General features: G+C 35.3%; 6 protein-coding genes and 1 non-coding gene across 12 annotated transcripts; 3 read left to right on the top strand and 4 right to left on the bottom strand.

Annotated features, from left to right (window-relative positions):
- Nucleotides 1-2,184: 2,184 nt before the first annotated feature.
- On the top strand, nt 2,185-18,502 carry LOC123535411 (tropomyosin-like). Its single transcript, XM_053518923.1, has 5 exons — nt 2,185-2,333; nt 2,845-3,117; nt 14,209-14,255; nt 14,937-15,057; nt 16,816-18,502. The coding sequence occupies exons 1-5, from the start codon at nt 2,185-2,187 to the stop codon at nt 17,075-17,077; spliced, it is 852 nt and encodes a 283-aa protein (XP_053374898.1). The 3' UTR covers nt 17,078-18,502.
- A 20,023-nt stretch (nt 18,503-38,525) lies between these two features.
- LOC123533789 (uncharacterized) lies at nt 38,526-56,753 on the bottom strand. Of its 4 annotated transcripts, none has more exons than XM_045315661.2 (2): nt 56,495-56,753; nt 38,526-42,788 (listed from the first exon to the last, which is right to left on the bottom strand). In XM_045315661.2, the coding sequence occupies exon 2, from the start codon at nt 42,718-42,720 to the stop codon at nt 40,651-40,653; it is 2,070 nt and encodes a 689-aa protein (XP_045171596.1). In that variant the 5' UTR covers nt 42,721-42,788; nt 56,495-56,753; the 3' UTR covers nt 38,526-40,650. The 4 variants fall into 4 exon arrangements, with proteins under 4 accessions (XP_045171596.1, XP_045171595.1, XP_045171597.1 ...); XM_045315660.2 differs by lacking the exon at nt 56,495-56,753 and adding an exon at nt 56,330-56,485; XM_045315662.2 differs by lacking the exon at nt 56,495-56,753 and adding an exon at nt 49,288-49,417.
- A 4,354-nt stretch (nt 56,754-61,107) lies between these two features.
- Nucleotides 61,108-61,179, bottom strand: Trnad-guc (transfer RNA aspartic acid (anticodon GUC)). The gene has a single exon. It is a non-coding gene; the product is annotated as a tRNA-Asp (tRNA).
- Nucleotides 61,180-61,381: 202 nt separating this feature from the next.
- Nucleotides 61,382-63,839, top strand: LOC123534672 (transmembrane protein 47-like). Its single transcript, XM_045317014.2, has 4 exons — nt 61,382-61,575; nt 61,899-62,070; nt 62,553-62,699; nt 63,595-63,839. The coding sequence occupies exons 1-4, from the start codon at nt 61,540-61,542 to the stop codon at nt 63,837-63,839; spliced, it is 600 nt and encodes a 199-aa protein (XP_045172949.1). The 5' UTR covers nt 61,382-61,539.
- A 4,774-nt stretch (nt 63,840-68,613) lies between these two features.
- LOC123533686 (DNA repair protein XRCC1-like) lies at nt 68,614-88,280 on the bottom strand. Of its 2 annotated transcripts, none has more exons than XM_053519069.1 (17): nt 88,110-88,280; nt 87,440-87,532; nt 83,429-83,536; nt 82,370-82,528; nt 81,374-81,442; nt 80,841-80,961; nt 78,032-78,198; nt 77,665-77,830; nt 76,511-76,679; nt 75,737-75,850; nt 73,297-73,370; nt 72,740-72,778; nt 72,120-72,213; nt 71,344-71,462; nt 70,836-70,992; nt 70,273-70,348; nt 68,614-69,753 (listed from the first exon to the last, which is right to left on the bottom strand). In XM_053519069.1, the coding sequence occupies exons 1-17, from the start codon at nt 88,158-88,160 to the stop codon at nt 69,637-69,639; spliced, it is 1,893 nt and encodes a 630-aa protein (XP_053375044.1). In that variant the 5' UTR covers nt 88,161-88,280; the 3' UTR covers nt 68,614-69,636. The 2 variants fall into 2 exon arrangements, with proteins under 2 accessions (XP_053375044.1, XP_053375045.1); XM_053519070.1 differs by having other exon boundaries at nt 72,746-72,778.
- Nucleotides 88,281-90,607: 2,327 nt separating this feature from the next.
- On the top strand, nt 90,608-101,355 carry LOC123533641 (uncharacterized). Of its 2 annotated transcripts, XM_045315371.2 has the most exons (3): nt 90,608-90,756; nt 92,199-93,235; nt 100,322-101,355. In XM_045315371.2, the coding sequence occupies exons 2-3, from the start codon at nt 92,419-92,421 to the stop codon at nt 100,786-100,788; spliced, it is 1,284 nt and encodes a 427-aa protein (XP_045171306.2). In that variant the 5' UTR covers nt 90,608-90,756; nt 92,199-92,418; the 3' UTR covers nt 100,789-101,355. The 2 variants fall into 2 exon arrangements, with proteins under 2 accessions (XP_045171306.2, XP_045171305.2); XM_045315370.2 differs by lacking the exon at nt 90,608-90,756 and having other exon boundaries at nt 91,907-93,235.
- Nucleotides 101,356-101,358: 3 nt separating this feature from the next.
- LOC123533642 (developmentally-regulated GTP-binding protein 1) lies at nt 101,359-134,108 on the bottom strand. Its single transcript, XM_045315373.2, has 10 exons — nt 133,970-134,108; nt 118,780-118,945; nt 116,766-116,896; nt 113,361-113,430; nt 112,027-112,196; nt 109,971-110,156; nt 108,466-108,578; nt 106,370-106,492; nt 105,195-105,290; nt 101,359-102,971 (listed from the first exon to the last, which is right to left on the bottom strand). The coding sequence occupies exons 1-10, from the start codon at nt 134,006-134,008 to the stop codon at nt 102,965-102,967; spliced, it is 1,101 nt and encodes a 366-aa protein (XP_045171308.2). The 5' UTR covers nt 134,009-134,108; the 3' UTR covers nt 101,359-102,964.
- Nucleotides 134,109-135,886: the final 1,778 nt, after the last annotated feature.

Below are 135,886 nucleotides of genomic sequence, written 5' to 3'. Positions count from 1 at the left end.
CGATACATTATTTTCATATCTTCAGATATATGCAATGCCAATTTTAGGTTAATTTCAGAGCGTGTGTTTGAAATTTTGAACTCCATAAAAGCGTGTCATCTATGTTTATACATGCACGATCCGTATCCGCCAAACATCATTGCACAAAAATACTGACACACATTATGAAAAAGCGCGAGATGATGGTAAAGATGCCTTTATCAAATATAACAAATTGATAGTGAGCGGTGAGGTGTACACGGCCATGCGAATTGCAGGTGCTGTTGGGTGATATATCAATTGCGGTACGGAATTGTAACGGTCTTACGGCAGATTAAAGGGACAGTGACGAGTTTTGTGACATAATATCTAAGTTCGATGTTATATTCCTTCTCGAATCTTGGACCGATAGTGAAAGTAAAATTGACTTTGATGGTTATGGTTATTGCGTTAAAAACTTTTATCACAAATTTCAGCATAGTAATGCCCGACAAAACAGTGGCGGAATAGTAATAAATGTTATGGAAACGCTGCCAGAAGGTATATTAATAATACGAAATCACTATGATGCAATTATTTGGGTTAAGCTTGATGCAGTCTTTTTTAGTTAAGAGAATGATGTTTACCTGTGTGCCGTTGCAGAATCACCTGCATAATAATGTTGTGGACTGCAATCTTTTTGAAATGCTAGAGGCGGATATTTTCTATTTCAACAATATCGGGACAGTGTTCGTGGCGGGAGATTTCAAAAGAAGAGTTGGCTTTAAACTTGATTACGTTCCGAACGATTACAGCTGTCTCAAGTTATGTCCCAGACATACCATTGAAAAGATGTTCTATGGATACACAATATAATAATAATTCAGCTATTAGTCTTATGTAAAGCGAACGATCTCGGAATTTGTAACGGTAGACTAGAAAATAAAGGACCTTTCACGTATTTTGGAGGCAGAGGTTTGTCGGTTATAGATTAATTATTGTTCAAGCAAGATGGGTTTTCGGATGTGAATGGTTTTGAGGTGTCCGACTTTAATATGTTCTCTGACCATGCAGTTTTGAAATTTAATATTGCTGGAAATAAACGGAGAAACATTATTAGCGAAGAAATTAACCAATCAAATATTAAATGGAGTGATGAAAAAGAGGATTGTTTAGAAGTGGTCTTATAGTAAAATTACCAGAGTTAAATCTAATTATTTTTAATATTGAGGATAGAGGTAAAAATTCAGTAGAAACTGCCATATCCGGTTTTGTTAGTGTTATAATTGATATTGTAACACCACTGTTTCAATATAATTGTAACGTTAACTTGAATAAATTAAAACGAAAGCCGTCCGTAGAAAATCTAACTGGTTCGAGAAAGAAACAAAATATTATAGTGGTTTTGGCGTGTTATAAATAGCAAATAGAGAACACCTTATGATTAAGAGACGAGCATACAAATTCTTTATAAAGAAACGGAAGGCAAAATTTAAGTTTAAAAAGGTTGCTGAAATAGAGAATTTAAGGAGAAATTATTTGTTAGAAGAAAAAACCTCGCGATTTCTGGAGATATTTTCAAAAAACTAAGGATTGTAATGGTAGTAATATTATAACAGACGAGTTCTATAAATTTTTAACGCTCTTACACAACAAATAAACATTACTACACATGAACATGCCGAGCAGTTCTGCTCCGAGGAGTTACAAACAGACGATCCCATTTTTGAAGAGCTCGAAAACATATTACTGTACAGGAGGAAAACTTCGCTGAAACGTGGTAAAGCAGGAGCTGGCAATAATTTAATAAATGAATATTTTATCGAAACAGGTGACATCCTAGCATCACACATTACAGACCTATTCAATACAATATTTGAGAGCGGGCATTTTCCACGGCTTCGGATGGAAGGCATTATTGTCCCGTTGTACAAAAAGGAAGTGTGAACAACGTAAACAATTACCGAGGGATAACTCTTGTTAGCGTGTTTGCCAAATCATTTACTTCAGTCTTAAACAAAAGGTTTATAGAATGGTCTGAGAAAAAATAATATTATATCTGATTCACAATTTGGATTCCGAAAGGGTTTGTCAACCACTGACGCGATTTTCAGTCTTCATTGTTTAATACAACATATGTTAAATAACGGAAAACGGTTATACTGTGCATTTATTGACATGAGCAAATGTTTTGATTCGGTTTATAGAAATGCTCTTTGGCTAAAAATGCATAGATTAGGCGTAAATGGGAAAATGTTACGAATTGTGCGAGCAGTGTATGAGCATGTGAGATTTCGTACACGACATTGTAGCACTTACTCCGATTTTATGGATGTTGATGATGGTTTAGAACAATGTGAAATTTGTTCTCCCTTGTTCTGGTCCATGTTTATAGAAGATTTAGAGTTATCGTTATGTACAGAATCAAGCATCAGACTCACTTTAGATGAACTAACATTAATCCTCTTGCTTTATGCGGATGACATAGTAATCTTAGCAGAATCTTAGTTGAAAATTTGCAACGCAACTTGAATAATCTAAATGACTATTGTGATAAATGGGGCCTTCAGGTTAACATTTCAAAAACCAAAGTGATGGTCTTTCGAAAACGCGGACTATTTTTTGCATGTTGTAGCACCTGCAGAATTCTTGGTGTTATACCAGTGCCCATGGGATTCAGAAGATGTTTTACGCGAAAAAAGCATGCGTTATCCCCCAAAAGGAAAACCCGGTGTCTTATATTGAAAACGTTCAAACAGAAGCTACAAAATTCACTGCTGAGAATAAAGACGAGTTAAGAAAACTGAACCGAAACATCTATACATTCTAAATAAGAAAGCAAGAAAGGCATTTTAGTCACAATCATAAAACTACATTTTATTTTAGCCCTAAGAACGTGCCGACACCGTGTGGGAATCTTACTGAAAGCTACGAAATTTCAGATGGACGTTACGGCGATTTGGACAATTATGAGGAGACCATCCGCGACTTGACCAATAGACTCAAGGATGCGGAGTATCGTGCTACTGAGGCTGAACGTGTTGTCAGCAAGCTGCAGAAGGAAGTTAACAGATTAGAAGATGAATTACTTGCTGAAAAGGAGAAGTTCAAGGCAATCAGTGACGAATTGGTTAAAACACTTCATGAGGTAGCTGGCAAGTAAGAACATCAACTTTCGTCAGACAACACTTTATTTACAATTCTACAAAGACCTGTTTCGCTGTTGCTGATAATGGAAAAACTATGCAAACGTTACTTTCGGAAAGTTACTGAAGTGAATTTTACTAATGAAAAATTTATTTATACAAGTAAATGTCTATAATATATATATGCAACCAGTATTCCGTTGAAAATCGTACCAAGCTTTCCTCTTGAAATATGAAAATATGATGCAGGTGGTCGTTTGTTGCTCCATTTACCATTGTTACCACGGCCAACACAAACCCTATTTAGCCACAACGACCATTGCTATCACTGACATACTTTAAAAATTAAAAAAGAATCAAAATGGTTGCCGACATGACTTTGAAACATTAAAGAATAAATTAGCAAGTTAGTGTCCGCAAGGTTCTGTTGTCCTGGTACCTAGTTCAAATTAAGAATTACTATTCTATCTGATATTGTTTGTCACTAATTACCTCCAGAACAGACACTGATTACATACTTAGTCTCATTAACTACTGCAGTTGGTATTGCTGTACTCAGTACTATCATTAGACCTATCTATTTTCTTGTCTAAGCTGTTCTTTAAATGTGAAATCGCTCTTTCAATAACGGAGTTATATTTTGCGTAGGTTCCAAACTTGGTTTATATTTTTTTGTTTGTTGCCCATTTTACTAAAAATGTCTTGTCCCATTTATAAATTTAGTTTTTAGTAATCTTTCAACTCTTTACCATTTATCTTGTTCCCCGTCATGCACTTGCCTGTTAGTTTGATTATTTTCATTATTCTGTGACTTTTTACAGTCTGTTGCATTTAAATTCTCTTGTTGTCTGTTAGTGCTTAATTGATAGCTGTCTGTCCTATCAATTGCTCTACCAATCATACCGTTAACGGAAGTCTTTACATAGAGTTATAGCCTGTTTACATGTAGCACTTATTAATAAGTGGTTTGTTCGTCTTATAATTTATTTGATAGATTATTATAATTATATAAACTTACAGTCAGTCATGGATGTCTGGACCAATAATACCGGGTTTGATATTAATGCCTCTTTTAATATATTGAATGCCTTATCACATTCTTCAGTCTATTTACTCATAATATTCGATTGTTTGTTGTTTTTGCTTAATAACTGATATAATGGATATGCTATCCTTGGCTTCTTGTTCATTTTTTTTTCATTTCTGGGGTTGTTTTATATGGTCGTGTATGTATTGGACTTTCGTCTGTTCTTAGTATTTTATGTTTGATTAAATTTGTTAAACCTAATTCTGATATATCTTTTATCAGAGCTGGAAAGTCGCCATATGACCTATAACTGTGTCGGTGCAACGTTGAACAAAACAAAAACGTGAACAGACTCAATAAACTGAGGCTGCTATCATTTTGTTTGGTTGCGTTTAACAATTTTAAAGGATCTTCTCATGTATTTTAATAGTCGTTCACAAATGCGAATACAATAAAAGTAAAAAATTCTTCGGTTAAAGGAGTATATATTTATTTCGAAATTAGTAGGGTGCTTTCACCAAGTCATAATGATTATCACTATAAACGTACTGCCAAAGTGATCAAGGGGCTATGGAGTCAACAGCAGTGTTGGGAAGCGATTCCAAGTCGGCGTCCACAGCCGCTTGATCATGAAAGCCCCTTTTTCCCTAAAATTGTTCATAGAATCATCTCACTGAAGATAAATATTGCATGGCAAGACGGAACATCGTTTCCTGCTATTTTACCCTCCATAAATGAGGTACAAGTTCCCACCTATAAGGCTCGGGAGGCAGAACACAGGACAATGTTCCGAAGGGTCGCGAGTTCGATCCTCGACCAGGATGTCTGTTGACATATTGCAGCGTGTTATAAGTCATTGGTCCTCCACCTATGATTCACATGGGGAAATTCACATTAAGGTTATATTCATTCTTAATCCAAAAAAACTAGTTATATTAACTGACCGTCGTTACATTACTGAAATGCTTTTTGAAAGCAGTGTTAAAACATAAAATCGATCAGTCATTATCAGTTTTGGTCAGGCAACCAACTAAAGAACAATCAACTAAACAAAACTGTATGTGACAAAAAAAATAACATGTTTCAGCTGTTTAAATTTTCTAAAGAATTAACAATCATTATCTCTCACTTTAATTTACAGACATCCAAAATCACGAAGTTGTAATTATTACAAATATTGACGGGGGCCCATTCGAAGTGTACCCTGCTACCTTAATGAACACAGAGAATTATAAACTTTTAATTCAACGGCGCAAGCTTATAGTTACGCAATTACCTACGTACGGTATTGTTTTTTTTATAGAAAAGACTTTATAAGCATGTAGAAACAACAATATTGATGAAATGATTTTCTTCGGATATCGATAAATCCACTTGCATGGCTTAACCCGTCGGTAACGATGGAGCTATATATAAATCTGCGATTGCGATATCATGCAGTAACGTATGATTGCTGGGCTTTCTTTCCTGTATAACAATACCATTACATTTATCACTAAATACAGTTGTACGTGTTACCTTCAGTAAGTGCCTCCGCCTAAACAGCTGTGTACGACTTATTTTAAGTAAATCATTCATGCAGATGATCTTACTCTATCCTGACGTAATCCATTGTAATGATATTTGTTGTAAATACAGTAATTCGTCTCCCTTTGATTAGAAAGAGCAGACTTGTTTTAGAGAAAAATAGAGGATATATGTTTGTTTCAGTTTAAGATTAAAATATTTTCATGAGTAACACCAGGTCTATGCAATAGTTTTACGAGTGGCATAGCCGAGAGTGAAAATGTAACATATGACTGTCTTTAGTGAAAGATATTTTGATCTTACATGTAAACCAAACGTTTTTCCTTTGACTTAATTTAGAGATTATGTACTTTCTTACTAGTTAAAAATATATTTGATACCAGATACATTTCACTCTAATCTTACAATAATTCACTGAAAAATATATGATATATCCTATAGTCTTTATATTGGTCCGAGAGCTCACTGACTTTTATTGCAACAATTGAGGCCAAAAGAAGTTTATACATTTTTGGAAACACTATTTCATATCCTTCATGAAAACCCATTTCTTAAGTGTCAAAGCCGTGCCTATCTATATTTTGTTCGCTTATGTTTGTGGTATGGGAGGTTAAACTCACTTGTAAAAATTTAGGGGGTAGGGTAAAGTTTACGTCTACCAGTTTTTTCACTGTTTAATTACAGTAGCTATTTGATTGTCAGTAAATGTATATATGTCAACCAATGTCAGCAAAAAGAAATTCATCAAAAAGGAATGAAGGGCAAACTTGATATTTAAGGTCAAAGGTCAAATTTATGTACAAATCACAAAAATTGGCATATTTGAAATTTATTTTTATACTTAAAAATTAGTTTGTTATCATAAGTCACTCAGTTTTACTTATGTAATGTGTTTATATCAGCCAAAGTCAGAAATGCAAATCTTATTGCAAAACGTCAAAGTCAACCCTGATAATTGAAGGTCAAAGTTCATTTTCATGCACAAATGTGAAAAATGTTACCTTTACTTTTTTAATCTGTTTAATATGTATTCACATTATTAGTCACCGAAGTTAATTTGTTTTAATGTCTGTATGTCAGGCAAAGTCAGCAGTGCAGATGTAACCTCAAAACTGCCAAGGATAAAGCTTATATCAAAGGTCAAAGGCCAAATTTGAGTGAAAAATTGCATGAATAGCTTCATGTTTGAAATATAAATGCTATTCCTAATCATTATTAATAATTGCTCGTGATTTATTTTAATGTATATATGTCCCACAATGTCAGTAATAAAGAGATCGTCTGAAATCAGAAAAGTTCAAATGTGATATTAAGGGTCAAAGGTCATTTTCATGTAAAAGGAAGAAAAATGGCTCTTTAATTTGTTGTTAATATTTTGTCGATATTAGTCAACGATATCAGTTCATTTAATGTATATTAAATGTTAGGCGATGTCTGGTATGCACATATAATTTCAAAACGTTCAAGGTCAACCATAACATCAAAGGTCAAAGGTCAAAAAAGTGAGTAAAATGTTGCAAAAATATCACCTATTTGTAATAATTTTGATTGTTTAAAAGTATTTGTTTTGTCATTTTAGTAACTGATCGTTTTTCATTTTACTGTATATATGTCAGACGTTGTCATAGAAGAGAAAATAAGTCAAGGTCAAACCTGGTATTGGAGGCCAGGGGTCACTTTTCTATAAAAAATCACAACCTTTACCATACTTACTCATTACTTTGATCAAAAAATAGCTTGTTGTTATAATTCACTGTTAGCAATTTACTTTAATGTATACATGTCAGGCAAGGTTAGCAATGTAAGTCTTATCCTTATAAGTCAAAGGCAAACCTATTATCAAAGGTCAAAGGTCAAATTTGTGTAAGAATTCACAAATAGCAAGAATTTTGCAATGATTTTTGGTTGCGGGTTAATCTCGCTACCAAAGTTAAAGTGTATTTTTGACTATCATAGCATTTTTATTTTATTCAGAGTCACATCCAAAAGATGTTCATGTGCTACACAAAATAGTCTCATTCATGCACAGTGCGGATGAATTATCAGTGAACAAGCAATTCTTATTCAACCTGTATCCACTCACACTAACCATTTAGATTATATAAGATCCCGCTACCAAAGTTAAAGTGTATTTTTGACTATCATAGCATTTTTATTTTATTCAGAATCACATCCAAAAGATGTTCATGTGCTACACAAAATAGTCCCATTCATGCACAGTGCGGATGAATTATCAATGAACAAGCAATTCTTATTCAACCTGTATCCACTCACTCTAACCATTTAGATTATATAAGATCTTTCAATGATAAGGTATTCCAGCCCATGGTTACATCACAAGCTGGGTCAGGCAGATTTCATCTTAGATAAGAGGCACATTAAATTTGTATTTGTTTTTCATTCATGTATATTCATAGACTACCATTTTAAACAGAAAATAAATCTACCAAAAACCCGCAACCATCAGACATTTCAAGGCTTCGATTCTTTATTGTGTAGGTTATTTCTGTCACTACTAGTAAAACTGATCAGTATTCATTTTCAAATATATACAACTGACAATATCACTGTTGAAATAATAATGAAAAGTAAGTCAATGTCAAACCTGACATTAAAGGTAAAAGGTCTTTTTCATGTAAAAATTCAAAATACAGCATTTTTAATTTCTTCTTCGTTACAAATTATATTGTCATTTTGTTCATTGAAATCAATTTTGTCTTATGTTTATTTGTAAATCAATGTCAGCAATGCAGATCTAATTTCGAAAACAGTGATTGTTAAAGCTTATATCAAAGGTAAAAGGTGAAATTTGCGTGAAAGATCGCAAAAAGTAGCATTTTTGCAATACTTTTCCTTGTTTAAAAGTATTTTGTCATTATTAATATCTTATGGTTATTACTTGAAGTCTCATACATGTATATACACGTATCTATATATGGGTCAATGTCTACAATGGAGATATCATAAGACATGAGTCTAGATCAGCCCTGATGTTAAAGTTTAAAATTCATTTTCGGGTAATAAATACAAATTATAGCACTGTAATTTTATTTCTTTGTTCAAACATATCTTGTTATAGCTTGATGTTAATTCATTTTAAAGTTAGCCTTTACTTCTTTACTTCCTTACTGCCTTCCATCTTCTTATGGCCGTTTTATATTTTATGATTAGATGCGACAATGAACTGCATCGTATTCTGCAGGTCGCTGATATCTCTCCACGGCTTGATCCCAAATGGGATGTCTGTTGGCCAAACTTTCTGGCGTGTGCTTCTTCCAGATAGGAACAACTCTGCAGAATGTGAAACGGTGTTTGTTCCTCTGATCCGCACTGACATTTAGCTTTCTCTGCAAATCCTAGCTTCTTCATATGTTTTCTCGGGCCACAGTCTTCAGTGCGCAGACGGAAGACAGTTAATTGGCTGTTTAGCTTGTGTAGATAGTCATGCTTTGGCGGGTAACCTCCATTTATGTTCTTCCAGTCTGACGCAAAGCTGTTCTTCCACAGAAGTCAGAGCTTCTCTGTATGAAGTTGGAGGTTTGGGCTGTATTTGTCTGGTTGCTGTCTTTGCAAGTTTGTGCTCAGCTTCATTTCCAGCTATGCCCACATGTGCAGCAATCTATCGAAATGCTACATTGTTGTTCTCAGGCAGGAGACTGATGTTTTTCAACAGCTGTCTGATTAAGTTGTCTGATGGACCTGCTAAGAGAGCCTGAAGAGCTGACTTGGGGTCTGTTAGGAATATATTGTCCCTTTTCTCCTCGCTCATACTGTTCGAGTGTCGCCGATGTGAGGGCTTGCATCTGGATCTGTAGTTGGAGCATCTCTTGCCGACTGTATGAGAGAGTATGAAGGAGGAGCTGTCTGAAAATTTGATGTAGGCACCACCCCAAGCTTTCTGAACTGCCTTTTCCACTGATCCATTTGTATATTCTTGGATGCAAGAGTGTGCTGGATAGCGGTTATTGATCATTTCTAGCGTAAGAGATTGTTGGTAAGCCTGATGGTGCTTTCCCTTTTCTTCTACTCCTGGCACCTCAAATCTGATCTTGGGAGCACATTGTCTGGGATTCATTGGGCTCGAGCGGCTCTGCCTCTGTGTCCAGTGCTGCTGCTTTCTATTTTGGCAGTTTTTTGACGATGTGGATAAGACTCTGTATTTTCAGTATGTTCTTGGTTCTGCTCTCGAATTTTGAGTGGAGTGGGTGGGATGGTAGTCTCTTTGCCTTCTCTGCATGGACAAAAGCTTTGTACTCTCGTCTTGTCTCTAATTGTTCAGGGTTGGCTGTCTTTTCGATTCATTTTATTTGAGTTGTTTTCATTGCCCCGGGATTATACTCAGACATGAAATTTAACACTGTCCAGTTTATTTTTACTGGTTTTGGAAGCAGGTACCAATGAGGTTGATGCGTACTCTGCTATGTATCGTACGTTGCCTGTGTAGACTTGCAGAGGATCTTTGCATTTACTCCCCAGCTTGTTCCTGCCAGTTATTTTCATAGTGGCGAGTTTTTTGAAGGCCCTCTTCTTTGACCTTTAATGTCAGATTTGACCTTGACTAATTTTTCATTATTATTTCAAGAATGATATCATCTGTTATAAATAAATTAAAATGAATAATAATTAGTTAATAGTTTTTAAATACCATAAAAAATTATGAAAAATCGTTGCAAAAGTACTGGGTTTTGGGCTAATTTTCACGCAAATTTGACCTTTGACCTTTGATAATAGGTTTTGCTTTGCCTTCTTTGGATAAGACCTACATTCCTGACCTTGCTTGACATATATACATTAAAATAAATTGCCAACAGAAATTTCTAACAAGAGCTATTATTTTTGCACAAAGTAATGAGTAAGTATGCTACAAATTGATCTTTTACATAAAAATGACCCCTGACCTTTAATACTAGGTTCGACCTTGACTTATTTTCACCTCCATGACATCGTCTGACATATATACAGTAAAATGAAAAACGATCAGTTACTAAAATGACAAAACAAATACTTTTAAACAATAAAAATATTACAAACAGGCGATATCATTGCAACATTTTATTCACTTTTTTGACCTTTGACCTTTGAAATTATGGTTAACCTTGAATGTTTTGGAATAATATGTGCATACCAGACATCACTTACATTTTATACATTAAAATGAACTGATATTGTTGATTAATATCAACAAAATACCATTAACAAGAAGAAAAAATAAAGAGCTATTTTTTTCATTCTTTTACTTGAAAGTGACCTTTAACCTTTAATATCACATTAGAACTTGTCTTATTTTAGACTATATCTTTATTACTGACATTGTGGGACATATATACATTAAAATAAACTACGTGCAATTACAAATAATGATGTGAAATAGCATTTATATTTCAAACAAAAAGCTATTCATGCAATTTTCACAGACATTTGACCTTTGACCTTTGATATAAGCTTTACCCTTGGCAGTTTTGTGATTACCTTTGTACTGCTGACTTTGCCTGGCATACAGACATTAAAACAAATTAACTTCAGTGACTAATAATGTGAATACATATTAAACAGATTAAAAAAGTAAAGGTAACATTTTTCACATTTGTGCATGAAAATGAACTTTGACCTTCAATTATCAGGGTTGACTTTGACGTTTTGCAATAAGATTTGCATTTCTGACTTTGGCTGATATAAACACATTACATAAGTAAAACTGAGTGACTTATGATAACAAACTAATTTTTAAGAATAAAAATAAATTTCAAATATGCCAATTTTTGTGATTTGTACATAAATTTTACCTTTGACCTTAAATATCAAGTTTGCCCTTCATTCCTTTTTGATGAATTTCTTTTTGCTGACATTGGTTGACATATATACATTTACTGACAATCAAATAGCTACTGTAATTAAACAGTGAAAAAACTGGTAGACGTAAACTTTACCCTACCCCCTAAATTTTTACAAGTGAGTTTAACCTCCCATATCACAAACATAAGCGAACAAAATATAGATAGGCACGGCTTTGACACTTAAGAAATGGGTTTTCATGGAGGATATGAAATAGTGTTTCCAAAAATGTATAAACTTCTTTTGGCCTCAATTGTTGCAATAAAAGTCCGTGAGCTCTCGGACCATATTTTTACATCCGTCATTAGGAATGTTTTTCTTTATCCGAAACCATGAACCATGCAATGTCAATTTCGTGTCAAGTTCAAAGCTCCATAAAAGCGTGTCATCTATGATTATACCCGTACACACCTCTTCAGTTTTACGTTGTGCATTTGCCGCACTTTTATATAATTTGCACTTATATTTGAATCATGCATATTTTTTTTATGGTGAAAAGACAGTATGTTAATGTTGAATCATCGGCATAAAGATCAATAACTACGTATGTTTGTGGCGGTTAAAACAAATTAATGTCGTGCAAAGGGTTAAGTGTCTGCAACGATAGCACGAAAATAACTAATTTACAGTCATACAGATGCTTACAAAAACTTAATTTTCAAGCAATGAATATTAAGTCACGAAAGACAAATGCAATCCATAATGCAAATGCATTTTGCGAAATATACTTGAACGACGCAGTAGGATAACTTATTCCTAAACAGTATACCAGAGATAAGTAAAACATATTTTGAGTTATTTTCAATATTTCAATGTATTGACGTTCAGATTTCTTTTCGTGTGTGTGATGTCATTTTTGACGTCCTTCTCCAACAATGTGTAAGACGTTATCAACAACTTTAAATCATTTTTATGAAATGAGAACAATAGTTTACTTTGTGACTGTTAGAAAGATATTAAAATCAATAGAATTTAATCTTCATTATTTAATGTTTACATCCAAAACTGATGATGTCGATTCAAACTTGGAAAAACTGAAAGTTGGATACGAGTTCCATGTGTGTCGTCGAATTTAAAATTTCAATTTTACTCATGCTAAAGACACATTTATATCATTCATTTCACAAATGTAAGCGAAATAAAAATCCGATACCTTGACAGTTCCTCTTTGTTCCTGATAGTACATTACTCGATTCCTGTTTACGGACGTTGGCTTCCCGTGCTTTGTTTAGGCTAAATACGCGCTTTAAGAAATAGTTCTGAAAAGAAAGCCGTTCGCTTGATTTTATTTTGATTGTTATTTTTTGAAATAGGTATGCAAGAAAAAGATTCTGTCACTGGTTATAGGTGCTGATGGGAATATACGGCTCGCGGGTAACTGTTTAGGCGGTAACTCGACAGGAGCCTCGTTACCGCCTAAACAGTTACTCTCGAGGTCGGATATTCCCATCTGCACCTACAACCAGTGAAAGAATCTTAAAATATGAAGCAGCCGAATTTAGTGGTTTTCAGCCTTGGAACAGTAGCTCGAAGCCAAAAAGACATAAACAAAATGGTGTCTTTTGATTTTTTTTCCCTTCAACATTGGACATCATAATTTCAAAAAGAAAATTATGTAATAGCTAAATGAATTTTACTGGCGGTGAGGGTCACGACTGTACGATTTTTCAATGGATTTTACACAGGAGCTGTATTTTTATCGGAAGGCGATTTACAATGGAACTTGGTATTGACATTGATTTTTATTTTTCTGATAGTCGTGGAAAACATACTACTTATTTTGGTAGCAAGCTACTGCAAGAAATGTAAATATATAGAGAATATTTAAGTTTTGGCATTAATATAATTTCTGTTTTCATCGAGCTGTATGAAAATAAAACAATGGTTCACGAATGGCATAGTCACGAGTGAAATATGCGTTTTGTGAAAATAAAAACCATATTCATGCAAAAAAAAAAAAACACTTGAATTTTCTGTTTATTATATACCCAAATAATTGAAGACGTCGTGTGTTTGCATTTAGAATGAGCGCCAACAACAATAATACATTTTCTGTACAGCCGTTTTAGTCTTATTTTGGAAATAAACATAAACAACCTTAACAGCATCCGCGAAGATACAAAATATGAAAGTGTAGTACAAACAACTCGCAGGACCCGGTAATTTTGACATTATTTTCTGGCGTTTCAAATGATCTCCCGAGTAATGTCCCTTAAAGGAGTACGCGTACATACATATACCTGTGAGAATGTATCATAGGCGGGTTGCGATCATTGTTAATTCTATATTTTGATTTAAAGTAGCTGCTTCACTATCCATATGCATTTTTTCACTTCAAATGATACTAAAGTCACTGCCAGAGAATACTAAAATAGATCTGGAAAATCAGTGAAAATATTAAAAATATGAAAGTAAATACAATATAAACTATATTTCATCAATGTTCCTCAGTATTTTATTAGATAGTTTATAATAAAAATATTCTTTACGCGTTTATACTGGTATTAACCACATTGGGACTTCCTGCGATTCATCTAAGAATCGCTAGTAATATTCAATGATTTGCATGAAGTGCAAATATAGTTCATACCCGTATACATTTGCAGTGGCATAAAAATAACAGCCAAAAAGCATTTTTAAAATACACTAGCTAGATAAAATAACAGTTGATGAAAATACATTTGACATTTTAAGCGCTAATATTTATAAATATTTCAGAATGAATAATCTTGTGATCTGCATCGTGGTACTTTCAGCTATTGTTGGTAAGTGATAGACTTTTATTCATCGTATAATTGTATAACTAGGGATGAAATAAAATGTGTGTATTTTAGCTTTAAGGTTGATTCAATGTTATATTACTTAATTTTTTTAAGAAGTGATATATCTCAAAATTATGCTTTCTCGTGGAATAAAATTATTATTTCGAGTCCAGATTCGAAGAATTTATACCGACAGCACAAGTGATATAATCATGCGCATCTAAACGAAAATCAATGATTTTATTCAATAGCAAAATACTTTGTTTGAAATACCGTATTATTTCGATTTCAACACGTTAGCTTTAATTTTTTCACAATTATGACTCTTTAAACACAGGTTTGCACGTTTCTTAGGAATTACTTAACCAAATACTTTCAGATTCTCGACACGTATTTGGTACCGTGAAATGACATCACGTGGCAAGTGGCTTACATTTAAGCAAAATTATATCCCTTTTACAATTAAGAAGCTCTATTAAAGTTTTTGTTTATAAGCTTAAATTAGGTGGAAAGGCTTCAAATAGTCAAATTGATACTTGAAACTCTACCATAGCGATATTTCGTTTCAACAACGTCAAACTTGAGAAAAAAATCAAATTTATGATGCATAATTTTCTTCGACAAAATGGTCCTTTAAGATTCTGTTGTTTCTTGAGATAACTCATGCATCTGTTTTATTTTCAGGTTATGCATCGGCAGACCAGTTTTGCTGCAACTCTTTCGCAATATGCGTAGACGGCCAGTACTCTATATTTGACTGTTCAGGAAATATGACGTATAACAAGGAAACTGGAATTTGTGATGAGTAAGGGAATTAAATACATTTTAGTCGAGTTTTAAGAGGGGAACATAATCTTTATTAAACACCAATTTTCAAAAGTCAGTCTTCTGAAAGCCTAACAAGGTAGTATTTATAGTAGTTTACGGTCGTGGAAAATATTTAATCTAGACTAAAATAATATGTCATTGGTTGTAGTTACAGATCGGAATATCCGGTTCAAGGGTAACTGTTTTGGCGTAAACGTGATTCTGCCGAGTTATCACCAACACAGTTTCCCGAGAGACGTATATGCCTATTTGCATTTTGAACCAGTGGCAGATTATTTTCGTGAAAATTTATCACCGTTTGGATTTTTATAGTGATATTCATCGATATAATTTTGCCTTTCAGCAGTAAAAGAAGTAATGAAATTCATCTCCATGCAAGTTTCTGTTACACAAATTACATGTTCTTTGTTCTCTATCAATGTTATAAATTTGCCCTTTTCTATTAGTAACTAATTTGCATAGTGTGAAAGCAAGATCATAAAGCAAAACTGTAACGTAGTTCTCAAGTACAGATCATGCATGAATTTACCACTGGCACCAGACCAGAAAGAAATACCTCTGTACATGTTATACCCTACCCCTAGGTATTCTATAAGAACCATGGTCATGAACGGGAAAATGTACTAACCCGTTTCAATCGTACATTTCTTAACTTAAACGCGCAGTTCGATGCATGGGTACCTAGTATATTCAACAAGCGATAATTTATCTTCCATCGTGCACCAGTCACCTTGTCTCAATATTCCATATTTCTGAGATAATCAACATATTTCATGCTTTCGTCAACGTTACAGAAAAAACTTGCGTGACCTTCCCTAATGAACATCCGGTCTAGAGGTCACGGCAGTGTGCACGTGTTTGGCGAAATGTAAACAAACAAAAACAGAATTTAAAAAAAAATCACAATTTTACAGTAAAACTCGAAATGATGAATGAAATACATCTTGTATATGATATTTAATTTGAAATCATACATTGGTCTACATCTGTTTTGTTTAATTTTATTCATTTTCCACATCTGTGCTGCATTTTCACATTTAAGCGAACTCGTGTAGTAATATGACGATTGACATACATTTTCACAACAGCCATTCAGAATGGTTTTGTAACCTAGAACGGAACTTCACCAAGGAGGTTCAAGCAAGTTTTTTGTGAAACGTTGAAAAAACTATAAACTACGCGTTGTTTTTCTAAGATAAGAAGTATTGAAGAAATGTGACCGGTACACAATGGAAGATAAATTACCACTTGTTTGATATCCATAGTACACATTTACCAAACTGCGTGTTTTATGTATGAAATGTGCGATTGAAACGGGTTATTATATTTCCCCTTCATGACCATGGTTCTTATAGAATACCTAGGGATAGGGTATAACATGTACAGAGGCATTTTCTTTCTGTTCTGGTGCCAGTGGAATTTACTATAATTCTAATATTTTCCTTGTTGACATCATTGATAATGCTGTTCCATTTTTGCACAAATAGATCTTTATTTCTTATATTAGCACAGAAAGCATAGATAACTTTAGTCCAATATAAGATAATGACTTGAAACTTAACATCATCTTTATCATCATTATCTGCAGGTGTGGTATTTTCCTTTTAAAGAAGAGGTCTCTTATTGAGACATAAATTCATTTAACTGTCAAATAGCCGAATAGTGGAGCGCGCTGTCTTACGGACAGCTCTTGTTATACCTATAGTCACAATCATAAAACTACATTTCATTTTAGCCCTAAGAACGTGCCGCCTCCGTGTGGAAGTCTTATTGACTACACCGAATCTCCAGATGGACTTAACGACATTTTGGGCAGTTTTGAGGCGACCATCCATGAATGTACACAGAGACTCAAGATTGCAGAGGATCGGGTTTCTAATGCTGAACGTGTTATTATCAAGCTGCAGAAGGAAGTTGACAGATTAGCAGATGAATTACTTGCTGAAAAGCTGAAGTACAGTGATGAACTGGAACAAATGATTTCTGAGTTAGCTTAAAACACCAACTTCCGTCAGACAACAAATTAACACTTTATTTACATTTCTACAACGCCCTGTTTCGCTGTTACTGAAGATGGAAAACGATGCAAAATGTAACTTTCGGACAGTAGTTGGAGTGATTTTTACCAATGAAGGATTCATGTATACAAATTTATGTCTATAACCTATATATGCAACCAGTATTCCGCTAAAAATCGTACCAAGCATGTGACAATATAATGCAGGTGATCGTTTGTTGCTCCATTTACCATTGATAACATGGCCAACACAAAACCTATCTATTTTCCTGTCTCAGTTGTTCTTTGAATGTGAAATCGCTCTTTTAGTAAGGGCGATATATTTTGCGTAGGTTCCCCACTTGCTTTATATATCTTGTTTGCCCATTTTACTGAGTAATGTCTGAACATACATTGTATTTATAAATTTAGTTCTTAGTAATCTTTCAACTCTATACCATTTATCTTGTTCCCCATCTTGCACTTGTCTGTTAGTTTGAATATTTTCATTATTCTGTGAATTTTTTTTGTCCGGTGCATTTAAATTCTCTTGTTGTCTAATAGTGATTTATTGCTTGCTATCCGTCCTATCAATTGGTCTATCATTTATACTATAATCGGAATTGTCTTTATATAGAGTTATAGCCTGTTTGCATGTACGAAGCACATAAGTTGTTTATTCGTCTTATGATTTCTTAATTGATATGAATTAGAACTTACTTTGTAAAGTAGCAAGGACCTGCAAATTTAGGATATAGCTGTCTTGAAACTCATTGAGGTATTTTCTCAATTTTCAACATAACATGATCCCTTATTTTGAATATGGATTATTTCGTTTTCACATTATATTTCTTTTTATCTTTTATTGAGATTGTTCTATATTCTTTTGTGCATTTCTCTGGTTATTTTTAAACTTTCTGTCATATTTTCAACAAATGTCTTAGCATCGCATGTGACCATTACTTCTGTTTCTAACATCCTATCTATATCTAATTCCATTTTCTTTATCTGGATCGGGAAACCAATAATGCCTGGCTTGATTTTAATGCCTGTTTTAATATATTGAATGGCTTATCACATTCTTCAGTCCTTTCAATCTTATTATTCGATTGTTTGTTTGTTTTTCTTAATAACTGATATTATGGATATGCTACCTTAGAATAAACTTGCATATATCGTTTATAGAAGTTTAGTTATACTAAGAATTGTCGAACATTTTATAGTGTTTTGGAACTGGAAGTCCGTCTATGTGTTTAATATGTTGCTGCAGTTATCTCTTTCTTTGTAATATGACGACCTAAAACTGTTACGTGTTAAGCAACAAAACTACATTTTTCTGGAGCTAATTTTAAATTGACATTTCTTAATCCATCGAAAACCATTTGTAGATGTTTTAAGAACTCAACGATAGTGTTGTAATAGACAAATAAATCATCCTAATACGTGATAAGAATGTGCCATGCTAGTCCCCGAATCACTGTTTACATTAAAAACTGAAACGTGCTTGATCGAGTACTTAATCTCATTGGAGTTACTTCATAATTACCTGTTTTATGGTCTTTTACGTATTCGAGTGTCGTCTGTTGTTAGTGTTTTAAGTTTAACTAAAATTACTAAACCTAATTCAGATATTTTTTGCAAAACAATTCCTATCTTCCTGAAGTGATTGATTATTTTTATTTTTCTATGTCAGTTAAATGAAGGTGTAAAGGTTGTTTTTTCTTGCCCTGCTGCTTGACCTATTTGTTTACTAGAGAGTTACTCACCCTTGATAAAAATATACACGGAGAGGAACCAGGGGTCTTTCTCCACCATCAAAGCTTGAAAGTCGCCTTATGACCTATAACTGTGTCGGTGCGACCTTGAACCCAGCAAAAAAAACGTGAACAGACTCAATAAACTCGAGTCTGCTGTCATTTGATTTGATTGCGTTCAACATTGCGTTCAAGGGATCTTCTCATGCATTTAATTACTTATTCGCATATGCGACATACGAATAAAGTAAAACTTTTGAAACTCTTCGGTTTAAAGAGTATACATTTATTTCGAAATTAGTAGGATTCTTTCAAAGTCAAAATGAATATTACTATAAAATTACTGTCAATGTGACCCAGCAGAATTCGAGTCAACAGTAGTGTTGGGAAGCGATTCGAGGTCGGCGCCCACAACCGCTCGATCATGAAGGGCTCCTGTAGGACTTGAAGGACCCCCAAATGTAAAAGTCATCACAAATGTAAACTGATTACAAATGTTAAAAAAATGTGTAAAATATGTAAAAACGTTCCACAAAAATGAAACCTAGTTGTTGTAAATATAAAAATTACGCTGGTCACTTACGTCATAAAAACGTCACTGATGTAAAAAACATTGTTTTTGGTTATTGGTAAGAAATGTAAATAGAAAATTTGAAAAGATGTTATAATGCAAACCTATAGTATTGATATAAAATAGTATTTCATATCGGAAAGCTGAATAACAACCATTTCGGAAGTTTGGGGCAAGTGTTTGCATCATAATGTGTATGTCCAAGAGGAAAGGAGATATTGAAGAAATTGATTTTTTTTTTTTGCCAAACACAAATACGCGTTTATATTCACTCATATTCGTCGTTCATTGTAGTGTACATAACTATGACTTGTTCTCGCACACCAGACAGGATTTCCCCATGCATTTGTCAGTGCTATAAAAACTCGTCTTACACCCCGGAGTGTAAGATGCCTCACGTGCTGCATTTTTTAATGAAAGCGTATATTCGTATGCTTCTATAACAAAATAGTGCTTAAAAGAAAAACATTCGTTTTATTTTATTCCTCCTGTTTTAAAGAATACGATATGCAAGAAAAAGTATGTTTCACTGGTAGACGATGTTGAGGACATATCTTGCTCTCGGGTAGCTGTTTTGCGGTAACTCGGCAAAGCCTTGTTACCGCCGAAACAGTTACCTTCGAATCAGATATTTCCATCCGTACCTTCAACCAGTGAAAGATTCTTATATTCTTTTATAGCTACAAACTGTATAGTTTAGCATATTGGACGTTGATTATATTTTTTATGCAACCTGTCAGTATAAATTCGAAAATATGGTGGAAAAACTTATTTGCATTTATTTAAGACCAACCACAAAAGAAGTGACCTACTTTTTCCACAACATGGACTTCATGAACAGCTCCATGACTGTGTCTTGGGTGCTCTGTGCTTCCGGGAAATTTACCCTTTCCTTTTATCTTTCATGAAAACGTTTTTAATTATTGATACAGTCATAAAACAGCTATACTACAAACTGACGTGTGAACAATATAATGCCCTGACTGAGTTACAAATGTACAATGTATTTTATCAACTTAATACGTATGCTTAATTGCTTATCCTTTTAACGTTTTTATTCGGTTAATTGTTATTATTGCTTTGTTTTCTTGAGGTTTTAAAAACAGAGAAAAATAAATATTTCTCATTGTAGAAAAACAGAATATGGCGTAAGCTTGACTTGATACACAAAGTACTGTACATTAATTTTTTATAAAATTGTTAGATAGTAAAAACACATAACTTCCGGCCTCTTTAGTGCATTTCTAGGAGTTATAACTTCACACCCTTTATCGCAGTTTCCGATCTGTAACTGCTTCTCTTTTGGTTTAATAAAGTTAAACAGCTGTGGACGGTATCGGACACTTCGCGTTAATCAAAGCAAACTAAGTTTGAAAATGCTTTCAATTGGTTAAAAGCGAGTAGTTCGGTTTCAATCTAAAGAGCAGGCATCAATATAATTACATCTTTACTAATCGTACTTGGTTAAGCAATCATCTAAAGAAAAATCAATAAAACGAAACTGTATGTTACAAAATATTTATATACTCACAAACAATGCAAGACCAGCTACCAGCTTGCGAGCAACATCTGATTAATACACTAAAATGAAATACCAGTAACAGGCCATGATCCAGAAAAATGTGATTGGTGGGGGCACAAGTTTAGAACGAAGGCGTCATGTTTGAAATATAAACATAAAATGGCGGCCCTTCATATTTTGTGATATAGGAAGGGATACCTGCTTTCTAATAGGGGGTGAATAGTCTCCCCTGGAAAAATTTTAATATAGGTATCAAATAGTGGCCTCTACTACCTTTTTGGGTCTTGGTTTTTTATAGTTATTACTCCTTGCCAAAATAGTTGGATGCAATTTTAATGACTATTAGTCACTTTTCAGCCGACCGGGGAGAGCAGAGACCCTTGGGTCCTGCCCTGGATCTAGGCCCGAGTAACAAAGTTTGTCGACCTTCATTACATAAAAATATCAAAATACATATCAGCTCAGATATGGAGTAATACCCAATACAACAAATTTCAGATAGCAGAGAAAGCATGTACTTCCAAGTTCTAGGCATGAAAGATAAAAAACAAAGACAAATATCAAACAGGGAATGCCACGTACGAAAAACGCAGCCTCCCCAAAACGAAACCCACAGCACGCAGACGCGCACACCACAAACACACACACACACATATATATTCCCAGTTGTCTCATTCCAAAAAGCATACATATCAATTTCAACCAACAGAAGATTTAAAAAGTGAAAGTAAATCTTAAACACTCTTCCGTCAGGTAGTACTGGAATTTAATTCATGATGGTTTGAAATCAGTAAAGGTTATGGGTATCCACGTATTCTTAAGGTATCATAAAATACAGTAGAGGATTAAGTCCGAGATGTTCGAAATATTTCGTATCAAAAAATATCTATAAATATGTATCAATGCTTTTGTTCAACCTTCATAGATATTTCAAAGATTTTTTAAAAAAATCGTAATTTGTACTCCTGTTACTACGAAAAACACTTGCAGGATATTGACTGTTTTATTGTTTACTAAATACATATTTATCTACATGTTGAAGATTTTTTTTATCAACAGTACCATTATGTTTCCTGAACCAAGCTTGCTCTTCACATATAACATTACTAACTTCTAGAAAACAGTTTAATCAGGTAAACAGTAAAGAAGTTTACCTAAGCAACTCAAAAATGTTATCACGCTGTAATTATCAGGGCCATTGACATAACATTTGTTCCTATACAATTGTAAAATATGCCTTTACACAATACTTTGGGAAGATGTCAGATTCTAAATTAACAAATACTAGAACACTAGTATCTCGCTAGGACAACGCGGTGGAAAAGTTTTGTTTTAATATCTATAACGAAACGTCATTTTTATTCCGTAAAAAAAGGTATTCTGAATAGAGAAGTAAACTATAAGGAACAAAGAGCCATTATTTAGGTTGTTTAATCGAATTGTACACAAACAAAATATAATTAAGTACAAATCATTAGTTGTCATTAACAGCACAAGGTTCATTTGGAGAAGGGTTGCCAAATTTCTTATTGGCGGCATTGATAAATTCACAGGAAATACCAGTCAGATGATCCAGTTTATAAGATTTAATACTACATAGCGAGGGTTGAGCTTAAAACATGTATAGCTCACTCATTTATTAGAGACCACGGAAGTTTTGCGGTCAAACCCCGAAACGAATTCTGCAAAAAAAAGCTAGGGTTTGATATTGGTAACGCCATATCATTGTACCTGTACGTTTTTATACTAGACAGTTGAAGGCAAAGTGCAAAACTTCAATGAAAATGGTGAAACGATTTAACGTCTAAAGGCAGCCTCTTCGATATATTATGATTCCTTTAATTTACTGGACGGGTTTCTGCCCAAATAGCGTAATCGTGTGTTTTTGCCTGTTATAGCATCAGCAGAATTCTTGGTGTTATGCTGGTGCCGTACGATTCTGAAAATGTTATAACACGAAAAAAAAACATGCGTTATTATTATTATTATTATACCAGATTTATATAGCGCCCTTTTCATGATTAACACGTTCAAAAGCACTTTACATATAGCAAACGAAGCCACACAGAGCTTGAAATTCATCCTCTACCAGTACAGACACAGAGTGATCTGACCAGAGGGACAGAGTGAGATAAAGCCCCCAGAACAGATAGAGAGTAATCATTTTTAGATACAGGCCTGTCCGGCTAACTTAGCCTAGCTTTTTGCGAATACACAGTCTGGTTCTTTAGCGTGCCCGGTGTATAGCACCGATACACTCGAAGCCGTCTTTCCTTGGTAGAACTTCTAGTTTGGTGGGAGACACACAAGAGCATCTCAGAAGTTTCCAGTGCGTTATCCCCCAAAAAGATAATATAGATTTTTAATTGGTCTTATATTTTCACAGATTTTATTATATTGAAACGCCTAAACACAAACTGCAAAATTCACTGAGCAGAATGAAGACGAGTTTAGAAAACTCGACTTTAACATCTATACATGCTAAAAAATAAAGCAAGAAAGACATTTATTAAAGTCACAATTATAAAACTACATTTCATTTCAGCCCTAAGAATATGTGGAAGTCTCATTGACTGTTCCAATATTCAAGATGGAAAAAGCAAGAAAGACATTTATTATAGTCACAATTATAAAACTACATTTCATTTCAGCCTTAAGAATATGTGGAAGTCTCATTGACTGTTCCAATATTCCAGATGGACGTTACGCCGGTTTTGATTGCCAGACATGGTACACGTGTAAAAAACAAGACATACTTAGGCCTCAATTTCTGTCCTTCGGGTAAGACAATTAAGGAACCCTGTTCGTGGCCTCACAATGTTGTATTGTTACGAGGTCAGCTACAAGTTAACAATGAGATACTTCTAAAAATTGATATATACATAACATTCTCCTGGTATAACCCTTTTAATACCGAGTACTAAACTAGAGAACTGCCATTTTTTCAACCTTTTTGTAATCTGCGGCAAGGGATTGAAACCCTAATATCCCGTACTAGAAGCTCTGAAACCGAAGTGTTATTTCGGTATTCTTATCTTCTCAATTGGGGGCGTTTATTCTCACCATTTTATTATATTTACTTTGCCCTGGTTACATATGTGTTAAAATAATTAAGTCTATGAAATTATAAGGTATTAATTACAAGATTTCGCATGTCTTCTGCCATAGTGAGATATTTTCCCGAGGTGAAGACATGGCAGTACCACAAGTCGACAATAAAACTATTTGTCGAATATTCATATTGTCGTGTGTTTTGTGTGTTCGTCCTGTCAATAGGACGACTCGACGGATTTCGCTCAAAAAAGCTATAAACCAAGGGTATGGAGTGGTATGTAGGAAAATAGCTTTATGGAAGCCTTTATTTCTCGAGCTGTCGTGTACTCTTGTTGTCGCCCAGCCAACTAGAGCCTCAGTCCAGCGATCCCGCTAAGACTGAGAAGGAACTATAAAGCAATATTAATTTATTTATGAAATGAGCTACTCGGAAAAAAATCTCCTTTATAGTGAGACATTTTCTTTTCAGATGATCTTACAGAAGTCATATTGTATCTTGTCTTGTTTTCCTCAGGGACAGTATTTAACCAGAGTATTGGCGGTTGCAACATGAAGAATGCTGTATGCCCCCCCCCCCCCCCCACCCCCCTGTGGGACACTAAAAGAAAAATAGATTAGTCAAAGACAATTTTAGAGATTTCATCGCTTTGGTCTTTATACGTAATATTAATTAATTATTATTGATCGGTTCCTTTGATAAAGGAAAATTCGGAGTAGTTAATTAATATATTATATTCCATATTCCAGCACTGTTTTTATAAACAAAGATAATTTTGCTGTACATGTATAAGAATATTCTAACTTATATAGTATCTGGACTCTATCGTATTGTGTTTTATTACCACTACCAGGTTTACACAATTTTCTGTAAGGTATAGCTGTTTTAGAAGTATGAAGCTGAATTTACCTTAAATTACAGACACTTTCCTACTTATACAGATGTAACATCTTGAATGAGCAAGACGGCTGATTGTGAAGCGTTGTCCCAAGGTTTTAAAACTGAGTTTGTAAACCGGTATGTGATTGGTAGTTTGTGAACAGAATTTTGAAAATGACCAAAGGCGAGGCTGCATTCTGATGCTATTCTCCAAACTCAGTTTTAAAACTTGGACTCGGTCACTCCTTTTGCTTAAATTGTTAATTTCTTTCTCCCATGTACGGTTGCTTTTACATTTGGCACGTTAAAGAAACTATAAAACCTTTGGAACAAACTGGGGCGTCTTCTGTATCTCACTATCCTCAAAAGTCTTAAATTACTAAACAATTTCCTGAGTAGTTATCATATTTGTAACTGTTGGTTTTGATCCATATAGACCAATCAATTAAATATCACTCTTTTGTTTCCAACCTTCAATCTACTTTTTCGTGTTCATATATTTACATGTATAAATAGATGGGTTCTATCAGCGTTAAAGGGCGAATACTCTTTAGGAATTAGGACACATACCAATTACATCATGTAGCAATTGTCCTTTGAATTTACGTATATGACAAGTAGTTCAGTGACTTTGCTTACTTTCTACACACACAGACGCAGATATTTATTTAGTAAAGGTAGCAGGGTACACTTGTATTCGAACATTTCGGGCGCGGCCAGGCTTACATGTAGCGAGTCGTAATATTGCACTTCCCTAATGAGCAGAATCAGGGTGGCCATTTTGTAAAGTGTGTGCATCTTTTGTGCTTTTGATTAATGACAAGATCATGACTCTCATACAAGAACACAGAAAGTTATCAAAACTTAAGTCCCCCCACCCCACCCCCTTTAAAGATTTTGCACTTTTTGACCAGCCTGCAATGATCCCGTTGTAGGACCAATGTCAAGTTTTTTGTTTTTTTTGCATTTCTCACTTTTATAGTTCCTACTGAACTACAAGATATTAATGGAATGGGGGCCTAGCCATCTCGTTTTTTTTTTTTTTTACAAAATAGCAGAAATATAGAATGAAAGATCCTATAGTCTTTCTACTTTTACATCCGTCCTTAGGAACGTTTTTCTTTATCTGAAACGATGAAGCAAGCACTGTCAATTTCGGGTCAAGTTCGGAGCGCACGTTTGAAAGCTCCTTCAAAGCGTGCCATCTATGATTATACCCGTACACACCTCTTCAGTTTTACGTTGTGCATTTGCCGCACTTCTATATAAATTGCACTTATATTTGAATCATGTATATTGTTTTTCTTTTTTATGGAGTAAAGACAGTATGTTAATGTTGAATCAGCGGCATAAAGGCCAATAACTACGTTTGTTTGCGACAATTAAAACAAATTAAAGTCGTGCAATGAGTTAAGTGTCTGCAACGATAGCACGAAAATAACTAATTTACAGACGTACAGATGCCTAAAAAAATTTAATTTTTAAGCAGTTAATATTGAGTCACGAAAGACAAATGCAATTTATAATGCAAATACATTTTGTGAAATATACTTGAACGATGCAGTAGGATAACTTATTCCATGACAGCATACTAGAGGTAAGTAAAACTTATATTTTGAGCTATTTGCAATACTTCAATGTATCAAATTGACATTCAGATTTCTTTTCGTTTGTGTGATGTCATTTTTGACGTCCTTATCCAACAATGTGTAAGACTTTATAAACAACTTTAAATTATTTTTATGAAATGAAAACGATATTTTACTTTGTGACTGTTAAAAAGATATACAAATAAATATAATCTATCCTTCATTATTTAATGTTTACATTAAAACAAATGATGTCGATTCAAAACCGGAAAAACAGAAAGTTGGAGATACGAGTTTCATGTGTGTCCTCGAATTTAAAATTTCAATTTTACTCATGCTAAAGACACATTTATATTTTACAATTCATATCACAGATGTAATATTACGGAAACCGTCATCCATCCATCTAGATTCAGCTCTAATTTCCGAAGAAAAAGTAAACGGTTTAAGACAAATTTCTGACCTCCATTATTTTTGTCCGGTTACATGCTTTTAAAATATGCATATATTTTATGCCATTCCTTTGCAGCTAATAAGGGATAGGTAGCGCAAGTTGTGCATTTTGGGCCATATTTTGCCTCAAAATTTAATGTCCTGAAAAATTTTGTTCTTATCACAAAATCAACTAAATCGGCAGCCTGAAAACGTCACATCATGAAGTGCTAAGAATATGCAGTAAATTCGCTCTACACTTTCCTGACATATCTTTTTATTTTTTTATGATTTCTCTCGCACTGTTATCGACACAAATCTGTAGAATTTTCTTTTTTTTTTTCTTTTTTGTGTGTGTGTGTGTGTTTTTTTGTGAATATAATGTTTATTTTATCTCATGGTATTAAGAAACATACTCCATACCCTTCAATAAAAGTAAAAATAGCATTCGTAGAAAAAAAATTTTTAACGTCTACCACAAGCCATAGAAGGAATTGTTTTATATGAAAATTGAACAGCATATAAAACATGTATTTTACTCGTCATTACTCTGACTAGTGCCAGTTTACTGGTAAATGTATTGAATTCTGGTAAAGAGAAGCATAAAAGGGTCAGTCCTATGGGGAGTTTTACGCCTTTAAAATCTCACCATATATATATATATATATATATCTTCATTTCGATACATTTGCAATAATGTCTCAAAGTTGATTTTTTAGATATGTATGGCTAACGTATTTTTCAGCAATTGGTTATTTTTATTCCTTTATTCTAGCATAAAACTGTTGCTTTTCGGGTTTTATTAAACAGAAGAGTAAACGTGTGTTAACAGAGATATTCTCGCGCTCACGTGCTGAAATGCTCGCTTCCGTCGGAATTCTACAGCTGTTATAACACGAAAAAAATGCAAGACAAAAATATCAGTCATGTTTTTCTGAATCGGATAGAAATATTCGTCCAGAGGGCACCTGCGCATTGGACGGTAACGAGGCTTAATATGCAACAATTCCGTTTTAATCAACATATAGTAGTACACATAATAATACAGATGTAGATTAAAATTCAAATTAGATACTTCTATACATTCAATTTAATTTTGCTGCAAACTTAATGATTAAAAGTTATTAAAGAGGGATTGGTCCTGGTAAATTCCATGACTATTCTGAAACAAAGCTAGGACTAATTTTTTCAATAAAAATATTCAAAACTAAATATATGGTAATAGTTCATATAATTCTAGAACAGATCTATAAAAGCTTCTGAAAATCTGACGTCGAAAAACCGTTATCAAGTAAGTGGATTTTATATGAAGCAGCCGAATTTAGTGATTTTCAGCCATGGAACAGTAGCTCAAAGCCAAAAAAAAAAAAAAAATGGCGTCTTTTGATTATTTTTCCTTCAACATTGGACTTCATCATTTCAAAAAGAACATTATGCAATAGTTAAATGAGTTTTACTGGCGGTAAGGGTCACGACTATACGAGTTTTCAATGGATTTTAAACATACAGGGGCTGTATTTTTATCGGAAGGCGATTTACAATGGAACTTAGGCGGGCCTTTTAGGCTGCACTATTTAGATGTGGAAAGATTGGTATCCGCACATTAATTTTTACTTTTTCTGATAGTCGTGGAAAACGTACCACCTATTTTGGTAGCAAGCTATTACAAGAAATGTGAATATATAGAGGGCATTCAAGTTTCACGAGTGAAATATGCGTTTGGTCATACCACGAGATGAAAATAAAAACCATATTCATGAAAAAAACTTGAATTTTCTGTTTATTATATACCCAAATAATTGAAAACGCCGTTTTAGATCAAGCGTCAACAACAATAATACATTTTCCGTACAGCCGAAATTTAGTCTTATTTTGGAAATAAACAAAAACGTTACCTTTACAGCATCCGCGAAGGTATAACATATGAAAGTGTAGTACAACCAACTTGCAAGTCCCAGTAATTTTGACATTATTTTCTGGCGTTTCAAATGATCTCCCGAGTAATGTCCCTTAGTGGAGTACGCGTACCACTCAGAATGTACCATAGGCAGGTTGCAATCATTGTTAATTGTTAATGCTATCTTTTGACTTGAAGAAGCCTATTTTTTCGCTTCAAATGATACCAAAGTCACTGCCAGAGAATACTTAAAAAAGATCCAGAAAATCAGTGAAATAATGAAATTATGTCTCACTGCAGTGAAAAATAAATACAATGAAATATAATGAAATATAAATTATATTTCATCTATGTTTCTTAGTATGTCATTAGATAGTATATAATTAAACGATTTATTGTAATTTTTATGCGTTTATATTTGTATTAACCACATTGGGACTTCCTGCAATTCATCCAGGAATCGCTAGCGATATTCAAAGACTTGCATGAAGTCCAAATATGGTTCATACCTGTATACATTTGTAGTATAAGATAACAGCCAAAAAGCATTTTTAGAATACACTATGGCCAGAAAAAAATACCAGTTGATGAAAATACATTTGACATTTTAAGCGCTTATATTTATAAATATTTCAGAATGAATAATCTTGTGATCTGCATCGTGGTACTTTCAGCTTTTGTTGGTAGGTGATAGACTTTTATTCATCGTATAATTGTATTACTAGGGATGAAATAAAAAGGAGCGTATTTAGCTTTAAAGTTGATTCAATGTTATATTACTTAATTTTATTTAAGAAGTGATATATCCCAAAATTATGCTTTGTCGTCGAATAAAATTATTATTTCGAGTTCAGATTCGATGAACTTATATAGACAGCCCAAGTGATATAATCATGCGCATCTAAACGAAAAAAAAGAAGATTTTATTCAATAGCAAAATACTTTGTTTGAAATACCGTATTATTTCGATTTCAACACGTTAGCTTCACTTTTGTCACAATAATTCCCCTTTTAACACAGGTTTGCACGTTTCTCAGGAATTATTTAAAGGTCCAATACTAAGGAAAGTGAACATTTTAATTTCTTTTAAAAAGCAAAGAAACTATTTCATTTTATTGGAAAATGAAAGTTGGTATGTAGAAATTCGAAATAAATCGCAGTATATGTACAATTATTTTTCTATGAAGTATGAAGAAAGTTAAAAAGACCTGGGGGGTCATTCTGTCGATTCATTGAAATTTCAACATAATACACATACATTTCTTTGAGTTCCAAAGACCTTCTGTAAATTTTGACCTGCCAATCTTCATTATTTAGTGTCTTGCAGAAGTCTATGCACTGGCTATGAAAAAAATTGCCAACTCACTTTCCCTTAGTAATGGACCTTTAACCGAATACTTTCAGATTCTCGACACGTCTTTGGTATCATAGAAAGACCTCACGTGGCAAGTGGCTTACATTTAAGCAAAATTATGTCCCCGTTACAACTAAGAAGCTTTGCTAAAGTTTTTGTTTCTAAGCTAGAACTAGGCTGAAGAATTCAAATAGCCTTTCGACAAATTGATACTTGAAACTCTGCTATAGCGTCATTTCGTTTCAACACTGTTAAACATGAGAAAAAATATCAAGTTTATGATGCATAATTTTCTTCAACAAAACTGTCCTTTACGATTCTGTTGTTTCTTGAGATCTTCTTCTTCTTCTTTAATATCGTTCGCGAGTTTCTTGAGATAACTCATGAAACACATCTGTTTTATTTTTGGGTTATGCATCGGCAGATCAGTTTTGCTGCAAGTCGTTCGCAATATGCGTGGACGGCCGGTACACTATATTTGACTGTACAGGAAATATGACGTATAACAAGGAAGCTGGAATTTGTGATGAGTAGGGGATTTAAATATAAATAAATTTTAGTCGAGTTTTAAGAGGGGAATGTCCGCTTAAGTTCTAACATAATCTTTATTAAACACCAATTTTCAAAAGTCAGTCAATCCTCACTTCTGAAAGCCTAACAAGTTTACAGTCGTGGAACTTATTTAATCTAGACTATAATAATATGTCATTGGTTGTAGTTACAGATCGGAATATCCGGTTCAAGGGTAACTGTTTTGGCGTAAACGTGATTCTGCCGAGTTATCACCAACACAGTTTCCCGAGAGACATATATGTCTATTTGCATTCTGAACCAGTGGCAGATTATTTTCGTGAAAATTTATCACCTTTTGGATTTTTATAATGATATTCATCGATATAGTTTTGCCTTTCAGCAGTAAAAGAAGTAATGAAATTCATCTCCATGCAAGTTTCTGTTACACAGATTACATGTTCTTTGTTCTCTATCAATGTTAAAAGATCTGCCCTTTTCTGTTGGTAACTTATAATTCAGACATAATTTGCCGAATGTGACAGCAAGATCAAAAGCAAAAATGTAACGTAATTCCCAAGTATAGATCATGCTTAAATTTACAAAAAAAATCAATTATTTTCCATTGTTGACATCATTGATAATACTGTTGCAGTTTAGCACAAATTGATCTTTGATTCTTATATTTACAATAGTCTTGAAAACACAGATAGAGTGACCAATAATTCTGACATATCAAGATGGTTTAAAGTATCTGTATCGTTATTTATTTAACTGAAATTTACATTCTGGGTGACACATAAAGAAAACAAGTTCTGTACAAGATGTTACAAACTTTATCTTCCTAACAATTTGTCCGTTCAATTAGTTTCCTGAAAGCTTAGATTTCAAAAGTCTTGTGTATTTTATTTTGTGATGCGAGTTAGTTGAAGGCAAAGTGAAAAACTTCAATGAAAATGGCGAAAAGTATATAGAATATAAAAGCAGGCTCTTATGATTGCTTTAATTCACTAGACAGGGTTTTGCTGGAATAGCGTTAGCGTATTGTTTACATGTTATAGCATTTGCAGAGTTCTTGGTGATTCTGAAGATGTAGTTACATGAACAAAAACATGAGTTATCCCCCACAAAGAAAATCCACTGTCTTATACTGAAATTTCTCAAACAGAAACTACAAAATTCACTGCCGAGAATGAAGTTAAGAAAACTCAACCAAAACATCTATACATGATAAACAAGAAAACAGGAAATGCATTTTTAGACCTATAGTCACAATCATATAACTTCATTTCATTTTAGCCCTAAGAACGTGTCGCCTCCATGTGGAAGTCTCACTTACTCCGAAATTCCAGATGGACTTTACAAAGATGTGGAAAGTTATGAGGAGGCCATCCGTGGCTGTACTAATAGACTCAAGATTGCAGAGGATAGGGCTACTAATGCTGAACGTGTTGTTATCAAGCTGCAGAAAGAAGTTGACAGATTAGAAGATGAGTTACTTCCTGAAAAGCTGAAGTACAGTGACGGATTGGATCCAATAATATCTGAGATTAGCTGGCATCTAAGAACACCAACTTCGGTCAGACAACAAATTAACACTTCATTTACATTCACATTTCTACAAGCCCTGTTTCGCCGTTACTGAAGATGGAAAACGATGCAAAATGTTACTTTCGGAGAGCAGTTGATTTTATTTTTATTAATGAAATTCATTTATACAAGTTTATGTCTATAACCTATATATGCAACCTGTATTCCGCTGAAAATGATACCAAGCTTTCCTCTTGAAATATGACAATATAATGCAGGTGATCGTTTGTTGCTCCAATTACCATTGTTACCATGGCCAACACAAAACCTATCTATTTTCCCATTTAAGTTGTTCTTTGAATGTGAAATCGCTCTTTTAGTAATGGCGATATATTTTGCGTTGGTTCCCAACATGGTTTATATGTCTTATTTGCCCATTTTACTAAGTAATGTCTGATCCAAGTTTTCAATTTAGTTTTTAGTAATCTTTCAACACTATGCTTGTTCCCCGTCTTGCACTTGCTTGTTAGTTTAATTATTTTCATTATTCTGTGATTTTTATTGTCTGGTGCATTTAAACTCTCTTGTTGTCTATTAGTGCTTAATTGCTTGTTATCTGTCTTATCAATTGGAGGGATGCTCCGTGGCCGAGTGATTAAGGTCGCTGACTTCAAAGCACTTGTCCCTCATCGATTTGGGTTCCATCCTCACTCGGGCGTTGAGTTCTTCATGTGAGGAAACCATCCAGCTGGCTTACGGAAGGTCGGTGGTTCTACCCAGGTGCCCGCTCGTGATGAAATAATGCACGGAGGGGCAACTGGGGTCTTCCTCTACCAATTGTGTCGGTGCGACGTTAAACCAAACAGAATAAATAATAAATATCAATTGGTCTATCATCTATACCGTAATCGGAAGGGTCTTTATATAGAGTTGTGGTCTGTGTGAATGTATGAGTAACTTAAATGGTTTATTCGTCTTATAATTTCTTAATTGATCTGAATTATATTTCCCTTTGTAATGTAGTAAGGATCTGCAAATTTAGGAAACAGCTTTCTAGATACTCCTTGAGGCATTTTGCCAGTTTTTAACATAATACTATTTTGAATATAGATTCTTTAGATTTCACATCACATTTCTTTTATATTGTTATTAAGATTGTTCCATATTCTTTTGTGCAACGTCTCCGGCTACTTTTAAACTTTCTGTTATATTTTCAACAGATTTCTTAGCATCGCCTGTGACCAACGCTTCTGTTTCTATATCTTATCTATATCTAATTCCATTTTAATCTGGATCGGGAAACAATAATACTAGGCTTGATGTTAATACCTGTTTTAATATATTGAATGCCTTCACACATTCTTCCGTCTATTCAATCTTGTTTGTTTGTTTTGCTTAATGACTGATATCATGGATATGCTAACCTAGAATAAGCTTCAATGTAACGTTAATTAAATTAAATTAAATTAAATTAGATTAAATTATCCTAAAATCTGTCGAACGTTTTAATGTTTTTCTGAACTGGAAGTTCGTCTATGCCTTGTGTGTAAGATTTGGCTGGAATTACCACTTCCTTTGCAATATGATGACCTAAAAATGTTACTTGTTAAGCAGAAAAATTCCATTTTTCTGGAGCTAATTTTTAATTGGCATACCTTAATCAATCAGAGCCATTCGTAGATGCTTTAACTTTAAACCCGTAACTGTAAATAGTTTACTTATATATCCACTGCATCAGTAAACAAAGTTATCGCATAGTGCGGCAATTTTCCTTTGATCTTTGCAGCATGTTATACATAGTAACACACATTATTACTACAAAACTGTGCTGATATCTTACAAAACTGTTGCGATATATATCAACACGGAAATCTCTATGGAGTTTCATAAGAAAAAAAGTGTTCCGATATATATCAGCACAGTAAAACTGTTCCGATATATATCGGAACACTTTTTCTCTACTGAGGTCCTATCAAGGGAGTATAATTTTTTCCTTTCAAAGAAAAGATGATGTTAGCTCCAATTTACAGTTCACAGAGAAAGAATTGTCACAAACACCTACATTTATAAAGTAAAAGAATAAATAAACTAGAATATTTCAAAAACTTGATAGTTATTGCCAAATTCAGAAATGCATAAAATATATGAAATTCTGAGATTTCTCAAATGTTTCTTTTTCTTTGATTTTTTTTACAAACAAAACAACAAGTTTTACAGTATGTCTGGCCAATGAAATGCAAAGATTTAAAACCAGTGCAGAAATTTGTTGGGTACTTTTATCTGGGGAACACATTTTCTAAAACAGAAGTTTTAGTGTTTCAGTCAGCGAGGTGCAGAAAGGGAATCAAAATAGTAAAAATAATAATAAACAAATTTAAATGAAAATAATATATAAATTTTAATGATAAACTATGCGATAAAACAGTTATAATATGTAATGCTCGTGTGTTACCAGGATATATCAGAGCTAGGGGTACATCTCGTTATTTTTCTCTTCACATATCTGTCTCGGCCTACCGGCCTCGACGATATGTGCAGAGAAAAATACCCTCGATGTACCCCTAGCTCTGATATATCCTGGTAACACACTCTCACACATACTATAACTATTACGTAACGGATAAAATACATTTTTTGTTTAACCCTCAGCCTGCTGGCGGCAATTGGTTTTGCCTTAGCGACCAGTGCAGACCAAGATCAGCCTGCACATCCGTGCAGGCTGATCATGGTCTGCACTGTTCGCTATTCAGTCAGTAAATTTTCAGTGAACACCCCTTCAAATAATAAATGGTATTGCCCAAACTGAATGATGGACCAGTCCATTTTAGAAATTTAGCAAGCTAAGGGTTAATTGTTTAAAATCAGTACAAATCTAAACAGATTAGTGGTAAACTATATCCACTTGTTGAATGTTCTATTAAATTTGCATCAAGTATTTTCTTCGTTTCTTGTTCAATATTTCTTTCATTTCTGGAATTGTTTTGTATGGTCGTTAACGTATTTGAGTTTCGTCTGTTGTAAATACTTTAAGTTTAATTGAATTTACTAAACCTGCTGCCTGAGACAGGGTTTCCACGTGCATTTGTCAGTGCTAGAAAAACTCGTCTTACACCCCGAGGAAAGATGTCTCGCTTGCTGCAATTTACGAATGAATGCGTAAATTCGTACGCTTCTATTACAAAATAGTTCTAAAAATAAAAGCATTCGTTTTATTTGGGTTTCATTGTCCTATTTAAAAAAAAAAAGATTATGGTATGCAAGAAAAAATATCTATCAATGGTAGACGGTGCTGTGGAAATATCTTGCTCTCGGGTAGCTGTTTTGTGGTAACTGGGCAGAGCTTTGTCACTTCCGTCGAAACAGTTACGTGCGAACCAGATATTTCCATCCGTACCTTTAACCAGTGAAAGGTTCTTATTCTTTCATAGCTATAGACCGTATAGTTTAGCAAATTGGACGTTGCTTTTTTTTCTTTACAAACTGTCAGTATAAATTCCTTCATGAACAGCTCTATGACTGTGTCTTAGGTGCTCTGTGCTTCCGAGAAATCTACCCTTACCTTTTATATTTCATGAAAACATCTTTAATTATCGATACAGTCATAAAACAGCTATACAACAAACTGACGTGTGAACAATATAAGGCCCTGACTGAGTAAATGTATTTTCTTAACTTAATATGCTTATCCGTTTAACATCTTTTTATTCTGTTAATTGTTTTGTTTTTGCTTTTTTTATTTTGTTGTTGTTTTTTGCTTTTTAGGTTTTAAAAACAAAGTTAAACAAATTTTCACATTGAAGAGAAACAGAATATGGCGTAAGCTTGACTGGATACACCAAGTACAGTACGTACTGCTAAATTAATTTCATAAAATTGTTAGACAGTATAAACACATAACTTCCGGCCTCTTTGGAGCATTTCCTGGAGTTGTAACTGCACACCCTTTATTGCAGTTTCCGATCTGTAACTGATTCTCGTTAGGTTTTAAATGTAAAGATGAACAGTTGTGGACGGTATCGGACACTTCGCATTAATCAAAACAAACTAAGTTTGAAAATGCCTTCATTTGGTTAAAAGCGAATAGTTCGGATAGGCATCAATATAATTGCATCTTTACTAATCTTACTTGTCAGGTCCTACAAAACCGGTTCATAAACGTGATATCTTGATACAAGGAAAAAAAATTTCTCTTCACTATAAAATAGTAGTTTGTCAACGGCTTGTTAAAAGTTATTTTACAATAAATAAGTTGACAAAAACATATAAAGCAGTTCTTTAAGGGTAAATCTAACACATATTAATAGATCCTAATAGTCAGTTGAAAAAAAAATATGATATTGTGTCTAAAACTCTTTTCATTTTCTGCTGAGTTGTGTAATTGCAAGGGAAGTAAACTAACAGATATCTCTGCTTGTAAGTACTTGCCTCATGCAAGAGTTGTCATTCTTTGTGGTAACAATTTTAAGTTAAATATTAAAACTTCTGTTATTGATATAAACAAATCTGCCATAAATTTCAAGTTTGTAAATTCATTTTGGTTATTTGAAGGACTTAGAAATCAATTTCTAGACTTTATTGAATGTATTTCTATCTTTATAAGAAAAAAAGGTTCTGTCTCTATAAAACAAAGACAGGCAAGCCGGTTTACAAGCTCGACGGAAAATAAAGACAATGCAGTATATGGTTGTTACTGATTATTTTTCTGCAAGATGTTTGCATGTTTAACGATATAGCTTATTTATATTATTTTAAATGCGTAGGAAATATTATTTAAGCCGCACCATGAGCAAACCAACACAGTGCACTTGCGACCAGCATGGATCCAGACCAGGATGCGCAGGCTGGTCTTGATCCATGCTGGTCGCAAACGCACTATGTTGGTTTTCTCATGGTGCGGCTCATTTTACAATTTAGGCTGCCGAACAAATATTTGATATTTTTAAATCCAGAAATGATGTAAAACTGAGTCTCAGTCTGAGTAGATAATCTAAATATCTCAGGAAAAAGCAAGGATACCAATATTTGTATGTTTCTAAACTAATTATACAACAAAAAAGAAAAGAAGTTGTGCAATGAAAAAAAAAAACATTTTTAATGAGTTGGGTTTTACGGCGAATCGACACAAAATGGTCATATATCGCCTAACAGGGAAATTTCTCAGAAATATATATATATTTTTAAATGATTTCATGTGAATTTTGGAATTTAATCTATCAATTAAGCAATATTCAATGTACTAAAGTGAAAATTTAAGAAAATTAAAACAATTTGTAATTGGGAAATAGATTCTAGTTTTGCGTGCTTTGTTGGCAAAAAACACGGTTTTGAGTTCAGATGCGTGGTAATTACGACGCATCTGAACGAAAAAACGTGTTTTATTTGCCAACAAAGCACGCAAAACTAAAATCTGTTTCAATTCTCACACGTTCGAATTACACCAGGAAGGAATACTAATCTGGAATCCTTTTTAGGCGTAAATGGAGGCATTACTTCCCTTGGCCAAAAAGTAGGCGTGTTTTAATCAATACGCGGTAAAATCCTTGCGAATCTTAAAATATTAGAATCAGCAATCTACCACACTTTTCCGCCCGCGTTTGTACGAAATCACTTTCACATCAATTCAAATGTTCTCTTCACGTCAGTGACGAAGACATGAAGTAGGTTTACGCCCATTGGCGTGTACTACTGTGTTATTTTTACCATTAAATTTCGATTATCAAAATCGGATTTACATTTGTAGGAATATTCTTTGACATTTCTGACCAAAACAATGTTTTTACACTTGTGACGTTTTTATGACGTATGTGACCAGCATCATTATTACATTTAGAACAACTAGTTTTCACGTTATGGAATATTTTTACATATATAACACATTTTTTTCACATTTGTAACCATTTTCACATTTGTGATGATTTTTACATTTGGGGCGGGTCCTACACCCCCTATTTCTCTTGATTATCTGTAATATCATTTCACAAGAAGATAAATATTACATGGCAAGGTCATCGTTTGTTGATATTTTACCCTCCATAAATTAGGTACTAGTAGCCGTGTAGTTAGTTCGGAAGGTAGAACAGAAGACTATCGCGAGTTCGATCCTTGGCCGGGGCGTCTGTTGACAAATAACAGCGTGTCTTAGGCCATGCGTTCTCCATTATGATTCACGTGGAGAAGTTGTCATTTACTTGAGGAGAACAGGCCAATATTCATTCATAATCCAAACACACTAGTGATATTAACTGACCGTCGTTATATAACTGAAATACTTTTGGGAAGGAGTGTTAAAACATAAAATCGATAATTCATTGTAAGTTTTGGACAGGGAAACAACTAAAGAAAAACCAACAAAACAAAACTGTATGTTACAAAAAAATATATTCACAAACAATAGAAGACCAGCTTGCGAGCAACATCTGATTAATATATACTAAAATAAAATACTAGTAACAGGCCCGGATCCAGAAATAATTGATGTGGGGTGGGGAACACAAGTTTAGAACGATGGCGTCATTGGCGATGCGCATAACGCCGAGCGGGGTTAAGTACAGGAGGGGAACCCCCTTGTGTTAGGGGAGGGGTCTCCCTCTGGAATTTTTTTAAATATAGGTGTGAAATGGCGGCCTCTGGTGCATTTTTAGGTCTAAATTTTGAGGTATAGGAGGGGATATCTTCCTTCTAATAGGGCGATCAGGGGGTCTCTCCCTCTGGAAGATTGTGAAAAAGTTAGTCGACCTTCACTTCATAAATAAATACCAAAATACATATCAGTTTAGATACGGAATAATATCCAAGCAAGTGTTCACTTCTGTACAACAAAATTCAGTATGTATAGAGAAAGCATGTACTTCAAAATTCAAGGTATAAAAGATAAAGTCTTCAATATACTTAAAATGTACTAAAACGAACCTTAACTGGCAGTCTTTCAAAGATTTAATTATTTTCTTTATTTTTTGGAACATGTAATAAAGTACAGTCGACCTGATTTGGAAGATTCAAAGATTGGGATATTCCCGATTATCTTATTTTTAGCGTTCCAAAAATATTATATATAAACTGCAATCCAGTCACACAGATGTAATAGATAATTATTATGGTGTGAGTGAAGATTTAAAACGTGATAGACAAACTTTAAAACTTCCGGAATGGTCAGCAAGTATAGGAAATAAATCCCAACGTTGATATTCTTAAGTTCTCTTAAAAATACAGTTCAGGTTTTAGTCAGGGGTGATCTAGAATATTTCGTACCAAAACTATCTATAAATATCTATTAATGTTTTTGTTCAACTTACATAGATACATTTTGTATTTCAAAATATTTAACAGAAATCGTATTTTGTAAACCTGTTAATCATAGGTAAGTTGGTTTAAATCTTATCGTGTCAATTGTTAGAGTGAAAAAAAATATCAATACTTTCACATCTGATATTACGAAAAACACGTGCAGGATGCTGACTTCATTTCAAAATGTCCTTATGTGCCTTTCAGAACTCTGTTGTTGGTATTTCACATTTGCATCAAGTAGTATGTCATAAATGTTTAACATTTTATAAAATACAGTTTTTCAAAACTTTGAGAAGACTTCCTTTTACACCAACAATGTAAACCAGTCGCTTTAAATCGTGAAAGAATAACTGAAGCGTTCAAGATGTAGAGATTCGCGACGCAGTTAATACAAACTTTTTAAAAGTGTCTATTCAAATATTGTCATTAACATATGAAATAAGAGCAGATATTGAAAAGACGTCCTGAATATTTTTATATGGTTACAAACTTTATCATACTAAAGTTACATACAATGTATTTGGAAAGTTTAGAGTTTCAGCTTAATGTATCAGGTTCGCACATTAACACGTCTGAATATAACTAAATATATTCTGCATACTAGTAAGTTTAGCAACGAACACAACTGAGTTACTGCGCCTATGAAATATCATATGAGCTGCATCATGAGAAAACCAACATAGTGGCTTTGCGACCAGCATGGATCCAGACCAGCCTGCGCATCCGCGCAGTCTGGTCAGGATCCATGCTGTTCGCTTTCAGAGCCTATTGGAATTGGATAAACTGTTAGCGAACAGCATGGATCCTGACCAGACTGCGCGGATGCGCAGGCTGGTCTGGATCCTTGCTGGTCGCAAAGCCACTATGTTGGTTTTCTCATGATGCGGCTCATATTAACAAAATAGCTTAAAATGTGCAAATGCTATAAACTGATAGCAAAAGCCTTGGTGATTTTTTTCTTCCAAAGAAAAACATATCAATAACAAAGTCTTGCGGATGAAGGTCACTCGACAAAAATGTGGACATTTCTAGAATAATCCATCCCTTATTTTTGTATACAGCATTCTCAGTTTTCATAAACACACTACTGCGTAGTGACACAAAAAAAAAATATCTAACATTATACACAAAGTTCATGACTGCACATTCGTGGATATCATTTAAATACGGATCACTGTTTAAATATTTGTTTTCACAACTTTATGGCAAATACCCCAAAGATCTCTCAAAATCTAAATCATTTCGGCCTGGATTAGAAGTTCTCATATTAGAAAACATGTCTTCAATTTCCATATCTTTCATATGTCTCCCACCCCGGTCATTCGGTCCAGGACCACTAAATCCCTCGTGCGCGGATTTAGATTTGTTTGCACTGCTCCATCCACCACCAACATCCCTAGTTTTTAAAAACTTCTCTTTTTCGTCTTCATAAGACCATTGTTTATTTTGCTGTTTGTTACTATAACCTACATTATCACCGTAACCGTTACCATAATCATCACTTTTAACTCTTGAAGCATGGATATAGTCCGTTCTTTTATGTACCAGAGGACTATTTTCAGATTTAGGCCTATTTTGCCTTTGTAAATGTCTATTGTCCGGCGCGTTGTCGTATGGATTTTCTTCGTCGCTATCAGCTTTAGTATTAAAGTTATATGACGGGGGTCTTTCTTCAGCTTTGGCCGGTACGTCAGAGGTACGTGGGGACACGGGTTTTAGAATGTTTTTAGCACCAGGAATGGGCAAACTTGGTAACACACGTACACCAGCGTGGCGATTTGGTGGTACTTTTGCCACTGGTTTTCCACCTTGCACTTCTTCCATTCGACTTTCAAGGTTCGATGCCGAATATACCTGATCGTCCCCTTCTGGTGATTGTGCGCGGGGAGAAGAATGACCTCGTGGCGGAGAATGTGACCTGGGCGACCTCGGTGATATCCGACCACGCGAACTTAATGGGGGCGATCGTGGGGGCATATCCCCTCTGAACGGTCTAGAATATTCATCGCCTCTATAGTTCCGAGGTTCTTCTCCCGGTCCCCTTCCCTGCCACGGCGGCGGTCCGCGACGCTGATCTGGAGAAGTGTCCGGGTATCTACCTGTAAAACTGCCCGGTCCTCTGTCGCGCTGACCATTGTAATCTCCCCTTGGTGGAAGATTAGGTCTGTCCGGGTATTCATTTCTTGGGGACATTCCGGGGCGTCTGTCCGGAAACTCGTTCCTTGACGACATTCCGCCAGAAAATCGATCCAATTCTCTGTCTCCACCAGAACGTTGTCGTTCATGAATCACTCGATTATCAAATTCATGTTCACTACCAAAAGAATCCCTTTCAACATATTTACCACCAGCTGTTGTAAATTCCCGAGGTCTTCTGTCTACATAAGGGTCCCTGTTGAAGTCTCGAGGAGCTAACCTGTCTCTTTCTCTCAATTCGAGGCTGCCAGGCCTCCCTGTCATTGGAGGCGGGTATCTTTGAGGATCTTCACGAAAATCCCGTTCATAACTCCTATTTGGTTCAAAGCGTCTTTCGTCTTCTTCATTACCTCTAGCAAAATGTTCTTGCTTAAGCTCAAGGCCCCTGCCTTTGTACAGATAAGCGTAATCATCTGAATCACGTGGTCCCGAGTTGCGAGGATCACGCTCGCGTGGCGGCCCTAAATTTCGTGGAATCACGTCAGGTTCTGGCGGATAATCAAGTCGATCTAGCGGAGGACGGCCATGATAGAATTCCGGGTTATCTGGACGCTCTTGAAATCTATGTACCATATCTGCGATCCGTAATGCGTCTTCAACGACTGGAATAACAAACATATGACAGTCAACGGCTTTTACTCCAGTTGGTCTACGCATGACACAAGCTAACATTGGAGGGTGAGAAATCTTATTCAAATGATTGAATTTCTTCTCGATTTGCACAAACAATTTATCCTGGCTTGGATTTCCCTCGGGTTCGTCAATTGGAAGAAATGCCCCATAGTATTTTTTATCCTTTTGTTTCACTGTAACAAACTGAACCGCCTCGATAAAATGAATCGAAGAAATTTCATAAAACTCGTCGTTTGGGTGACCATGGTGACCACCCGGAAACAAAAGAATTATTCCTCGTGGATTTATTCGAATTCCTATTTCCGGTCCAAGTTTATTGTCAGACGATTTCCTGAACGCGAAGTATTTATCACGAAGAGGTTTTTGTATCACACCGAGACCAGTGGTACCCTTCGTAAGCATGGCTGACCCAAGATAAATCCCGACATACTCCGCCTCCATTTTCTCAAGTGGATGTTCGCCTTTTGATTTGGCCTCTGCTTCCGCTTCCAGATATCCTTGCTCAAAATCTGCAAATATCAAGTGAAATTATATTAAAAGTATGAAATAAGGCGTTTCCTATATTATGTATCGGTATATCACCACTTTAGAGGTCGCACAAAACACACATATACTTCCAGTGTGAACTTATCAATATCTAATCAACGCTTTGCAAATCGTCTTGGTGGTCCGGACTTAACAAACCGGAAATGAAAAAGTTGCTCTAACATACCATAGACACATACAATACGGAAACCCTTCCAAACACACTGGTTTGCAAAGAGCCTGTGATTACTTGGGAAATGTATTCGATATTTTGATGCTATAAATAAACGTTCTTGTTATAATAAAATTTTGACTGTTAAATAATTCTGCCTTGAAATTAATATACCATAATTACTGGTGACTGTGTTTCATGTACCATTAAAATGTATTATTTTCGTGCCGGTAGTCAATTATTCGGCCTGTTATATCAACCGATATCAAAACTTAACAAATATGATCAAATCCAAATTAAGCAATAACATGTACGCTTAAGTTCTGTCTTTTATGAAATCTTTGAAAGTTCACACGACGTTGGAAGTGGGTTATCGTGCAAAGAAATCTACGGTTTAGGCCTTTTATACATAAGCCTAGTAAAATCTGATCTTGTCTAAAACAATTTTGATACACATGAATGTAAATGTTATACGTTGTTTTTTTTTTCAAACCACAGTTATATTTTTCAAAAAAAAACACGTTAAAACGACGTTTAGGCACCTGTTCACGTTACGATTCACACTACCGCGATGTATTAATGGAGAAATGTTGTACCATGTCTTGTTCATTTCCCACAATACCGCATACTTACTGCGCAGTGACAGAAATTTGTGCACAGGTTTGATCAACTGCAGCCACATTTTAATGCAATATAAACTCACGTTGATTTAACCGTAGAATATTATTAGTTACACAGCTTGTCGGTGACAGGATACGGGATATACGCTGTCGAGGAAATCCATATCAGCCGAGAGCGAAGCTCGAGCCTGATATGTTTTTTCGAGACAGCGTATATCCCGTATCCTGTCACCAACAAGCTGTGTAACGATTTTATCTTTCCGACTACCCTTTACTTACATGCTATAATCTAATATTTTGTAAATTAACAAAGTGGCAGCCATTTTTTTAATCAAAATTCATATCTGAAATGTACTAGCAGGATATGGAATATATCCTGTCTCCACGTGACGTCTATTAGACCAATAGAAATGCAAGAAACTTGTAGGAGGCAAGATAAATTCGTATGACTGAAACCCTGGAATCAACCCCGTTTGATATCTTCGCAACTGAATTAATGTGATCGGAAAAGACATTGCATTACATTATTTAAATATTTCAACTAATACATAAATAAATACGCACATAAACGCGCATGTAATATTATAATGAACATTTAAATGCGTTATAAAATGTAATAGCTGATCTGTAGTATCAACTTTCTTCGAAATGGACTTTCACGACTTCGTTTTAGAGATAAAAACAACAACAAAGAGCTATCAAAAAACAGAAGGCGCTAAGAAATAAAACAAAATGAAGATGCCCCTATCTCCTGAAAAAAAATCGATTCTTTAACAGTTTCATCAAAATAATTCTCAAGTCAAGATTTTGTAGTTTTGTCCCAAATTTAACAAAACTATTAAAACGGGAAGGTCTTTGATCGTTACTTTTAAATATGTGTTGAAATGTTTGAACTCAGTACTACCTTCCTCATCCAAACTCGAACAGAAAGTAATATAAAACTTCTAGGAAGAACGATCCCTTTTCATCCTTTTCATTGTCAAATTACCACTTAAATTACGGGACAAAAGAAAAAATTATCTTCTTTCTCATTTCATGAAAAGAGAAATTGCGGATTTAAAAGTGTATTGGGGGATTTTATTTGCTCTGCAGGGATATGTCAATGAAATAAAGTGTCTTTGTTGTAAACGACATTTTTGTGACAATGGAGAACAATATATAAAAATATATCATTTTGCACAATCTGTCTGGAAATACCAGTATATGATGATGTATGCACACACAACTGCTGTCTAAACTGTTTAACACAAAAGCATTATACATACATAATATATCCACCAATCTTTATAAATGTAAATAAATATTTTCTCCATCTAATATACATTCCACGCTTTTTAAATGTCCAATTAAAACACATGCAAAGGGATGTTCGTAAAGTTCGAAACGTTTTCTCATCAGTAGCTTTGGAATGGCACGCAATCCGCTGTTACTGAGATTAAAGGTACAAGTAAATAACAGACTGCCCACTTTTTTATTTATTTATTTATTTATTTATTTATTTATTTATTTATTATACTTTCTATCTCTAATTTCAAGGCAAGGTCTCCATGGGTTACTAATGGAGCTGTCTAATACATATTTCTGTTATTTCAGTATCGTTCTTTTTAGTATGACACTGAAGAAAACATCTTGCAACAGGTTTTCCCATCTTTATAAATAAAGATAAAATCTCACAACTTCCATAGACGGTGCTCTCGTAAAATTCAATGCTAACTTTTTGAACACCCCTGACCAAATTTATGTAAGTACGTGCAGTTTCAAAGTGGGCGTAAAACATCAAAGTAAAGCCCCTGGTCAAGTTTACTAGCTTACAATAAAATGACCAATTGACCAACGTTTTTATGAATGAAATGTTTGTTGTACTAAAGTAATTGTGTGTCAGATCAATGAGAAACCTTTATAACTGTAATACTTCCTACCAAATGTGCGTCAAATGTGCAAAGAAAATGTTGTCCTAACAACGTTTTCATTAATATAGATAAATCTGTTCCTCGGTCAATTATATGATTTTTTTAAAACTGGATACATAATTCGACAAACTGCTTTTCAGTTTGAGAACATTACTAATTAATTAATATATTTTTCTTGCATGCCGGACAAGATTTTCCCGTGTTTTTGCCAGTCCCGGAAAAAGTCGTCTTACACCCTGGGTTGTAAGATGACTCACGTGCTGTAATTTATGAACGAAAAGCGTAAATTCATACACTACCAAAATAAAATGATTTTTAAAAGAAAATCACTAATTCTTCTATTGACTGAAGAATACGACATGCAAGAAAAAGGTTGAAAGTGCAGATGGAAATATCTGACCATTTCCATCCGGATGATCCGCACCTTCAACCATTGAAAGATTCTTATAGTGTGTGTATCCGGCATTTATATCCCATACTATTGTGATATTACTACAAACAAATTAAAAGCGACGTTTTAATAAATTAGCATTTCTTTACTCATTCTTCTTGACGCGAAGAGTGAAATTTTTAATAAAAACTATACGAGCCGTGCCATGGGAAAACCAACATAGTGGCTTTGCGACCAGCATGGATCCAGACCAGCCTGCGCATCCGCGCAGTCTGGTCAGGATCCATGCTGTTCGCTTTTAAAGCCTATTGGAGAAACTGTTAGCGAACAGCATGGATCCTGACCAGACTGCGCGGATGCGCAGGCTGGTCTGGATCCATGCTGGTCGCAAAGCCACTATGTTGGTTTTCCCATGGCACGGCTCAATTACCATAATAAGATAATCCTGAATGTTGTCCACCCATATTGTCATATATCCAAATATATCTCTAGCTACAACAGTGTGTTAGCAAAACAATGCACAACATTGCACTAATTAGCATATACTAAAAAGTCTCAATTTGCATGCCTGTCATCATGTTATGCAACAATGACATGAAAACACATTATCAATCATTTCAAACGACATAAAAGCAAGATTTAGCTATACAAATGACAAAACGATCAAATTAGTAAGTGTATGCTCTTCTTGTCAATGGACAAATGGTGTTTTATTTATTTACTTTATTCATTCATTCATTTATATATACGCATTTACATTTACATTCGTTCAAAAATATATCAAAATTAAACGCAAATAGTGCTTTTCAGGTGGTTCCTTGCACGCCCCCATTCTCGCCCACCAAACTCACCTCCCTCCCAACCTCATTCGCCTGTGACTACTCGGTACTTGTTAGCATTAATTTAAGTAAGTGACACACATTTGATGTTGTATTAAGTCATGGAAAAAAGCCGTTACTCCGGTATACTCTACCGTACGGTATAGTATCATAAGGATTCCACTTAAAGGTGGCCAGTCTGAGATTCCTCGCGTTCTCCTTCTCCACATGTTTTCTATTGTATATGTAATTATAGTCAGGTCTAAAATACTAAATATACAACATCCCTTATGTCATGATTATTGTCACGTTGACTATATATTTATAAAGGATGATGTACCATGTACAAGTCTTAATAAAGTATCTGTTCTGTTCTGTTCTGTTCTGTTCTGTTCTATTCTGTTCACGTACTTTAACTACTGTTCGTTTACACTTCATACTATCCATAGATAACTTAGTACAGATTAGATTTCCGTTGGAGCTTTTTTAATTGATTTTATGACCTTCAACCAAAATATAGATTTTAGCAACATCGTAATCTGATAGACATTTTTTTTCTGCATAAGGAATGATATGAAATACAACAACAGCTGTCCGTAAGACAGCCAATGCTCGACTATTCGAACTGTTGTCCCGGAAGCAGGAATATTACCCTAAATGTCAAAATATCTATAGAATTTCAATCCAGTGTCTGCATCAGTTTTAGAGATAGTAACTTTGCATGCAAACCTTTAACCAGGATGTCCAAAAGGGGGCATAATTTGGCCAAAATACATACAGAGTTATGGGACTTGATGGTATCTCTTAGTTTTATAACCTCGAAGACACATGTGAAGTTTCAATTCAGCATCTGCATTAGTTCTGGAGATAGTAACTTGCACGCAAAACTTTAACTAGGATTTACTAAGTTCGAAAAGGGGGATAATTTGCCCAAAATACATGTCAGAGTTATAAGACTTAACCCAGTGAGGTTGATAATTGACCAAAAAAAAAAGAAAAAATAAGTTTCAAAGCTATATTATATATACCTTTAAATGATAGCCATACCGTATATACTTGCATGCAAAACTTTAACCAAGGTGTGACGCTGACGCCAGGGCGAGTAGAATAGTCGAGCTAAAAACGATTTTCGTACTTTTGTCAAAGATTTGCAGTGAGCGCTATGGACCTAACAAATATTTAACATGAACGAAAGTCATAAAATGTTGCTAAATGATATTGAACAGCCTTGACAGATATGTCAACGTGAATTGTAACTACTTATAATATTATAAACACTGTGATTTTCAGATGAATGACAACAACTAAAACGTGCAAGTGATCAGAAGGTCTCGTGTGGACCATCATTGTGTTGACAGGCAGCCGTGTGTTGTAATCAATGACGCTTTATTTAACCATGATATTGCCCCCCAGGAGATTTCACAGTCATGAAACAATGTGAAATTCATAATTGTAACTGATGGTTAAGTGGTGTAGAAAAGGTTGGTTTTAAACTGAATTTTTGTCCATTTGTAGTTTATCTGCTCAATTCTGAAGAAAACTTTCAATTTTTACTTCGCTATATTTTAATATTACCGTTTATTTTCCGGTCGTTAATGACTGTTTACTAATGCAAGGCATGAATAAGAACAACATTCGACGTTACGTTATGCCCTTTACTAAACAACACCTCTTCAAAGAGCGGTTAATTCTAATTAATTAATACGTGAACACGTACAATGCATTAACCTAGAAACCAATTAAGTGGTTCGCTAAACGTTAAATGTACTCTGTCCAGATTTATGATATAAACACGTTTATAAAGCATTTTAAATCTGGCTAAAAAAGTTTTTTAAAGGCGCTTACTGAATCCGACATGTGCAAGTACCAGTGCAAATATGAACGCTAAAACAATATACTTTAGATACCTTTCAAACTTTACAATTTTCCTGATAAATTAATCTCCCTTAAGCAGCAGCCTCTCTTAATCAGCCACCTTTCTAAAGCAACAACCCCTCTAGAGGAGCTACTACTCTTAATCAGCCACCTCTAGAGCAATAACATCTCTAAAGCAGCAGCCTTTCAAATTCAAGAACCTCTCAGTCAGTAACCTCTCTAATGTTGTAACCTCTGTAAACCAACAACCCCTCTGAAGCGGCAACTTCTCTGAAGCAGCAACTTCTCTAAAGCAATAACCTCTCTGAAGCAGCAACCGTTCTGAAGCAGCAACCCATCTTAAGTAACAACTCTCTAAAGCAACAGCCTCTTTAAAGCAGCAACCCATCTAAAGCGACAATCTCTCTCTGAAGTGACAATCTCTCCAAAGCAACAACCTCTCTGAAACAATACCCTCTCTAAAGCGACAATCTCTCCAAAACAACAACCTCTCTAAAGCATCTACCCTCTAAAGCAGCAACTCAAATAACGAACAAAGTCTAGCAGTTTCAGAGGTGGCGCTTTCAAGAGGTTTCACTGTTTCTAAACGGTGAATAAAATAACAGGAAAATAACGTAAACAAACTATAATGTTACTTACAACTTAACGTATTTTTTTTTTTTTTGTAAACAAGCTAACCATAAAATTAAGTTTTTACCTTTCAATAATCATCCAAAGAATTTTCTCATGTCATTTTTTCATTAAGATATACAGGTAATTGCCTCTTATCTCAGTGTATTGTATTGGCCATAATACAAAAATATCAACGCAAACATTTTATCTCCGCAATGACTATGTTTTGCATATTTTCCTTTTCAAAATCGGGGTCAACAGCTCTCAAGTATTTGTTTAGTATATCTAAACAACAGACAAGACAATATTTAGACTTGAAGCTTCTACAAAGAAATTTACACTCCCAATTGTTTTATTATCTTGTCAATAAATGCTGTCACATTTGCAGCTTAAAATATTGAAAATGCACAACAAGTTCCCATTGATTGCGACGACGTTCTTTCAGCTGCAATTCAGCATCTAAGTATCTAATTAGATTAAGGTTTGTGAAGACCGTGGTCAAAAAAAAACTCCGAGAGAGCTCGCTACTTCCCTGTTAGGAGGCGCAAGCTTTAAACCATGATCACTGCATCAGTTGATTTCTATTAGTTTAACTTGTAGTTTTAAGTAAAAACATTTTTTTTTTGTACAAACAGAGTTTTAAAAAAGTGACTTTGGTCGTTCGCTGTTACAGCGAGGACAAAAAGTGTAACATTTAATACTGACTGCTGGTGCAGAATCTGACAGCGGCGGTGTAACAGGTGGCGTTATCACAAATAAGTTGTCTGTTTATATTAAGAATGGTCCTTTAACGAGTTTATATTTAGGACCAGACTGGCATCAGTCGTTAGCGGAGTTCTTAAAATAAATATATCTGCCATAAAATCCTCTTAAATAGCATTTTCTGTAAAAATTAGATTATCTCCTAGAGAGAAAAGGGTTTTCTTAGCCATTATCAGTGTCATTATGAAGAAAGAGATAAATTTCATTACAGATTACTTGATCTCAACTACTTCAGGTACATCACTGTGTAAAATTTACAGCACAATTATCCCCCACTTAGAACTAATGTGCCACCAGCTAGGGGACGAGGCAATCATTGCGAATTATGATAGCTTTAGAAGAACTTGTAAAGTCAGACTATCAGAATCAGTACCTCTCACTGTTCGATTCTTTCAAAAAGTTATGTTTCTCCTAAGGCTCTAGAGGGCATCCGTGGCCAAGTGCTTAAGGTGGTTGACTTCGAATCACTTGCCCCACACTGATGTGGGTTCGAGCCTCACTCGGGGCGTTGAATTCTTCATGTGAGGAAGCCATTCAGCTTAAGGAAGGTTGGTGGTTTTAACCAGGTGCCCGCCCGTGATGAAATAATGCACGGAGGGGTACCACCAACAAAGCTGGAAAGTCTCCATATGACCTGTAATTGTGTCGGTGCGACGTTAAACCCAACAAACACTCAAGGCTGGAAAAAAACGTTTAGTATTATAAAGAAATTCTCTGTTAGATTACCCGGCCAATGAACTGAGAGCAAATGTAATCGTGTTGATAATAAAAAGAAAACTTAGATGTGTGTCCACAGGACACTGGCGCCCCCGCTTCCTGTCGTTGTACGGTCATATGTTACTTGTTGACAATGCAAGTTCATAAGTTACCTTAAATTTGGGTGTGAGTCGTCAAGGTAATAACTCGTTTGGCTTATCGAGATGGCTGATTTAATGAGCAAAAACTGGTGAATCTTTCCTGTTATTGATAGGACCCCGTGTTATTGTTACTTTGACCTTGACCTTTGATATAGCGACACTACAGTGAAAAGTCACTACTAATGAAAGTTTATCAGCTTATGAATTATGATATACATTGAATGTATGACTTATTGAAAAGCAATTTTTTTTCAGTCTGAATGTCACCTTGAAATTTGACCTTCATGACCTAATCTCAGTAAAGGTTATAAGCTGGCCGAATACACTCACTCGACTCCTTCTAATGCATACCATTTTTAATCTCAAAGTCATGGTTTTAATATTCTGTCTTCAAAACAGGTCAGTAGGGGTCACTAGCGTCTTATAAGCAAATATCCTATTAATTTTCACAATTGGTCTGAGGGTTACGGGACTAAATGGACAACCTGTGTGCCGGAATAAAATGAATGAGCAAAGTTTTACCCTCTCTGTCATAAAGAAAATAGGGTAACGGTTAACTTTGCTTTGACTAGGGGTTACAGCGCTGGTGGAGAAATGAATTACATGTAGTCCATTACGATGATCGGGGGACTTTTAAATCGTTATTTTCCGTGTAAACAATAGTAAATGAAACAAATCGTCAATCCGTTAAGCAATTCAATCATTACAGATCAAGATAGTATTTAGTGGTAATTTATGACTTTATCAAGCAATTACTATCACTTGTTGACTATATACCGCGCAACCTCCCGAGGGCGTTCCATCTCACCACTTGTCTCCTTTTAAATGGTAACTGATATATACGTTTTAAAGTCTCTAGATAATGAATTAGAGAAAAACGGTACTCACTATATACATACTTTTTAAACATTTTTTCTAAACATTGCGACGTCACAAACCTGATATGATATTTACACGCCAGTATTGAAAATACTGACGGATAAACAGAGTTGAAAATTCCGTATTTCATTGATTCAATGAATTATATTTCTATTAAAACAAAATAATCCTTAAGCACTATATACAATTTTCATTCAAATCTGTCAAAATAAAAAACAAAAAGCCAGGTGTGGAGTCAGAAAAGTTGTTTGGTGTGATGCATTTGAAATATCTTACCCATATGATCAGTAAATTTTATTTTTTCATCTCGCTATGTTTGTTATAATGACTGTATACTTTTTTGTACTGGGTTTTGCATAGATTAATAGAAAAATCACTACGTACCTGAAAATCAAATATCGCATGACTGGTGACAATTTTCAATTTTCAGGTAAAACTATCAAGATTGTTCAAGTATGATCAGTTATAGAGGCCGCCCTTTTGCTGATACAGCGTGTTTATGTTTTAATTTTAGACTGCTCAAACGTCACTTGCAAGCAGACGAGACACAGAATATGTACTCCAAACTAGATATGTGTCATAGACACGGACGCCCCCGCAACATGAGAAAGGTCACAGGCATGCTACTGCTCACAAACTAAAAGAAAAACCCCTGGCCCTATTCATTTACAAAATAAAATGTAGGAAAACCAGAAAATTTAGTAATCTGTATATGTAGTAAAAATTGGCTAAGTTCAACTAAGGACTGTGACCTTGACCTTTGAGCTAGTGAAATGATTGTTGCGCAGGACACATGGTCTACCCATGCTTATCATTTGTGTCAAATTATTTTGAAATTGGACCATGCATGTCAAAGTTGTAGCCCGGACACGAACACCACCATTTCCCGAACACAGCACACACACACACACACGCTCACACACACACACACACACACACACACACACACACACACACACACACACACACGGGAAACACTATATCCCCCCACCCCACATCCCCAGGCATTTTGTGGCGGGGGCATTTAAAAGTGTACGACGTTATATAGTCGACTTTTCATTCTATATTAAGCTTCCAGACAGCGTGACATCTTACAAAAATACAGCTACAAAGTGCCTATCTTTTCTCCGGTTTGTAACTAAGTACGGTTCGAGCGTTGTCGTTTTGACAACTACGCCAAAATCTGACGTGACAAGCATATTAAGTTACTTTCGATTACTACGCCTTGGTTTGCAATGTCAAGCTCTCAACGAATATCGAGCCTGAGTCCTGTTGGTATTCACACAATTATTAAAGGACTACCACTGCACCAACACGCCTTCCTGGAAACCTTATTAATACCGACGAAACCTTATTAATACCGACTAAATATAAGAAATTTCGGTTAATCTACAACCTTCCAGCGGGTTGCTTTAAATGCGTACATGCCGTACAGTCTTCTTTTCCGCCTCAAAAAAATATAGATCTTATTTGTGATATTTCTCTATATTATATTACAAGCAAATGTAGCAAGGTTATAAATACCAAAGAAGCTTTGAAGAATAATTTATATGTATGCTTTAGAGCATAAATAGTCCGCGTTCTTATGTTTCATTTTGCGAAATTAAATTACAAATATTTGAATTCTCAATGTATTATTATATACTTATACTTTAGAGGATTTCGTATGGCGCAACAACTCTTATCCGATTACTATTAAACAAACATTCGTAAGCACGGATATTATGCTGACTTTTGTATCTATATATACCTTTAAAGTTATATCAAGCCCAAATTCCACATTTAAAGAAATGAATGACCACTTACACAGAATCTATGTAAATACGAAATATATATGAGCCGCGCCATGAGAAAACCAACATAGTGGGTTTGCGACCAGCATGGATCAAGACCAACCTGCGCATCCGCGCAGTCTGGTCAGAATCCATGCTGTTCGCTTTTAAAGTCTATTGCAATTAGAGAAACTGTTAGCGAACGTCATGGATCCATGCTGGTCGCAAACCCACTATGTTGGTTTTCTCATGGCACGGTTCATTTGTATAATTACACACAGCATGAATATTTGCACTACCACCGAAACACTGGCTTGACAAGTGACTTTTTCTACATCACAGCAGCTCTAAATCCAGTAACTTTATATATTGAGCCAAGTTAAGTGCATTTAATGAGGATTTGCTACATTTAAAGTCAATAGGTATAATGGGAAAGTACTTTAAAGGATGGGCGAAGTATATCTTTAAGGATTTCAAAACTTACGGGTTTTATGTCTACCAGATTTTTTTTCAAAAAGGAGTGTTAGGCCTTCTTCCGGTTGAGACAGCATTTTACGCTGAAAATGTATTCCAGAGCGTTTTAAATGTTAAATATTTAAGTAGACCTAGCCTTAAGTTATTTTAAGATGAAGTTCTACTGCTGAAAAATAGCAGACATAAACAGCTGATAAAAGCTACGTTAAAAATAAGCAAAATTTCTTGAGAAAATTAAGTCAATTAATATCCAGTAAAGTAAATACAAATGTAGAAATCGCTATAAATGATGAACATCATATATTTAGTGCTGTCATCAGAGCCCCATTCTCATCCATCAGAGGTTCGACCAGATCCCCGAGACGAACCAGTTTAACTAAGGAACCATGTTAGACCTCTGGTATGCGAGAATGCATAGCCCAGATGTATGACATTTCGCATTATTATTTGTTTGACAATACAGCGTAAATACAACAACTTTGCCAAAATTTACATAAAACGTATTATTCTTTCGCAGATGTGTTGTGAAAAGGATACAAAAAATTAGCCTATATTACGGTTTAAACTGTTAAAATATTTATATAGTTTACGTACTGTCCTAATTTTATCATGTGATCAAATCATGACTATTAAAATTAGAGAGGAAAAAATATGCAAGCTGCCAAAAAGCAAATCCGGATTTGTAAGATTACGAATATCGAGTGTCGTAATACGTCGATATTAAAACGTGTGCTACTTCCTGATGTGTGCAATTCAACGCCCAAATAAACAGCAGTTAAACTACAAATTTATGTTTGCATTAACTCTGAAATCAAATAAGGGCGGGTTTTTGAATGGCAATTAAACATTTTTCTGTCCATATATGATGCACCATATTAAAAGTAAGATTCGTTAGTCTTAAAGAATTCTGGATCTTTTACGGCATACCTTATAGTCTACTGCGCAATTAATGTCACATATCTTGGACATGGGTAATGGGTTAAGGCACACTTTTTATCAATGGCCGGATTGCTGGTGCAAACCCGGTCTTCGGTAACCGAAAGGGGCTGTTCGTTCTTAACTGCTGGGAGTATATCCAGCCGGACTGTCTTGTTAGCAGACGGCAGATCTTGTTAGCAGACGACAGAGGTGACTCGTAATCAGATGACAGCGTTATCTCGTTAGCAGACGACATGATTGTCGCGTTCGCAGACGACAAGATTACCTCGTTAGCAGAGACCTACTGCGGTCAAAGCTTACAAATAAAATTAATTCCGGCATCTGACTGGTTGTCACTGTGCCTTTTCTTGAAACTGACCAATAGTAATCCTACATACTTAGACCGGGCCATTACTTTGTATATAAGTCCACCTCCAACAGCCTTGCTGTTGGGTTAACCCTTTAGCGACGCGGCTAGAGTGTCTGCCTACAGATCACGGGGTCCGGGGTTCGATCCTCGGTAGAGACTTTGGTGTTTTACTATGGCGACGAGGATGTTTGACGGATTCGTGCATTTGGATGAGGCTAGAAACTGATAGGAGGTTCAGTTGATGCCTCAGGCTAGAAACTGATAGGATCACGACAGATCAAGAGGTCGGGGGTTCGATCCTCGGCAGAGACTTGGGTATTTTACTACAACTTTTTAGGCCAGTTGGCTAAAAGTTTATAAAACCGATTACTATATAATACTCTATGTATGTAAGCAGTAAATAAGATAGAGATTGGTCAATGAAGTGCTGAAATGGTTGATCGATTTTGTATCCAGTTACCATGTATTAAATTTCCTGACATTGTACATGTTTCATATTAAGCATTATCACATGAGAAATTGCAGTAATTACATTTGTACATTTACAAATAGTGGGCGTGGTGAGATTTTCTAAACTGCTCACGATTCTATTCTGATCGATTCATTACTAAACGTTCGCGCAATTTCTCAATAAAGGCAGGATTATACAAAAAAATCTATAAACTGCTTTTGGTGGTATTATAAATTAGGGATGGTTTTCAAAGTAGTAATGTTTTTGTAAATTTTGAAAAATAGGTTTTTACGAAAACGTGTTTTCTTTTCACTAAAGTCATCATGCATGCAGTATTCTTTATGACACGTATATTAAATTTTACATGAGAACAATAAACAAGGCGTGACGCATATATGGAAAACATCAACGTAATTTTCTCAATGCACGTTAATTAGAGCTGATGCACATGGCTGTTAGGTGTAACCACATTACCCCGGTTTAAAGGCAAAAAATGAGTGCGATCTTCAGTGCGTACCTACCGGTTAGACAGCCTACAGTTTTATAAAGGCGTAATAATTCGTTCTAAAATCGAACAGAAATAAATAAACTGAGAACATGCCATGCATGTATTTAACTGACAGAAAAAACATCAATGTCCTTACCTTAAGTGGAACCACACCCACTAGTTTCAGTAGCGATTAAGAATACCTTGTAATTCCCAAATATCAATAACTGTCACATGGTTGCAGAAAATTTAACTGTTTTACCATACAAGACAACACGAAAATGTCGTCTGCTGTTCATACACGAAAATTAATAAAACATACCTGTAGCTTCTTGCGTGACGGAAGGTTAAAAATAGCTACAATCCAGTTTACTTTACTGTTTTGTTCAATAAAATTCCAGCTATGTTTAACGCAATAAATTGTTCAAGTGTTTCAAAAAATGTAAACATTTGTGTATACTCGCGTTGATTTGATATGGTAGATTTAATTTGGTTTAAACGGGAGAATGTCTATCTACCAATGGCGAGTATTGATTGAATGGCTCGTAATATCTATTTTCACTTGAGATGAATGAATAATGAACTGAAACGCTATCAACGCCTAAATGGAAGCCAATATTATGATAATGCGACAGGTGGTGAATGCATATTCCCCCGATTATCTCCCCTCACTATTGCATCGATTTTTATAATGTAGCAAAACGATAAACATATATGGTATAGTAAGTTGATACGTACTTGACATAGTTGAAAAAAAAATGTAGTTATGCAGAAAAAAATGTGTTGCTACACGTATTGTATAATATTTCAATCTAAATACTAAGACATTGTATAATTACCTCCCTTTAGTAAGAGATTTGAGTATTTATTTCCGAAGATATTTATTTGTATTTGAAATAAATAGTTTCAATCTTTTCTGTTTCATTTAGAAGTGACGTTACTTGCAAATCAGCTTCCAGTTCTAGTCAATCACTTCTTGCGAGTTTACATAAAAGGGAGGTAATAAAAAACGATTCAAAGTCTACGATTTTACTCTGTCTTTCTTTTTAAAAACAAAGAGGTCTACACAAATCCTTTGCCTTTCTTCTCTATGCTGATGAATTCTTTTTTTTTTTACAAAATTATATTAATGATAATTTTGGAATAAGATGAAACAGAATTTTATAGATTTAACAAACATGGCTACACATTAGATTTAGGTGGTTCCCAGGGTTCTGAATTACAGCTATTTATACTGTACTAGTATTAGTCACATACAATACACATATTTGCTAGATACACAAGAAAAGAATTGCGTCATTATACTTCTGTATAGAAAAAGCGCGACTATTTTCACCTTACCACATTTCATTCATAGTGTAAAGTTTGCACACAAAAAAATCAAAAGAAATACTTACTATCATAGTTACTGTGCCAACGTAAAGGAACGCGTATATTACTATAGTGATATGTCCGTTCTCGCAAAGGTTTCTTACTTTTATCTAGTCTCCGAAAACACAACGAAGGCATCACTTTCTTCTTTTTAATTTTGTTTTGTTTCTTTAGACACATGTTTCATATACGGGAAACTAAATCAAATCACAAACAAAAGATTATTTTCACGTCGGAACAGAATAACTTCTTCCTTTTTTTATTTAATAACCAGTGTGCGAAGCATTCCAGTTTTAAAGGTATCCGTAGTGGAATTTCTTTTAGGAATAATAAAGGATTAAAGACGGCAACGATAATTAATGCCGACTTTAGACCGGATCAATGAAAATAATAGTGCCGGGGTATCCGCAATAACATTTCAATTATTCATGGGATCAGCGTCTTTGAGAGTCAGCAATTTTCCACCATTGTGGTTTGGAGATATATTTCTGTATGGGACTGGTTGCACATAACAATATCTCGTATTAAAAGTGTTAAAATACTTTAAAATGATCCGCAGTTTTCCACATGCGTGTTAAAATGTGTTTCTGTTGGATTGTTTTACTTAAACAAACAAACAAACAAACATAAAGAACGCAGTTATTTGTATTCATGGCTTTTTCTCTGTCATATGTTTAACTTCTTTTCTTACACATCAGAGAGTGCGCGAATGCAACAATTGTTATAGATACATTTTTGTATAATACATGTATATACATTTGTACATACACTCACTTTATTTTTTGGCACATGTATATCACAAACATATGTAATGTGAATATTTGTGGATGTGTAACGAAGTATCTTTGCTTTTTTGCTGGCACCAAAACTATTTAACATAATAAATCCCGCCCATTATAAAACATGAAATATAAAATATCGCACTGACCTTTGGTTGAATTATTTCCCATTTTATTAAAATTGGCAATAAATAACTGCGCTCACTAATATATAATTCACAAGAAAAAACACGAAAAAAAAAACGCTTCAACAATACATATTACAGACACTTTCAAAGCCGTTACTGACACTTTCCAAGCCGCAGATAGCAATGCAAATTTGGTAGACTATAAACAAGAGTTTACGACTGTTTATGATTGTGAAGGACTATCAAGAAAAACGGGTGCTATGCCACTGTGTCACAGGACTTAATAAAACCCATTGAACCTATATATTATACCTATATCATATCTACTTAAACCATAAAACTGATATCAAGGTTGAATGTAAATATTATACGAATGGACTTATTATAGTGTCATTAACTGTTGTATTGCTTACTAGATTTGATGCCAAAAAATGACCTTTAAATGCAGGAAGGACATCAAAGATCAACACCGCAATCTAACATGTGCACCAGTAAAAATGAAGGTAAGTATGAATAATTATAAGTTGCGATGTCATCTATTTAGCAAAAACTGTGACTGATCTGGAAACAAAATACATTAATTATAGACTTCTCTACGGAACCCGGATCAAAAAAAGACGACAGTTTAAAATCCGTCCAGCTGCATATTTTACTAAAAAAGACCGGTATAAGATTGTGTGTTGTTACATGTAGTGACTGATTAGTCGTGCATTCTTGTTAAAACAACACGTTTTAAACATTACTTGTAATCTGAAGAATTTGACCTTTTGCTGACACAAAATTTAGCCTTCAATGAATGCAAACATGCCTCGCTTTCCTTTATTTGAATGTCCAACATGATTTTATAGTTGTCATGCCTATTTAATAACTGTTTTGTTGTCGGTGGTGATTTAACAGCGTCCGTTTCATAGCATGTTTTTGTTACGAGTCCTTTGTTTCTCTTTGATCCCATTTCGCCCATTTAGTAGAAAACACGAAAAAAAAATTATCAATTAATGAAACAATCAAGTTCTCATTCAATTTCATGATGCAAACCAGAGTTGATAAATACATCGAGTTTATTTATCCGTTGTGCAAACATTGTTTTTCTTTTTATCGTAGTTTTCGTCGTTGAAATGTCCGTTTCATAGCATGTTGTTGCTTTGTTTTGTACAACAGTAAACGTTCAAATGCCCCTTTTTCCGTTTGATCTTTCTGTGACTATTTTAACTGAAACCCTCTGCGGCCGGTAAAAAGTTTTTTGTCAATCAAGTTTTCTAATTTTATGACGCAAACAGATGATCTTAACTATTTACAATAGTTTTGTTGTTAGTTTTTTATTTCGGTCAAATGATTGCTTTTAAAACATCGCAGATGAAATTTGTTGTTCATTTCCCTTCCCAGACTAAATTTCTTCCGATTTAATGAGTTGTTTGTTAATTGAGTTGGTAAGTAAACATATTGAGATCAATTTGCTTTTATGGCGAAAACAGATGGGCTTTGTTTGCCACTGGCAAAGATACGAATAGAATACTGTTTGTAACTTTGCAATGAAATATTCTAAGGAAAAAAAAGGCAACAATTAAAATTTTTTTTTCCTTAGAATATTTCATTGCAGAGAGTCTCTGCTACTTTCTACAGAATGCTGGGGTCAGCTAGGGTGAGTATGTATTTCAGCATGTAGCTCAATAAATCTCTAGGGTCTAGGCTACCTATATTTAGCAACTGGTATAAAAGCGGTTGTTTTCAGATTTTCTGGACTTTTCGAGTTTTTTTAAGTCGCAAATATGTGAGAGGAAGAGAACTTATCGTTTTGAAACAATTGCTGTATATATTAATTATAACATCACTTTAGAACAGAACATATTCTCTACTAATACCTGCATGTAATACTAGTACATTTGTACATCCTCTACAATACACTTTTTTTACATATAATACTATCGACGTGAAAGAAAGCATGAAATAAGGACATGTTACACATAGTAATTATAAGTTTGTTATAATTAAACAAATATAATGGTAATGAGATGGGGAATGAACATGACATAATGGTTTGCATTTCTAATAGTAAGATTTGGATATCATTTCAATATAATGTATAATCAGCTTCCGAAAAACTTCTAGTATATGTTAGTTCAGTTTAGATCAGCTCGGTTCAGCTTAGTTCAATGTTAGATTTAACTTTTTCGATTTACTTACGCATAACAAATTAAGTGTCTAATGATCGACGTCGGGACCCGAGTGAAGATCGAATACGTATCCCCATGATAAGCTACATTACTTGCAGTAGGGAGTGGGGAGAGAGAGAGAGTCGCGATCACAGACATGGGATCATGCAGCACCCACTCTCCTTCGTCTCTGCTTAATGTTTGCCATTTTAGCGTGTTAACATTTTACTTCAGAAGTTACAACGGATTATACAAAAAAATAATAAAGTAATGATGTTTTCATACTTCAGTTTTCATCATTCTTTTCAAAGTTGAAGTTCGATTTACGTGCAAAAAGGAACAGTGGCGTCGGGAAAGTGGCTGCAAATAACTATTGGCAGAACTCTTCGTTTGACCATCTCTACGTTTAACAGTTCTAATTCAGTCCAGTATGTACATAAAAAATGTTGCCCTGGAGCTGAAATAAAGGGGGGAAATAATGAGGGGTGAATAAGAAAAAAAAAACAGCTCCCCGACGGGGAATCGAACCCCGGTCTCCCGCGTGACAGGCGGGGATACTTACCACTATACTATCGAGGACTACGATGAGCTGACTGAAAATTATAATATATATACAATGTCGTAGTTACTTTGGTGGGCTATGTTAAATCCCTTGATTGAGGCCGAGTGATTTATCGTCTATATTCGATTTAACTAAAATGTACAGTTTTAATAAGATACATTGTAATTAGTTAGAAGAAAGTAACGGTTACCGGTAACATTTATTGGCGCTGTAAATACGGAAACTACCGACTAATGCCGATCAATAACCGGACGGCACACAGTCCGTCTAGTACTGATGCTCGGGAATTTTGATGTGCCCGGTTCCCGGACGTGCAACATGAGCATCTTTGATAAGACAGCATTATCAAATGAAGATCGTCAGCGGTTTTGGAGATAATGGGTGAACAAGTTACGGTTATAACACCAGTGAAAGTAAGTTATTTTTATATTTTTATTGATTTTAGATAGAGCTGCATGCATTAGGAGCGGAGCCAACTGTCATAGATTCTATTCTAATATAGCCGTATTTTATCGATTGACCACAAGATGCCACTGACATGCCACTGGCATTTTAACAAATTGGTCAATGAGAGATTCCTTTATAGAAAATAGCATCACGAAGCTAAAAGAAGAGATGCACATCAAATATAGAACAAAATCGAAACGACATGCGATTATATTAAGAATTTTTACCATTTTAAGAACGACGCAGATAGATGATAGACTCAATTATCCTTTTTTTTTTCTCATTCCAGATAATAGCAGAAGTGCTGTCCGTTATAACTGTGGTATGGTTGATTGTGTCAGTGGCTGGTGAAGGTTGGGTGGTTGTGCGTTTTTTGTACTTTGAGGATCGAACATGGACCTGGGGTCTGTGGAGGACATGCAACAAACTCGAGGAAGCGTTTAGCGTCTGCATAAAAGAAGGTGGGAACAGTCCATTTTATTTCGTTTTCAAATTAATCCGACTCACAACCGACAAAATTTGTATTTTCATTGCTAAAAACTTAAAACGAATTTTGTCGTGGACATCAATCTTGAACAATGTATATACATGAAGAAAAATGTCCTCAAGCAATATGTAATGTGATAAATTGTATAGCACATCTCTAATATATCGGACTTTGTCTCATGACTGCATATCTATCACTCATGCTATTTCGTAAATTATCGATATTCCCGCAAATAAATTGACAGAATACATAGTTTATTAGATGAAATGGCAAGTCAGTCGATATGTACAATTTTATAAATGAAGAAAACTGAGCGTTTGCTAAGTCGGTAGTCACTGAAAGTTTACCGCAGATTTTGAGTTGGGTTCGAACTGCACTGGGTCTCGACTGATATTTTGAACATGCATGATGCACATAAAACCATTAAAAACTGACCCTAACAACTTATTTTTGTAGAATGGTTAACGGTGTGTTTGGTGTTCAGTATCATGGCTTTGATTCTGTCCCTGGCTGCTACAGTCTGCGGGGTACTAGGCATGAGGGACACTGAAAGCAGAAGGAACATATTCTACACAGTGGCGGCGGGATTTCTTTCAGTTGTCGGTACAGCAATGATTAAATTATGTTGTCATATTTTTTTCACGTTTGAATGTCAGTATTGTGTACTATCTCAAGCAGCATTTTCTTTGAAACGGTAAAAGAATTGTTTCCTTAAACACGGTAGTTTCATACTCGTGTTTCAAGTTGTAAATGTTTGTGAATATCTGCAGCATTAACATTACAATTTTGCCTGTAATAAATGTATATATTGCGCACATCTAAATTTTAGTCAATACAGTTTACCGATATTTGCAATATTTCATTATGGAAATTTGTAGAATTAAAGCACAATAACTGACATGTTACCTGAAGAAAACTGTTTGGGTATTAAATTTTTTGTTGGGTTTAACGTCACACCGTAATTGACCAGACTTTTAATGGTGGAGGAAGACCCAAGGTGCCCCTCCGTGAATTATTTAATCACGGGTGGGCACCTGGGTAGAACCACCGACCTTCAGTAAACCAACAGGATGGCTTCCTCACATAAAGAATTCAACGCCCCGAGTGAGGCTCAAAACCACATAGGTGAAAGGCAAGTGATTCGAAGTCAGCGACCTTAACCACTCGGCCACGGAGGTCCCTGTTTGCGTATTAAAAGTTACAGACAGTTACAGAAAACATACAACATGGATATTTAACACGGTTTAATCAGCTAAAAAATCATCTATCTGTATAATGTAAATATACATATACATGTTCAAATTTAATAACAAGTGAAAATGTACAAAAATAATTACAGACGTACACTGATAATTTGACAGTAAACATAGAAGTCTCGAATGTGTATGCACTTAAAATCACCAAAACAATGATTAGTTTTTTGAACTATGATGTTCGTCTGGTAAATTTACTATGTGCCGGATTATCATTCTGTATCTATATTTCTGCTTTATTTCAGCCTTACTGGAGTTTATGGTAGTGGTGATATTCCCTGTGAAGTTTGGTGAAGACATCAAGAAAGCCGAGGCAGTCCGGCGGTGGGATTTTGACTGGGCATACGGGTTTGCCTGGGGAGGACTTCTCTTCAGTATTGGTGCGGCAGTCTTCTTTGTAATACCCAAGAGTTGTCCTTCTAGCAAGTCTGCACGAGGGAATGGAGACTATTCTAAAGATTTTAGAGAGAGCACTAGAAATGACCAGTGATGCAGGGCTGCATAATGACCTGTGTATCATGTCGCTTGTTTACAGCACCATCTGTTTATAACATCATTTGGTTATACATAGAAAGTAATATCTGACCTTCTATGTGTTTACAGTATAAGTTGCTTACAGTGTCATGTTTACGATGTTAGTTTACAGCATTTCTCATTGATGGTGCCACATACCTAACATCATGCTGTTAGCAGAGAAACGTTTACAATATCACATAGTTATAACACTACATGTTTACAGGATATTTTAATTATAGACACATTTTTACCACATCCGGTTGTTGAAATGTTAGCAGCATGTGGTTATACAAAGTTAAAAGGATAAGTCGTGTAGTCTGTTATAATAACATATGTGTACAGGATAGTTTAATCACAGAGACACATGTTTACAAAACCATATTGTCAGAATAACTAATTGTTAAAATATAACTTGTTTACAGAAACACATGGTTACAATACATGTTTACAGGATAACTTGTTCACAGACACAAAAGTCTACATAAACACATGGTTATAATGCCACATGCTTAAAGAACAACTTCTTTACAGACACAAGTGTTAACAGAAACTCATATTTATTATACCACCTGTTTGCAAGATTACTTGTTTACACAGAAATGTTTTAAAACCACATGGTTATAATACCATATATTTGCTGAAGAACTTGTTTACAGACACACATTTATTGAAACACAAAACTGTAATATCACAGACTTGAAAGAGAGCTTGTTTACAGAAACATATGGTTATAATAACACATGTTTACAGGCTAGCCTTTTACAGAAACATATGGTAATAATAACACATGTTTACAGGCTAGCCTTTTACAGAAACATATGGTTATAATAACACATGTTTACAGGCTAGCCTTTTACGCCACAACATAAAGTTACATGGATATGCCATGTCATGCTAACAGGATAACCTCTTTACAATGACACATGTTTGCTTCAACACATGTTAATAGTACCAGATGTTTACAGTGCCATAGATGTACCTAATAGCTTGTTCACTGTGCCAAATGTTTACAGGTTAACTAACATGAAAACTGTGCCATAGATTATTACAGTATCATATGTTTACATTTGACAACTAACATGATTATAATTTCACATGTACGCACTATAACCATTTACAATTCCAAACAACTTGTGCAGAACGTAACTTAATTTTTGAAATTTATTTCAGATATTCAAGGGCAAGTGGCCAAAACCATTTTTGGGGGATAGGAATTCATGAATTTCAGTTTAAGAGGTTGAAATGACATGAATCCAGACTCATTTGTTAGGGTTTAATCTTATTTAATTTCGATTTGATTTTGTTGATTATCAGATGCAACTATAAAATCCACAAAAATAAACCATTACACCAAAATTAAAGACTCCACTCCTAAAATGCTGCTTCTATTTATTGCATTATTAACCCTTACCCTGCTAAAATTCTATAATGAACTTGTCCATTTTCCATTAACTGTTAAAAGGGGTGCTTACCAAAAAGATATTGGCTGAATAGCGAAAAGTGCAGATCATAATCAGACTGCATAGATGTGCAGGCTGATCATGATCTACACTAGTCGCAAAGGCAGAATCAATCGTGTATGGCATGGTAAGGGTTAAGGTATGTGTGGCTAGGCTTACAGAATTTAAATATTCTGATTTTTTTAATATACTGACTGCAACCTGTGGTCAATATAGAATAGGTCTGTTAAACTGCAAAGTTCTTTTTTTTTCTTTATGAAACACGAGTACTGTCCCAATTTTATCAACAAAGAAATATGTGCATTTATATTAAAGTTTGTTTGTTTTTTTTCTTCACTTACGAATCGACAAAGATTAGTCTCCCACGAATATTCATGATTTAATAATAACCCTGCTATGTCTGTGCAGAATGCCAGTATTGCTGATGTTTGTTTGACAGGTGTTTTACATCATGCCAACATTCCACACAAGGTCTCAACACTTGTCTCCCTTGTTTCTTTACTACATGTATTACCTAATGGTTTAGTATCGGGTCTAATAAATACGAAATTTTGTTACGCATAAAACATGTCCTGTTATTTTTTAAAAGGTTTATCAGCCACTTATTGATTAAATGTTGTTTTAAAGGGCAATTAATGGACCCAAACCACTTGAAATTAAATACCCATAGACTACCGGTATTCATGAACTTAATTGGAAATAATAGCTATTAGATATGACAACTTAAAAATGAAGTGGTCTTATTTTTTTACTTTCTACCTCAGCTTGTGTACAAATGTTTGTGAGAGAAAGAGAGTGTGAATCTGTGAGTGAGTGAAAGCATAAGTGAATGTGTGAATGAGTGGGTAAGTGAGTGAGTGAATGTGTGAGTGAGTGGGTAAATGAGTGAATGTGTGAGTGAATGAATGAATGAATGTGTGGGTGAGTGGGTAAATGAGTGAATGCATTTGTGAGTGATTGAATGTGTGAGTGTGCAGGTAAATGAGTGTGTGAATGTGAGTGAATGTGTGAATAAGCAACCAAACAAATAAGTTATGTATATGCGCAAGTAAATTAATAGCCGAATGCTGCATTTGTTGTCTTTATCATAAAATAGTTTTTAATTCTGCTGTTGAATAAAAAGTTTTAAAAGTAATGATTTTTGTTTTTTATCATACACTAGAGGACATTAATGTTTACCCTGCTATATTTCTAAAAAGGACTGGTTCATCTTACATTTTGGGCAGCACCGCTTATTATTCAAAGGGTTGTTCACTGAAAACTTACTGACTGAACAACAAAGAGTGCAGACCATGACCAGCCTGCATAGATGTGTAGGCTGATCTTGGTCTGCAATGGTTGCAAAGGCAAAATCACTTGCCACCAGCAGGCTAAAGGTTAATGTTTTAGAACAATATCATGTTTTTTTTTCTAATACATACTTTCAAAAGCATTTTTTGTTAGGTTTAATATCACACCAACATAATTATAGATCATATCGAGATTTTTCCAGCCAGCTTCTGGTGGGGAAAGAACCCAAAGCGCCCATACGGCATTATTTCAGGGATAGGTTGACACTTAGGTAGAACCACAGGCCTTGAACAAGACTATTTGGATGGTTTCTTCAATTGAAAAACTTCCAACACCCTAATCAAGGTTTCAAATACACAGCAGTGAGTGGCAAGTTATACAAAGTCAGCAGCTAGGGCTGTGGGTCGTTGGACAAGTGGCGATCCGATCCGATCCGCGAGTCAGGCCCGACAATTCACAGATCGAACCAAGGATCACCAGCAACAACTTATAAGGATACAAAAATGCAAGACTGTTATATTTAGTACCATTTTCTTTATGGATTCTAAACTTTGCAGTTCTCATAGATCTGACTTATGTTTCAGTTTTTGCTCATTAATTTAGGTCAAGCTTCGCGGGTGGAAGTTCTGTAATGTTTGACCATACTTGCAGATGAACAATATAATAACGTCAGTCATAAGTGTCACAATATTAAGTAGCAGTTTTTCTTTTTTTATAGGAAAGAAATTGCATATTTTACTTTTTTATTGAAATTAATTGCTTGAATGAAAAATGTTAATTCACTGTTTTTACAGATTTCAAATTAATTTTAGTTGGAAAATAAGACCAATGATAACTCTACCTAAGATATTTGTTTAAATCTGGTTTAGAAACTGACAATGCAGAATATCTTAGACGAGCAAGAAAATTCTTTGAAGATGTTTAATGTGGCTTTAATTTAGTTGTATTGATATAATTTTACATATTGCATGTATTAATGAAAAAGATCGCGATCCAACGATTTCGACAATGACAAATATCCGTACTCGAACTTTTGGTCAGATTCGTGGATATCCGAGTACTCGGATACTCGTTACAGCACCAGTATATACCGGTACTACAATTTATATACATTATAAACATGTGAAAATTGTTGACATCATTATCCTCATATGTACATAGAAACTTCAGATAGACTATTATAAAAAATGTAAACTATTTCTCACCCTCGCATATCAGACATGTACTATGATATGTCCTGGGACTTTGTTGAAGCAGGAGAAGAATTGTTATATCATAAACTTTTAATGGAGAAAAGCATTCAATCTGTATAAGTTAAAAGTCTACTTATACATCACTATTTGCATAAAACCTTTAATAAAAATGTTTCATAGCATATGAAAAATATTCCTGAGAATTTAGTAAATACAAGCTTTTCTTGTGATCTTACCAAGCATCTCCTTGATAAAATGAGCCATGCCATGAGAAAACCAACATAGTGGGTGTGCGACCAGCATGGATCCAGACCAGCCTGCGCATCCGCGCAGTCTGGTCAGGCTCCATGCTGTTCGCTTTTAAAGCCTATTGGAATTGGAGAAATTGTTAGCGAACAGCATGGATCCTGACCAGACTGCGCGGATGCGCAGGCTGGTCTGGATCCATGCTGGTCGCAAAGCCACTATGTTGGTTTTCTCATGGCGCGGCTCAAATAACTTTAGTATTACTAAAAAAGATAGTAAAATGAATTCAGTTAAACACTGCTGGGATTAATGACAGAAAACAATACCTGCATGAAGCTCTTTCCTTCTGACCTGTAGAGATGGTCCAATAGTCATTATTCCCGGCAGTGTATATGCTATATACAATATCATTAAATGATTCAAAACAATCTTGAACAATTCATTATTTTTCATATCTTTAATAACAGATTAATTTACTATTTGCCATTTTAAATTTTATTGTATATGTAAAAAATTATCAATATTAGAATGCAAAATTCTATATTAACAGTGTTTGAAGTATGCTAAATATGGGCACTCATGAATGTTTTTTTTATGCTAAATATGGGCATTCATGAATGTTAAAAAAAACAGTGATATAATTCATTCAGACATAAACAGCTGATTGATGGACTTGACATATCTATCGAAGGCTGATAATTGCTTTTCATTTTCCTAAATCTATTATTCAGGAAACAGTAAAACTGAGAATAAATAATGTTACCAATATACAGGTGAAACGACCAAACATGATGTCTGGTTGTGTTCAAATTAGCTGCCATAGAAGATAGTAATCTATTAAAATTAGAACATTGTATTATCAAATAAGCATCTTCAGAGTTTTTAAAGCTGTATGTAAACCTTATTTCAAACACGGTCAATACTAACCTCACATCTTTCAGATTATGTTTCAGGATAAGTTCACCTGGTAAAAATGTAGATAATGTTTAAAAAGCAATGCGTAGTTTTGACAAGCTGATGCTCACATATCTCTGTTCATTTGAACTGCAATCATGTATGTGATTCGTAGGCAATGCCTATATAACTATACAGCTACATTTTCTTCATACAATAATGTATAACTCATTTATAAATACATCACATATCTACACAGTAAATGGACAAAAAATATTTAGCCATTTGGTCCCATTTTTTACCCACACTTAAGCCAGTTTCATCCTGCCTAAGTCTTTAATCATTTGCAGAAATTCATGCCTAACATTTCTATCAGCAGAAAATTGCTTTAAACGTATCAAATTTTAAATAAAATGAAATTTTATTCAAATACTGTTCGTAATTTCCTTCCAAAGAGATCTCTGCTCACTGGGACACTGGTGACCACTTTCTAGCACTGGTAGACACTATACTCTACTTGCAATTTCACTTATAAAATCTACATGCACTGTTTCTAAAACTTTCCCATGTACAAGACAGGTCATCTGGCGACCTCTTCTAAAAATTTCTGCATTTCTCTACTAACATCCTTTTCTAAAATCATGTCCACAAACACTTATTTCACATGCATGTTGTTCTTCACCACAGTTCAATCTTCAGGAGGAACAACTATATATGGTTGGTGAGGCACACATTTCAATTTTTCATGGCACGTCTGAACCCATTTTGGTTTCACAAACACAAGATTTGGGTTATCTGACAGGGCCTGCAATCATAAATGTATTAAAGTCAAAATGATGCTATGAAAATTAACTAAACTTAAGATATATGTAACTGTTTTGTTAACCATAACATGAAATAGTTTGCATATTGTCTATAATTAAGCTAATTTACAAATCAACTGAAAAAAAAAAAAACATAGTGGACTTAAACCATGCACAAAATGCGAAAATCAGATTAGCCAAAAAAAAACAGTTCCTGGTTAAATCATCCAAAATTGGGCTGAACCAAAGTATTTAAAAAAGCACTATTTGAGAACATTCAGTCCCACCGACTGAGGAGGTTAATTGGCAACTTTCCAGCTTTAATGGTGGCAGGAAATCCATGAGTGACCCCACAGGTAATAGTTCAGACGTGGGCAGGTACCTGCATGTGGAACCAATTACCTTTTGCAAGCCAGCTAGATAATGTCCCCTCTTAGAAAAATTCTGAAACAGTATACTATGAAAAATATTTTCAAGTGATTCTCACAATATTTTATTAAAATATTGATTCACAAACTTACATCATCAAAATTCTTGTCCCATTTTGCAGCAGTTACTACATACTTGACTTTATCACTCATATAGTCCTCCAGTTCACTGAAATACAAATAACTGCAATTTCAGCAAACAGTATAACAGAATAAGAGTATATGCAAAAATCAAAAACGTGATTTGTCAGCATCAGTTAACCATCAAAGATGAAAAGTGTAACTAGAGCACATTCTCAATGGGGCATTTTTGAGAGTGTAATAATGGAAGGAAACCAACCAAGTGGGTAGGGAATCAACTAGCCCCATATTTCCCTGGAGAAAAAATCAAGCAGTAACTGAATTGTGCTTTACTGACTTTTATCAAATTGTGTTACCATTTCTCTTTAAGGACACTTTACAAATCTGTTCATTTCAACAAAATGTTAAGTTTCAACAAAACGTTATGTTTTTCTGTTCCACTTGACAGTAATTGGTCTACTGAAATATTTACTTTTCCAAATCTGTATTCTAATTTTTTCTGATTTAGAATTAAGTTTTATTGTTCAATTTCAGTTGCTTATCTATATCAGGTGACTGAAAAGGTAAGGTATTACCCAGCATATGCAGTGATGAATCTTGTCATCAGACGTCTTTGAGCAGCAGCCATCTCACCATACAAAAAGAAATGTTTATCAGCGAAGAAGTCCGGAAGTTCCGGTAAACCCGAATCGCCATCTGAGTCTACATCACCACCACCAGCTTTACTTGGTCCTAAAATAAAATATACAGTAAGCATGAATCCATCTTATCAAAATTAAGGCATGTATATCAATGAAGAAGTCTGGTAGTTCTGAAAGACTATAATTTATTTACCATGGACTGAAGCAACCACAAAATCCAAAATAATTATTCCCCTACAAAAATTCATGACCCCACAGTAAAAATTATCATCATGACGAGAATAATTTAGTTTTGTAATAGAACTTGCACTTTCTCACCACGACACATATTAATAACAAAATTTTAACTGCACTGAAGAATTTTTTTCAGGAAAACTTGTTACCGGTAGTTACAAATTTAGGCAATGTTCATAAAGGCTTGGAAAAAAACAGTATAATATACCTGGCTTTTCATCTTCATCTGTATCTACATCATAAGGGTCATCACCTGCCACTTTCTTTGGACTTTCCTTATTTGGACTTTTCTTAGGACTTATCTTCTTTTTCTTTCCTTCCTTTATTCTAATTGTAAATTTATGAAATAGTACATAGCAGAAACATGTTTTAATATATTTAAATATGACAAAGTGGTTATATGCATGCAGAATAATTTCATTGGAAACAAGAATCGCTGAATTTGAATCTATAGTCAAGAACAAGAGCTGTCACTAATGGTGACAAATGCCCCCGCAGCGCCTTGACCTTTGACCTGGTGACCCCAAAGTCAGTAGGGGTCATGTACTCAATAAGTACTATCAGCATGTGAAGTTTGAAGGTCCTGGGTGCAGTGGTTTGCGAGTAAAGTGCGTTTGTGCAAAAAGTTAACATTGTGACAAATGAACAAACTAACGGACGGACAGTTGAAAACTAATATGCCTCCCTTTGGGGGCATAAAAAGAAAGCACAGTGGTGCAATAGCTGACTTCCATCATCCTAAGGATCTTTCTGAAGAACTCTTATACACTGAATTTTCCTTGTAAAACTAAAGTAATGACCAATGACGAAGCTGCAATCCAAGACTGGTCTCCAAACTCAGTTTTATTATAAATATAACCCAGGAGACTGGTTTTATCAGGAAAATAACTCAACAGTGTTGCAAATTAACTTCAAACTTTCTTCAAAGCTAAGCATAAATAATGTACATGTTATATAAACAAAGTAATATTTTCTGCAATTTACTTTCTAATCTCATCTTCAGTGTCCTCCCCAGAGTCTGTGTCTCCACCATACATATCTTCATCACTGTCTGCCACATCTACTACTGGTATCTTTTCTGTAATATAAAACCACTTTGGGGTTACTGCCTGCTCATTGGTTCATTTTGTTGCCAAGAACTCCTCTCTTATGAAAAAGTTAATACAATTGCTCTTTCTCATTTATATTCTATTTAGTGTTAGAAAATCAACAGCTTATTAAAGAATGCGAAAATTTATGCTTGAAGTAAGAGCATAGACTTTTATTTTCTATTATATCAAAAGGAATTTGAGCCGTGCCATAGGAAAACCAACATAGTGGGTATGCGACCAGCATGGATCCAGACCAGCCTGCGCATCCGCGCAGTCTGGTCAGGCTCCATGCTGTTCGCTTTTAAAGCCTATTGGAATTGGAGAAACTATTAGCGAACTGCATGGATCCTGACCAGACTGCGCAGGCTGGTCTGGATCCATGCTGGTCACATACCCACTATGTTGGTTTTCCCATGGCACGGCTCATTTATTTGTTAGTAACAAGTCTAGTTTTCACAGGATATGCAAGAATTGGGGTTCCAAAGTGAAAAAAGACAGAATATAGTTGTTTACCTTTACCTTCTTTCTTTGGTGTCTTCTGCTTGGGTTTTTCTGAAACGAGAAAAACACTCTCATAAGTTTTCTCTAGGGACAAGATTTAAGAATACAAAAAGCTAATACAACTGGAGCTATCACTGAATGTGATTAATACCCCTTCAATATCATTTTGACAAAAGGAAAATAATGGCCATGGTGAAGTTTGACTGTGAACCCTTTAATTAAGTGCTTGAGTAGTTGTTTTCCACAAATAGCTTGCAACAGACATGACTGACAATGTGACTGCATGGCTTCACTCAGGTGAAACCATTTATTACCAAGCCCCCAGTCTAAACAAATACTGCCATAAACAGTAGCACTTCGAGTAATCACACAGCACTGAAGACAAGTCAGAATATCAGTCACAACCAGGAATCAAACCCTTGTCACTAGCACAATGCTCTAATCTGCTAATACACCACTTACTCCTTATGTATACCTTTTCTAAATGAATTAAATTGTTAGTGCCCTTTAATTAGTGCCTTAAAAACACCACATCCATATTCTATACTTTTTACTTTAACATCGCATACCTGTTCTAGATTTAGAAGGTAAAACTTCCTCATCAGAATCTTCATCTGGTGAATCAGCATCTCCGAGTCTGTAGCTGAAATTGCAATCAAACTAGAAAATGCTTTTATAAAAAAGCGCATGTCTCCCCCAATGCAAAGTCCTATAGGCAAGAAGTCAATAGGGGTCAGGAGCGAAAGTCGAAGAGACACTGATGGTTGGCTGCAATAGGGATCATCTACTTGGCATGTCCAGTCATCACGCTAAATTCAAACACTCTTGGCCTAGTGGTTCTAAAGTCACTGTTCAGGCTCCTGTGACCTTGACCTTTCATCAAGTGACCTCAAAATAAATCGGGGTCATCTACATTGCATGTCAAATCATCCTATTAAGTTTCAACATTGTAGGTCAAGTGGTTCTCAAGTTATTTCCAAAAAATGATTTTACATGAACAGGCCACTGTGACCTTGACCTTTAATAGACTGACCCCAAAATCAATAGGGGTCATCTACTCTGCATGTTCAATCATCCTATGAAGTTTCAACATTCTGGGTCAAGTGGTTCTCAAGTTATTGATCGGAACTGGTTATCAATGTTCAGGCCCCTGTGACTTTGACCTTTAATGGAGTGACCCCAAAAACAATAGGGGTCATTTACTCTGCATGAACAATCATCCTATGAAGTTTCAACATTCTGGGTCGAGAGGTTCTCAAGTTACTGATTGGAAATGGTTTTCCATGTTCAGGCCCCTGTGGCCTTGACCTTTAACAGAGTGACCCTAAAATCGTTAGGGGTCATCTACTGTGCATGACCAATCATCCTGTAAAGTTTCATCATTCTGGGTCAAGTGGTTCTCAAGTTACTGACCGGAAATAGTTTTCAATGTTTGGGCCCCTGTGACCCTGACCTTTCACAGAGTGACCCCAAAATCGTTAGGGGTCATCTACTCTTCATGATCAATCATCCTATGAAGTTTCAACATTCTGGTTCAAGTGGTTCTCTAGTTATTGATCGGAAATGGTTTTCAATGTTCAGGCCCCTGTGACCTTGACCTTTGACGGAGTGACCCCAAAATCAATAGGGGTCATCTACTCTTCATGATCAATCATCCTATGAAGTTTCAACATTCTGGGTCAAGTGGTTCTCTAGTTATTGATCGGAAATGGTTTTCAATGTTCAGGCCCCTGTGACCTTGACCTTTGACAGAGTGACCCCAAAATCAATAGGGGTCATCTACTCTTCATGACCAATCATCCTATGAAGTTTCAACATTCTGGGTCAAGTGGTTCTCTAGTTATTGATCGGAAATGGTTTTCAATGTTCAGGCCCCTGTGACCTTGACCTTTGACGGAGTGACCCCAAAATCAATAGGGGACATCTACTCTTCATGACCAATCATCCTATGAAGTTTCAACATTCTGGGTCAAGTGGTTCTCTAGTTATTGATCGGAAATGGTTTTCAATGTTCAGGCCCCTGTGACCTTGACATTTGACGGAGTGACCCCAAAATCAATAGGGGTCATCTACTCTTCATGACCAATCATCCTATGAAGTTTCAACATTCTGGGTCAAGTGGTTCTCTAGTTATTGATCGGAAATGGTTTTCAATTTTCAGGCCCCTGTGACCTTGACCTTTGACGGAGTGACCCCAAAAACAATAGGGGTCGTCTACTCCAGCAGCCCTACAACCCTATGAAGTTTGAAGGTTCTAGGTCAAATGGTTCTCTAGTTATTGCTCGGAAATGAAGTGTGACGTACGGACGGACGGACGGACGGACGGATTGACAGGGCAAAAACAATATGTCTCCTGGGGAGACATAATTATCCTCTCTGAAATTTGTGTTTATAAACAATGGTTCAAACAATCTTAATCATTTTAATATGAATTTTATCCTTGTTACTGGTGTTCATAATCTCACTACAGTATTTTCACCATGTCAAGGTGGACAGTAAACTTAACCTGCTGATTTTGTGAATCATGAGGAAACCTGAAAATTTGTGAGGTTGCCTGAAAAATTTGTGGCACAGCTCGAACATTCCTGAACCAGTCCAAAAAGTCTAAACGTCATGCTTTTTAGTGAAATTTGGTTATGTATGCTTAATCATCTATGTCAATATTTCTCCTGTTGGCAAGAAATACATTCATACCATATGGAATATGTAGTCCTACCTATTTAAAGTGCATTTTTATGCAGCAGTTACAAGAATAAATGAAACTGATCTTAACAAACATGACCTATATATCCAAGTTTTTTATGTAAGACTGCACTTTTTTAAAAAACTTCATTAAGTATGATGTTCATATTGCTTATAGTTTTGATATCATGTATTTTCTGACCTAAAGGTGACCACTATAGGCAAAGTCACACTATATATGTGTGACAGCAGCTGCAAGAATATACTAAATTCATAATCTTTAGTTGAAAGTCTTAAATGAAGCTTGATGAAGTTAAAATTTCTTACTCTCTCCATGGTAACAATTTTTTCTGTTTATAACAGTCGTTTATCCACTTTTTATCTACAATCCTACCACGACCTTTCACCTGGTTGTACTTTGGTGTATTCTGGAATGCACATCTGTAACAAACAGTCAAGAACAAATATACAACTTTACTTTAAACCATCTTTATTAACATGTAAGTTACTTTTACCATTGAAAAAAGTAGGTTAAGTTAATATTTTTTAGAACAGACCACATGTCTTTTTCCTTTTCTTTTTATAAAATTTACAACTATTAGAAACTGTTGTTTTTTCACAATTGAACCATTCCATTAAAACGTTGATTTTGACAAATTTTGCCATGAATAAACCTAACAGCAAAACAAAAATCCTTTCAACAGAGTCAAATGTTTTTTTTTCCAGAAATAAACCATAAAACATAATTCAGAGAGAATTTATATTTTAAAGAAGAGTTGTCATTACAAATTGACATATGAACTGTAATTGTATCTGTCCTGTAATCTTATGTCAAACCTGCTTGCATTATTTTCTGTAACAATCAAGAAACTGGCAGGACAAAGAAAAATAGAAAAGGGAAAAATCATTGAAGCTAGTTACAGTCCTTGCAAACTATACTATTTGTTGTCTCCACCTACCTTTATTCTTAGTTTGCAGTCAATGTGTTACACAGTTACAAAGTTATGCTCCAGAAAAGCAAAATGGGGACAGATGGATATACATACAATTAATTTACTAAAATCTTTTTGGACTGTAAACCCATGCAACAGAAAAACTCACATAAGATGTGTGCAGCCCTTTCCCCAGTCTGGCCTGTAGGTTGCGCCCATGGCCACGGCACGGTCCCTCAGCTCTGCCCTATATGGGTTTTGGTACCCACTCATTACAAACACTACCTTCTCCATCAGCCTGCTAAATTCTTTCACTGGTGACTCCTTTGGTGGCTCAGCTGTAAATATAACAGATTTAACTTTTGAGATTTGCTATGAAAAATGCTTTCATACATGGAACATATGCTAGATGAAATTTTTGTTTTGGGTTACAATGAAGCAATCTGAACACTCGGCTTGAACTGAATCTTAGTTTCCTTCTTCAAATGATAGTGACTATTCAAAGTGACCCCGTTTTCTACTTGCTTGTTGTCAGTGCCAATTTAAATGTTAAATCTCTTATTTTGTAAATCTGCACTGACACCCCATCCCCATTTTTTTATTTCATATATTTGATTTCATAACACTTCCCTTTGAAATGTATCTTGTTGATGCATACACAAAGCATCTTATCTTACTGGTGTAACAAATTCTAAAATGGTACCCTATTTACAGCAAGTAGCACTGTCAGATTACTAAAATAAATAACACTTCAGCTTGTTCACTGGGACTCAATTTCGTTATTTGAATCAAACAGGATACCTATGAAAATTAGTCCCACTAAAATAAATCATGTTACAGAATGCTCAATGCATCTAGATAGTCTTAATTCTTAGTTTTAATTCAGAATCAACTCGATCCAAAATTTGGAAGACTTAAGTCATACAGACACTTATTAGGTAAGTAATGGCTTTTCACCTTTAAAGGGTGGATGAAGAACCCAAGTGTCCATGTGACATTATTTCAGACTTAGGTGGGCACCTATGTAGCTCCCTGACATGAACAAATTCTCCATCCCTTGTGGTGACGGGCAAGGGACTTGAAGTCAGCGACCTTAACCACTTGGCAACACCGGGCCCAGAAGAATTTACACAACATGAATTTGAAAGATACACTATGGTTTACATAAACTGACTCTGGTCCAAAGAAATTCTAAACTAAATAGGTTGTTCAATACATACCAACTTTTTTTTTCAAAATTCACAGCCAAAATATTCAGCTTAATGCAGCTTTTACTGTACTTTAAACACTTAAAAGCTTATTTATACATTTCATAATTCTTACATCTAGTTTTCTTCAATGGTGGAGGTTTAGAAGACTTTGCTGAGTCTCTCGATGCCACTGAGCTCAGACTGGTTGACTGTTTACGTAGGGCTGGTTTAAGATTTGCACCATCCTCTGTATCCTCATCATCACTTACATTATGTTTTCTCTTCTCTCTGTTCTGTGACTGTAACATATCAGTTTCAAAATGTATCATGTTCAAGCTTAGAAATAATAACTTTTCTTAGATTTTTCATATTTAAGCTTTATCTTTTAGATTTACAACAACAGCCATTCACATTTTTGTCATCTAATCTGATGAATGTCTAAATTCATCAAATTATTTCTTTTAAATGGTTTGCACATCATATTAAATGAAATCTCTTACTGGAGTTGGAACTTTCTTTTCTGCACCTTTTTCTTCTCCCTTTGCAGCAGGTTCTAAAGCAATTTTAGGGGACTGTTTAGCTGGTGTAGATGATGATGACGATGGTGAAGCAGTACATGGTTTAGACTGTTCCGCTAACCTTGATGCTGCTCTAGCTGCTGCAGCACCTAAAAACATTTCCTGATCATTTATCATAAATTCAGATACTTTTAAGTATCTCTTTAGTAACTGAGCCCTTGTGATACAGCTTAAATTATTCATTCTCAACTTAGTTACTGAATGGCTTCCAAGTCAACATTCAAGACTATTTATCTGAGGTCTGTAGGTAAATAGTTTTGACTATCAACCAGGAATCATAAGAACTACAAATGCAAACAATTCTATACACATACAAAAATTACAATGTTATAACAAGAGGACCATGATGGTCCTGAATCGCTCACCTGTCCCCACATGACCCAGTTTTAAACCGAGTATGATGTCGTTTTTTTCTATTATTTGATATTGTGACCTAGTTTTTGAGCTCATGTGACCCAGTGTTGAATCTGATCTAGATATCATCAAGATAAAAATTCTAACCAATTTTCATGAAGATCCACTGAAAAATATGGCCTCTAGAGAGGTCACAAGATTTTTTCTTATTTGACCTACTGACTTAGTTATTGAAGGCACGTGACCCAGTTTCGAAAAAGACCTAGATATCATCAAGGTGAACATTCTGACCAATTTTCATGAAGATCCATTCAAAAGTATGGCCTCTAGAGAGGTCACAAGGTTTTTCTATTTTTAGACCTACTGATCTAGTTTTTGACCGCAGTTGACCCAGTTTCAAACCTGACCTAGATATCATCAAGATGAACATTCAGACCAATTTTCATATAGTTCCCATGAAAAATATGGCCTCTAGAGAGGTCACAAGGCTTTTTAGTTATTTGACCTACTGACCTAGTTATTAAAAACACGTGACCAAGTTTCGAACAAGACCTAGATATCATCAAGGTGAACATTCTGACTTACTTTCATGAAGATCCGTTGAAAAGTATGGCCTCTAGAGAGGTCACAAAGTTTTTCTATTTTTAGACCTACTGACCTAGTTTTTGACCGCAGTTGAACAAGTTTCGAACTTGACCTAGATATCATCAAGATAAAAATTCTGACCAATTTTCATACAGATCCCATGAAAAATATGGCCTCTAGAAAGGTCACAAGGTTTTTTTGTTATTTGACCTACTGACCTAGTTATTGAAGGCACGTGACCCAGTTTCGAAACTGACCTAGATATCATCAAGGTGAACATTCTGACCAATTTTCATGAAGATCCATTCACAAGTATGGCCTCTAGAGAGGTCACAAGGTTTTTCTATTTTTAGACCTACTGACCTAGTTTTTGACCGCAGTTGACCCAGTTTCGAACTTGACCTAGATATCATCAAGATGAACATTCTGACCAACTTTCATACAGATCCCATGAAAAATATGGCCTCTAGAGAGGTCACAATGTTTTTTTATTATTTGACCTACTGACCTAGTTTTTGATGGCACGTGACCCAGTTTCGAACTTGACCTAGATATCATCAAGATGAACATTCTGAATAACTTTCGTGAAGATCCCATGAAAAATATGGCCTCTAGAGAGGTCACAAGGTTTTTTTATTATTTGACCTACTGACCTACTTTTTGTCCGCAGTTGACCCAGTTTCGAACTTGACCTAGATATCATCAAGATGAACATTCTGACCAACTTTCATACAGATCCCATGAAAAATATGGCCTCTAGAGAGGTCACAAGGTTTTTCTATTATTTGACCTACTGACCTAGTTTTTGACCGCAGTTGACCCAGTTTCGAACTTGACTTAGATATCATCAAGATAAACATTCTGACCAACTTTCATACAGATCCTATGAAAAATATGGCCTCTAGAGAGGTCACAAGGTTTTTTTATTATTTGACCTACTGACCTAGTTTTTGATCGCAGTTGACCCAGTTTCGAACTTGACCTAGATATCATCAAGATAAACATTCTGACCAACTTTCATAAAGATCCCATGAAAAATGTGACCTCTAGAGTGGTCACAAGCAAAAGTTTACGCACGCACGGACGCACGCACGGACGCACGCACGCACGGACGACGGACGCTGCGTGATCACAAAAGCTCACATTGTCACTTTGTGACATGTGAGCTAACAAAACTGATGTACTGATTCATGAAAAAAATCTCAAGAATGAATCTCAAAGTCACAACACATTAAAACTAAGGTCCTGGGGCTGTATTCATCAACGTTTCAAGTCTGAAATTAAGATTTAGACTTTAACCTTTACCCTGCTAAATTTCTAAAGTGGACTGGTCTATCATTCAGTTTGGGCAGTACCATTTATTATTTGAAGGGGTGTTCATTGAAAATTTACTGACTAAATAGCGAACAGTGCAGACCACGATCAGCCTGCATATGCGTCACAAAGGCAGAATCACTTGCCGGCAGCAGGCTAAAGGCTAAGAAGTGGGATTTTCATTTTGCTCCGTCATTGTTCAGACAGTGAAGACTGTAATGAAAGTTTGCATGAATATGCATTCTGCAGTTACAAACAGCTCAGTAAAGTTTCAAAATTACGACAAACTGAATATTAGCATTTTTTTTTTTAAGTCCAAGTTCAAGACTTTAAATGTTGATGAGTATGGACTCTGACCTACAGCACAATCATTAACATTTATTGGCATTCTTTCATCCTAATGTTATTACAATTTTGTACACATTAAATGATATAAACAGTATCATGATAACATTTACAAGCACATATAAGGGCTTACCTGATAATGGAGTTGAAGGTGTACTTGTTTCTGGCTTTCTATGTGAGAAAAGACTTCCTGTTTTAACATCATCTTTATCGTCGGCCTTCAATTTGAAAAATCCCATCTTCTTTTCACCCTCCTACAGAACAGAAAACAAAACTTTGACGTCTAAAGAAAACAGGTTTTAGACAGTAAGAATTGTGTTGACATATGTAAATATAACCCTTTAAATTACACAAACCAGGAATACCTAGACTAGGTATGAAAAATTAATAATTCTAAAAACTAATGAATGGCAGAGAGATTGTTTTATTCTGTTTTAAAGTTACATTAACACTATTTAGGTCATAAGACAGCTCTTGCGGTAATATATCAGGCACAGGCTGGTTGATGGGTAAAGGCGCATGATATTTATAACTTACATTACAAGAAATATTCTACACCCCAAATTGGGTTTCTAACCCAAAACCAGGAGGGGCAATATATTTGAAGTCAAGGACCTTGATCCTGGTGGACCATGAATGCTATCCTAACAGATACCGTATACATACCCCTGAGCCTTTTTCTCCAGGTGCTGATGGACCGTGGAACTTTATAAATGATAAACCAAATGTGCTTGTCTGAAATTGAACACATATATATAAATATTGATGTTACTGTCTCATCAATTCTATCAAACCATTCACAGGAACAAGGAAGAAGCCAGTTTTTATTATGTTTTATAATTATTTATGTTTATACTATTACTTAAAATATAACTAGTTGTGTGTCCACTGACCACAAGGTCAAACACTTTTATGATAATGTGTGAAACAAACTTCTAAGGTCTTTTTTTGCATATCTTTAAGTAACAAAGTCATGGGTCATAACTTTGGTCTTAATGAGTGAAATCCAAAACTTCAGGACCTGGCGCACAACTTCCCATGCACAACTTCCCATTCCCTTTAATATATTATGAAAACATGAATGACAGTTTTGGACAGTTATGAAGGAAAAGCTACGACAGCAAAGATCAGATGATTGACTTAAGAATCATATCTAGATTTTAAATGTTTTAACGATTCAGAAATAATAAATTACCCTTGCCAAACTGTTTGAAAAACAACCACTTTAAGACAAATATTTGTATCATTTTTCAATTTTCTTGTTACATTTGGCACCAACACTTGCCAACATTTACTTTTAGATCAAATGCTGATACTGTAAATTCTAAACATAACAAAAATTTTTGAAAAGGTAAATTTGCCTTGTAGAATGGGACTGTTCATTTTTAGATGTATTATACATACCTTATTATAAAGGTAACAGTACCTTGTTAACCTTTAGCCTGCTGGCGGCAAGTGATTCTGCCTTTCAGAATGATCATGGTCTACACTGTTCGCCATTCAATCAGGAAATTTTGGGCAAACATCCCTTTAAACAATAAATGGTATTGCCAAAATTGAATGATGGACCAGTCCATTTCAGAAAATTAGTAGGCTAAAGGTTAAAAGTACAACAGCTACTAAACAGCAATCAGTGGTTAACTTGATCTTGTATAATTTTACCTTGTTAAATGGCTGTGTGCAGACAATCTTCACCCTGTCCCACTTCTGACTGGAGACTGTTGCTGATAATTTACTGGCATCAAACATACGTACACTGTTCCTGTTGGTACCATTCCGTGCCTCTAGTGGGGTCATAAATGAGGACGCTACCAGTAATACCTGAGCATACAACAGATCTTTCAACAGTAATCAATAGATAATTAGTAAACAGCAAATGACACAATGACTTTTTTTCAAATCTGTGACTTTCATCTTTAACCCTTAGCCTGCTAAATTTCTAAATAGGACAGGTCCATCTTTCAATTTGGACAGTACCATTAACTGCTAAAAGGGGTGCTTACCAAAAATTTACTGACTGAATAGCGAACAGTGCAGACCATGATCAGACTGCACGGATGTGCAGGCTGATCTTGGTCTGCACTGGTCACAAAGGCAGAATCACTTGCCGCCAGCAGGCTAAGGGTTAAATGAGGGAGGTGGTCAAGTCAGATGCTCAATCAAGGGGTCATGGGTTCATGCCCCACTGGGGTAATGACCACACTTTCTCATATGAGGGCAGTACTGGTATTCCAGGAAGCAGACGTAAGAGTGGTTCAAGTAAATTTTAAGCTTTTATCACAATCCATCTAAAGTAAATATAAAGTAACTTACTTTCATCACAATCCAGCTAACATCAATACAAACTATATTAAACTAAAACCCCTTTTCCTGTGTGTACAATATATATATATATATTCAAGGTAATATTTTTACCTGAATTAAAGCAAACCAAAGCCAATATCACAAAAGAAGTTCATAAAAGAAAACAATGGCTTTTATCTACTTTCATCAACTGTATTCTAAACATACAGGCCTGGGAGTCAGTCTATAACAGAAAGTCTGAAAATTACATTCCCAGGCCTGAAATCTCCTTTTTCATTAGAGCTTTTAGAGAAATTATGGCAGTCTAAAGCCTGGAATCAGGACCAGTCATGAAAAATCCCAGGCCTGAAACAAATGTTATCGAAAACGAAAGTCCCTCCAACTCCATATTTCTGAATTCACAACCTTTAACTTTACCTGGTAGTCATGATCTGTTGCAGCTGATGATCTGCCTACCAGAATCTCCACAAAAGCTGATCCCTCATTTCCTATATCTACACTCTGTATCTGTGAAGCCTTCTCAAACTATTCAAATACCAAAAGTCATTGTTAAATTGATAAAAACAAATACTACAGCTAAAACATAATTTGCTTCTTTTTCGTAAATTGTCAGTCCTTGTATAAAAACAATAAATAAACCTAGTTAAATAAGTAATATATCCTAAACAGTCATTTGTTGTTGAACAAGACGCCCACGGTCAACATGTCGAGCCAGGCCTGGACAAGCTCTAAAATAACCTTTGACCCCTAACTGTGACACTGACCTTTGAGATAGAACCTGGGCTTTGCACATGACACTCCGTCTCATTGAGTCAAACATTCATGCCAAATATAAACAAGATTCCTCAATGCACGTCAAAGTTATGGGCCAGACAAGATCTGACATGACCTTTGACCTCCATCTGTGACCTTGACTTTTGAGATAGGAACCTGGAATTTGCACAGGACACTCCGTCTCACTGAGGTTAACATTCATGCCAAATATAAACAGGATTGTTCCATGCATGTCAAAGCTATGGACCGGACAAGCAAATCAAGACGGACGCACACACTTACACACGCACATACACCAAACTGCCATTTGGGCAGCTATGTCTTCGCTTCAACAATAAAATCATTGTTTGGAGTTAAGATGCGAAGGAATTTTATCACAAGGCCACAGTCTGAGTGATATATATAATAATACCTATCTGAACGACAATGACTTTATTTAAGAGCAAATCACTGTTTGAGATATATTATTCTTACATGAAATCAAGGATTATTTTCTACAACTTTAAAGACATTCTCAAAATATTTGCTTGTTTAGTGTGATTCTCTTTTCCATCATGCGCTATGACATTTGACTCTACGACGTTATGTGGCATGCAAACAAGTGCATATGTTGCAAAATAACAATTTCAGTCTTTTGTGTTTAATAGGGAAATAAATTGGGTCGTGTCAGAGTATCATTTTAATGCTTGATTATTATATAAAGCAATTCTGTATGTGATTTATAATTAAATTGCCAGTAATGATCTGCTGATAAATCACAAGACTGTGAATCGCTAGTAAACAGTCCATGACCTGACTGTTCATGAATTTTTTTCCATCACTGAATCCTTATGTCTTAACAATGCAAATGAAAGCAGGTAAATTTAATGCTATATATTTGTTAGCCTGAAGAATTTGCTGTTTGGTAGGCAAAACTGCCACTCTTAACTACTAATGCACATAAGAATTTTATGACAAGACATACTTATGAACAAGCACTGCCAGGAGTACAGCGTACCAAACTATTCAAAAAGGTTAACTAACATATTATTATTATACGATATAGGTAACCAGTGTAAAAAGTTAATCAAAACAAGTGTGGGTAGAGGTAGAGGGCTACAAGTACTTGAGAAATTTTGAGATATAAGTGAAATTTAGAAAAGTACCACAACTAACTTACACTATTACCAAGTGATCTTAACCTTTGAGGTACAAAATATTACAACAGCTGACCTTAGTGACCTTGAACTTTGAGGTACCCGACACCAGTGCTAGCCCTGGCCATTATAAATTAATAGCCACTTTTTTTTTCAGAGAAAAAATTAATAGACAAACTTGGCGGCGCGTACCTTGGGCGCGCTTTAGCATTTCGATGAAAAACATAAAACACAAAAACTGTTTAATATTTTTTTCATAAAACACTTAAACACACCTTATTTTTCAGTTATCATTATTCATATTTATCATAGACTTTGAATAATCATACATTTATGCATATCTTCAGTTGTTTGTATTCAAATGTCACTGAAAATACCATTTTAGTAACCCATTGTGAATTCTTGTCAAGAATGATCAATAATACTTTTTGTGATGAAAGTCAGGGCTTAAGCTAGGCTAAGATTTTTGGGAGAAGTTACTTCTCCCTCAGCTAAGATTAAGGAGAAGTGGAGAGATTTTAGGGAGAAGTGACAAAATTTTAGGGAAAATATGGAAAGATTTTAGTGCCATGACATGCAAGTTGAAAAAGGAACTATATATGCTTAATATAATGTTACTATTTTTCTTATTTCCTGTCTTTGTTTAAGTCTATTAATTTAAAGTAAATAACAAATTCACTGAAAATGTCAGTGATTCTATTTTCTTATCCTTGTAAACGTTGTGAATCTAATGTGATTAAACTGCAAATTAAAGATTTTTTTTCACTCTTGCAGTGATTGCCCAAACCAAGAAAACCCTTTAAATATGAATACAATTAAAAAAGTTAATTCCATATCGGAAAAAAATAAATCAAGCTTCCAATGCACTCAAAAGCAGTCACTTTAAATAGCAAGTGTGTGTATCCTGGTCCTGTCAATAGCAACAACAACAAGTGACATCACTATGACATCACATGGAATACATGCAGTCTTCTTTGATCTGCCAGTGTCTTCTTTGATCTGCTGGTGTCGGCACACATTAAAAGAAACAAACTGTCAAACAGGTTAAACCCAGTTTCTGATGGCAGGTGTCAAAAATTTGCCTAAATTTAAGTTAGGTTATTTTAGTCACAGAAAGTGTCAGTGATAATATTATATTTCTAAAGTCTGGGTTTTAAAAAAATACGAGTAAAATTAAGTGGATTTAAGGAAATTACTGAGCCAGTCAAGGTAATATACTTTCTAAAGGTCAAAAAAGAATGTGTAAGCTAATGTAATATAAATCCCTATTGTGCTTGTCTGCGGACAAACGGAATGCAAAAACACACTTGTCCACGTCAAAAAGTCTCGAGTCGTACATAGAATCCACATCTGAGGAATAGTTAATAAATTGTTGTTTGTAATTAATGGCAATTAAATGATTAAGGACGAGCGATGATAATGTGCTAAATTCTATACGTCAATAGCATAATGATCTATCACCTGGGATCAATTAGTGAAGTATACCGCGTACGTGTGTTGGCGATTAACAAATCAATAAAGCGTGTAAAGGTCACCATTTAGAGGGGGGGTAATTATGCCTCTGGGCAAATACACTTCCTGCTACCGACTTCGCACATTTTTGTCGATAAAATTACGTATGTTTTCCGCAATTTTTTTTTTGAGCATTTTTATAAATTAATCACCATTTTCTATCGCCAAAAATTGCCTTTTAATCGACATTTGAATAAAATAATTGCCATTTGGCGATAATGTAGACTGGCAGCGCGAGCACTGTGGCACTAAACCGAAAAATGCCTGCCCCTTACTGAGATCAATCCTTATGTGAGTGTGAGGTCTGATTATTATTGAGGCAGTAATCAAGAAGATACTTGCCATAAAACTTTAAATGGACTAACCTACACATTTTAAGCAAAAAATAATTTCTCCTAAAAGTCCATAAAAAGTGAGCACTCTGAAAGTGACTAGTTGTTCTAACTTATTGACTTAAGTTTTTTGTGATATATTCTTATAATCACAAATACTGTGTAAACCGTTGCTACGCTACCCTTTTGAAATTTTGCAGAAAATTTACATTCTTTTTGCATTACTGCCAATATCAAACATTTATTTTCAACCACTTTATTATTTTTCAGTATTGTATATACGTTCTTTTCCAAACTTGGTGGAAATGAAACATGTTGAAAATTTTCAGCAAAATGAAAAATTTCACCAAAACTGTGGGCGAGTAGCTGTAACCTGCAGTATAAATACATTTAACGAAAGTCTATCTTGACCTTTTGGATACCTTGCCCTAATCTAAGAAATGTCTCCCTTTAGGAAGACCATTCCTTATGTGAAGTCTGAGAATAATAGGGGCAGTAGTTAACATGACATATTGAAACCAAGAAGCTTGCCATGAATTTTAATCTGAAAGTAATTGCAACGCTGAAGTGAGTACAATAGCCATTCTTGTTCTTCAAATAATCAAGCTAAAACTTATGCATATACTCATAAAACTCACACTTACATTTACATTCAGAAAAAAAAATATGGCTACCTGGATGACAACAGATATACTTTTTTCCCCAGAAGCAGCACATTTCCATTTATGTGTTCCTTCCGGCTTCAGGAGATTATCTGCTGGATGATTCTGGTAAACAAAGAATAAAGAGCAGGTCACTTACAAAATGGTTGACATTATTATGTAATATTTACGCAATACAACAAACTTCTGCTTGCATTCATAACTTTAATGACGTCTGTTATTTTATTTTCAAGAACATCGTTTTACTGTAAGTCTTACAATTTGTAAACAAGCATAAATTTACAACAATTAACTTTAAGTTTAACAATACTTTTTCTTTCTTCTTGTAAACTAGTCGAAGGTCTTTCAATGATGAGAATGAGCATTACATTTCATTGCAGAATCAAACCGTAAGTAGCATAAACAGAACTTCAGCATGTTGTTAGCTTATAACCATTTTCTTGAATAAGGTAGAGAAAATACCTGCCAATGGCAATGGATATGTAAATAAATGATAGTGAGTTAAGTGTGTTAATCTTTCTTCTACACTGGTGGTTAGAAAACTGAAGGTCCCGAAGCATTTCAGACCGAGAAATGTATCTCACTTTATTCGAAGACTACGACTTATTCATCTGGGAAAAAAAAACCTGGTCGCGAAAATATATTGCGTACATATTATATCAAATATTAGAGAGTTGTTTACCTTATCCTCACTACTGAAGGACACGATATGCTGAACTTTTATTTCTGGCATCTTCTTATATTAGCTTCTACATCTGTTGATTTCTAAAATTGTTTAATTTTTCGCTGTGGTGCAATTTTTTTGTTTACAAACTAGCCGGGATACAGTCGGCACATATCGGAAATTGACGGAAATTACCGACAGAAGGAACTTTTGCCCGTATTCGGTATAAAACCGGGCTTATCAGCTCTTCTACACTACGTCTACTGTGTACTGCCCAACAATCAATTCTGATTATAACTTGGCGGCGTTTTGTCTGAGTCAGACTGTTAAAAGATGAGCAAGCCCATTAAATTAAAAAGAACTACAATTACTAACACTAAAAAAATAGATATAGATCAAGGGAGGATTTAACCGTCAGATAGACATCTGCAAAAAATGATGGACTCTGGGAGGTCATTTATGTAGGCTAGGAAGAGATAAGGGCCAATGACTGGTCCTTGTGGAATCACAGAAACGTTCATCTGAGGTGAAGTCAGCCACAACTAGTCTTTGGGAACGGTCCTTGAGAAATGACTTGATCCACTGGAATGCTATTGGGTGGACTCCCAGGGTATCGAGCTTATGAATCGATTTCAACCTTGTCAAAGGTTTTACTGAAGTCCATGACGATGACGTCAGTTTGTTGGCCATTCTCAAGATTGAAACTTATAAGTTGTGTTTCACAGCTATGCTTTGACCTGAAGCCAAGCTGATACTAGCTAAGGAGATCATTTCTGTCAAAGTGGGACATGATATTTGAGACAAGAATATGTTCCATTAATTTAGAGGCAATACATGTTAGGGATATGGGTCTATAGTTACTAGCCTTGGATTTTGGACCTTTCTTGTAAACTGGTGCAACGATTGCTTTCTTCCAGTCATTTGGGACCATTTTGAAATATTTTTGTTGTAATGATAGGGGTTATCTCTTGGTGGAGCTCTTTTAGTAATCTTGGGGAAATTTCATCAGGTCCAGAGGCTTTATTTGGATTAAGTCCCATATTAGTATTTATATACGTTTGAGTCTACCATGGTCTAAAACAAACTTTTATTATGTATACGTTATTGCACGTGTTTTTTTTTTTCTCACATTTAACTGTAATCACGAATTAGCCACTTGTTTCTTAGTTCTAATTCACTCTATTCACTGTAACGAAATATTTATGAATATTAATTCGTTAGAAATTTATTCAACATGTAGGATTATATTGACATATTATCTCTAACATAAACATGGTCATTATTTTAAAGACCTGCATAAGAATGCCTTGTCATCACTATCACCGTTTATAAAGTGAAAACCTGAAAATGTACATTTCACGCCAGCAAGTTAAACAGATATGTCTTGGCGATTAAGTTTTCCTAAAAGTACTTAAGACCCATTTGCTTTAAGTGCTCAAAAAGTTTGAAATATAATATCAATACGTTTTAGTCGTCCAAAAAGTTTTTAAAAAAAACGACACTAGGATTAAATCCGATTGACTATATTTTATCAAATTTATGTGAAAGAATCGTGAAAACACAATAATCTATTTCAATTTGAACTCGGAGAAAATAAACAGGGAAATGCTAAGAGGATTTTTAAGTTGTTTATTCTGATAACTGCATTTTTGTTATTATGTTTAGATAAAGGCTTTAAGTATTTAAATGATCAGTTTTAATATCTTTAATTGACGATAGACTGACACTGTATATAAAAGGGTGACCTCGGCTTATCAGTCATGTTTAATATGGCTATCCCGCTCAACTTTTCCAAATGTCATTTGTTGTTGTTGTTGGGCTTCAAGTTGCAATTGTTGTTATCTACAAATATTCGTTATTCTATGCGCATTTTGTCACGGGCCAAATAAATGAGAAAAAAGCTTGGGTATAAAGATTAAAGTCATTCTTCACGGCGGCCCTTTTCTTCAATTTTTATATCTTAGTACAATATATTTTATGACGCTCCCATACTTTGCTCTTGTCATCGATAAATGTTGTACTTTTTTCTACCAAATTGCGTTTCGTTGTTTTAATTGAGACATTTAACCTTTAGTCTGCTGGCGGCAAGTGATTCTGCCTTTGCGACCAGTGCAGACCAAGATCAGCCTGCACATCCGTGCAGTCTGATCATGGTCTGCACTGTTCGCTATTCAGTCGGTAAATTTTCAGTTAACACCCCTTCGAATAATAAATGGTATTGTCCAAATTGAATGATGGACCAGTCCATTATAAAAATTTAGCAGGGTAAGGGTACTTACACTTCGTGAAAGTTTTGCATGCGGACAGTTTGCCAGAGCCGAAAACGTAGATACCAAGAAATTCTTATCCAACATTGGGCACGTTGGGTGTGTGATCCCGCATAGATAACAATAACTAGATTATGCGATTTAGATAGGCTTTAATTTAATGTAGAGGATCCACTACTATGAATAAATTTATCACACAAAAATCCAAAAGAGCTGAAAATTTCAGTGGTCAATACTAAATCGGTAATCACTATCTATGTGATACTCAATAAATTATTGACTAAAGCATTAGTTCTTCTCCATAGACAAACACGGTCGATCTTTCGCAGTAGATATACATGACTTTGGATCTTCAAAAGTTACATTTTAGACGATTACTGTCAATAAATGATACATTGGTAAGTACATTTTATTTCTTGCGTCAAAAATATTTAATCAAAATTATAATTTCACTACTAATTAGTGACGAAAGGAATGATAAAGACAATGACTTTTTATTACTTAAAATACTCATTTTGGGTGTGACGACAGAAATACAGTACAGTTAAAAGGTATGAATTTACTATAAATATCAACGCTGATAATTCCGACGTTTCGTACAATTACCAAAATATATAATGTAATCCAACAGGAAGATGTTGAAGTATATAGTATCTCAAAAGTTTTCAAAAATGACGTAAGTTAGGAAAATCTTTTGCAACATGAAAAAGCCAGAAAAAAAAGATCTGGGCTAGTTCAGTAACAAAGCCAACAATCTGACGTATTTTCATAAGAAAGGGCTTTATGGTAAGCATTTTTATGAGACAGTTTTAACTTTTCGACAAATCACATTACCTATTTCAAATGAAAGTATAGATGGTCGGTTTTAGTAGAAATTAGGAATGGCGTATATTACTCGTAGAATCTAGTCTGAAATTAAGTTGCAAGCCGACTCAGTTTTCTGAAACAGTCTTTTTTTTGTAAGCATTTTACTTTTTACGTAACTGCAAAATAAATGTTTCATGAATAAAAAGGAAACTGTATGTAACCGTTGTGAGACACATTTTTCTTCATTTTATAAACATTTTATCACTAATGTAATGTAACATAAATGTTTTCTTCCATAAACGAAGAATTTTAAGAAATTGGCCATTGATATTTTGTTCATGTTGTAAGCATATAACGTTCACGTAATGTAAAATAACTTTTTTTTTTTCAATAGAAGGCGGACAATTATTTTGTCAACTGGTTCAAAAGATGTATGTGCACGTAATCACTTTCGACATATCAGCTAAATCCTTAAATATCATGTTTCAGTTTTTTTTACTTGTATAATTCTTTAGTAATTACAAAACGAAAAGTAGATCTCTTTAAAGATGAAAAACCAACAATGAGAAATTGGAAAACGCTCGCGATAGAAAAGTATGTATGCGTGTTTCATTTTGCAAAAGAACAATACTGGGTAAACATCGATAGAAAATAATTAAATTCTCATTTTCGAAAAACATAAAAGCGATTCTATTTCAGCAGTATTATTGACATTGTATCTTAGTAAAATGGAACTGTATTTACTCTGGTATTTCAAAAATAATGATCGTTAATTCCCTTGTTGAAGTCTGAAGAGGGACCTGTTTATAACAACGCTAAGTGGGCAATTATTATATTTGTGTTACTGGTATCTACTGCTTTTTAAAGTTGTCAAGTGGATGAACAATCGGAATATGTTTTAAATGCGATAATTGCTGTCAGGGGTTTAGTGCTGTGATTTCTACATGACTGCTGATAATAGAAGTATTTTATTTTCTGTGAAACGCTATTCACTTGTATTTTTAATTTAAAACTAAAAGAAACTGTCTTTCAGAGAATTGGATACGTCAACAGCTGTCATGATGTGGAAAAATTGAGTTTGGCCCGAAAAAGGTCAGTGATTTCCGTGGAAGCAGTATCGGTATGGGCATAGACTGTTCAAAATACCTGATAAAAATAAGGATACAGTTTTCCGGCATGCTTTTTTTTTTCAACTGAACGCCTCATAAAAAGGCACTTATTTGAATAGTCACAATTGCTTTTAATATCAAGCCATGGTTCGATTAGATAAGTGCGTTGAAGCGTTGTACGACAGCGTAACCGCCGACACCAGAACCAGGAACTTACAGATTCTTACTGTCATGAAAGGGGCGATTAGCATGTCGCGGAGTAAGACGGGCGAATGCATCTTCCGTACCAACAAGAGAGAGCGGAGAAATCTTGAACGACTTATCAAAATTGAGGGACGTAATGCTAACTACAGCATATCCCAAATAGATTCACGTCGTAAAACTGTGATAAGCCGGTGGTCGAAGGTCCTACAGGATCAGACTACATGTAGTTCAGAAGCGTTGTTCGAAGAACTCATGGAGATTGACGACGGTCTTGACAATAATCACGAGATAACCGTGCGTCGCGATAGCCCTGTACACCATGATAGCCCTGAACCGCGAGATATCAAGCTTAAAACATTGATAGAGTTAAGACTTGCAAAACTGGAAGATGAGAACAATACTAGCGGTTTTGCGACTGTAATGGCGTCTCGCAGAAGACATATGCCTAATAGTTACATACAAGATGAAACAGCAGACGACACCAGTAATGTACATTCTGAAAAAGAATTTGTAACAGAACGTAAAGAAATTCGAAGCAAGTATATGGAAGAAAATGGAAAAGAAATCACTAATAAAGAACAAGGCCCTACAATGTTGGGGACTGTGTTGTCGAAATCTCAAGTTGTGCAGCTGCCGTCTGTTCACCGTCAGAATATACCGGCGGAATCGAAATCTGCTGAGGTCACAACTCCAACATTAGAACGTGACCCGACAGACTGGAGAAACTGGTCGCTGAATGACAAGTCCCGGATTAAAGGTAACTCTTCATTTATATCAAACAACGGTATGTATGATGGATAAGACTAATACGTACTGTATACCTTTAAATGAAAAAAATTATGTTCGAAGACGAATTTCATTTTGTAACTGAATGTCCCTTGTACAACAACTTAAGAGAACATTAATACAGTCTTACATTTGGAAACTACAGAACATGATAACTTTTCTAGACCTGATACAAGTCTGAAAATAAAATTGTGATCAGTTAGGAATGTATATTCACAATGCATTTGCTGTAAGAAATGAATACATGTTAAGACGTTATTGCTGGAGATGAAATACATACTCTGAGCGGGATATTTGTTTGTTTCAGTGTACGATTGAAATATTTTTCACGAGTGAACACCAGATGTAATATTTTCACGAATGACATAGACACGAGTGAAAATGTCGGGTATGATCTTCACGAGTGAAAGATATATAAACAAACAATAACTTTTTATTTCATGTTTTGATTAAGTTTACCCCTTTTTCTAATTTCTTACTATTGAAAAATATATTTCACTCTAATATTTCGATAATTCACTGAAAAACATGAAATAAAATGCAAGTTTACATGTATTACATGTCTGTCGATATGGAAATAATACTCCTGTTACAAAGACTTTATCACATAGTTTTAAATAATAATTATATACTATAATTATGGTTTCTCCGTCTTTTGGCCTTTTGTTTTCGTTTTTGATAAAAGTCGACTGTAGTTTGAAGAATTATTCTCATCTAGAAAACCTCATACCTCTAGCCTCGAATCAAAATTATGGTCTTTCTCGTTCATTCTTTTATTTTCAAAGTCTTCATTAAAGTATTAGTACATAACATTTTGTGATTGATACAAAGTGTAACCTTCTCCTGAAGATATATGGTATGTATAGGCATTTTTTTTTATTTTTCCCTGAAAACAAATGTGTTTGCAATTCTTTATCAGCACCTTAAAGAAACTTGTTACAAGATTATCATTCTACGGCATGAAAAATGTGACACGCGTCCTAATTCTTCAGTATCAGTTGAAAGGAATAAAAACAAGAGGACCATGATGGTCCTGAATCGCTCACCTCTTCCCACATGACCCAGTTTTAGGTATGACGTCATTTTTTCTATTATTTGACATAGTGAGCTAGTTTTTGAGCTCATGTGACCCAGTTTTGAACTTGACCTAGATATTATCAAGATAAAAATTCTGACCAATTTTCATGAAGATCCATTGAAAAATTGAAAGGTTTTTCTATTATTTGACCTATTGACCTAGTTTTCAAAGGTACGTGACCCTGTTTTGAACTTTACCTAGATATCATCAAGGTGAACATTCTCACTAATTTTCATGAAGATCTCATGAAAAATATGGCCTCTAGAGAGGTCACAAGGTTTTTCTATTTTTATACCTACCTAGCGGGCACAACAACGTTGAAACAACGTCAGACTTCAACGTTGAAACAACGTTGAAATATAGTTGGATTTGAAAGGTGAAATGACGTTGAAATTTCAACGTTGAAACAACGTCAGGATTTCAACCATATTTCAACGTTGAAATATGGTTGAAATCCTGACGGTTGGTGGTTGAAATATGGTTGAAATCCCGACGATTTTTCAAATTTGAAATATGACGTATCTTAAAAGACATTTTTGTGATGCATTATAATGATGTCTTTATGACAAGAAAAAATAAGGCATTAATGTCTGTTTTAAATGTGAATTCCAACCATAATCCAACGAATATAAAAGAACTGGTATTTTAGGCATTGTTTTTTTTTTTTATTTATTTATTTAGCACTTGTAATCAGCATGTATATTTTCTGATCTTAATTTCATAGATCTGTGATCGTCTTTTATCTAAATAACATAGTAAGTCCATTAATAGCTTAGTTCTCAAAATCTTTATCATGGCAAAACAACTGGACCGCGTATCACCTGAAATGTATTAAAGGATTTGAGTGTTTTACAATTATCATTTAAAATTTTCATGTAAATTAAATAAAAATGCAAAAAAACAGTGATGATGAATAACGTTCTATTATACATGATGTATAAACAGCTTAAACCTCTATCAGACTTACTGAATTAATGTGTAAACTAATACCAGGATACAGGCGTGACTAATAGATAACATGTGTAGAGAGAGATGGACCTTTGGTTACCATGGTTACAAACGTGTTATAAATTTTCCCAACAAATCCCAGTATAATCATCACGAATATTTTAAAATGTATGAATATTATTATTAAAAGTAGTTAAACCATTTCGAAAAGAGCTAGACAACACCCAAATTACAATAACAAATGAGGAACATTTTTCGGGAAGTGCAAAAATATCATCTACAAGTTTTAGTCCATTTTCATGAATTCTGGAACGCTAATAAATACACTGTATTTTGAAAATACAATAAAAAAAAATTTTACCTGTCAGTTCTATAATGAATTAAGCAAATTATCAAACTTTTGAACCAACATATCTATCTAATATCATATTTTTTCCCCAACAGTTTAGATACATGTTCATTTTTTCGTGGAAAATTAAGGTAGATTTCTTATACTACATAGGTGTTTGTAGATGCTATTTGAATTATGTTTTGTTTCAAACTAAAAGAATCGGCAAGACAGTGCATATATATATATATCTTTGACATTAGTCAGATATCAACGATTTTTCAACGTTGAAACAACGTCGTAATTTCGACCATATTTCAACGTTGAAAGATCAACCTTATTTCAACGTTGAAACAACGTTGATTTTCGACAACATCTTTTCGTTGAGAGTCCGACGTTGAATCAACGTTGTTTTATGACCTGACCAAATTTCAACCATATTTCAACGTTGAAATGACGTCGTGTGCCCGCTGGGTACTGGCCTGGTTTTTGACCGCACGTGACCCAGTTTCGAAATTGACCTAGATATCATCAAGGTGAACATTCAGATCAATTTTCATGAAGATCCATTGAAAAATATGGCCTCTAGAGAGGTCAAAGATTTTAATAATTTTAGACCTGCTGACCTAATTTTGACCGCAGTTGACCCAGTTTCAAACTTGATCTAGATATCATCAAGATGAACATTCAGACCAACTTTCATACAGATCCCATGAAAAGTATGACCTCTAGAGAGGTCACAAGGTTTTTTTATTTTTTGACCTACTGACCTAGTTTTTTAAGGCACGTAACCCAGTTTCAAAATTGACCTAGATATCATCAAGGTGAGCATTCTGACTAATTTTCATGAAAATCCATTCAAGGGTATGGCCTCTAGAGAGGTCACAAGGTTTTTCTATTTCAAAACTTACTGACCTAGTTTTTGATCGCAGTTGACCCAGTTTCAAAACTGACCTATATATCATCAAGATGAACATTCAGACCAACTTTCATACAGATCCCATGAAAAATATGGCCTCTAGAGAGGTCACAACGTTTTTTCATTATTTGACCTACTGACCTACATTTTGAAGGCACGTGACCCACTTTCGAACTTGACCTAGATATCATCAAGATGAACATTCTGACCAATTTTTATAAGGATCTATTCACAAGTATGGCCTCTAGAGAGGTCACAAGGTTTTTCTATTTTTAGACCTATTGACCTAGTTTTTGATCGCACATGACCCTGTTTCGAATTTGACCTAGATATCATCAAGATGAACATTCACACCAACTTTCATACAGATCCCATGAAAAATATGGCCTTTAGAGAGGTCACAAGGTTTTTCTATTATTTGACCTACTGACCTAGTTTTTGACGGCACGTGACCCAGTTTCGAACTTGACCTAGATATCATCAAGATGAACATTCAGACCAAATTTAATACAGATCCCATGAAAAATATGGCCTCTAGAAAGGTCACAAGGTTTTTCTATTATTTGACCTACTGACCTAGTTTTCGAGGGCACGTGACCCACTTTCGAACTTGACCTAGATTTCATCAAGGTGAACATTCTGACCAATTTTCATGAAGATCTCATGAAATATATGGCCTCTAGAGAGGTCACAAGGTTTTTCTATTTTTAGACCTACTGACCTAGTTTTTGACCGCATATGACCCAGTTTCAACTTTGGCTTAGTTATCCTCAAGGTGGACATCCTGACCAATTTTCATACAGATCCCATGAAAAATATGGCCTTTAGAGCGGTCACAAGGTTTTTCTATTATTTGACCTACTGACCTAGTTTTTGATGGCACGTGACCCTGTTTCGAACTTGACCTAGATATCATCAAGGTGAATGTTCTGACCAACTTTCATGAAGATCTTGTGAAATATATGGCCTCTAGAGAGGTCACAAGGTTTTTCTATTTTTAGACCTACTGACCTAGTTTTTGACGGCACGTGACCCAGTTTCGAATTTGACCTAGATATCATCAAGATGAACATTCTGACCAATTTTCATACAGATCCCATGAAAAATATGGCCTTTAGAGCGGTCACAAGGTTTTTCTATTTTTAGACCTACTGACCTAGTTTTTGATCGCACATGACCCTGTTTCGAATTTGACCTAGATATCATCAAGATGAACATTCACACCAACTTTCATACAGATCCCATGAAAAATATGGCCTTTAGAGAGGTCACAAGGTTTTTCTATTTTTATACCTACTGGCCTAGCTTTTGACCGCACGTGACCCAGTTTCGAAACTGACCTAGATATCATCAAGGTGAACATTCAGATCAATTTTCATGAAGATCCATTGAAAAATATGGCCTCTAGGGAGGTCAAAAGATTTTAATAATTTTAGATCTACTGACCTAGTTTTTGACCGCAGTTGACCCAGTTTCAAACTTGACCTAGGTATCATCAAGATGAACATTCAGACTAACTTTCATACAGATCCCATGAAAAGTATGGCCTCTAGAGAGGTCACAAGGTTTTTCTATTATTTGACCTACTGACCTAGTTTTTTATGGCACGTGACCCAGTTTCGAACTTGACCTAGATATCATCAAGGTGAACATTCTGACCAATTTTTATGGAGATCCATTCAAAAGTATGGCCTCTAGAGAGGTCACAAGGTTTTTCTATTTTTAGACCTACTGACCTAGTTTTTGACCGCACATGACCCTGTTTCGAACTTGACCTAGATATCATCTAGATGAACATTCAGACCAACTTTCATACAGATCCCATGAAAAATATGGCCTTTAGAGAGGTCACAAGGTTTTTCTATTATTTGACCTACTGACCTAGTTTTTGACGGCACGTGACAGCATGTTCTGACCAATTTTCATGAAGATCTTGTGAAATATATGGCCTCTAGAGAGGTCACGAGGTTTTTCTATTTTTAGACCTTCTGACCTAGTTTTTGACGGCACGTGACCCAGTTTCGAACTTGACCTAGATATCATCAAGATGAACATTCTGACCAATTTTCATAAAGATCCCATGAAAAATGTGACCTCTAGAGTGGTCACAAGCAAAAGTTTACGGACGCACGCACGCACGGACGATGGACACCGCGCGATCACAAAAGATGAGCAAAATCAAAACAAAATCCCCTTATAAGTTTTAATAATAGACATACACCAAACAAATGTTAAAAAAACTGAAAATTACATTCCTTTTCAAAACAAGAGGACCATGATGGTCCTGAATCGCTCACCTCTTCCCACATGACCCAGTTTTGAGTATGACGTCTTTTTGTCTATTATTTGACATAGTGACCTAGTTTTTGAGCTCATGTGACCCAGTTTTGAACTTTACCTAGATATTATCAAGATAAAAATTCTGACCAATTTTCATGAAGATCCATTAAATATGGTCTCTAGAGAGGTCACAAGGTTTTTCTATTATTTGACCTATTGATCTAGTTTTCGAAGGTACGTGACCCTGTTTCGAACTTTACCTAGATATCATCAAGGTGAACATTCTCACTAATTTTCATGAAAATCTCATGAAAAATATGGCCTCTAGAGAGGTCACAAGGTTTTTCTATTTTTATACCTACTGGCCTAGCTTTTGACCGCACGTGACCCAGTTTCGAAATTGACCTAGATATCATCAAGGTGAACATTCAGATCAATTTTCATGAAGATCCATTGAAAAATATGGCCTCTAGGGAGGTCAAAAGATTTTAAAAATTTTAGACCTACTGACCTAGCTTTTGACCGCAGTTGACCCAGTTTCAAACTTGACCTAGGTATCATCAAGATGAACATTCAGACCAACTTTCATACAGATCTCATGAAAAGTATGGCCTCTAGAGAGGTCACAAGGTTTTTCTATTATTTGACCTACTGACCTAGTTTTTTATGGCACGTGACCCAGTTTCAAACTTGACCTAGATATCATCAAGGTGAACATTCTGACCAATTTTTATGGAGATCCATTCAAAAGTATGGCCTCTAGAGAGGTCACAAGGTTTTTCTATTTTTAGACCTACTGACCTAGTTTTTGACCGCACATGACCCAGTTTTGAACTTGACCTAGATATCATCAAGATGAACATTCAGACCAACTTTCATACAGATCCAATGAAAAATATGGCCTTTAGAGAGGTCACAAGGTTTTTCTATTATTTGACCTACTGACCTAGTTTTTGACGGCACGTGACGGCATGTTCTGACCAATTTTCATGAAGATCTTGTGAAATATATGGCCTCTAGAGAGGTCACAAGGTTTTTCTATTTTTAAACCTACTGACCTAGTTTTTGACGGCACGTGACCCAGTTTCGAACTTGACCTAGATATCATCAAGATGAACATTCTGACCAACTTTCATAAAGATCCCATGAAAAATGTAACCTCTACTCTAGAGTGGTCACAAACAAAAGTTTACGGACGCACGGACGGACGACGGACACCGCGCGATTACAAAAGCTCACCTTGTCACTTTGTGACAGGTGAGCTAAAAATGCTTGCTTACTGTGGATGTTTCGGTATAAGTGTTTCACAGTCTATGACACTGTTACGAGACGTAAGGGTTCGTATGAAAAAAGTTAGGTTCTGATAGGAATAACGTACCATTAGTTTTTTTCCTAACTTCAGTCCAGTCTGATTTGCCAGTTAGAAGTTTGCATGCCTACAATTTATTACTGATACAATTATTCATTGGTCTGTTTTACCGGTTTGTACAAACATCTTTTTTAGGTTACCTTCAGCGTGAAAAGACAAGACATGAAGACCTAATCATAAGGAATGCTTTAAACAAGATAGAAACTGACATGTCTGGTGCAAACACTATCAGACGTCAGCAAATGCGACAAAAACTTCAAAATGAGAGACAGCAAAGGGAGGCCGAAATTCGACGACAGGAACGTGCGCAAAAGGAAGCGGAAATATCACGTGAGATAGCAATTCTATCGTCTGCTACTGGGAAAAGCTCGTCCTCGTCTGGGAACACGATAATAACGTGCAAAACACCTCCAACAGTGAAACATGTCGCTTTTAAAGAGCCTTTGAATATAGCTGGAAACTCTGTATCGCAAAGTCGAATCTCAGGCATTCGACAAACTAATAAATCGAAAAAACGATACAAGCCCGTTTCAACTATTATGAACCATTTGCCTGCTATTCAAGAAGATTCAAGACATGGAAAAGTAACATCAGCAATTTAATATCCTTCTAACATTGTTACATTTTTAACTATGCAAATTTTGAGAGAGAAAAAGGACATTTTTGCAAGGGTCTTCTTACACAAGTAATTTTTGTATCATCAGTGTTAAAACCGACAGGGCATACATGTATTAATTCCTAGAAGTGGCTTGTAGATCCAGATATTTCTTTCAACAGGGCCTCCACTGGGCCTCAGAAAGTTGTAGCCACTTTTTGAAACTGCCAAATTGAAGCTGAATTGGCCACTTTCAAAAATCTGTAGCCAGTTCTTTAAATTTGTAGCATTTGGCTACATTGGCGAATGGCAGAAAAGGCCCTGTTTCAACATTCATTTATATGCTCAAGGTCCAAGAGACAAAAATGTTCCGTCAGAAGATCCACATAGGTGTACTACTTCCTATACTCCCATGTTAGAATGCAGCAGAAATGGCAGCATAGCCCTGTACATACCATCTTTTTTCCTGGCTAAGAAAAGAATGCAGGATATTCCCATTTTTTTTTCTACTTTTTTCTAGATATTCAAGTTTCATCAAAAACTTTTGTTGGATCAATTAAAAAGCAGAAACAAGTGGCTGACTTTCTATTTATTTTCTTCAATGAAATCAACTAAACAGGTATGATACAAGCATGCAGCATTATAGCATACAGGCTTGAGTAGGCTATGACCAATATTCTCCAGCACAACCATCCCATCTCATACATTTTTTGCCAAGTTTGGCCAAAAAATACCCATTCCTCATCACTATACCTGTAAAACTCTCCCCAAAATATGAGAATTTTCAAACAGAAAACAAATATATTAATATTCTAAACTGTGACGGAAAACTTTGTACTTATAAAATAAGAAGCTAGGGTTTAGTCTCCATTTGCAAGTTTAAACATTTGTCTGTAGAATCTGATCCACATTCTAATACATGAGGAAAAACTAAGGACATGAAAAATTTATCATTATATATTGTTTCACTTTTTAATTTCAAAAGAGCGGGTTGTTCCAAATTTTTTTACCATATTCAGCTAATTAACCCTTACCTTGCTAAATTTCTATAATAAACTTGTCCATCTTTCCATCTGGACAGTACCATTAACTGTTAAAAGGGGTGCTTACCAAAAACGATACTGACTGAATGGCAAACAGTGCAGACCATGATCAGACTGCACGGATGTAGAGGATGATCATGATCTACACTGGTCGCAAAGGCAGAATCAATCGTGTCCAGCATGATAAGGGTTAATGTGGTTACGGTTTTTCCATTTAACCATCAAGATTTGATTCAGAGTTGCGGCATTGTCCAGTATGAAACATACTGTATCCAGAAGAGATATATATTGGACAGTCATGTGGTTCAAATGTAAATCACTGACAGGAAGACAAAAATAGCAGTGAATAATAGATCAATACTGTCTTAAGTTGATTTTACATGGAAAGATATGAAGCGATTTTAATTCCTACAATTTTATACCACATTCTATTGTGTGACTGAACAAGGAAGTTTTCTAAATAGACTAAATGAGAGTAAATAAATTTGGAACTCAGTGAATCACTCAATTTAGACTCTTCAGTTACAATTACTGATCATAGGAATGAAATATTTCAATAATCTTAAAACGTGTGGCATGGTGATATGCACCATTGAATGTCACAGACTGTATGTATATTTAGGTAACCCATGCAAACTGAAAACATACTTAGTTTAGTTTATATTAATTTATTTTAACTTGACTGTGATGAAAGTTTCAAGCTTGCTGGAACCATTCTGGAGTTGGCTTCCTTGAAAATCCAGTACTGGTGTCATTAGAAAAGGAACTGATGTGACCCAAGTGGGGCTTGAACCCACAAACCCTGGCTGAGCTAACAACACCTTAACCGCTACACCAAAGCTCCGCACAAAAATATATTTGGGTAGTATCGTCATAAATCAGGTTGTAACAGTTCTTGTATGACATCACAAGTCTCCACTCTCCCTGTGAATTAATCCAAAGCATCATTTTCACAATAACACTGTCATATGCAGGCATGCAGCGGAACTTGTCCAAAACAAAACCACACAAATAATTGTATATGCTGTACTGTCACTCACACTGTCATCTATACTGTTCCTCATGCAGACACACATCCAATGTAAGTTATTCCTGATGTCTATAAACACAATTGTCCAATAACTTTAATTCCTGGTATGATCAAATCCTGAAAAGGAAAAGGAAAGAGACTTTAACTAATTTCAGAAATAAAGGCTAAAAGAGTTGATCCTGTCTGGCATATTAACCTTTAGCATGCTAGATAAATTGTCGTCTGCTGGAAATGTCGTCTGCTAAAATTGTAAAGTTCATTCAATTCGCTCCAAAATTGGAAGAAATATTGTCAGAGCAGCAAACAGCTTGGAACCTGATCAGACGCCGATTTAATCGGCGTCTGATCTGGTTCCAAGCTGTTTGCAAAGGCTGTTAAATTCGCCTGCAGCAGGCTAAGGGTTAAGTTCAAAGAAATTAAACTGTCAGTGGAAAGATAATATTCTGAAAAATCTACTGCGGCTTCTAAAGTTCCTTATAATATAAAGCTTTTATGTTAAGAACAGTAAAACAGCTATCCAAATAGGGAGTATGCATAATTAGGTGATTAGAAAATCACTACTTTCAATATTACACAATCATCTATTACAGGCAAATATATGAGAAAAAAATCACTGAAAATGACTTTACAAGAAAAAGTCATATTTTATCTGCATAACAAATAAGAGCTGTCAGAGGACAGCAATGCTCCGCTATTCAACAGCCTTGTCAACTGAATTAATATAAAAGTTGAAAGAGGGGCATTAATTTGTAAAATAGCAAATCAGAGTTATGGAACCTATACAACGCATGTCAGATCATCACAGTGGACAAGTGTGAGCAGGTTCAATCCACTCTCAATAGTGGTAACTGAGATACCAGTTAACATACAAATGCTTAACCAAATCGGGACCCCGATGCGGACGCTGACGCACAGGTGAGTCCAATAGCTGTTTCTATTCATCGAACAGTCAAGCTAAAAATGTGGCAGCCAAGTTATAAATAAAGGCATTATAAGCCTTTAAATTATGAACTTCATTATTTTTGTAATAACTTGAAGACAATTGAAGAACTAGAAGATGCTTTTGTAGAAAAGCGCATGTCTCCCCCAATGCATAGTCATATAGGCAGGAAGTCAATAGGGGACAGGAGCAAAAGTCTAAGCAACACTGGTGGCTGGATGCAATAGGAATCATCTATTTGGCATGTCCAATCATTCCACAAAGTTTCAACATTCTGGGCTAAGTGGTTCTCAAGTTATGAATTGGAAACTGTTTTCCATGTTCAAGCCCCTGTGACCTTGACCTTTCATCGGGTGACCCCAAAGTCAGTAGGGGTCATCTACTCTGCATGTCCAGTCATCCTATGAAGTTTCAACATTCTGGGTCAAGTAGTTCTCAAGTTACTGACCGGAAATGTTTTTCCATGTTCAGGCCCCTGTGACCTTGACCTTTAATAGAGTGATCCCAAAATCAATAGTGGTCATCTACTATGCATATCCAATCATCCTATGAAGTTTCAACATTCTGAATCAAGTGGTTTTCAAGTTATTGATCGGAAATGGTTTTCCATGATCAGGCCCCTGTGACCTTGACCTTTAACCGAGTGACCCCAAAATCAATAAGGGTCATCTACTCTGCATGACCAATCATCCTATGAAGTTTCAACATTCTGGGTCAAGTGGTTCTCAAGTTATTGATCAGAAATGGTTTTCCATGTTCAGGCCCCTGTGACCTTGACCTTTAACAGAGTGACCCCAAAAGCAAAAGGGGTCATCTACTCTGCATGACCAATCATCCTGTGAATTTTCAACATTCTGGGTCAAGTGGTTCTCAAGTTCTTGATCGGAAATGGTTTTCCATGTTCAGGCCCCTGTGACCTTGACCTTTATGGAGTGACCCCAAAATCAATAGGGGTCATCTACTCTGCATGACCAATCATCCTATGAAGTTTCAACATTCTGGGTCAAGTGGTTCTCAAGTTATTGATCGGAAATGGTTTTCCATGTTCAGGCCCCTGTGACCTTGACCTTTACAGAGTGACCCCAAAATCAATAGGGGTCATCTACTCTGCATGACCAATCATCCTGTGAATTTTCAACATTCTTGGTCAAGTGATTCTCAAGTTACTGATCGGAAATGGTTTTCCATGTTTAGGCCCCTGTGACCTTGACCTTTGACGGAGTGACCCCAAAAACAATAGGGGTCGTCTACTCCATAAGCCCTGCCACCCTATGAAGTCTGAAGGTTCTAGGTCAAATGGTTCTCCAGTTTTTGATCAGAAATGAAGTGTGACGGACGGACGGACAGGGCAAAAACAATATGTCTCCCGTTCTACAGTAGCATAATTAACAGTGGCATACTTTTTCACAATCTGTACCACGTCTTCATCACTTAGAATGTGTTCCTTGCCTACTTTCTGTGGCTGATGTTTCACTGATGATCCCCAAACAAGCGCACTGAAAAACATACATCAAACAATGTTAATTTTTTGTCAATTAGACCAGACATATCTATGGGCAAATCACCGACAGATATACAGTGTTAATGCTTAAACAAATGAAATCGCCCCTCTGTGCGGCGATTCCTATATACACTAAAAAAGAACTATACAATTATTCGCAATTTTGTTCTGATGTGTTTAATGGTTTCCCAAAGTTATATATTGTACAGCAATGTACCTCAATGAACATTCCAATGTTGCTGAATTTTGTAACGGAGCTTTTTTGTGTTTCATTAGTACCTGATTAAACATATACGCACTTTTCTTGTGTCAATGAGAAAGCTTAGAATTATGAGAAAGAGGCATAAATGAATGACAGATTGGATGAATTCAGGAAGACAATAGAGACTGGGATTTAAAGGCAATCTTAAATGTGCAAACCTAGATGAAGAAAATTCCTTTATATAGTAACAAGTTTGTTTCTTTGTTTGATTTTAGACAGACGGCTGGATGGACAGATATACAAAATAAATGTTGTATACACTAGATGTTATCTTCTATCTATGTTTCAGGTTTATGAAAAAATCTCGTGTGGTTTTATAGTTGGTTTAAACAATATTTTATTCAACAAATGAGCCGTGCCATGACAAAACCAACATAGTGGGTTTGCGACCAGCATGGATCCAGACCAGCCTGCGCATCCGCGCAGTCTGGTCAGGATCCATGCTGTTCGCTTTCAAAGCCTATTACAATTAGAGAAACTGTTAGCGAACAGCATGGATCCTGACCAGACTGCGCGGATGCGCAGGCTGGTCTGGATCCATGCTGGTCGCAAAGCCACTATGTTGGTTTTCCCATGGCACGGCTCAAATATGCTTTTATAGTTGTTGCCGGACCCCACTTTGTGGAGCATTTAAAACTGATGGAGTGAGCGGGCAACAGGAGGCAAATTATAGTCCCCTCTGGTGAACCACTGATAGCCGACTGAAAGTAGAGAAAAATAGTGAAATTAGCAATCAGTTTTTTTAAGCTTACTGAAAGTAAAAAATAACTAAAACCTTTCTTAAGTCACAGAAAAAAACATAGAAAACTAACTATTTGAATTCCTTGAGGATGGTCCTGTGTACTTTATTACAGAAATCTTCCACAGAACTTTTATCGTTTTTCAGTACTATTGGTGCTGTGTAGTCAGGTAACTGGCCTTTTGGTTTTGTGTAGCTGAAAATAACAAGTATAATTTTGTAAAAGCTTTCATTTAGAACTCAACCAATATCTAGTCTTTAAAGAAAGACTAATATCTTCATTTAAGGGCAAGTAAGTATATATAAACATAAAATTAACATAAAACAAGAAACATGTTAGCAGAACACACATGCCCCCAAAAAGCCACTATTGACAGAAGGCTTGTGCCCTTGCTTCAAGGTACAGACCTGACCCCTGTATGCATCACACTTTCTTATCGTGCTTAATATCTGTGTAGGCTTTCAACCTTTTAAAAGTTATAGCTTAGACAGCAGTGTTTTGAAAGGACAACAATCTAACTACTGAAGACTGTTTTACTTAATGATTACTTCATTAAAACTCCTTATGCAGGCATATAAAACATGCAAATTTGTATTTAATATTCGAAGGAAAAAAGCATACTTATATTCTGCACAATTAAAAATTCAACATCCCTTCTAGTAAGTCATACTTGCATTCAGCATAATGTCAGATAACCCCACATGATTTCTAGTAAACCATAATAAAACATACACATGTACTTACAATTGGCACAATTTCAAGTAATCCCACATCAGTTCTAGTATATCATACTTACATTCCCCACAATTTCAAGTAATCCCACATCAGTTCTAGTATATCATATTTACATTCCCCACAATTTCAAGTAATCCCACATCAGTTCTAGTATATCATATTTACATTCCCCACAATTTCAAGTAATCCCACATCAGTTCTAGTATATCATATTTACATTCCCCACAATTTCAAGTAATCCCACATCAGTTCTAGTATATCATATTTACATTCCCCACAATTTCAAGTAATCCAACATCAATTCTAGTATATCATATTTACATTCCCCACAATTTCAAGTAATCCAACATCAGTTCTAGTATATCATATTTACATTCCCCACAATTTCAAGTAATCCCACATCAGTTCTAGTATATCATATTTACATTCCCCACAATTTCAAGTAATCCAACATCAATTTTAGTAAATCATACTTACACTCTACACAATTTCATGAAAACTCACATCAATTCTACAGGGCTCCAGATAAGATGCGTATTAGCGTAAATTACGCTTTGAAATAATGCATATACACATGTCTGCTAATTTTTTAGCGTATAAAAACGTACATGAAATTTCAGAAACGCATGCAATGACTATTTACAAGCGTAAACAAAATCTGAATCGTCTGGATGCTTTACATAACAGTGCACGATCGGCATTCATTGTGCCACATTGAACGTACACAGGCATTGAATGGTACTCTATAAACCTCTGTTAAACTATATTATACACTCAATGCGTGTGTAAATCAAACTGTTGTGAATTAATATTGATGGTAAGGTAGTGTATTTTAAAGCGGTGTCGATTTAAAATATCAACTTCTGGTGTGGAGTAAACAACAACATGTCTCTTTCTAAGAATGTATGAAGTGAACAGACATGCTATGCATTCTTTAAACCAACAAAAAATGATACCCAAAACATCGTTAAAGGTATATTGAATAATCTATTGGATTTGGCAGTGAGTGTGAAGCCAAAGCAAGCCAATGGAGAAAAAGAAGCAAAAACTTGAATGCTGAATTGAAACTGAACTGCAAACAAATTCATGGGTGTTACACCCAATAAATATGTTATAAAACTGATTTCTGTTTTTTTTTCTCATTTACAAATATTCAGGAGTAAAATTACCCCTAGTCAATTTCAGATTTTACCATTTTACTCATTCACAAGAATTATGATGAGTAAATACTCATAGGCGAAAAAAATTATCTGGAGCCCTCATTCTACTAAATCAATCTTACCTTCTACACAATTTAAGGTAATCATAATAAATCATACTTACATTTGACATAATTTCAGGTAAACCCACATCATTTCTAGTAAATCATACTTACATGTACATTCTACACAGTTTAAGGTAATCCCACATCATTTCTACTAAATCATACTTACATTCTACACAGTTTAAGGTAATCCCACATCATTTCTAGTAAATCATCAAAGTTCCATTTATGGTGAGCTGAGATAGGAACACAGTGAGGTACCTTATATATAATATCCAGCTCCTAAAAAAACGAAAGTATTATTATCATTAAATATCAAAATTTTTACCTTTTATAAATTTTATTTCATGTTTTTCAGTAGTTTTTTTAAAAATAACAGCGGAATATATTTGAAATTATAACTGTTTAAAACAGCGAAATTTCTATCATTACAGAACTATATTTGAAGATGAAAATTCATTTTATAATGTGAATTATAAATAAGCAGAAGTCCTTCCAAAATAAAAAGATACAGAAGTATATTGTTTATATATTTCTTATAAAACATAAACATATGCACTCCATTGTATCAAAATGTAAAAGAAATATAGCAAGAGCTGTCAAAGGAGACAGCCCACTTGACTATTTTAATGCTGGATAGTGAAACAGGGCACATCTGAAGAAGCTGGAGCTGTCACTATACTGTTTAATGACTCTAATTTGGATGATGATATTGGACCATAGGTTAAGTCTGAGTCAAATGTATTGATATCAGAGATATAGTGAAAAGTGTATCAAAACATAAACTAAATATAAAAGGGACATAAATGATGGAATATTTCTGCAAGAGTAATGCACCATGTGTTATATATGGCTACTAATGTGGAACAACTATCTTAAGTTTGAATCAAATGCATTTAGTAATAACTGAGAAAGAGCAAAATGCACGACAACTTAAACCTGAAATTCCAAGTAAAAACGGGGTATAATTCATAGAATATTGGTGCCAGAGTTATGGACCTTTTGACAAAAGAACTTGGTGATATGTAAAACAATCTTTCATCCATTTAGTAACAACAGAGATATGGTGAAAAAGCATCTAAATTTAACATAAATTCAAGGAAAAAAAGAGGGCATAATTCATGAAATATTTGTGCCTGGTTATGGACCTTGTGTCACATGATGAGGACAATGATGTGGAAAAACTATTATGTTATAAAGTCTGAATCAAATCCATTCAGAAATAACATTATTCTGTGAAAGCGCATCAATATTATCATGATATTCTAAGTAAAAATGGGGTACAATTCATCAAATATTGGTGCAAGAGTTACGGCCCTTGAGTCACATGATGCAGAACTACTATTTCAAGTTTGAATCAAATCTCACAGCCGTATGGAGCTAGTGATTGTCAGAAACCTTAATCACTCAGCCACAGAAGCCCCCCCAACCTACCCCAAATAAATCTCTATCATATATATATAAGACAGACATTATTATTTTCAATGCTCTGTGTGATACTTGTTTGAGATTTATTGTCTGGGTAGGTGCTACCTTTCTGTTGCTGGTGCTGAGTCTAAAACCAGCTTCATGCAAGTTCTCGTGCAACACAAACTTTACACAAGCAGTAAGAGGTGATGAATTATCATATAATAGCTAAGTAAAATAATATTTTGTATCAAACATATACCTCACCTCTATAGAAATCTGGTCTATCTTGTTAAGTAGATATATTGCTGGTATGAAGATTCTATTCCCTTCAATCACATCTATAAGGTCTTCCGTCGTGTAGTCACCTCTCAATGTAATATCAGCATTGTGAATTTTATACTCTGCTAAAATCGTTTTCACCAAGTCATGATCCAGCTCAGACTGTGCTACCTAAAATCAAAAGGAAAAATTTGCAACAAAAATTTCTGATTCTCGGTTACTAGTTCAGCAAGAATTTGTCACACTGACAAAGAAATAATTTCTATAAAGAGGTTTTGCTGAGTTTAGACAGAGTTCTGTTTTTCATAGATTACTGTGAAATCATTTTTATTCGCGTAGGACGAATTTTTGCGTATTTCGCGCTACGACCGATGCGCGAATTTAAGACCGCGCTGTTATAATTTTTTTATTATATTTTTCATTTCACAGTATAATGCATATTAGATTCTAGCCTTCCAATATGATGCAACAGTAAGTTCCAAAGACATAAAATACTTATACCCATTAGCTTGGGCAGAGGGCAGAAAATAGAGCCTGCAAAAATATTTGAGATGCGCCATGAGAAAACCAACATAGTGCATTTGAGACCAGCATGGATCCAGACCAGCCTGCGCATCCGTGCAGTCTGGTCAGGATCCATGCTGTTCGCTAACAGTTTCTCTAATTGCAATAGGCTTTAAAATCGAACAGCATGGATCCTGACCAGACTGCACGGATACGCAGGCTGGTCTGGATCCATGCTGGTCGCAAATGCACTATGTTGGTTTTCTCATGGTGCGGCTCATCTGTTATTGCGTTTTTTTGTTCAGTTTAACATCACATCAACATAATTATTGGTCCTATAGCTTTTAATGTTGGAGGAAGTCCCCAGGGGCCCATTCGAGCATTATTTCACAGGGTTCATACACACAAGTGACAAGGCCAAGTCAAATTCAAGGACTTTTCAAGCACTAGTCTTATAGTTTTCAAGGACTTATTTATAAATAATACTTACACAGATTTGTAAATTCTAGCTGTCATTCAATTCAATTCAATTTATTTCGATCATGGCATATTACATGCATGTGATCATGAACATTAGTGTCCGTGACGAATTGACGACATTTTAGTCAGGGGAGACAATGCTAACAGAAAGTACGAAACATTCGTACCCAAACTTCGCTTTCGTCCCGAAAACATTCGACCTTTTTTATTACGGCATTTTCGTAGCTCTGCTTATTGCTCGAAACTTGCTAATTTTATTCTAAAAGATTTACTTTTGATTTTCAGGGAGATTTTAATTGTCTAGCATACGAGAAAATAAGAATTTCAAGTACTTTTCAAGGTCTTTGGGCAATTTTCAAGCACTTTTCAAGTCAAATTTTGTTTTCAAGGACTTTTCAAGACTGCCCTTCATTTTCAAGTACTTTTCAAGCCTGTGCGAACCCTGTTTCAGGCACGGGCCCACACCTGGGTAGAACCACCGATCCTCCATAAGCCAGATGACTTGCTTCATTACATAAAGAATTCTACACCCAAAGCAAGGTTTCTTAGCAAGCGGGAGATGGTCTAGTGGTTAAGGTGTTGGCCACTCAAGCCGGGAGACATGGGTTCGAGCTACATTAGGGTCAGGAACACACCTTCTTATATGACACCAGTACTGGATTTTCTGGGAAGTGGATTCCAGAGAGATTTAAATAAGATCCAAGCTTTTATCAAAATCCAGCTAAAATAAGTTAGTATATTAAACTAAGCAAGGTTTCGAACCCACAGCGGAGAGGTTAGGAGCAACTGATTCCTTAGAAATAAAGACTAATACTGTGAAATCATTAATGTTCGTGGGGGACTAATTTTCGTGGATTTCGTGGTTGAGTCAATCCACGAAATTTAATCCCAACGAACACGTAAAATTCCCACTCATTTTATGTTCAGAAGTTGAAATCCACGAATTTTCGTCCCTATGAAATTGCCGTTTTGACCAAAACCACGAAATTTCATGCCCACGAAATTAAATGATTTCACAGTACACCACAAAGGTAACTAAAAGAATGTAGTTTCAAACCGTATATGTAAGATTGAGTCCACCCTTATCCTTTTTCTTGAAGCCAATATTTGGAGGGTCTCTGTTCAGTCGTATACCAAACCCTTCCAATTCATATTCAATAAGACGTTTATGCTGTAAGGGTTTCAATACATCCAGAACTATAAAAATGATGTTGCAAGTTCGAGCCACTAAAAAGAGAAAACACATCAATGCATAAGACTTCCATTTATGGGTAATAAATTAACAGAATCTTCAATTCATCACATAAACAAGAGCTGTCACTAATGGTGACAAAAGCCCCCGCAGCGCCTCGACCTTTGACCTGGTGACCTTGACCTTTAACCTGGTGACCCCAACGTCAGTAGGGGTTGTGTACTCAATAAGTACAATCAGCATGTGAAGTTTGAAGGTCCTGGGTGCAGTGGTTCGCGAGTAAAGTGCCTTCATACAAAAAGTTAACGTTGTGACGAACGAAAGAACTAATGAATGGACGGACAGTTGAAAACTAATATGCCTCCCTTCGGGGGCATAAAAACACCAACATCATTATGGCCCTATATCATTCACCTGAATAGTTGTAAAAGCTAATAATTCAATGTTTCAATTTATGTACTCTTTAATGAAAATATAGCAATTTTATCTAAATCAAAGGCTATAACTCAAGTTTAAATCTTGCCTGTTATCAAACTACTCTGCGATGATGTAGGCAATGTATATCATGTGTGGGCTTCAAGAAGACAGCTAAAGAAATGCGGTATCTAATAAGTTAACACATTAATTTAACAATTCTAACACAAGTCAAGGGCAATAACTCTAATGAAGCAATTTTGCCTATTATCATACCTATATGAAATGTTACAAAAAGTTCTATTTTATGTAAGTTTCATTTAGATTGCTCAGGAAAAGTGACAGACATTATATGACATCACCATTTTTTCAAATTACATAATTTTTTTTCTGACCAAATTAGAACAAATTTATTATTCAAAATGGTAGATAAAAGGCTTCAATCAGGTGACTTATGATAAACTTATCTGACCACAACTTTTTAATACGCAGTCAATGTTGCAGCTATCTTTATAGCACTAATATCTAATAGTTTTTTCTTAATATACCAAACAAATATATAAATGCAATACTGTGAAATCGTTAATATTCATGGGGGACTACTATTCATAGGTTTCATGGATGTGTCAATCCACAAAAATAGTACTTAAAAAAGTATAATTTCCATTTATTTCATGTTCATATTAAAATCCACAAAATTCCTGTCCCCACAAAATAATTGTTTTGGTCAAAACCACAAAATTTCATGCCCATGAAATTAAATGACTTCACAGTATAACACACACCTGCAATGACTTGTTTTCCACGACCCTTGCCGTCCTTGGCTCCTTCAATAATACCAGGTAAATCCAACAGCTGAAATAAACATTAGTGCCCTGATGTAAACTAGAGCTATCACTAAAGGTGATGAATCTACCCCCCGCATGCACTGACACAGTACATTGCAATTTGACGCACACAAGATTGCATAATTATGTGGACTGTATGTATATAGACTGTATGTATACAGTATAGTAACAAAAAACAAAGTCCCATAACTATGCAGAATATTTATCTAAAAGAATGTAACATGCACCATGCACAACTAGGGTTGGTACTGATCACTTGTGTGAAGTTTCATTAAATTGTGTGCAAGGGTTTGGTAGATTAGGCACGCACAAGATTGCATATGCAGACTGTATGTAAACAAGAAACAAAGTCCCATAACTCTGCAATTTTTGTCACTGAAAGAACCTAACATGCCCCATGCACAACTACTGTTGTTACTGATTACTTGTGTGAAGTTTTATTAAATTGTGTTAAGGGGATGAGGAGAGATGGTGCGCACAAGATTGTGTCTATGTATATAGTATAGTAACAAAAAAACAAAGTCCCATAACTCTGCAAATTTTTCTTCTGAAAGAACCTAACATGCCCCATGCACAACTACTGTTGTTACTGATCACTTGTGTGAAGTTTCATTAAATTGTGTCAAGGGGATGAGGAGAGATGGTGCGCACAAGATTGTGTCTATGTATATAGTATAGTAACAAAAAAACAAAGTCCCATAACTCTGCACATTTTTTTTCTAAAAGAACCTAACATGCCCCATGCACAACTACTGTTGGTACTGATCACTTGTGTGAAATTTCATTAAATTCTGTCAAGGGGATAAGGAGAGATGGTGCGCACAAGATTGCGTCTACGGACAGACAGACAGACAACCTGAAACCAGTATACCCCCCCTTACAACTTTGTTGTCGGGGGGGTACAATAACAAGAGCTGTCAGTGGACAGTGCGCTCAACTATTCTCAGTGCTTGATAGTATAATATAAGCAAAGAGTAAAACTTTAACATTACAATAAGCATATTCTAAGTCAAAAAGTGGCCATAATTCAGTCAAAATACTTGATACAGCTGCCTCCTCCTTTTTACAGACTGGGGTCATAATGGTAAACAAGTATGCAAAATATGAAAGCAATATCTCAATGGACTTTGAAAATATTTGGGGTGGTACGCAAACTTTAACATTTATTCTAAGTCGAAAAGGGGCCATAATCCAGTCAAAATGCTTGATAGAGTTACCTCATCCTTTTACAGACTGGGGTCATGATGGTAAACAAGTATGCAAAATATGAAAGCAATATCTCAATGGACTTTGAAAATATTTGGGGTGGTAAACAAACTTTAACATTTGTGTGACGCTCACGCTCACGCCGACGCCGGGATGAGTAGGATAGCTCCCCTATTCTTTGAATAGTCGAGTTAAAAATGTATTGTGTTATATACTGTTTTAATTATAGAGTACTCAATTTGGGGGATGTTATCAAGTAATTACTGGTGCTGATATGTTTGCATGTGAGAACCATTAATCGCACTGAGATTCAGAGGACACGTCAGTCAATTGCCTGTGTTATGAAAGACACAAGCAGATATTTTCAATAATATGTTTTAATATAATAGATATATAAATATTAAATAAGCATTATTAGAGAGAAATACAACAAGCAAATTCGATGAATTGGAATCCCTCGCCGAAAGGGTCAGAGTTGGGGAACAGCAAAAAAATATATCCAGCAAAAAGTTAAGAATGTTACCAAGAAGCAAATAATTTCATTAGTCAAAATCAAATTAAAAGAAAATGAATGGTTTGTTTGGGTGGGGGGTGGGGTGAGGATACAACAGTTTACATGTTGATTATAAAGATTGATAGAAAACGAAAAATGAAAAAAAAAAAAAATATATATATATAAAAAATGGGGGGGGGGGGGGGGGGGGGGGGGGGGGGGGGGGGGGGGGGGGGGGGGGGGGGGTGACCAAGGTAAGGTGGTGACCAGGTGTAGGTACACAACATCACATGTTTATAATAAATGTTCATGGAAAAGAATGGAAGAAGTTTAATGAAATTCTTCCAATTGGTTGGTTTGTTATGTACAGATCTGTGGATTTTTAAACATTTAAAGGGCAATAACTATATGGAAAATTGACCAATTGAAAAAAAACTTGAAGGGCATCGTCGCAGTATCTTGGTTCATGTCTACTTCAAGTCTGATGAAATTCTACCTGCTAGTTACTGAGAAATGGCTGCAGACGGACATGTTTCATTAAATCAAGGGCAATAACTCTGAGGGAAATTGACCTATCAAAAAAAAAACTTGACGGCATCAGCGCAGTATCTTGGTTCATGTCTATTTCAAATTTAATGAAATTCTACCTGTTAGTTACTGAGCAATGGCTGCAGACAGACATTTTTTATTAAATCAAGGGCAATAACTCTGAGGGAAATTGACCAATCAAAAAAAAAACTTGACGGGCATCATCGCAGTATGTTGGTTCATGTTTATTTCAAGTTTCTTGAAATTCTACCAAGTAGTTATTGAGAAATGGCTGCGGACGGACGGACAACGCCATTTCAATACCCCCCTCCCGATTTCATCGGCGGGGGATAATAAAATACAATGGTACATCATCACACAAATACACACAGAATGCCTCCAAATTGCGCGAAATGGCGCGCATGATTTCTGAATTTTCCAGGGAAGCATGCCCCCGGACCCCACTAGCCCCATGCCCATTTTTGACTGCCCCATGCCCTTTTTCCATCCTGGATACAACACTAACTTATGTTATTTTTCTTTTCCATTTGTTAAAACTTTTGATAAATTGCACATATCTTGTATTGTATTTAACTTTTAAAATTGGTTTCCCAGACATTCTGTTCATCAGACAGAACAACTGCGACATATCTACGAAGAAATTTCTGACAGCATCAGCACGAAACAGTGGCATGTTATCACTAAGTGGTGTTATCGTAACTTTGGTGCCTTTCCTTGCAAAATGAATGTCATAATTTCTAATCGTACAAATAGGGAGAATGTAAATATGTAGTTGTATACCTCTCACTGCGGAGCTGTTGCAAGTCTAATCATACATATCAGTAACAACAGGCTAAGGAAAACACGGTCTTTATAACCCTTACCATGCTAAATTTCTATAATAAACTTGTCCATCTTTGAATTTGGATATAAAAGGAGTGCTTACCAAAAAGATACTGACTGAATAGCGAACAGTGCAGATCTTGATCAGACTGCACGGATGTGCAGGCTGATCATGATCTACACTGGTCGCAAAGGCAGAATCAATTGTGTCCAGTATGATAAGGGTTAAGATATGTGATCACAATTTCAGCAGTAGAGCTGTGAAAACCTACCTGTATTTTAGCCCCCTTATACCTAATGACCCCTGGCACTGTAGTAAGGGTAGTGAACTCATAGGCTGCCACCTCAGAATATACGCCAGCCAAATTACTCAATAATGTTGACTTTCCAACTGACGGAAAACCTACAATAAATGTAAGCATAATACTGATAGAACGTGGAACTCTTCTTTTTGTTTTCAAAAGGAATCAATGTTACTTGTTGTATTGTACGGTACCTTTTCTGATTTTACAGAATAAAACAATGCAAAAACCTGCCAGTCTTACTTAACATGTCTACCCCCATACAGTTTCATAAATCATAACCGATCACCTTCAATTTCAATTTACAATGTATACAAAAAATCCAGGTAATTCTAGGGTAACCTCACATTTAGCAATAATCATTTACAAACAAGAGGGCCACGATGACACTAGATCACATACTTGAGTTTCACAGCTGGCTGGGAATAATTTTGATAGAGGCTCACGCAATGAAAATTTCTATGAAATAATTTTGGAATTGGACCAGCAATTTCTAAAAAGACGATATTTTCCCACTATTTTCACATAAGAACCACTATTTATACTATAGGGAAAAGTGATCATGTCCTCTAGAAGCTATGTTTTTGATAAACCAAAATAATCTGTACACCGTTTGTGTAGTGTCACTAAAGGAACAGTTTGGTGAAATTATTTCAAAATAGGACCAGCAGTTTTTACTTTTGCTCTGGCAGCCATTATTGTTGAAAAGTCAAAAGAATCTGTACATTGTTGGAGGCAGGTCCCTGAAGAAAGATTTAAATTGAATTTTTTTAAGATAGGAACACATCATTTGAAGACACTTTAATCGTATGCTCTAGTGGCCATTTTTTTCAATCAGAAAAATCTGAATACTCTTGGTGGAGGGTTCCCCAAGAAAATTTCTGTGAATTTCTTTTTTAGCTGACCAGTGGTCAAAGGAGATGTCTATTTTCAGCTCTGGCAGCCATGTTTTTCTAAAAATTGAAACAACTTAGACAACCTCTTGGTGGACTGTCACATAAGGAAATACTTCAAACTGGCAAGCAGTTTCTGAAGAGAAGTTTTTTTACAGCTTCTACTAAATATATACATGTATAGGTGAAAAAGAGTGTACCCACTTGTTTCTTGAACAATCAAAATAATTTTATCACTCTTTGTGGATGGTACCTATAAGGAACATTTCAATAAAACTGTTTCAAAATCAGGCTAGCAATTCCTGAAGATAAAGAAAGGATACTTTCCTCTCCCCCTGGTGGCCATGTCTTTTTTTTTTAATGAAGAGAATGGATCAAAGGGATCTGGTTACCAGGTAAAGGATCACCTACGAAAATTTCAGTGTAATTGTCTTGATATAAAGTAAGCTGTTTATGACAAGAAAGTTTTCAAAGTATCCACAAGTCTACGATCATACAAGAAAAATGCACCCTGCCCGTCTACCCCCTGGTGGCCAACTTTTTTAACTTGCTGATTTTTTTAAATGCTGAATGACCTGAAGAAATTTGGTAGGTCAATCAAGAAACATTTAAGAAAAATTATTTCAACATCCTGCTAGCAGTTTCTGAGAAGACTCTCAAAGTTTTCACTACAACCATATAGAAAACACACCCTGGTGGCCATCTTTTTTTAAGGCAGTTGTAAGACTTGGTAGAAGGCCAAGTCAAAGAACAAGTGTGAAATTATTGTAAAGTTAGGCCATCAGTTTTTCAGAAAATTTATGAAGTGTTTCCTTTATGTTGCAATGACTATATAGATCAGAATTCTGCACAGATGACCTAGACTTGAAGAAATCTGAAACGGGAAAACCTATGGAACATTCCTCTTTAGTTTGGTAGAAATCGCATAGTGGTCCAGAAGTAAATGTTCCTTAAAGAAATTGCGGATAGCGGAACAGTGGGCATAAAACAATCCTAAAAGCTCATCATGAGCATTTTGTGCCTAGGTGAGCTCAAAAATATTTTACATGTAAACTTTCTAAATGAAATCAATATTTTAGAAGCATATTTACCAACAAAACCAATTCTAGCATCTCCTGTTTTTGCCACATCAAAACCTTCACCACCGCCGCCACCTCCACCCTTTGGTTCAATCAGTTCACGTTTTAACTTGGCAAGACGCGCCTTCAGAAGACCAAGATGACCCATTGTAGCCTTATTCTTCTGTGTACGAGCCATCTAAAAACAGATACTTTAACTTCTTAAAGATATTACTACTTTAATCAGACAAATAATAATGAAACAGATAGTCACATGATTCAAACCAAATGAATAAAACAATTGTTTAACATTGAAAAAAAACAAAACACTCATATACCAACTGTAAGTTTTATGGGACAGATATATTATATCTGGATACATCAATATTGAATTTCTCTGAAATTATTTGACATAAAAGAATTAAATTAAACCTCCTATTCAGTTTTCTTATCTCTTCTTTTACCTGTTATTTAGACGTGCAACACAATTTATGATTATGATACAGTGATGCACAGAAGAAAATTGTCTTTGAGAAATTCTAACGGTATTTTATTTTAGACGAGTTTGCAAAGTATGACAGCTGTGATATAGTTAATAAGTTTACACAAGTGATGCAGGTACAAGAAGGTTGGGGAGGCGTGAAAATTATAAAATAGTTATGAATTCTTTAACCCAAAATTTGTATATTTAGAGTCTTTTTATCTCAAAAATGGCTTAATACAGGAAATTTCCATCGGTTCAACAAAAAGGCATATACATTATTATCAACAAGAGGACCATGATGGTCCTGAATCGCTCACCTCTTCCCACATGACCCAGTTTTGAGTATGACGTCGTTTTTTCTATTATTTAACATAGTGACCTAGTTTTTGAGCTCATGTGACCCAGTTTTGAACTTGACCTAGATATTATCAAGATAAAAGTTCTGACCAATTTTCAAGAAGATCCATTGAAAAATATGGTCTCTAGAGAGGTCACAAGGTTTTTCTATTATTTGACCTATTGACCTAGTTTTCAAAGGTACGTGACCCTGTTTTGAATTTTACCCAGATATCATCAAGGTGAACATTCTCACTAATTTTCATGAAGACTCATGAAAAATATGGCCTCTGAGAGGTCACAAGGTTTTTCTATTTTTATACCTACTGGCCTAGTTTTTGACCGCACGTGACCCAGTTTCGAAATAACCTAGATATCATCAAGGTGAACATTCAGATCAATTTTCATGAAGATCCATTGAAAAATATGGCCTCTAGAGAGGTCAAAAGATTTAATAATTTTAGACCTACTGACCTAGTTTTTGACCGCAGTTGACCCAGTTTCAAACTTGACCTAGGTATCATCAAGATGAACATTCAGACCAACTTTCATACAGATCCCATGAAAAGTATGGCCTCTAGAGAGGTCACAAGGTTTTTTTATTATTTGACCTACTGACCTAGTTTTTTAAGGCACATGACCCAGTTTCAAACTTGACCTAGATATCAACAAGATGAACATTCTGACCAATTTTTATGGAGATCCATTCACAAGTATGGCCTCTAGAGAGGTCACAAGGTTTTTCTATTTTTAGACCTACTGACCTAGTTTTTGACCGCACATGACCCTGTTTCAAACTTGACCTAGATATCATCAAGGTGAACATTCAGACCAACTTTCATACAGATTCCATGAAAGATATGGCCTTTAGAGAGGTCACAAGGTTTTTCTATTATTTGACCTACTGACCTAGTTTTTGATGGTACGTGACCCACTTTCGAACTTGACCTAGATATCAACAAGATGAACATTCAGACCAACTTTCATACATATCCCATGAAAAATATGGCCTCTAGAGAGGTCACAAGGTGTTCCTATTATTTGACCTACTGACCTAGTTTTTGACGGCACGTGACCCACTTTCGAACTTGACCTAGATATCATCAAGGTGAACATTCTGACCAATTTTCATGAAGATCTCATGAAATATATGGCCTCTAGAGAGGTCACAAGGTTTTTCTATTTTTAGATCTACCGACCTAGTTTTTGACCGCACGTGACCCAGTTTCGAACTTGACCTAGATATCATCAAGATGTACATTCAGATCAACTTTCATACAGATCCCATGAAAAATGTGGCCTTTAGAGAGGTCACAAGGTTTTTCTATTATTTGACATACTGACCTAGTTTTTGATGGCACGTGACCCAGTTTTGAACTTGACCTAGATATCATCAAGGTGAATGTTCTGACCAATTTTCATGAAGATCTTGTGAAATATATGGCCTCTAGAGAGGTCACAAGGTTTTTCTATTTTAGACCTACTGACTAGTTTTTGATGGGCACGTGACCCAGTTTCGAACTTGACCTAGATATCATCAAGGTGAACATTCTGACCAATTTTCATGAAGATCTTGTGAAATATATGGCCTCTAGAGAGGTCACAAGGTTTTTCTATTTTTAGACCTACTGACCTAGTTTTTGAAGGCACGTGACCCAGTTTCGAACTTGACCTAGATATCATCAAGATGAACATTCTGACCAACTTTCATAAAGATCCCATGAAAAATGTGACCTCTAGAGTGGTCACAAACAAAAGTTTACGGACGCACGCACGGACGGACGACGGACACCGCACGATCACAAAAGCTCACCTTGTCACTTTGTGACAGGTGAGCTAAAAACTGGCAAAGCTTACACTACTGCACGGCACAGTTGCTTAAACCTTATTGACTTTGCCTTACTTGCACAGATTTTCAGCTGCGACATGTGCAATAAACAGTTTCCAAGTAAACACAGGGTTTAGATTAGCGCTCGCTAACTCAAAACAAGAGGACCATGATGGTCCTGAATCGCTCACCTCTTCCCACATGACCCAGTTTTGAGTATGACATCGTTTTTTCTATTATTTGACATAGTGACCTAGTTTTTGAGCTCATGTGACCCAGTTTTGAGCTTGACCTAGATATTATCAAGATAATAATTCTGACCAATTTTCATGAAGATCCATTGAAAAATATGGTCTCTAGGTTTTTCTATTATTTCACCTATTGACCTAGTTTTCGAAGGTACGTGACCTTGTTTTGAACTTTACCAAGATATCATCAAGGTGAACATTCTCACTAATTTTCATGAAGATCTCATGAAAAATATGGCCTCTAGAGAGGTCACAAGGTTTTTCTATTTTTATACCTACTGGCCTAGTTTTTGACCGCACATGACCCAGTTTTGAAACTGACCTAGATATCATCAAGGTGAACATTCAGATCAATTTTCATGATGATCCATTGAAAAATTGGCCTCTAGAGAGGTCAAAAGATTTTAATAATTTTAGACCTACTGACCTAGTTTTTGACCGCAGTTGATTCAGTTTCAAACTTGACTTGCTAGATATCATCAAGATGAACATTCAGACCAACTTTCATACAGATCCCATGAAAAGTATGGCCTCTAGAGAGGTCACGATGTTTTATTATTATTTGACCTACTGACCTAGTTTTTTACGGCACGTGACCCAGTTTCAAACTTGAACTAGATAACATCAAGGTGAACATTCTGACCAATTTTTATGGAGATCCATTCATAAGTATGGCCTCTAGAGAGGTCACAAGGTTTTTCTATTTTTAGACCTACTGACCTAGTTTTTGGCCGCACATGACCCTGTTTCGAACTTGACCTAGATATTATAAAGATGAACATTCAGACCAATTTTCATACAGATCCAATGAAAAATATGGCCTTTAGAGAGGTCACAAGGTTTTTCTATTATCTGACCTACTGACCTAGTTTTTGACGGCACGTGACCCACTTTCGAACTTGATCTAGATATCATCAAGATGAACATTCAGATTAACTTTCATACAGATCCCATGAAAAATATGGCCTCTAGAGTGGTCACATGTGTTTTTCTATTATTTGACCTACTGACCTAGTTTTTGACGGCACGTGACCCACTTTTCGAACTTGACCTAGATATCATCAAGGTGAACGTTCTGACCAATTTTCATGAAGATGTCATGAAATATATGGCCTCTAGAGAGGTCACAAGGTTTTTCTATTTTTAGACCTACTGACCTAGTTTTTGACAGCACGTGACCCGGTTTCGAACTTGACCTAGATATCATCAAGATGAACATTCAGACCAACTTTCATACAGATCCCATGAAAAATATGGCCTTTAGAGAGGTCACAAGGTTTTTCTATTATTTGACCTACTGACCTAGTTTTTGATGGCACATGACCGAGTTTTGAACTTGGCCTAAGATATCATCAAGGTGAACGTTCTGACCAATTTCATGAAGATCTTTTGAAATATATGGCCTCTAGAGAGTTCACAAGGTTTTTCTATTTTTAGACCTACTGACCTAGTTTTTGAAGGCACGTGACCCAGTTTCGAACTTGACCTAGATATCATCAAGATAAACATTCTGACCAACTTTCATAAAGATCCCATGAAAAATGTGACCTCTAGAGTGGTCACAAGGTTTTTCTATTTTTAGACCTACTGACCTAGTTTTTGACCGCACGTGACCCAGTTTCGAACTTGACCTAGATATCATCAAGATGAACATTCTGACCAACTTTCATGAAGATCCCATGAAAAATGTGACCTCTAGAGTGGTCACAAGGTTTTTCTATTTTTAGACCTACTGACCTAGTTTTTGACCGCACGTGACCCAGTTTCGAACTTGACCTAGATATCATCAAGATGAACATTCTGACCAATTTTCATAAAGATCCCATGAAAAATGTGACCTCTAGAGTGGTCACAAGCAAAAAGTTTACGGACGCACGGACGGACGGACGGACGACGGACACTGCGCGATCACAAAAGCTCACCTTGTCACTTTGTGACAGGTGAGCTAAAAAGCAAGTAGATTATAAACAATGCGAGTACAAAATCTGGCAGTTAGAGCTGCAACAATTCACTTAAAAAGCTCGATTTGATTAATTTTTTACTTATTGCTTCTATTTAATATTTTGTTGTATATTTAAAGGGTGTTTAATCATTGCAAAAAGTATGAAAAACTAGTATAGTAATTCATCAAGAACAAATTTTAATTAACAAAACTTCCTGTTGACATATTTTAAATAACAAAAAAAAAAACACATCACAAATTCATATATACTACAGAAACTAGTCTTGCCAACTTAAATTCTAACACATCGATGGTGTGTTTCCTTTTCATTATGCTGCATAAGATTGGTCGTACTACCGGACTTAGGGTAACTTACATCCGCATAACACATTTTACATGACTGTGGCTTTTAGTTCTGATCCCCCTCGGAAACCAAAATTTCCCACACCCTTGATTTGATTTTCTTCGGAGCGTCACCATGTTACTTGTATAGTCTAGTAAGAATGCAATTCTATTATTGATTGGATGCCAGATTTACCTTTGACCAATCGTACGCCACTAACAAAAGCCGACATGTGTAGAATGCGGATACAACGGGCCATTTGCGGCCTGCATATTTAAAATGCAGATCGAATCGAACTTTGAGGTGTCTGTATCAAATCAAATCAGCGAGTTTAAAACCGAAAATTATGATCTGTACACCAATACACAAAGTCAGAGGCGTACAAACTAAAAAGGACTTCTGATATTTTCAAAGGACGACAAAATCAATACACCGTGACGTAACTTCACTCGAATGACGTGATTAGCTCCGCCCCGAGACTAATCAAAGCGGTTTAACTCTTGATGATTGACAGCCTCATAAAGGCTGCTGGCAGTGTTTGAAGTGCGAGACAGACTAGTGTGAAAGCATCGTGTTTGATAAGAGACCATCTGTAAATGTAAACCGTTATCCAGATCAGTTGACATGTTTAAAAGGTGCTAATTGCCGACAATAAAACATTACATGCATTTGGCTCGGATTAAGTTGGTGAAACAAGCTCCAAAGTCGGAAGACAAAGTAACTAATTGTGGAAAATATATTGCTAATTTCAGCACAAAAAACCTCAGCAAGTAACTATATTCTTCTAGCAAATGACATTTCACATCCAGTTTAAATTAAAACATTTTTTTCTGATTGGTATTAAATTTGCTACTTACTTTGGATTTTCGTAAATGATAAATCCTACTTTTACAGTATTTTTTAGAAAAAAAAAACATTCAATTTGTCTCCTATTAAGAACTGATATCTCTGACACATTTTGATGATAGCCTGAAATAAACACCAGCACATGGCAGCTAAACTTGTGAGTGTCCGTAAAATTTTCCTTTATTGATTTTCTCTGATGTGGGATGAAAGTTAACTGGTTGGGTATTGCCAGGTGAATGACGTAATTTGACATAATTCTACTCTAAATAAAATGTACTTTATATCTTTTTTAAGTAGATTTTCGTTATGTAGCTGAACAACAGTAAGTCTGTTGATTTTAATAAAATGCTGACTGTTGCTAACGTGTAATAAAACAATAAAATATTTTTTGATAAAATGTTTTCCAATCGTTCTAGTGGTCCTTTTCTCTAAATTCTATTACCTCTTCTTCTTTTCATTCGTGACTACACTGTCAGACCAGTAGCCTCGATGAAACTTGTGGTTTGCCGCAGATCCTCAATGCCTCCATAGTTTCTGGTGGATTGAGGTATTTATCGGTCAAGTGGCAGCTCGCTCCAGGCCCCATGTTCACAAAACATTTTTCGATCTCAGCTGAGTTTGAGTTTGAAATTCTAATATCAGTTTCACCAAAACTTCCAGGTTAAATTCTAAATGAGACTGACCATCAGTACCGAATAATCACTTTGAAATAGTTATCACCTTAAAATTTAGTCTTAAATATGATATTTAGATATAAATGAGAAATTAAGTTTCATTATCAAACTCAGCTGAGACTGAAAATGTTTTGTGAACACGAGGCCTGGTCATGCCTTTTACATCTCTTAAGTATATGATCTGCAATCTGATCTTCTTCACCACATGGACAAGTTGGCGATGATGTCAGTCTGTATTTCTTGTACATGTGTGTGGCAATTGGTCTGCTGATGCGTCAAGTGTGGTGTGCTGTGTGTTGTGTGCTTGTCACCTTCCGCTTTCAGCCTCAACCGCTGGCTAGCCTTCTGGTGAAAAAGGAGCCGAATGTGTAAGTCTTCCCTGCCAGTACATAGCCTCTCTGCAGATAAGCCCTTTGCAGTGCCTCCAAGTTGGCGCCACACGGTAACTGAGCACCTTGCAGCCTCAGGCAAAACTGCAGGGGACTCGGAGGAGGTCTGCCCCCAGACATGTGGCATGCCAGGCCCACCTGTGTGTGGACACGCCCTGATGCCTATGAACAGACCCCCAGCTATAGGACAAATAGCTCCTGTGTTCCCAGGATAGGGTTTTAACTCGGAACTAAGGGTGAGGTAACCCCGAAAGAAACGGGAAACTACTCCCCGCGCTTACTGTCACCGCTAAAATCTAAGATTGCCGTTACGTTCCGTAAAAGATCGATGGTTTATTTTTCTTTCAAACAAAATTAATTTCATATAAATTTAAAAGTATTTTGATGAAAGAAATGTTTATAAATCACAAAAATTATGATACTAATTAAAGATTGAGAATTATCTTTAACCGAGATCAAACTGTGAACAACATAATTGACACGAGGTGACACGTTAATTGCCGGTAATTATTGGCTATTTGTTTGTGACAAAAAGACTATCACACCTTTTGTTATTGGTTTGAATTGAGAAGCTCATGTCATTTTGAAAAATACCATTACGAATATTAAATCAGCTGCTGTTTATTTATTCAAAATAGTTAATTAAAAAGGTAAAAACAACAAATAAAACTATTTTATTGTTTTATTTTCGAGAAAACAAAAATCGATAGTAACCGTGAGACCGATACTGCTCTCCACCGCGGAGATAAAATTTATTACCAGTGTCGATGTAAACTCTACTTTCGTTTTCCATCCACCTCAAAATTGACCAAAAATGTTTTTTTTCCCAGGATTTCGGGCCAAAATCGGGGATGCGCATTATACACGGGTGCGCATTATACATGGGTATCTACGGTAGCTATAATGCCTATTGCTCGATTTTTACACACGTGTATATATATTTTCTTAATACTCTATTGTTAACATCTAAACATATTTTATTATAATTTTGAATATAGAGTGGCTGCTATTATAACTTGGATCATTCTTACACTTACTCTCTTTTACAGCTAAAATTATGAATAAAACCAATAACTTTACATGACTGCGTACAGTGATTTATCCTCCATTATTTTGGTCCTTTGAAGTTTTGTGGTCCTTTGAAGTTTTGATGGTAAGATTGCCTGTCACAATTATAAAACAATCTCACCATCTAATTATTTTGACTAACCTGGTGGAATAGATAAACCGTGACTTAGTCAAAATAATTCAACGTTCAGACTGTTTTATATTTGTGACTGCAATCTAAACGTCAAAACTTTGAAGGACCAAAATAATGGAAGTTAAATCACAGTACAAAGTCATGTAAAGTTATTGGTTTTATATGGCAAGTAAACACATGGTAAACATTGATCGTGTACGGTACATACAAAGGTTTAAATCACCAGAAAATTTTGGACATTATTTAAAGGTCCATTACTAAGGGAAAGTGAGTTGGCAATTTTTTTCATAGCCAGTGCATAGACTTCTGCAAGACACTAAATAATGAAGATTGGCAGGTCAAAATTTACAGAAGGTCTTTGGAACTCAAAGAAATGTATGTGTATTATGTTGAAATTTCAATGAATCGACAGAAAGACCCCCCAGGTCTTTTTAACTTTCTTCATACTTCATAGAAAAATAATTGTACATATACTGCGATTTATTTCGAATTTCTACATACCAACTTTCATTTTCCAATAAAATGAAATAGTTTCTGTGCTTTTTAAAAGAAATTAAAATATTCACTTTCCTTAGTATTGGACCTTTAATAGCGAGCATAGCTCGCGAGCAATTGCGCAAAGCGCAATTGCGAGCACGTAGCTCGCCTTACGGCAATGTGTAGGCGAATATAACAAAGGTGTGCCGAATGGAGAAAAGTGATGTAGCTGAAAAATTTTCCTCTCGTCTGGGCGCCGCCATTTTGTTCTACTTCCGTCAAAGTCGGGAAAATTGTTGTTGTTGTTTCTTTTAATTTTATATTTGAGTTACAATCTCTATGTTCATTAGGTGTCTTTATTTTTAAAAAAGTTATGTTATGGAAATAATTTCAATTTTGCTTTTATTTTACTAAGTGCGTGTCCCTACAGGACAGGTGCTCACAGGAAATGCTTTGTTGGAAGTGAATACAGAACTTTATTTGATTGCTGAATATTATCCATCACTTAAAAATAATGCAAGAAAGATTTCCAGTTGGTAGAAAAAAATATGATTTTCTTTTAAAAGATCAAGCATTGGCCAGAAAATGGGATAAAATGTCATAAATAAGCATAAAGCCATAAGAACGCCAAAATAGGTAATGACGTCACCGTGACACCGGCTTTCCATAAATTTTGCAACGTATGATATTCGCTGTTACAGGTATAATGACACTAAATTTTTGTTTCTTTTCAAGTGAATAGGTTCTCGGAATTGTTTTAAGCAGTGAATAGTTTCTTTGTCGTTTACGCTACGCTTGCTCAGAGGCTTTAAATTGCCTTTTTCATATTAACTTTTACATAGATTAATGAGGAATTAAAACCCCTTTTGATACATGTAAGTTTTATTTTAATCTATGACCAATTCGTGAAAAATTGGCATTTAAACATATAGCATGTAAAGCGTCGGCAGCGATGAAAATTTCATTGAAGTTGCTTCAACTATTTTGGTCTTTTGAGTGTTTGACGTGAGTGGGGATACTGCCCATATGAATAAAATATCTCAATATTTCCTAGGCTTGCGTCAAATTAGTTGGACTAAACCGTGACTAAGAATGTAAAGATTTGTGATAAATTAGGTGTTATGTTATCAACTCTACAGAATGACTGAGAGTGTGAAACTAACTTTCAAAAATAAATTTGTTAATTGATACCTAGACATAATCAGGTCTAGGAAAGTGGAGTATTTACAGATTAGGCCATCCTTAAAAAATTGTTTGTTTGCAGTAACGCGACCGACTCACGAAAATCGCCGCGACTCAAACAATTTTTTAACCCAAAACTCGGATTTTTTTTTTTTATCGGTGCCGTGTTTTTATTCTTTCCTGTTTCGTTATTTCTTTTGGGTAACTATTTGTATCACTAAGTTTTTCTAGACAGTGTTCGTTGAGGTTCAACTACATGAATAATCGATATGACCGATAAGAAACAAAATATGTGAATGTTACGCTTTCTGTATACCGCTAATTAACAAGTGACACAAATACGATAATAGGCTGCTCTTCTATGCATTGTTTATCAATTAACTTTTACACATTGATCAATAAATACCTTTGGCAATGACGGACATTATTGTACCAAATACAAACCGCGAGAAGCCCACGTGTCAGTCGGCGCGTGGCATGATTGACATCTGCCAGAAGCTGATTAATATACCAAGCTCCGCCTACTGCCATACTTCCGCTTATGGCGGCGAACAATATTGGAATTCACCGGGATTTTGATTGACAAGGGGCAGTACTTTCAAACTCGAGACGCATAAAAGAAAATTTCCTCGGGTCAAGCCGACGCACGGGACATTTTTTTGTGCGGGTTAAATACGAGTTTTTCTCGATACGTGCGAGTGAAAACCCAGAACCTCGGGTCTACCGAACGCCCTGCCGATTTCCTGATATACTACAAAAAATTCATGCAAGAAGTTGTTTAGAAAATTCCACATGGACAAATCGTGGTACATAGTGTTATCTGTGCAATACTGCAGACGTTTTAGATTTGTAAAATAATGATTTTTTCTCGTACGTAAAACAGCTGGGATAGATAAATTCTTGGATATCATTCTATCATAATTTCTCAAACAATTTTGCAAACAAATAATAATTTTAGTTTCGATCTTTTGTCGTTGCGTAATATTTTTAATCTGCCCCGAGGATAAAGTGCAGTGACACTGCACAAGTCACTTGGAAAGAGCACAATAAACGTCAAAAAAATTAGACAAACAAAATTTTCTTACCTGAAAATTTATTTATAAAAGTTAAACATCCTTTCAATGCAATGACTAAAACCAGCGAAAGAAATCCATAATGTTTACATTTCTAGATTTTCCTATTTAAGTGAAATTAAATTTCCATGGGTCCACTTTTTCCTATTTTTCAAAACCCAGACTTTAGAAACATAGTTATTATTACTGAAACTTTCTGTGACTTAAATAATGTAACTGAAATTCATGCAAATTTTTGACACCTGCCATCAGAAACTGGGTTTAACCTGTTTGACAACTGTTTCTTTTAATGTGTGCCGACAGTAGCAGATCAAAGAAGACACTAGCAGATCAAAGAAGACTTGTATTCTGTGTGATGTCATAGTGATGTCACTGCTATTGACATGTATTTAATTCAAGAAGTGACTGTGAAATGATTTTATGGGTTTTTGTGTTTTGACTTTGAGTGCATAAGCACTGGGAGCTTGATTTATTTTTTTGCTGATATGGAATTAACCTAGCTTTTTTTAATTGTATTCATATTCAGATTAGGCTTTTCTTGGTTAAGGCAATCATTGCAAGAGTGACAAAAAAATTATAATTTGCAGTTTAATCACATTAGATTCACAATGATAAGAAATTAGGTTTACATTGAAGGTTAAGAAAACAGAATCAGTGATATTTTCAGTGAATTTGTTATTTACTTTAAATCAATAGACTTAAACAAAGACAGGAAATAATAAAAAAAAAAAATAAGTATATTTAGTTCCATTTTCAACTTGCATGTCATGGCGCTATTAAAAATCTTTCCACGTTTCCCTAAAATCACTCCACCTCTCCCTAAAATCTCTCCACTTCTCCATAATCTTAGCTGAGGAAGAAATGACTTCTCCCTAAAATATTAGCCCTGAATAAACAATGTAAAACAATTAAGTATTGTCTAAAAATTACATGATACATAGGCTTTGAAGGAGTGCGGTGCTAGTAATCAGACTCAGGTCTACAGGGTAAAATATCAAAGAATTTTGCTATGTACTTCAATGCTGTCCATTGGAGTAGGAATCCTAAGGAATGTAATGTTTTTTTATTACCCCAGCCAGTGCAAGGACATTCAAAAGGTCTCGCCAATTATTTTTGTTTAATATATTGATAATCTTAAATTTTTAAGTTTCATATGGAGATAATAAACTCTGTTTCTGACTGGTGTCAGGCTATCTGTTATTTTTATTGTTATTAAAAAGGTGATATTAATATTAGTATTCATACTATGTGAAAACTATCACCCTTGCAGATATGTTACAATCAAGTTAGCATTCTACAGAGAAGTGTTAGTACCCAAAAGGTGTATAAACCAGAGGGTTAAAAAGAAAATGCAGGTGTTGTACAATTAGCATACAAAAAAAAAAAAAAAACCGAAAAAAAAAAAAATCCCTACCTACCTACCCACACTAAAAATTCTGGGTCGCGTTACTGCAAACAAACAATTTTTTAAGGATGGCCTTATCTGTAAATTTACAGATAATCTATAAATTTACAGATTTTTCAATCTGTAAATTTACAGATTGTGTGTATGAAAACTGATGAAATTACATTTATCCTCAAAACCGCAGCTTGGAATTAATTGGTTTATTTACAGCATGCATAAATTAAGGTCATTTGTGGGTTTCAGCCATTTTTGTTGACTTTGAGTTTTTGGCATTTTAGGAAAAATCAAAGTCAACAGAAATGACTGAAAGTTACAATTGACCTTTATTTATGGCAGTGGCTAGAGAACCGGAATCGGTTCCCTAGACTGCGAACTTATTCGTCCGGAACTGGTTCTCTAAGCAAAATACCGTGCATAGGCTAGGGAACCGGAATTTCATTTCTATGCATAATGCTGCCGAAATCCACATTGTTTCTTGGTAAGTGTCATGCATATTATTATCTTAATTAATTTTACTATTCCCTTGCATTTAACTGCGTTTACTGTCTCCAAAAGTGTACTCGCCGCATATATACCGTGTCTGCCGTATTGGAATGATATAAACTAGTACGAATAAGTGCATGAACTATACTTCGCAGTTTTTAAATGTTATTAAATTTTGCTTTAAACTTTTACTATATTTAAATTATTTAAATATAAAATAATATTGGTTTGTATTTGCGTCATTACATGTTTATAGATGAACAAATTAATTTAATTGCCCTTAAAACTTCATACAGATTCTTTAAATACTGGTTTGTAACACCTCGGCATTTCACGTTCAAAGATATGTAATCAATACTAATTAACAGAAATTATTTAATTTGTTTTAATCGTTTTTTTATTGTCTTACACCTTTTAAGTTTAAATTTCAAGTTTATTTCGGCTTTCGCATTCATTCCAGTGCTCCAGCTAGCTATTTACAGCAGGGCGCATCGCCCGTTCCGAAATTCGTTCCGCCCTGTTGCCCCGCCAGGCACCCTGCCCGTTTTTACAACCATTCATTTCTTTTTTAAGCCAAACTTCCCTTTTTTGCCTCAGTGATTATAATACACTGCTTTATTGCCCCCTTTTTATCGAGTGATACACGCCGGGGGGCATTGACATAATTAACAAACAATTACCTGCTGTAATCGTGCCCGAGGCAGACCATGATATTTTAGACTGCTCCACTAGCAATTAAACTAGCATTAAAATCACTGAACCTTAGTGTTAAAACAGTTTGCAAACCAGTCTGAAATCATTATCATTCCACGCCACCTGTCAAAGTGTACTTTCGTTTTCGGTAATATAGTCGTAAATACCCCTTTATACATATCTGAAACTTAAGTCCAGACAACAGACATTTAAATCTAATTAATAAAAAATTATCACAATCAAATTTAAATAGGAAAATATTTTGATTTTATCTTTTTACAAGTTTTTGAAATCGAAAGTAGGTTGTCGTCTGTTTTGTGAAATTGCCGATTTTTCATGAATATTTCTTTGAAATTAGTTTACTAAGATGTAATGACAGGGTACACTTTAATGTCAGATACTGTAAAATGCTGTTAAACAGTCTCTGCATCATAATAATTTTTCAAAAATATTGTTTAAACTGGACATTCGACGACTTTTAGAAAAATGTGTAACCATATCCGGATATAAAATTTTGGATACCCGGAATATGTCTATTACAAGTGCTAAACTTGCTTTTAGACTGTTGTAAGTTAAAAACTTTGCCTGATTTCATTTATTTAAGTGGAAGTTTAAACTTTATTTTCTGTATATAATATGTTGCAGTATAAATTTATAAATATCAAGTAGCCTACATGGAGAAGATGTGTTCTGAAATTGTAACAAAATAGGCCTAAACACATAGATATTTTTATTCAGTATGCAATTACAAAGAAATGTTACAAGTTGAAAATCAATGCCAAGTAAAATACAAACAGCAGAATTTTTAGTTAATAAATAGGTACATTAGAGATGACAGACATAGCCTATTAAAAGACCATACCTAAAGTGTGCCAAAAACATGTCTAAATTATGCCAAATTCCATGTCTAAAGTATGTTAAAATGAACTGTATGCATGGACCAGTTATATTTTTCCCCGGGGGAGCACGGTCCCAGACCGACCACCACCCCAGAATTGCCCTTTTCAGGCCAGCACCCTGCCCTTTTTTAATCCTAGCTGGAGCACTGCATTCGTACTAGTTTATTTTATCATTCCAATATGGCGGACAGTATGCGGCGAGTACACTTCTTGAGATACAGTAAACACAAATAAATAACAGGGCATAGCTTGCTGAAATAGTAAAATTAATTAACTTATTAAGATAAGAACATGCACATGATACTTACGAAAAGAAACAAAGTGAATTTCGCCAGTTTATGCATAGAAATAAAATTACGGTTCCCTAGCCTATGCACGTTACTTTGGCTAGAGAACCGGTTCAGGACGAATAAGTTTGCTGTCTAGGGAACCGATTCCGGTTCTCTAGCCACTGCCTTTATTTATACATACCATAAGCAAATCAATTAATTTCAAGCTGCGATTTTGTGTCTAAATATAATTTTAGCAGTTTTCAAACACTTGATCTGTAAATTTACAGATTGAAAAATCTGTAAATTTATAGATTATCTGGAAATTTACAGATAATCTGTAAATACTCCACTTTCCTAGACCTGATAATCAGGCTAATGAAACCGTCCGCTGACATATACATTGAACATTAAATGGACAAGGACTATATTTCGCATTTTGTTCTTATACCTCAGCTTCAATTTCTGATATTTTTTCAAGGATCCCCATTTTGATTCGTCAAAAATATGTACAAGTATCAACAAAATGGCAAAATGTGGCCGGCCGTCTTTCGCAACCGGAAGTCGGAACCAAAACGGTGAACAGTTAAATCTAATATTCATAAAAATCACATTTTAAATACCAAAAAGGATATTTCCAGCCTACTGTATACGAGTTAAGACTGAACATCATTAGTTCTATGATGTAAATTAAAAGCATTGAGTGAATTGCCTGATCCCTGAAATTATCTAGCTTACAATTCAAATTATTTAAAAAGTATTGGTACACAAATAATTTAGTTATGGAGTATCAAGTCAAAACGTCCTCTGGTCAGAACACCTCTAGTCAATACAACCCACATGTTGGACAAAACACCCCATATTTGGTTTAGAATTTGGTCAAGCACTCTCTATCAAACACCCTCTATTATGTTTTTATATTTTTCATATTTTTTAATCTATTTTTATGAAATATTTTGTATTATATACTTTTCAATTTATATATTACTCAAAATCAATTCAGTTATCAACACCTAAATTAACTTAAGCAACACTATTAACTGTACATAGTTCTGCATTTATTTAGCTGTATATTAAGGCTAATGACTAGTACCAGGCGCCAAAAACTCATTAATCACCAGTTATAAGGTGTGAACATTTGAGAAAGGATGATTTTTTCTACAATCAACATTTGCTGCAAATTTAATTACACAAATACGAATATCTTCGTAGGTATAATTTGCAGAGCCCTCACTGGATCATCGTCGCAAATGAGTGTATGTACAAGAGCTTTATGAGGTGAGCAATATAGTGCAGAGGTAAAAGCAGATAAAAGCCTATATCCTGTACATAACAAATAGAGGCTGGCAAACCCTGCTTTGAAAGCACCTAAAGTCTGGGTTGTGGCGAGATGCTCCGGTAGTTGGTTCCAGTCTGAAAGTCTGAAGCCTGTTGGAAAGAAAGAGTACCTGTATGCATCATTATCGGAGGGTATGGCTTCGGGTGGAGAGTGCAGACGGATGGAGGAGAGAAGCCGATGGGATCTCTATGAGTCCATGAATGATGCTATACATCATGACTATCCTGGTGTCAGCTCTCTTGTAGAGGTTTCCATTCCAAGTCGGCCATCATCCTTCTGGTGCTGCTTGTAGTCTTGTAATCCCCAATGACAAACCATACTGCCCTACGGTGTACCGCCTCCCAACTTTTGTATGCTTCTGCTGGAATGAGGGTCTCATGTGGCTGATCCGTATTCAAGGATGGGTCTTACAGGCTTGTGTAGCACTGGACTTTCGTGAACTTTGCACATCTGGCAAGGTTACACCATAAGAAACCTAAACTATTCTAAACCGAACCCTAGGGAACACATGAGGTCACTGGAAAGTAATCGGAAGAATAATTCCCGGTGATCATTTTCTGGCTTCTGTTGGACAAGAGACTCTCAATCCATTTTAAGGTGCTGCCATGAATGCAGTAGTGGTGGAGCTTCACCAAGAGGCGATTGTGTGGCACTTTGTCAAATGCTTCACTAAATTCAATTAGTACAGCATCTATCTGAATAGGATTTTTTTAATTTGGCGTAAAATATCTTACATTTGTTTATAGCCAATATAATATCACAATACAATGAGAAAATAATATACTATTTTGATATTTCTTAATATTCGAGTCCCGGTATCAGTTGTTCCAGGTCTTAAGAAGTAAATACGGTTGTTTAGCAAGGGAGTTATCATTTTGTTTACGTATATTTGTCCAATATCTGAGCATATTCATAGCCTTGGGTAATGTATAATCACCCCTTGGATATGGTACCTGCTTTTTAATTTTGTCTTTTGACAGTTCCTGTGATACGCAGGCTCCATAACCTCAGATCTCCTTCCTAAATTCC

This window comes from Mercenaria mercenaria, chromosome 12, assembly GCF_021730395.1.
Source record: "Mercenaria mercenaria strain notata chromosome 12, MADL_Memer_1, whole genome shotgun sequence".
Taxonomy (NCBI): Eukaryota; Metazoa; Mollusca; class Bivalvia; order Venerida; family Veneridae; genus Mercenaria; species Mercenaria mercenaria.
Note: the sequence above shows the minus strand (reverse complement) of the source record. Positions and strands in the feature narration are given on the sequence as shown.

Excerpts from the sequence above, each read along its gene's own strand:
- LOC123535411 (XM_053518923.1), top strand. The coding sequence starts at position 2,185 with ATGCATAGATTAGGCGTAAATGGGAAAATGTTACGAATTGTGCGAGCA. Across the intron at positions 2,334-2,844 it reads TGTGAAATTTGTTCTCCCTT|CCCTAAGAACGTGCCGACAC; the intron begins GTTCTGGTCCAT and ends ATTTTATTTTAG. Across the intron at positions 3,118-14,208 it reads CTTCATGAGGTAGCTGGCAA|AATGAATAATCTTGTGATCT; the intron begins GTAAGAACATCA and ends TAAATATTTCAG.
- LOC123533789 (XM_045315659.2), bottom strand. The coding sequence starts at position 46,361 with ATGGGTGGACAACATTCAGGATTATCTTATTATG. Across the intron at positions 42,789-46,327 it reads TTCAGGATTATCTTATTATG|ATTTTGAGCAAGGATATCTG; the intron begins GTAATTGAGCCG and ends TGATATTTGCAG.
- LOC123534672 (XM_045317014.2), top strand. The coding sequence starts at position 61,540 with ATGGGTGAACAAGTTACGGTTATAACACCAGTGAAA. Across the intron at positions 62,071-62,552 it reads TAGCGTCTGCATAAAAGAAG|AATGGTTAACGGTGTGTTTG; the intron begins GTGGGAACAGTC and ends TTATTTTTGTAG. Across the intron at positions 62,700-63,594 it reads GGGATTTCTTTCAGTTGTCG|CCTTACTGGAGTTTATGGTA; the intron begins GTACAGCAATGA and ends GCTTTATTTCAG.
- LOC123533686 (XM_053519069.1), bottom strand. The coding sequence starts at position 88,160 with ATGCCAGAAATAAAAGTTCAGCATATCGTGTCCTTCAGTAGTGAGGAT. Across the intron at positions 73,371-75,736 it reads AAATTGTTACCATGGAGAGA|CTACAGACTCGGAGATGCTG; the intron begins GTAAGAAATTTT and ends TTGCAATTTCAG. Across the intron at positions 71,463-72,119 it reads ACTGAAGATGAGATTAGAAA|AATAAAGGAAGGAAAGAAAA; the intron begins GTAAATTGCAGA and ends ATTTACAATTAG.
- LOC123533641 (XM_045315371.2), top strand. The coding sequence starts at position 92,419 with ATGGTTCGATTAGATAAGTGCGTTGAAGCGTTGTACGACAGCGTAACC. Across the intron at positions 93,236-100,321 it reads TGACAAGTCCCGGATTAAAG|GTTACCTTCAGCGTGAAAAG; the intron begins GTAACTCTTCAT and ends CATCTTTTTTAG.
- LOC123533642 (XM_045315373.2), bottom strand. The coding sequence starts at position 134,008 with ATGGGGATCCTTGAAAAAATATCAGAAATTGAAGCTGAG. Across the intron at positions 112,197-113,360 it reads TGGAAAACAAGTCATTGCAG|TGGCTCGAACTTGCAACATC; the intron begins GTGTGTGTTATA and ends TTCTCTTTTTAG. Across the intron at positions 106,493-108,465 it reads TACCTTAAACTGTGTAGAAT|CTACACAAAACCAAAAGGCC; the intron begins GTAAGTATGATT and ends TGTTATTTTCAG.